The sequence below is a fragment of the Equus caballus genome, chromosome 16, assembly GCF_041296265.1.
Source record: "Equus caballus isolate H_3958 breed thoroughbred chromosome 16, TB-T2T, whole genome shotgun sequence".
NCBI classification, from domain to species: Eukaryota; Metazoa; Chordata; class Mammalia; order Perissodactyla; family Equidae; genus Equus; species Equus caballus.
The window spans coordinates 91,137,034-91,281,212 of NC_091699.1; the positions used below are offsets into that span (position 1 = coordinate 91,137,034).

The following is a 144,179-nucleotide window of genomic DNA, read 5'->3' on the forward strand; positions in this document are numbered from 1 at the left end:
TTCTAAAAGTAATACAATGTCAATTATACCTCCGCAAAAGTTGGAAAAATTACTCGACTATGTGCTGTCCTAAACAACATGTCAAGATTCCTGTGATGCTGTGTCATAGTGAATCCATCAGGTGACACTCAGTTGCACTTTGTCCCTTTACTGATGGTGATCACTTTGATCACTTGATTGTGGCGGGTGCTAGGCCCTGCTGTATAAATTACTCTTTCCTCCTTCAAAATTAAAAGGATTTCACGGGAAAGAAAGTTGAAACTATGTGCATCTTCCTCCTTACCAAACTTTAGGTACATCTGTAGGGATGCGTGGTGCCCTGTTTTACTCAATGGTAATAATCTCTTATATAAATATTTTGATGCTCAAATTGTCCTTAATTTTGCTGGTGGGAGCCCTTTCAGTTTGGTTCTTTCGTCCTTTTGACATGCCACCATTATTCCTTGAGCACCTCCTTGATTTACCATAAGTCGTTCAAGGCTCATCTTGTACTTTTTCCCGCCACGGCTCTGGGTAGAGTCATTTCTCAAAGAGCCCAGTTTAAGTGTAGGATGGTATTTAGAAGCCAAGATCTAGCACTTGGTGGCAGAATGATGACCTGAGGTGTGATGCTGTTCCTTTGTTCTCTTCAGGGTCAAAAAAATAGGCAAAGGGAGCCTGCGTTCTGAATTCATCCATGACACCACATCTCTGTATATCACATCATCCTGTGGGAGAGAGTCTACTCAAAGGCATGGGAAAATGGGGGAAAGGCCACAAATACCTTTCTAGGATTTCCTTTTCTTCCACACGCTTTGGTCCTTTTAAATGCCTGTGATTAAGGAGTACTGAATTGATTGAACCCTAGTGAAGTAAGAAAAAGTCAGCTAGACTCTGGGAATATCCTGGACGTTGAGGGCACAGAACCCATTCTACTCCAGCCTAACGTCTGCCCTAGTGCAGGTGTGTAGTAATTGTTTTGCGTATATATACTCATAAGTAGGGCATTTTCATGAATTTTTTTGATATATAGTAAATCCATTCACCTGGAATCACCTATCTTGATTGAAAATAAATTTTCTTACTTTTTTTTCATTATTCTCTTGGCTCCATCTAATTTCTGCTTCTGGAATTCCTGTTGTGCATAAATTGAAGCTGATGAATCTGTTCCTCAGGAATTACCTTTTCTCTCAAACTTTGTATTTATCTGATTTCCCAGAGAATTTCTAAAATCTGTTTTTTACTTTATTGTGCTATCTTTCTACTTTATGCAATCTACTGTTGCACTTTCTCCATCATACTTTAACATGTGGTCATCATATTTTTCAACTTTATTAAAATTTTGCCTCACCACCATGTTCCTTTTTCTCTACTTCCTCTTCCAGAAATAAATATGCATCATTCCCTCAAATCTCATTGAGATTACAAATCAAGACATTTGCAGCAACTCATGGTATTTTTCTCATTTAAATTTCTAATTTTTCATATTTGATGATTTTTCTCTTTGTAAATATTTAATGAGGAGGTATTTAATATTTCAGCTTTAATGCATCCTGCAGAAAGTGTGTGGGTTTCTGCTCAGCTTTTCCTCGCATGGCTGAAAAAGGAAGGAACTGCTCAGATTAACTGCAGCTTTACTTTGCTTCACCACAGATCCTAAATCCTATGCAAAGAAGGCAGGGGGTGGGGGTGGGGGGTGATGAAAGCAAGATGTGTCTGTCACAGAGAGAAACGTCAGTGCCTCTAGCTTCATTTGGGGTTGGTTTTGGTACCTGAGAGCTGGCTTGGAAAGCCCTCTCCTTCTCCAGCTGGTGTAATTAATGCCACCAGGATCCAGCTGTGCAGGTACCCCACTTTACCTGGCATGCTATCTGTGCCAACCATAAACTGAACGTGAGCGCCCATTACATCTCATCATTGGAATCTGGCATCTGGTGAATTATTAAGGCTAATGAGAGGTGGTCTGGTCTTCGCTTTTCCAATCCCAGTGTTCCCAACATTAGGAACAGTGCTGTTGGAATTCTGCTGACCAGGAAAGGGAGTCGCTCCCCTAAGCCCTTGCTTCCTAAGCACACGTTTGCTTTGCATGAATTCCTTTGTGGTTTGGATCCCCACTCACTCAATCCAATCTTCCCTACAAGATAGAGCATAAAAATTCCTTTCCATTTCTGACAGGTAGAAATGCTAGTTTCCAGCACTGGAAATTAGTAAACGGATTTTACTAAAGATTATTATATGCTTTTGCTCTTTTTAACAGAGATTTGAAATGGAAGGGGGTCCATGTGTAAGGTTCAGAACATCATCTGAATTGATTATTCACAGTTTGTTTAAAAATAAAAATCAAATATGCAAAGAAACATATCAACGGTTTTTAGCTCACTTATTTGAGTGTTGGTATAAATAATCTACGAGACTATTATTGAAGTTTATACTCTGACGGAATATCTATGTTCTATTTAATTAACACCTGCACGATCTCAGAACTACTAGGTCCTATGAATGAGAGAAGACAGGAGCTAGCCAGTCCATGTGTAAATAATTACTTCAAAAATTATAACAATACTCCAGTTTTACAGTGAATGTCTTTAAACGTGTCCTTCTTTGGGACAGAATCATGTCTTTTTTTACTGAAAACCATCAAAAATTGGTAATTTATTGTCTTGTCAATATTGAAATTTTATCTACAGTAGCAGATTAGCTTAGGGGAGAAAAATATAGTGTGATTTGCTGAATAAAACACAAATACACATTTTACTTTTCTTTTATAATATGTATATTGAATATTATCAGAAGATAATTACACAGGAAACTGAAATCGTTAATTTTTTGCATATACAGTATTTGCAAAATAACATTAGTTGTTACAGATGAAATATATTGCAACTAGATTTATAAAATATATACTTTTATATTAAAATTAGTCTAGTAAGTCTTTAATTTAGTATAAAACTTGAAAATAAAGCAGAGACTATAGTTCTAAGGAATTTATCATAGGAAATTCCATGTTTAAATGTAAAAATTCCTACATCCTTTCTCTGAAATACACAATGAAAAAGAAAATGTATAAAATAAAAGAAAATGTATAAAAACATTTATAAGTAATACAGAAAATAAACTCTATAATTTGAAAAGTGAAATCATACACCTGGAGCTTCAGGCATCATAGTGTAATTCAAACGCTATAAGCCATTTCAATAAAGAAAAAAAAAACACTGAGTTTTTCTTCTCCGTAATCCCAATCAATACAGGCTTCAAGTTTTCTGAGGAGACTATCATTAATCCACTACCACATTCCTGCTTTCTACTTATTGCCTCCACTGCTTTCAAAAAACATGAAGTCCTAGAGAAAAACAAAAATACAGAAATGAGTTTTCATTAAAAAAAATGATCAATTTTCAGACGCATAAATGTTAAGGGATCTGATGAAACATGATGACATATCTGCTAAACAAGACAAACGGACCCTAGTAAGTCAATCTGGGAAAAGTTGATAGCTTCAGCTTTCCACTTTAAAGCAACTCAATCCTAAAATTCTATTCACTTATTGATACCTGCATGAATTTAATTAATCCTCTGGTAATTTCTCTAAATTTCACTTTTTCTCATGCCTCTCAGAATGTTCCTCTTTCAATCTTTCTTCCTCATCTTTTTGTACTCCTCTAATTAAATAATTCTTTCTGTGACTGGAATTCCATACACAAATTTTAGATTTTTTCAGGAGAATGACAGCCCTCTTAGAGTTAGAATGTATCGCAGCATTTTTTGGCCCAGTTTTATGATTTCTCTTCCAAACTGGTCCACTGTATTCCCCAGCTTGTCTCACTCCCTCCGTGTCTAACCACACACTCTTGCCTATGACTTCTGCCCAAACCACAGATTTTTATGTCTCTCACATCTATCTTTTCCGTTGTCAGTTCACAAAGAAATAATTTAATCCTTGTCACCATTCACTTGCAATTGCACTATTGCAATTTTACCTCTCGTCAATCTATTTCTCACATAGTCACCAGGATTTATTTTTCTAAAATTTGGATTTATAACTCTTTTCTTTTCTTTTTTTTTTTTTTGAGGAAGATTAGCCCTGAGCTAACTACTGACAGTCCTCCTCTTTTTGCTGAGGAAGACTGGCCCTGAGCAAACATCCGTGCCCATCTTCCTCTACTTTATACACGGGACGCCTACCACAGCATGGCATGCCAAGCGGTGCCATGTCCGCACTCGGGATCCGAACCAGCGAACCCTGGGCCGCCGAGAAGCAGAACGTGCAAACTTAACTGCTGTACCACTGGGCGGGTCCTATAACTATTTTCTTTATATCTAGCAAAACTAACTAATTAACTAAATGATTTTCAATATCTTCCCGATGTCTAAAAGAAGTTGCTCAATCTTTAAAAGTCCTTTAGAAGAAGCCCAATCTACCCCATCGTCATTTCATAATTACCCCACCACCACCCCCAATCCATTTTTCATCTATCCAAACACGCCAGGGTAAGATTAAATGTTACTTTTTATGTGAAATAAACACTCATTGAAAACACATATAGAAAATATTGAGCCCATCCCAAATTAAATAGAATAGCTTAATAAAATCCCAGTGACCCCTCACCCAGCTCCAATAATTATTAACATGACAATCTTGGTTCAGCAATCACTCCATCCTCTAGAGCCCCTGCCCTCACCCCCCATTATTTAAAAGCAAATTTGTGATTTCATACCATTTTATACTGAAATACTTCAGTATGTGCCCCTAAAAATTATGGACTGTTCTGCTTTTACACAACCATATCATCCTACCTAAAAATAAAAACTTAATAATTAATATCATCAAATAGCCAGTCAATGTTCAAATTTCCCTGAATGCCTTGTAAATGTCTTTTTATACTGTTTGTTTTTATGTTTTTTGTTTGAATCGGTATACAAACTGCATTAAGTCGATGTTTCTTAGGTCTCTCTATTTTTATTTTATTTTTATCTTATTATTCTGACATGTATTTGTTGAAGCAACTAGCTCCTTTTTCTATAAATTCTCTTAGTTTTTAGTTTTTTCTGATTGTGCCCCCAAGTCAATGTTTAAGATATTCATCTCATGGCCCCAAATCTTGCTTGCATATTGGAATCACCCAACAGCTCTAAACAGCTTGAAGGCTAGTCCCCTCTCCAGAGATTTTGATTTACGATCTGGTGCAGTGTTGACATGGGGAGTTTGAAAGCTACCCAGCTGTTTCCACTGTGCAGCTATGGTTGAAAACCACTGCTCTGTCCCAGGAGTCCTTGGCTTCGCTGCGTATGGAGTCACGTGGGGAGCTATACATACCTCATTCTGAGCTTCTGATTTAGGTAAACTGGAGTATGGGCTGACACTTGGGTTTTTGAGAAGCTCCCTGGGTTATTTAACGTGAAGACAAGCTCAGAATCACTGTTCTAGCCCATGTATTGCCTCTTGATTGGCAGTGCCATTTAAGGGCTTGATTGGATGTATTCTGTTACTGCAGTTTACACTCCTGTATTAGATGAATTAATAATGACTCCGGAGGAAATCTCCTTGTTTCACTAAGTCTTATCCATGTAAATCCAGATTCAAAGTCTACTCAAAAGCACCAATTTCCATTTTTTAATAAAAACCCCAAAGACCAGGGCCTCTCCCTAACACATGAAGTCCTGCTGTTACCATGTGAAACTGCACAGACCATCCAGAGAGAAACTAGTCACCTGTGAATCCAGAGATTCAGGAGAAAATGGAATTTCAAAACGAGGATTAAATAAAACCTATAAACTTAAGAAGATCATTTAAAATGTACAATTTACTGAATCATTTCAGAATGAGAATTGAGAGACCATCTATACTCCAGATGAACCAGAATACACTTACAATGAGGAAACATGCGCCAAGCATCGCAGCTTTCATTTTCACATCAAGGTCTAAAGGGAACTGGATCCCAAAGTTATCAGCATCTGTATATGCCTCTCTCAGAAAACCACCCCACTGCTTGGAAATCTTGCCAACCACATTTGCTTCATCAAGAGACTTAACCTAAATTGAAAAAGAAAAAGACAGTCTTAAAGAATTCTAGAAACCCAATAATAAGGCTACTTCCAAAGATGGAATAAAATTAAACAAATACTCTACTAAAATTATATGCCATACATAACTATGAACATTATATCATTCATCAGACGCATGTAAAAACCTGGATCTTTTTATAGATACATGAAAAAAACTGTTTCTTTGCTACAGAGATCTTATATGAAAGAAGTTGTGCTGAAATATTTTCTATTCTACATTAAGACACACAGTAATAAATGAGTTGAATTTATCTAAAACAAAATTTAAATAAGAAAAGATACAAATATGAAATGTTTCTTTGATGAAATTTCTAGAAGCCATCAGGAAGTAATAAATAAACCCCATGTGACCTCTGCTTTAAGAGAAGCACAGGGCGTTTACACAGGCAGAGTGTTTAATGGGATGGGAGGACCTGTTACTACCCGCTGTCAGTAGGAAAATGTGAATGGCTAAGAACCTGGGAAAGAGGACTGGCAGTTTTGAGAGAGGGAAAGTAACCGCGAAGTAACTTGATGGTATACCCTGGGTCAAGAGTTGGGGTAAGACTAGACAGCAGGAGGGGGGTAAACAGCAAAAGAGGAAGAGTGTACGAAAAAAAGGGCTCCAAAGTAAAATTTTTCTAATCTTACAATTCTGCCTGATAGCCCTGGGCCATCACAAAGAGTGAACAGATTGTGGCCGGACAAATGCACCTCACCAAGTGGGCATGCAGGGACTGAATTTAGCCCACACCCACCAAAGTACGTACACATAGGTTGCATCAACCCAGGAGGAGAAGCGTCCTTTTCAAACGTACATGAGGTACCATATGTGCTAGAAACACCCTTGCCTCAGGCTGGGATCAGCTAAATTAATGAGGGAAACTGAAAACAGTTGACATTTTATTTGGGTGTGGGTAGATGAGTTCTTTAAAAATCTGAAATAAATTCTAATATGAAAACTGTGGGAGCATAGATAGCATGTTCATCAAACATCCCCCCTCTCTCTACAGGGCCAGTGTTCTCTGCACACTGATAATTCGTCCTGGCCACGTGACCTGTTTGACCGATGGAATGTTAGTTGCTGTGACAGGAGCAGAGGCCTTAGCCGAGGCTAAGTGGGTCAGCCTGGCTCTTGCTCTCCAGGGGTCAGCCACGAGGAAAGCAGGACCCAGGGGGCTGCTGTTGCTACAGCTCCAAAATGAACATACCTGGAACAGATCTGAGGCCAACCTACAGCCCGAATCAGAGCCATCTAGGTAAGCCTAGGTATGTGCCCTGAGGCCCCGCTGACCAGCAGGCCCGTGAGCATGGGAATAAATGCCTGTTTTTTTTAAGCCACTGAGCTCTAGGGCTTATAAGCTATGCAACACTATTGTGGCAAAATAGCCTAACACAAATTCCTTCTTGCACATTGTAGTGTTTTATCTGCTAATAGCTCTCATCGAAGGATTTCAAGCTGGTAATAAAATCTTACATTTTATTTTTCAATGTAGTTATTTCTAATTTTTGAAATATTTTTAAATGAAATGTACAAAAGATAACGTACTAACCACCATAATCTCACCACTAGACGTAACGGACGGTAACTTTCCCCTTTCTCACTCCTACAGCATGAAATTTAAAAATTCACCAACATTTACGTAGGAAGTAGAACATATAATTTTTTTATGGAAAAGTTCAGAAATGTGAATAGTCAAGTCACATGTGACTTGAAGTTACTGCTGAAAAGGCAACAGGATTAGATAATTTTTAGCTAAATTCTAGATAATATTTTAAAAACAGAAAATCTATGTAATAAAAAGATTTAAACTTCTGGAAATAAACTGATATATCACTATTAAAGGTATTCTAAAAAGAAATCTATAGGCTCATCTCACAATATAAATATAAATGCAAAAAATCCAAATACAACATTAGCATATGGAACCTAGGTAAGTATCAAAAGAATATACTATCATAAAGAGTAAAATACTAGAAAATCATATAATTCAAAACATATGAGTATATCCATAGAGGCTGAAAAGGTATTTTTACTAATTAAGCCTTTATATAACATTTAGTATATGCAAGGCATTTAAATGCTTTACAAGTATGAAGTAATTTTTTTTCTCCTAAGATATGTACTATTATTACACACAACTGTCATGTGAAAAAGCTGAAGCAAAGAGAGGGTAAGTAGTTTGTCAATTTCACAGGGATAAGCAGTCATGGGGATGGGTCTGAAGCCCAGGCCTGCTGCTCCAGAGTGTCTGTATTTGTGACAATCATGATACTCTGCCTTTTAGGAAGTTAAGTATCAATTCTTAATAAAAACTTAGGTCAGAGGTCGACAAACAAAGGTCAATGGGCCAAATCTGGCCTGCCCCCTGTTTTTGTAAACGGTTTTGTCAGGAAACAGTTACACGCAGTATTTATGTACTGTTTATGACTCCTTTCATGCTACAATGACAGAGCTGAGTAGTTACAACAATGAGTATATGGCCCATAAAGTGTAAAATGTTTTCTCTTATTCCTTATAAAAGGAAAAAAGTATGCTGATTCCTGTTCTAGGTAAAATAAGAATAGAAAAATACTGTGAAAAATGACAGCCAATATCTTTCTAAATAATGAAATATTTGCTGCTATTTCAATGGAAATCATCAACTTGGTAGGTATTCCCACAATTGGCATTATTCAGTTTTTCTGTAGAAGTAGGCTGGAAAAGAAAATGAGCTAATTGGTAAACATTAAACATTAAAACATTTGAAGAGCTAAAATAGTTTCATTTGCCCTGTGATTTTATACCTAGGAAAACCAAGTAAATGCAGCAAAAATGCCCTCTAAACTTAATACTGGAGTCCAGTCACATGACTGGATATACAGTAAACAAAAATAAACAGCTTTTCTCAATATTAATAATAAGTAGCTAAAAATATTAATATTCCTCCCTAATAGTGATAATGCCTATAAGTTACTTAGGAATAAATTTATCAAAAAAGATAGAGGTTCTTTATGAATAAACCTATTTGGTCTCATGAAGAATACAAACTTAGAAACGAATGAATAAAAAGACAGAATGCTTCTAGGATGAGACAAGTTTAGCATCACAAATATGTTAATTTTAAAAGATGGTAAACAGATTAATACAATACCAGGGAGATTCTAACTTCTGAAAAATTGAATGAAATGACCTTAATGTTCACAGGGAATAAAGCATCTGATAATAGCAAGAAAATATGATAAAGAAGGATACCGATGACCATTTGGCTATGACTAGATGTAGGATGTATCATTAAGTCACTACAGTTGAATCATAAGGCACTGCTGTAAGGACAGATAGTGAGATCAATGCAACAGAGAAGAGAATCTAGAAATAGCTCCCATTACTTGTGGGAATTTAATGGATGGTATTTCAGTTCAGGAAGGAATGAATAGTCTACTTAGTAAATTGTGAAGACACAGCTGTCTAGCCACCTGGAAGAAAAAAGTTTGATCTTATATTGTACAAATAAAATTCCATGTGAGTTAAACATTTAAATGTAAGAAGACAAAAAAAAAAGTAGATAAAATATAACATTGAGGAGAACATAACTAAGACAGGAGAACCAGAAACTATTAAAATACATATATTTGACTACGTAAAATTTAAAATTTCTATATTGCTATACATATATATATTATTTGTGGAAAATATTTGCAAATCAGAGGACAGACGCAGGGTCAATGTCTTCAACACAAAAATTATATTTATAAATTGACAAGAAAAAAAGCAAACAACCCAATAGATAAAACAGGCAATGGATATGAATGGACAATTCCATGAGAGCAAATATAAGTAGCTGGTAAACCTAGATAAAATGCTCACAATCCCTAATGGTTAGGGAATTACATTAGAGGTAATCTTTTCCCTCTACCGCTTGCTGATTTTAGATTCCCTTGTTTAGTTTGAAGTTCGCAATTTAAGCTGTATGTAGGTGCCATTTCTTTTTCTTACCCAGAACTCCTTGCACTTTCAAAATCTAAGGATCCATGGCATCAAGTCTGCAAGATTCTTAGTCATTCATCTCTTTGAATATTATCTCAGCACATTCTCTGTCTTCTCTTTTTCTGTAACTCCTCTTTGGTATATGCAAGACTAGTTTATTATAGCTTGCGTTCCCTTCAATTTTTTTTGTCCCTTCAAATTTACATCTTTCCCCCTCTTCCTTTTTATTTTCCTCATATGGATCAGCCAGTTCACTAGTTCTCTCTTCACATGCATCTAATTTGCAACTCAAACTTTCCAATGAGGATCTATCAAGGACTGTTCCTCATTTCTGGAAGTTCTATTTGGCTTGTTTTCAAATCCTCCTGTCCTTTATTAGTAGTCTCATTCTTCCCTTATGACAGTTTTTGTTTTATCTTTTGTCTCTTTAATGTTTATTGAGGTATTTCTTGTATGATTGCAAACTGTTCTATTACATGCAGTTGCTCCTGGTAAATTAGTTTCTAGAGAATTATGTAGTTTTTGAATCTGCCCACATGAAGATAGGCTTTTTCTGTGGGAATAGAGGGTGCCCTTGGGGATCAATGTCCTTCTAGTGTGCTTTAGCATTTGATTCTGCCATCTGTATACCACTGGGGATCAACTTCTATGTTTCGAGATTCCTGAATCACAACAGTGGTATGAATTCAGACTTCAAACTCATAGATGAGGCTGGATTGGGGGGATAACAGTTTCACTTAGGCATATTTTCACCCCCTACCAAGAATCCTGGAAAGAGACAGATTTATCATCTCCATGGGATAAAAAGTCTACTTGTCTTCCTTCTACTCACCCTTGGGACAGTCTGCTCATGGCTTCAACTACCATCTGTATGCTGAAAACTCTCCAATCTTTTCCTCTACATACCTAAAATTATACATGACTCAAATACAAATCATTAGCTTCCCACAAACAACTGTTTGTCCTCCAATATTCTTAATTCAGCATATGGCATCATTATTCATTCAGCTTTCCAAACATTAGACATCAGAATCATCTCCAAATTTGCTTTAATCCTCAACTGACATAAATCCATGAATCAGTTCTACTCAGTACGCTTATTAAATGCCTCTTCAATTCTTCTTTCCTTTAGAAGGACTCTTGCTCCTGCTGTGTTTCTACACCAAGTTGCTATGCCTGTTGGCACTCAAATGGAGTTCACATTCCATAACGGTCCCTCATATTGATAATTTCTGCTTTCAAATTCTCCATTTTCTAGCTTACAGAAAGTGATTCAAGGCACTACTTTCTCAATTCCCTCAAAGATGTTACCTAGTTAACACCATTATAGGTACACAAGAAAAGTTAACTCATTACATATACTGGGGGCTTTAAGGCATCCATTGAGAAGGGTTGCTGGATGATTTCTAAATCCCTTAGCATTAAATATAGGAGGTTCACAATACAGTCTGACTTGCTTCACCAGTATTTTCACTTATTTTCCACAAATAAACTATATGTCAGCCAAACTTCTGTTAATGTTCCCTTAAAGAACAAATATCTTTTTAGTCTTCCACGTCTTTGATAGGAATGATAAGCCCTACACAGAGAACTATTATACATAAACCCATAAAGTCTTTACACATACATGGTACACAGCCCCCCGACCCTCCACCACACACTATGCATATCGCTTTGTAAGAGTCCTTGTAAAGTCTCTGTTACATCACGTGTTTTCTTAGAATTACCTCTCCCTCATGAGGCTCTGAAGTCAATGAGGGGAAGGACTCATCTTTATATAACCAGGGTCTAACAGGAATTGCAAATCATGTGACTAGAGAAGCCAGGCAGATCACGTAAAAGAAAAGCTGGATAGTGAAAGACCTTAGGAAGTCAAGGGACAGTGACAGAGTTCCCATTTCTTATCACAAGGGGGCAGCACTACCCAGGTTCAGCCTGTTTGTGCCTTTTCTATGAAAATGTAGGCTCAATTTACCAGATTTTCTGATTGCCTAACAATATGAGAAAACCAAGATTAAGTTATGAAATATCCTGATTTTTAAAGATTTGTCACTAAATAACTTGGGCTACAAGGCTGGCCCATCTCTTGGAAAACTGCTGTCATCAAATTCCTTCCTGTAGTAAATACACAGCTATATCATGGTTTCTGAGGATGGAATTTAATACAAGGGTAAAGGAGCGTCCTTAGAGAAGCATAATTGGGTAGTAGGTCTTAATGCTATTTTCCTGAAAACTCTCTTTGCATAATTTGGCTTTTTGTAGGAACTTAAAGGTGTCAGACCTTCTGAAGAGGATCTAGCCCATTGGCAGCCTGCACTGCAGACTAGCGAGGGTCCATATGCTCTGCAGTCAGACTCAGATGACAAGGTTAATGTCGTATTTCAAATAGAGAATACACAGAAACCACCATGTTTAAATGTTCGATGTTTTGCTTATATTTCTTGACTACAAAGCTCTGCTTCTCTTTTTTCCATTTAGCATAACCAACACAGATGCTTAATCAGAGCAACAACCATCTTTCTGACCAAAGGTAAATATATGAGCACATTATCTTCCTCTTGAGATATCAGAATACGTATATTTATTTAATATGTTTGTAACATCCCCCCAAATTATATTATTCTTATATTAGGAAGGTAACGCCTATGAACACTATCACATCTCTTACCTCAAACTCAACATCTGCACAACATCTGCACACAATACACGGACCGATAATCTTTAGTACATCCTCTCTCCTCTCATTTTGAACTGTAAACTTAGGCAGAAACGGGTGCCACATCTGAGTCACATAACCTATTGGTACACCAGGAGGAGCGTAGATTTCTAGCTATAAAAGCAAAAAGTTATATATAAAAATCATCATCATCATAATGTCTAATAATAACTCATTTATTGAACACTTCTTTTTTTTTTCTTTTTTGGTTAGGAAGATTGGCCCTGAGCTAACATCTGTTGCCAATCTTCCTCTTTTGTTTTGCTTGAGAAAGACTGTTGCTGCACTCACATCTTCTATTTTATCAATCTTCTTCTATTTTATGTGGGACGCTACCACAGCATGGCTTGATGAGTCATGCTAGGTCTATGCCTGGGATCTGAACCTGTGAACCCCGGACCACCAAAGTGGAGTGCACGAACTTAACCACCATGCCACCAGACTGGCCCCTTGAACACTTTCTAAGTGTCAGACACTGTTCTAAGCACCACTCAATTCATAATACATCCCTACTGGGTTGCCACTATTATCCCTATCTATAGAGGACGTAACTGAGGAACAGAGAGGTTAATTAAGTTGTACTAGATTCTCCAGCTACAAAGTGAGAAAGATGAGACACAAACTCAGGCAGGCTGTATGCAGAGTCTTCACTCTTAAGCTCTGCTCTAGTGGTCTCATACTTCTTAATTTCCATCCTTATGAAAAATGTCTAAAAATTTAAACTCCTTTAAAAGCAGTAGTTTAGATGTAGGAACACAGCTCTGATCCGTGGTGCAGTTTTCAAACAGGAGTGGTAACGGTGCGATCATGGAAAGAAAACGGGGCCTGGAATGTTGGCTCTGCTACTCAGCTGGGCACCTTGAGAATGCCTCCGTGTGCTCATCCGCAAATGAGGGCTTCCCAGGCCCACTGTGTACGAGCAGACAATATAACACGTCAATGTGCGCTTTATACTGTAGCGCGCATTCCACCAAACTCTCAGTGTTTCCTCAGGTATTCCCAGGATAGATATTATTCCTAAGCTAAATGACATAGAAAACAAAATAATTCAGCATGAACAACTTCAGTTATCTTTTTAAAATAAACGCACTATTGGACTTCCAGTATCTGTGTGCTTGTATCTTTGTCTGTGTCATGCTCTCAGAGCTACCTATGTGGAACAACTAAGTGACCCAGGCAGGGCTGGTCTCACACCAATGGGGACACAGGCAAAGGCCAACTTTCCTATAAACTCTCTGTGCCCTGGCATCTCCCCTGAGATCCATGTTCTCCACCAATGGGCTGTCAAGTAATAGGAAGGAGACACCTGGTGTTTACGGAGCTAATGGTTCTCATACTAGTGTTTACCTCTTACGGAGGACTCAAATATATTAATTTTTTAAATGGCAAAATGAAAAACACAGAAGTTGAGATTTTTCAGAGGGGGCCTCTCCTAGGTTTGCTTCTTAGTAGGTTGGCCAAAATTGTGAGATGAATACATCCGTTCTTTCCTCATTCTTCTGTCCACTTGTTCCTGGGATGGTATTCCAGGATATTCTTTACGGTGCCCCTGTTCTGGTCTTGGTCAGGCCTCTCACGGTCATTTCAGATAAGGGATTTGACCAAGGTGCCCTACCTTCCCAGTTCTCCCAAAGGTCAAGAAGTCTGGTCTCTGAGTGGATGCTCAATCCCATGAGACACACTGCTCAGGGATACGGGGCTAACTGCTCACTGTTTGACACCTGCTCCTTTTCCTGCACAATTTATTCTCAAGCATAAACCAATAATTTATGGGCCAATTTCCCTTTAAGTCTAATTTGATTATACGGGTTCAACAAAAGGATGAAAACTCTTACCAAACTACCTACAAAGTACCCTTGTAATTGCTCACCGACCTCTTGAAGGCAGCAGGGGAAAAAGCAGCTGTTACACCTCAGCGGTCTCTGCATGGTTATGACTTCTTGGCCTAGATTATTAACAATCCTCAGGGTAAAAGGTCGAGCAGGCCCAAAACAATATCGGGTACAGCAATCAGTATCCTCCTTTGCAAAGTAAATCATCTGTCCAAAGCTGTTCTTAATTTCATATTTGTTTTCAGTTTCAAAACCTGTTATGACTAAAAACAGAAAAGAGGGAATCATTATGACCATGATGTTATAACAATATTGAATTTACCCCAAGATACTATAACATCTAGTTATGGCATGTTTAGTTGATACTTCAAGTAACACAAGAAGAAAGAAAAGGAAAGGTGTTTAGAGATGATTCAGACAGAGGAAAAAACGGCAAAGGGAAAGAAGGAGGGGAGGGCGTTAAGGCACAGAGACATTAAGAGTCCCTCTGGGAGACTTGGAGGAGCACACTCCTGTCCTCGTAATTCCGTAGGCACACGTCAGAAAGGCAGACTCGGCTGCCGAAGATAGTGCGATGCTGCAGATGGTCAAAGCCATGCGAGGTGGATGCAGAAGATGTCCACTAGCTCGGTGTCGTTTTCATATACTCAGTTAGGAAGGAGAATATAGGATGATTGCTATGTTTCTGCTTTATGAAATATAGCCAAGAACTGGTTTGAGATTTTATTTTACATACCATATTGATGGCTTATCTTTTTGCACCATGTTTGAGGGAAAGTAATGTACTTACCTTACTTACTCTCCATGTGAAGAGGGAGAGAGTGAAATGGAAGGTAGATTAGAACATCACGTGGGCCCAGGGCACCTGTGTTTAGCTCAGCAGCAGTTGTTCAGGAGGGGGAGACAGGTATTACACAAGGGGGAAAGGTGCTTGGCTACCAAGGCTGCAGCTCAGAACATCTGGACCACTGGCATCCTAAGTGAGCTCTGCACCTTAGAGGGTTCACCTCTCCACAGGGACACAGAGCAGTGTCAAGGCTGACACTCACGTCATTTCTTACCAAAGGGCTTCCCATACAGACCCACATGTAGGAAATCTCTCCTTGCTTGAGCCAGGAAGGAGCAATTAATGGTCCCATTTGTCCCTAGCCCTCAATAACTTGGGTCATAGGATGTCAGAGGCCACCAAAATAATGAGTGATTAAAAGAAATACATGGAGACAAAAGCTACTCTCTAATATCTGTGTGGATGGACTTTTAGTCAGATAGAGATGTCCTTCACAAATTCTATCATCATGACCTCCCTTAAGTGTCTTTCTCTGACTTAGACAAGCCTGCTCTGTCTTCATAAGAACTGCCCTTGACCTCAACATCTGCAGGTCTATTGTTTCGTGAGAAAAAAACTAACTGATTCACGAGATGGGATCTGTTATCTAACCGTTTCATTAAGTAGCTTAACCTCAAAAATGTTCAGCTTGCTCATCTATAAAATGAGGTAAACGGGCTTCTACAATCTATAATTTCCTTCTAGTTAAAAAAATGAAAACAAATAAAAATATGAATTCTATGGCTATGTCTTTATTGTCTATTAAGTTTTGAATTGGGAAAGTTACAAGTGCTTGTCGTACTCTCAGATGCTAAAAATAAACTGAGTAATCTTCACCTCTTTATATTACTCATAATGTTAAAATATAGACTTTCAGGGGCTGGCCCCGTGGCCGAGTGGTTAAGTTCGCGCGCTCCGCTGCAGGCGGCCCAGTGTTTCGTTGGTTCGAATCCTGGGCGCGGACATGGCACTGCTCATCAGACCACGCTGAGGCGGCGTCCCACATGCCACAATTAGAAGGACCCACAACGAAGACTACACAACTATGTACTGGGGGGGTTTTGGGGAGAAAAAGGAAAAAAATAAAATCTTTAAAAAAAGAAATATAGACTTTCAATTTGAGACAAAAAGAAAATTAAAGACATCCCTTTTTTAAAACTAAAGAATGATTAACTACTAAATTTGGAACTTACTTTATATTTCATGATTAATACATATATATTTCACAAATACATATAAAACTTAGAAGTCTAAAAACTACAGACATACAGTTTAGAGTATTTGTATATATAATGTATAGTGTCTGTTTTTGGGGGTTTTATAATCTCAAAAATAAATTCTTTAGAACGAAACGTTTAAAAAAATTTAGAATACAAATTATCAAACAACAAAGAGAACTTTTCCAGAGAAAACTTAGTATAAACAAACAAAAATGAGAACATTATAAATATCTAACAATGTAAATTAGAAGTAATCTAAATGTAAGAGGTGACAATTATATATTCTAACCAAGTCTATTACTATACTAGTAAAATTCATGTTATAATTTCTACCAGTGGAAAGGTACTTTGCAGAGAGGTGAAGAGGATTTGACAGATAGCTGCTAAAAACTAGCAAAGTTTTCACTAGACTCTTTATATCTAGAAGGAAGACACTACGGTTCATGAATCTACCCAGGCTCTCTTTCCCCTGGCAGGAGTTCTGAAACATCTAGCGGCTTCCTAAGTTTATCTTGCACCTGAGGAATGCTGGGCCCAAGCAGACACAGGGTGGAGTCATGCTCCATTCACAGGAGCAGGAGAGCTGTTCTGGGAAGCCAGGCCTTGAGGCCTGCTGGTCCGCCTCCTCCAACACTTCAGTGGCCCCAGATCCAGGGGGATGCTTCTCAGCCCATGGAACAAATGTTATAGGGTTCATCTGAGCTCCCAAGAGGAACTGTGGGCAGGAATACGATGTTCCAAAACATATCCATCCAAATTCAAAATGTTTATTGGTTTTAGAAATCTACTCAGGTAGCTGAACTATTGCATTTGGCTCTGTGCCAATCTCAAGGTAATCAGAAACCAGGCAAAAAGCAGCTGAAGTGATGGAAGTCAGGCAAAGAGAGAAACCACTGAAGTGACAAAGTAGCTTTGATTGGTTTCCTTCTAAGTTAGGGTCTGCACCATGAGGACAGATGCCCAGCATAAGAGTATTTCACCACTTGACTCTTAATTTCAGGAAACCAGCTGCTGCTAATCATTATTTCATTAGCATGAAGAGAGGCATTTGTAAATGACCAGGTTTAACTGTTCCGCAGCAGGGACAGTGTTATATTGGTGGCTGTTGATATGCCTTTATCTGCATAAATGTCCTCTCTTTCAACAAATATGATCAATACGCTGAAGACTTACCTTCCAGAAGCTCAATTTGCTGATGAACCAGTATCTGATCTATCTATTATAGTAAAAAAGAATCAATCTGTAAGTATATATCACATGTTTTTAAGCCAACCAAATTAACATTAGTTTTTATATTTTAAAGAATGCATATAACCAATTACCAATATTATCAATATTTAATCATGGTTTATATTAGTACTAGGTGTAACCAAAGTTAATATAGTTTTAATTGAAAAAATATCCATTGAATGTGTTCACTATTAATGTGGGCAAATTCAGGTCAAATAAAATTGACTTACACTGGAATCCCTATAGAAATTAGAAAAAAAGATCCTTCTAGAAAAGGATTAAAAAATATTAAACCTTTTTATCCATTTAAAGAGCTTTTTCCTATAAATATGAAAATTTTTCTTTTTACTTATACTTGATATTTATTATTATTTGCAGTAGGTGATAACTTCTCCTACATATTTTGTAAAATCTTAATTAAGAAAAAAATTGATTTAGGGTATTTCTTGGAGAATTAATGAACAACTAAAAGTTCTTACAGTATATGCTGTCCAAGTGCATTGTGGGAAGTTAAATTAATGCAAAGAGTACAAGAGAGACAACTCATTTACTAAAAACTAATTGAATATCATAGGAATATTCATTTATTTGTTTATAGATTAGACACAAAGAATTTCGTATTTCTACATTCCCTACTTGATTTCTAACAGCAAACAAATATGAAACCTCACATGCAGTACATTAAAATCCAGGATGTTTTCCCTTATTGATAGCTTAATAAAATTGGATCTTCAAAGAACAAAATCATCATAAAAATGTAATTGTGTTAATTATAATAAAAAAGTGAGTCACATTATACACAAAACATTAACTCCTTTTGTGGTACCCCTTATTGGAACTGAAAAATAAATTGAGTTTGACGTTTCTTTCCACCTCCTAGGTAATTATAAGAGCACAGGATCCAGAACCAAGATTCCAGAATAAAAAGCCATTCCCACTTCCTTAGTGTTTTGATGCTGAGCAAATTGTGTAACTTCTCTGGACCTCAGATTCTTCTTCTGTAAAATGGTGATAATTATAGCACCTATATATCATAGAGTTTCTAAACCAGTTAATACATGCATTACACTCAGGAACAGAGGCTGGAAAACAGTGCTTAATAAAGATTTGCTATTGGCTATTATCACAGATTCTGTTCAAGATCATGGAAAACACAATTTTCTAAGACATTTGCATTTTGCTTTAAAATTAAACCTGACCTAGAAGAATTAGAGTAATTTGTTGGCAAAAAATATTGTTTTACCATTTTGGACTTCTGTGAATCAGTCATTTATTAATCTTATTATGTAGAGTGGAAGCACGGTTTTATTTTTTTATGACTGTTTTATGTGTTTGAAATTACCTGACTTAAATATTCCAACCCAGGTGGACAGTCTGATGGAGGTGCTGGTGCTGGCATCCATGGTAGCCCTCCAGGTCTACCTGGATGATTATACACTGGCTGCTGCTGGACAGGAGAGCCCACTGGGCCAGCACCTGGATAATCAGCTGGTGGGACTGAGAGGCCAGCCTGGGGGCCAGAGTAGCCAGCCTGGGGGCCAGAGTAGCCAGCCTGGGGGCCAGGATAGCCAGCCTGGGGGCCAGGATAGCCAGCCTGCGGGCCAGGATAGCCAGCCTGGGGGCCAGGATAGCCAGCCTGCGGGCCAGGATAGCCAGGAGGTCCTGGAGGTCCTAAAATAGGAACAAGCGAAATAATTTGTAACTGCACAGAAAAGCGGACACATCAACTCTTTGAGGATTACCCCAGTTATCTACCAAGTAAAATTTCAGCTCAGAAATCCTGTTTCTATGAAGCTTAAAGTGTGTGTTTTTACCTTTCAGCAATTTTTCAATGACATATCTGTTTCATATCCACTTCTACTTTGAGGGTTTGGGACTGTGTATAGAGTTGGCCCACAACCTTAACCTTATCGTTCAAAACTTAGATGAAAATATGCTTGAAACCTAAGAAAGTGAAAGAAAATCAACAATGATTTTGAGTCACCTACATAAAGATTCTGGAGTGCTTTCATGGAAAAGAGAGATGACATAGAGGAGAAGGCCCAAAAGAAAGGCTTTGAGCCAGCATTTCTAGGACCAAATGAGTCTATAAAAAATGATAATTCTAGAATTCTAACAAATGACATCTCCTTATGTGTAGAACTGGGGGTGGTTTTGCCCCCTCAAGACGTATTTGGCAAGGTCTGTTTTGGCTGTCACAAGTGGAGGGGAGGGTGATTCTGGCATCTGAGGGATAGAGGCCACGCATGCTGCTAAATATCCTAAATGCTGAGAAGAGCACCCTGGACAAAAGGAATTATTCATCCCCAAATATTGCAGTGCTGCTGTTGAGAAACCCTGGTGCCTGGTGTAGAGGTAAAGAGCATGTCATTCCTTCCAGGCCTCTCCAGACACTTGTCTGGGTTAACAGTTTCCCTGAAGTTCTAAGCTATGGTGTAACCCATTCCTAAGACCCTCTACGTGAAAAAAAAGTTCCATTGTGATACTTAGGTTACTAATTGAAATTTCACAATTTAGCACCTTTAGCTCTTTGGACAATACAATTTGAGAACCAAGGAAGGTAAAAAGTTATAATGGGCAAAATTGTCTTTAGTATTTAATAAGCACAGTAGAGAAAGAAATTTAATAAGCGTATACTATGTATTCCATGTGAATTTGTGATTACAGCGAAGCTTCATAAGCTTATATGAATGGCCCACAGGGTAGTAATTCCATAGGAACGGAATACAACTTCAAAGGACTGTATTTCATAATATTTTATCAGTAAAGGCTATGCAAAAGTTAATACCCAGAGTAGGCAATTTATAAATACTTTTAATGAAACACTGATGACAAAAATACGTACATGATTAAAAAGACAGAAAAAAGACTAAGCCTCAATGTCTTTTAAATATAGCTTTTATAAGTCATTCCTTCTTAAAATGAATAAATGTTTACAGATGATCTATAATGTGACTGGCTCTGTTCTAGCATCAGAGGATTCAGTTATCAACAAGGCAACCTGCTCTCAGAGAGTTGACAGGCAACTTCTGGGTGACAGAAAATAAATGTTTAAAAAAGATTTCAGATTGATCTGAGGGAGAAAATACATGGGGGAGAGGGCAAAGTATCACATAGTTACTGGCCCAGTGGCGTAGTGGTTAAGTTCATGCACTTCAGTGGCCTGGGGTTTGCGAGTTCAGATCCCAGGCGAGGATCTTCATACCACTCATCAAGCCAAGCTGCGGTGGCATCCCACATACAAAATACAGGAAGATTGGCACAGACGTTAGCTCAGCAACAATCCTCCTCAAGCAAAGAGAGGAAGATGGGCAACAGATAGCTCAGGACCAATCTTCCTCACCAAAAAAAAAAAGAATTTATATGGGGACCTAAAAGATGAGAAGGGAAAAACTTTATGTGAAAATCTGGTAGGAAATGTTCCAGAAGAAAGGGAAACCCAAATGCAAAATCCCTGACTTTTGGAATGAATTTGGCATGTGTGAGAAAGAAAGGAACCCCATCAGGGAGAGGAAGACTAGAAACCATAGTCGGGGGGCCGGCCCCGTGGCCGAGTGGTTAAGTTCACACGCTCCGCTTTGGCAGCCTGGGGTTTCACCAGTTCGGATCCTGGGCGTGGACACGGCACCTCTCATCAAGCCATGCTGAAGCAGCATCCCACATGCCACAACTAGAAGGACCCACAAATAAAATATACAACTATATACTGGGGGAATCTGGAGAGAAAAAGGAGGGGGAAAAAAAAACAAAAAGAAGATTGGCAACAGCTGTTAGAACAGGTGCCAATCGTAAAAAAAAAAAAAAAACAAACTGCTGTCAGTAAAGACATAGGAGCAGGTCATCTAGGGAGCCCCCAAAAAGGGAGTTTGGGTTTTATTCCAAGCGTGACTGACAGGCCTCAGAGGATCCAAAGCAGAAGAGTGAGTTCCGTGATCTGATGTACATCTACAAGGTTTTTCGGAGTGCCAAGCACTGGGATTTAAAATGAGACCTGCAGACGCAATCCCTGCCGTCACGGCCTAACAGGAGCGAGAATGTTAGACCCTATGGCTCACTCTAAGGAAGGGGAACACCAGTGCGATGAAGTGAAACTAGAAATCAGAGACAAGTGCTTTGAAGGAAAGAACCAGGGTGTTATGACTACACATGCCAGAGGAAGCTGCTTGGATGGGGAGAGAGGAAGGGAAGGAGTTGGGGCAGCTTCCCTGAGGACCACCTTTCAGCTGAGACCTAAAGGATGCAAAGAAGTTGAGGCCAGCAGCGGAGAAAGAACATTTTAGAGAGAAGCTCTGGGATAGTAACAAGCATTAGGGCCTTGAAAAATCTGAAAACAGTCCAGTCTCCCTGAAGAGTAGAGAGCCAGGCCTAAGAGGCACTTAAGGAGAAGGCTGGGGAACCTCCAAGCAACTAACTTGTTTAAAACCACCAGACAACTATGAAGAACAGAAGCCAGAATTTGGAGCCTGACCCAGCCTCTCTATGCCCGTTTTCTCTTGCATAATGGGGATAATTAATAGTATTTACTCCATAAGAGTATCTGAGAATTAAATGAGTTAATCCACATTACGCACGGTGCTCTCGATTTGAAGCCGTCACTATTGTTAGCATCATTGTCATAAGACTTGAGCTATATGTGGCTTTGGACTTTAGATAGAAAGTTGAGCCATTTTTCTCACAAACTCTCAAGTCTGATTATAACCCAATTTAATTATGTATCACCTACTTTTAATTAGCTATGGGTGGATTAAATCATTCTCCAAGTGCCTTGGGTGACTATCATAGACTTGCTAATAATTCTCCAAATGCCAACCCTATAAGAATTGAGAGCAGCGGTTCTGAGCCTGGCTGCATATTAGAAGCAGGTGGGGAATTAAAAAATGACCAATCCCTGGGTCCCACTTTCTGAGCTTCTGCTTTAACTGTCCTGAGACAGTGCGCTGGTGCTAGCGTTTTTAAGAGCTTCCACAATAATACTTCAGGGCAGGCACCCTTGCGAACTATCAGCTTTGAGCCTTGCCGTTTTTCTAGCTCACATTCTTTTAATTGCAAACATCTGCGTGAGATCCTGGTTCCATGGGGAGATTTCCGGCTAGACACTTAAACAGACCGTTCAGCTCCCAAGCACATTTGTTTGCTCAGAGTAGAATGCAAAATGCATACACTCTTCTGCCCAAACCAGATTCCCTTTGATACTAGGTCCCCAGGATGGTTTCTCAAGATGTGGGTAGCTCACCTACTTGCAATCTGGGTGCACCATGAACTATGCCATTTAGGAAAGTTCTGGTAAATTTGATAACTCCATTTGTCTAAATGAAAATCTCTGAAGTCTTTTATGCATTGGTTCACAGGAAAAAATGTACTCCCAGTACATAGTGAGATGACTCAATTACTTTTCTTAGAAATGCAAGATATAGTTCAGCATGTATACAAAAGTCAAGCTTTCATATGTTACCAAATGAAAATGAGAATTATCCCCAGGTGGGTACATTTCTACTGCTTACAGCTTCCAGGTTTAAGCAGTTGTCTCTTTTTGGTGACTTTCACTGAATACAATTAACCTTAGCTCATACGTGACTCAAAAACATCCAGGGACAAACCTCCTGAATGTGATTACATGATTCCAATGCTCAGAACAGATGGAGAATCAATAAAATCTTTTATTTAATAGATGTATTCTAGGGTTTAATTTATGTGCAACCTTGTATTTCATTTGCTAAATGTAAACTCTCTATTGTTTTTATTAACTCTACATCTTTACTACCCTGTATAAATAAAAATTACTTTTATAATGATACATAGTCAAAAAAATCAAGAACAATTAGGCTGCCAAGTTCACCATTGCACTTTTAATAAAAAGCACTGCTAAAAGAAGTACACATAGATGGACAGACAGACAGACACCCTTTGGAGAACAGCAATAACTGATTAATTTTGTTTTTTTATTCTTTAAACAAATGTTTTACCTTGGAATGCTGCCGGGGGATATTGAGGGTGAGACCCAGCTGGTAAATTTCTTCCTGGCATGTCTGCAATTCAAGGAGAGGGAAACATATATGGAAATACAGAGAAAGAAAAATGCATTGTCCTTCAACAGCTTTAATTTGCACGCTCTTGTGCTGTATTGAAATAGACTGAAGTCTTCACTTAACAAAAGCTGTGCCTGTCATCAGAGTTACTCGGCAGTGGAATCCCATTTCAAACTCCCTTTCGGATAAATGAGGCAACGGGGTTCCTAGGGCTGAATTTCTAGTTTTCAAATATGCCCGGTGGTGAGCGTTTACTTCCATACACTGATTTTGTTGGTATTAGAGAAAATGATTGTTTTGAAACCACATATACACTGTGAAGGAGATAAATGAAACTGGTTGGAGGTGAGGATGGTAATGGAAGAATTATGATTATAAAGATTTCGATAATCATTGCTATTGACAAATTGAAGTGGCAAGCAATAGGATATATTGGAGTATATAAGGAAGCCATTTGGTGTAAACCTAATTCGGCCTGACTTTGTTTTTTCCAAAAGGGCCTGACTGTGGCCGTTGAGCATGCATTGTATATCTGCTTTAAAACATTTCCTATGGCAAGAACAAATGGCCTTAAGATAAAGCTGCAATTTCCCCCCACATTGGCATTTCCTTAAGGATAATCATCTTTCCTTAGGCTAGGAACTGATTGCTGCACTCACCTTTCACCACCCAGCTCACCTGTGACCACCCAGCTGGAGACAACAGACCTGCCACCCTGCTGTGTCCACCGAGACCTACCTGCCGTGTCCATCAATTGCTGTGCCCACAGAGCAGTCTGGCGATTATTGTAAAACGGACATTTCAATCATATGTGAAACATCCTGTTTGGGGTATATAACCACTCTGTACACCTCACTTCTTTGGTGCCCTTTCTTCCTTCGGGAAAAAAGGCTCCGGGCCATGGTCCTCAGATTTCAGCTCAGAATAAACTCTCCCAGATTTTCATTTATAGATTGGTTATGGATTATTTTTGTCGACATTATACAAATTATTTTATAATATTTAAAATAATGCATACATTTCAGTATCTAAATATCCTTTTTATGCTTACTCTGCAACCACTCCAATAAGGTTGCACCATAAGAAATCCCCAATATTTGACTAATTTTGACCTACAAAAATCACAACCGACAATTACAATAATCTAACATAGTAAACTTTGTTATCTACTAATCAGTGTGTTTTGAATAATCTTGATATATGTACATGGTTCACTCTCCTAGTCTTCACATTTGTGTTTCTCCAGTCATTCATTTAGTAGCCACTCCAGCCAGACGATAAATACTTACTGATATCCTCCTGTGTCACCCCTGAGTTAGGCTCTGGGGCTACACTGGCTCTGCCTCCACGAAGTTATGGTCTAGCGGACATTACACTTATACCATATTCTCCTCTCTTTCCTCATGGCTCACTAACTCTAGATTCAAAATAATTTCTTTTGGAATCATGGGGACATGGCATCAATACAGAAGAAAATGTTTGTCAAACTTTCAATCCAATACATTTTCTCTATACTTATCTATCATGAGCCTTCAAAGACCACTCAACGCATGTGGTTTCAGTGCGAAGGCTGGATTGTGGGCCCCCTTTCTCCTCCGTTCAATTGGCTTCATAATAACCTCAACAGAATGGAGTCCACGGAGACTCTGCAAATTCAGGTGACAGTGAACCCTCTACTTCAATCAGCGCTTTTCTCTGAAGGGACACTGCGACATGCATCGAATTATCACAGATCTCTGAAATACCACATGTCATTCCATCCCAGCCATTCCCTTCTGTTTCTGGGCTTCAGGTAGTGGCCTAGCTCCTGGTTTTCTAGCTCTCGAGATCACATCCCTCACTCCCAATCTGAGTTGGAAACTACAAGATCAGACTCAACAGATCTCAAGGAAACACACTGCAAGTCTGACTTAAAGACATACCTTAACTGATATGTCACATTTTGGCATCTCTTAACAGATACTGTTGTTTGACCAAATACACATATGCATAAAGGGGTTGACAGATTCAAGATTTTAGGAGGTTTTGGTACCAGAGCAATGATCCTGGTTTCAGAAATTCCAGGGGGAATTCACATGGAGAGAAAATAAGTTAATGGGCAAGGAGTCAAGTAGACCAAAGAGTACGTGAACTATGGATGGATTTCTGAATCCAGGAAATGCAACTTAAAATAACTTACAAAAATCACAGGACTATCACATTGCCTTAAAGCTATTTTACTTTTACTTCTATAGATATGTATATTTACATACATACTTACACTTTATTTCCATTTGTGCACACATATATACACACACACACACAATTATATATATGAAGCTGAGTTAAAAGATGATCACAGTCAAAGGAATCTTTCTAAAGGGATTTGCAGCATCCTAAAGCATGTAGCAAATAAGACAGCTTAATACTATATAAATTTACATTTAGAAAGCTTTGAGTTTTGTAAATAAAATTAAACTAATATAGCAAACATTAAGAGAAGAGCACGAAACTTCATGAAGGAAAGCCGAGGTTTCTGTTCCTAACAACTATCTGACGTATCTAGCAAGGCTGACATTGTGGTGATAGGTAAACATCTCTTTCACCATTGAAATAAAGAAAAAGAGAGAATATAAATCCTTTGGAAAACAGGATTTTGTTTTTCTTATTTTCCCCAAAATGTATTGTTTTTCTCTTCAGAACCTTAGATTTTTAAAAAGAGAAAGTCTTCTATTACATACTTGGTCAAATACCCATCTTATTTAGAATTTTCTTGAGAGAAAAAAAGCCAGAACATAGTGATTGGTATTGATTTAAATCTATTCCCATCATAACATATTCATATGTTATGAAATATATATCAGGGATGTATCTGAGGATTTTATTACAGTGGATTGACATATTAAATCTATTATCTGTTAATTAATATGATCTTAGCAATTGCTATGTATATAAAACACACACAAAAAAGGGAAAACTGATCTGGATGGACTATAGCATAAATTATACAACAGATTTCATAGTAAGCCTAAAATTTCTTAGGTTTATCTAAGGCTTTTCTATTTTTAAAGGAAAAATTAGTGGTAGTGGATATTTGTGTACATCTCTATAATCAGCACAGTGAACCAGACTGGATTCTGGAGCATGAACAACACAAAGCAAATTACATCCTTTCAGAAACCGAATAAAACATTATGACAACACATTAACAACAGACTTAACGTTAGGAGCAAAGCAAACACTCAAAGCAAATTACTTACTTTGTTTGTCCATGATTTAAGAGTCTGAAAAAGAAGACCAGATATTAATACGTTGTCTACAAATTTACAGGTCAAATATGACTGCTGAAACAAGATACTCTGACATTATACATATACATAGGATACTCCTCTATTCACCTAGTCTACCCGAATCTGGTCACTTAAACCCTTTGGCCTTGACCCTATTCCTCACTGCTGCGGCTCTGAATAGGACTTTAGAAGTTGTGGGTCAGCCCAGGATGGAGGACAATTTCTAAAAGCTTGGGAGGATAGGGTCCAAGGAGGCAGAGAGCAGGAAGGAAACACTGTGAGCCGAAGATCCCACCTGGTAATCCAGTTAAATATTGGAGGCTTCCAACCTACATAACCTAAAGTGAGCACGTGACCCAAAACCCTGTACTCAACCTCAGGGCTGGGCTCCACTCGCGGTTCAACTGGACAGACAGGTTAGCTACCAGGCCACACTACTGCAAATATCTCTGAATTCCAGGTCCCGTGGACGTGTTCTGCCCAACGTGAACAGTGAATCTGAAAAGCCCTGACCCTTTGTTCTAAGCCTCAAGACATGCTGTTGGCCAGGGAATGCACGCTCAGGGGATGTCACAGCTGTAGCACCATGACAATCACACCGAAACTTTGTGTTTGCTTATTTCTAAGAAAAGTAATAATAAAAAACATTGTACTCAGTACTTCTGTCTTCGAGAGCCTTGATCCCATCCTAGTCTTTCCCACTCCTCTCCGGCCACTCTTTTGGCTCTCTTCACCTTAAATCCCAGCCCCCATACGCCTGTTAATTACAGTTAAGACATGAGGCAAAACCTCTGTTACCTGACTGTTCTATCTTGGACCCACACACTAACGTGAATCAGCCCTGCCCTTCCCAAGCCATCTCCAGTCTTGGTGCCCCTTTAATAACTCCTCCTGCTGCGTCACCCGAATTGGTAAATAAAAGTCAACGGATGCCTCTATATTCTCAACTAAAATGTGGTGTTCCCAAGAAGAAACCACATCCTGCCTCTCCTTTCAATTTTATTTCTTTATCGTTGCCTACTTTAAGCATAAAATTTCATACTCTGGTAAAACTCTTAAGAACATTTCAATTATAGTCACTTCTTAATTATATATACTCAAGAAGTTCAGTAATGGTTGAATAATTCAGAATGGGTTTACTTGGCCTTGGAATAAAGCAAAAAGGTGGAGTTACTGATTTTATTTCTTGGCTTTTCTTAGAATAATTGTAACCCAAGTTTTCCTTAACTCATCAGAAACCAACCACTGTGGACCTCCTCAGGCAAGAAGGGCAAAAAGATTAAAATTTCTGTTTTTCTGTAATTAATCTATAAGATGTTCAGTAAGCTAATAAACACATGTAACCAAAGGAGGCTAAAAGTTTTCCTAGGCCACATTTGTGTAATTGGGTCTGTCATGGGAAGAACTATAAAAGGAGAGTAAATTCATACACACCAAATGCCAGGATTATTTTCGTCAACTTCACATTTCCATGGTCAAAGATTATACATTAAAAGTAACACCCATTACCTCACAATATGCCAAGAGAACCTTAACAGATATATAACATTAAAAGACTGAAGTTCTGGAGTAGAAATAGGTCATATCCCTTAATTAATACACTGGACTAAACATCTCTGAAGAGTTTAACTATCCCCTGTTGCTCCTAGGACACCACTCTTTAATATGATTAGTTAAAAAAAATATTCTATGGCCTTCAGCCAATTTAACAGCAATTTTAAAGAACTATTGTTTCCATCATTCTCCCTTAGCCTACAATGGCAGAAAGGCACTCATTTCAAGGACAGATCCTGTGTAACACCCGGAGAAGGAACATGGGCAAGTTCTTCCATGTGGAGGGGACTTTAAAATTATTAAAATAATTTTTTTATTTAAAAAAATTAAAATATTTTTAATTGAAAAACATTTTTTTCTTGTGTTTAGTTGTTTGAGCCTGGGAAGTCCCGTGCCAGTCGGAAAGAAAGGACATGCCAGAAAAAGAGGAAATTCATAAATGCCTCTATGCATCATATTAGGAACAGGTGAGGCTTGTCAGTGATGACACTTCACCATACTTCCCCAGTCCTGGCCAAATGAGCACCAACCACGCATACGAGAGTATTTCTCTTCCACGGCGTCAGAGAGCATTCCCTCCTTGCACAGAAATCCAAGGAAGCAGAGCTAGACAGACTCTGAAACAGCACTCATTTGTTCATCTTTGCTCTTTTCCTCCCTATTTGGTTACGATATTTTGAGTCAAACTATAGGTTTGTGAAGATGAGTATCTGTTGGCAAAGCCACTGCAGAACAAAGTCTGGGTCCTCACTTTCCTGCAGGTTTTAGAATTCTAGCAATTACATGGTATCTCAAGCATGAAAAATGCTATGTCACAAGCTCTGGTGCAGAATGTTAAGTGACAGGTGTACCTGCAGGTGTGCCAAATGGAATGAAGCACGTGTGGAATAATGATACCCACCATGTTCATCCCCGTACTCTCTTGCTTGCTGTCTTAAGGATCTTTTGATTTCCTCAAACTCAATGGGTTATTACAAGACATAACGTCACTCAGTTTTGGAAATGACTGGGCTGAGTCCTGGGTAAGTTAATTAGTGAATTAATTAACATAATAACTATTTTTTTTTTTGGTGAGGAAGATTGTTGCTGAGCTAAGATCTGTGCCAGTCTTTCTGTATTTTGTATGTGGGATGCCACCACAGCATGGCTTGATGAGCAGTGTGTTGGTTTGATGCGGGGACAGCGAGCCGAAGAGTTGAGAGAAAGATTTCTTGGACTCTCAAGGTCTGGCAGTAGTGCTCTTTTATTTAGAGAATAGTATGGAATAGCATGGGGACAGGACCCATGGGCAGTCCGAGCTGCTGCTGCTGCCATGTGTTGAGGGTTAGGGCTAAATTTATAAGGCATGGGTATGTGACTTATTTTTACTGGAAAAAGAAAAGATGATGTAAAAAGTCATTAAATGGTTTCAGTGCAGATGGGGTCTGGTTATTGTGTGGTCGTATAACTTTAGATATGAATCTGGTCATACAGATCGGCACATAGGTGAGGATGCCCTGGGCTTCTCTACCTGGGGCAGCCTTAATCCATATCAGGTTCACTTAGGATCCAAACCCATGAACCCCCAAGCGGAGCACATGAATTTAACCACTATACCACCTGGCCTGCCCTGACATGATAACTTTTTTTTTTTTTTAAAGATTTTATTTTTTTCCTTTTTCTCCCCAAAGCCCCCCAGTACATAGTTGTATATTCTTCGTTGTGGGTCCTTCTAGTTGTGGCATGTGGGACGCTGCCTCAGCGTGGCTTGATGAGCAGTGCCATGTCCGCGCCCAGGATTCGAACCAACGAATCACTGGGCCGCCTGCAGCAGAGCGCGCAAACTCAACCACTCGGCCACAGGGCCAGCCCCCTGACATGATAACTTTTAAATAATGCCTTCCACGACTCTTAGTAGGAAACAAATCGAAGAAGACTTCCAAGAAAGAGAAAATCATATTTATCCTGTACTAAAAGAAAAAAAATCTCTAATAAAGTCATATTATATATTGTACTGTTGGAATCTTCATTACTTCAGGACAAACACAGATCTTCAAATTATAATCTGATTAACTCTGTTAGGTGAGAGCTTCTGAAGAGACTGAAGCATCATATGCTATATACATATAAGTATAGCTCTGTTAAAATTACTCTCTCAGGCACCATAAGTCCCCTGCTGCTCCGGGCTATTTGGTAATTATACACCTCCACCACCACAAAGAAAGGCAAGCGGTGCAGGTCATCCAGTTATGGCTCCACAATCAGATGACAGTGACACCCTCTCACCCATCTCTTGGGGGCCTGGAATTTCTCTCTTCTTGCTTCCAAAAAGTATTAATATAAAATCTGGAACCCACGGGGGAAGCATCCCTAATTTTGGAAGATCCTAAAACTACTATGCCTATAAACTAGGCATAAAGTTGATTTGGATTATTTACCCAAATTTACTTCTTAATCGCCTAAGAACAAAGCAGTTAACATTTTTCTCAGAGTCCTAAGATGGGGATATATGTTCTGAATTATTTTAGCAAAAATGTTACTGCTCTAAAAACAATCCCAGAATTCTATGTCCCTACCTTCCCATGAGTAAGTGAGAATGAGGCACTAGACCGGGGAGGAGGAACTGGGCACAGGATGTGGAGAGCCAGCGCTTGCTGAGCTAAGACACAAATTAGAAAATTTCCATGTTGTTCAGCTCATGAATGTAGGTCAATTTTGTGCATTTAAAAACATTGAGTTGACATCTAAGGACAAAAACATTTCATCTGATGAACTGTGGTTGTGGTAAAAGACAAGTAGACCACAAACAGATAAGTTTACACAAATAGGTGGGCCAAGATGGTGAGCATTCGAGTACACCAGTCCACCGGACAGGAAGGCTATGGGCGGAGGTGGGGTGGCTGCGGCCAACGCATAAATGCAAACCGGGTAACGGGAGTCTTCCTGTAAAATCCACGCCTGTATTTCAGGCTCATGGAAACAAAACAAATACACTCAGAACCATTTGGATAGCATTTTATCGTAAACCTTGGAGAAAAAAGTAGACATTACATCCACTGGGACGAACTGAGAGAGGGGTGGTCAAGTGGTCTACAAATCTAACAAGTAACCCAGAGACAAAGGAAACACAAACGAATCTTGACGTCCCTTATCATAGGCTGGTTGCTTTATACTCCTGAAAAGCCTCTGCTGACAACTCAGAGCCCCCTGACATGGATCCGTTGTTTCCTTTCCTCCTTATAAGTGAGGAAACAAGGCCCAGAGAATAAATGATCACTGAATGCTCAGAGCAGCTGAACTACAAGGATTCAGGACTCAGGTCCTTTGCACTCATGTCCTTGATCCATTGAGGAAAAGAAAGACATTTTCCCAAATTGTCAAGTTTCTTTGAAACTTGTTAAAAAACTATCTTTATGATATCTTACGTAACATAGAAAGCATGGAATTTTAAATTTACTTGTGGCCATTTTGTTTTTACTAGGCCAGGCGAAAATTTTTTCTAAGTGCTTATTAAATTCAAAATTTGGAAAATGAAAAGCACAATTGTTAGTACTGAGTAACTACCGTGCTTCAGCTTTTTAAATTTAGCACTACTCAAGAAAGTGCAATACACACACATATATAAATGTATGTGTACATATATAAATATGTATGTACATATTCACTCAGTATAAAGCTTGTGCCTTTTTTCAAAGAATGATTGAAGGCCTAGAGTATGTAAGGTACTGTAACAATCACTAGAACAGAAATGACAATTAACAATACATGATTACAATACTCTAAGTATGATGAATAATCATAATGATGCTTTAAGAAGGAGTTATGGGGCACTAATTTAGATGGGGGGGCTTGTCAAGAAAGAGATCTGAGAGCAGAAAGAAGTCTAAATTCAACCAACCAGGCCATGGAGGCGTGTGTGGTGTGTGTGGGGGAGTGGCGTGGTGGGGAGGCATTATAGCCAGAGGGGCAGAGGGGACTACACAGGTAGAAGTCCTGTGGCCAGAGGGAGCCTGACTCATTCAAGGGAACGGAGGTCTGTGTGTTAAAGAGCAAAAGAGGAAGAAATCATCAGACATGAGGTGGAGAGGTGTACAGAGGACAGTTCTTGCACCATCAATGTCTCTCCACCTGCTCTCCAGCTCTCGAAGGCGAGATCATTGCCTGTCTTGTCCAGGACAAGAGACTTAATCAGTGCTCGTTGATTCAACAATGTGTGTACAGTTTATTTCTCTCCTTTCAGTTGGAAAGAACAGCTCCCTCAGATGCAAAGGCTGCTCAGTCCACAACCAGCCACTTCACATGGCACTCCTCTACCCAGCTGTGGAAATCCACTCACTTCCCTTTTCACTTACTTTTTATTTCATTTCCTTCCACAAGGGTGTAAGGCAGCATTAAGAGAAAGTTCTGCTGTTAAGTAAGTTCAAGGAAGAAAAACTGGTACCTGAAATCACCTGACACTTCCTATGATGCAAGCGACACTTGTACTAACCATGTACCTCCTATTGCTAAACCTGGAACTGGGAAGTGGCCAGGCCATGCCTTCCAGTAATAACTCTGTAAATCAGATCACAGGAAACCAGATAGTGAGCTTGGGAAACTAGGAACTTTGTCACAAAGCAGGAAAAGTTAACTGAGTATTTTCTGCAGTGCCAGTCATGGCTCTAAACACATCACACTAATGCATATCTTCCTGTAACTCACATGTCAACCTAACATATCTGACTGTAATTCTTGTAACTCTTTCTAGTCGTTCCACAACTTCAGAGACAGGCATGGAAGGGGTGTAGAGGAAGAAACCGGCGGGGAGCCCACAGATAGTAAGGAGCAGAGGGAGGAATCAACTCCGGCAGGTGGGCTCCCAAGCTGACACTCTCAGCTTCTCTGCTAGAAACCTACTGTATCTTCCCAATTCTGGTGTTCCACGGTGCCTAGCACAGTTTTGGGCTGCAGCCATACTCCTAGTTAATACTGTTAGATGTTACAGCTAGCAGGCTCTAGTAAGCATCCCTTCTAATCCCCCCAACCTGCTGGCAGATACCCCCAGCCCAGGTTCTTGCCATGATGCAGCGCTGCTCTCTGCTGCGATAAGAGATGTACTAAGCAAAGTCGAGCCTGCAAGGCGGTTTCAGTCAGGACAAACCTTGTCGCTGGGAAGGTCCCTGGACTGGACAGGGGTACCGCCGGCCCAGCTGGGACCCTAAGAGGAGCCCCGGCTCCACTTCCGGGGTCGCTCCCCGAGGCCAGCCCCCATCCTCTACCCCGGGCGGCCTTGGGGGGGGTGGGGGGGCCGGAGGGTCGTTCCACGATCTTCCCCGGAATTGCCCCCACAGGAAACTCGGAGCGACCTCGGGCGAGCCCCCGGCTCCGGGTTTCGTTTCCGGATGGGGCGCGCACGAGCGGGCTCGCCTGCGCCTACCTGGTGCCCGCGCTCCGGCCGCGCCGCCCGCTGCTCCCCGCGAAGAGCCGCTCCGTCCTGGGTGGAGCGCAGCGACGCACTGGACGGCCGCAGCACCTGGCCCTGGGGAAATTACTAGCCGGGAAGGTGGGGTGGGGTTACCGGCCCTATAAGCCGGAGAACTTCCTCTTCCTCTCAGGGGGGCGTGGGCTGCTCGGAAGGGACGGGAGTCAAGCTCGTTTTTCCTTATGGTCCCTTTTCTCTTTCGCTTTCTTGCTGTCTCTGTCTGTGTCTCTCCACCAAACGATGTTAACCCCTTTTAAGAGTCAAACCGACCAGCTGTGTTTAGAGTGTTTAATTTTTCCAGGCCCTCGACTGGAACTGAACTGAAGGATTCAGTGATTTTTTTTTTCTTTTAATGTTTTAGTTACGAGAGGAACACAAGATCCTCCAAACAATAAAGGATAGTATGGAGGAAAGCGAATCTGACCTTCTGCACCCCCTACTTCTCCCCTTTACTTAGCAGACATTTGGATGTTTACTAAGAGAGGTGAGGTGCCGGGAGAGAAGAGCGTTGGAAGGGAGCGGAATAGAGAAGGAAACAGAAAATAAGACGGAAAAAGGAAGGAGGAAACCAAGCCACTTTGGTTTAAATCCCGTCTCATCTGTGTGACTTTGTGCCAATTGCAATATCTGTGCCTGTTTTTTAATCTGTTAATGAGGGTAGTTAGTATCTACAAATAGGTTTTTTTTTTTTTTTTTTTTTTTTTAAGGAAGATTAGCCCTGAGCTAACTGCTGCCAATCCTCCTCTTTTTGCTGAGGAAGGCTGGCCCTGAGCTAACATCCTGCCTATCTTCCTCTACTTTATATGTGGGATGCCTGCCACAGCATGGCGTGCCAAGCGGTGCCATGTCCACACCCAGGATCCGAACCTGTGACCCGGGCCGCAGAAGCAGAACGTGCACGGTTAACCTCTGTGCCACCCGGCTGGCCCCTAAGCATAGGATTTTTATGAGGATTAGGAAGTTAAAATATACAAAAAGTTTTCTGTGATGCCTGCCACAAAGTAAGCACTCAATGAATATTGTTATGGATACGTGAGTAGATACACATGTACATAGTGGTTTTTTACATAAATAGGATTATTTTCTGCAAACTGTTCTCTGATATGCTTTTCTGAGCTTACGATGCATTTTGGCAATCTCCTTGTCTTCAATACAGAACTGTATCGTTGATCGAACCTTCCAGGGGCAGTTTGTTTCCAGTTTCACAATTACAAATTATGCTCTGCTCATCATCCTTGCATCTTTCTGTACACACTACAGAAAACCTCTCTCTGTTCTTATGCCAATAAAGTTTGAAAATGCTTGTTTTACCACATCTGGGTACTTCCTGAAGATCACTTCTATATGTTTGCTACTCTGATTGGCAAATGTTACCCTATTATTGTTTCTGTTAATTCTTATGTTAGTGATATTGAGTTAATTTTTCATCTGACTACTGAACATTTTACCATTTTGTTCTGTTATCTGTCTGATACTATTCAATACGGAGTTTTCTGTTGGATCGGGATGTTTTTCCCCTTGCTGATTTGTTGTGCTCACTATATAATGTGGATTGAATCCCTCCTCTATTAAATAAGGTACAATTCTTTTGCCCAGTGGGTCTCTGGATTGTATGTTATTTAACGTTGTTTCCACAATACATATTTTTTTCTTTCTTTCTTTCTTTTTTTTTTTTTAAAGATTGGCACCTGAGCTAACATCTGTTACTAATCTTCTTCTTCTTTTTTTTTTTTCTTCTTCTTCTCCCCATTAGCCCCCCAGGACATAGCTGTATCTTCTAGTTGTAGGTCCTTCTGGCTGTGCTATGTGGGACGCTGCCTCAGCATGACCTGATGAGCAGCGCCATGACCACGCCCAGGATGGGAACCAAGGAAACCCTGGGCCGCAGAATTGGAGTGTGCGAACTTAACCACTAGGGCACCGGGCAGCCCCCATCGTTTTCATTTTTAATCATTTTTTCCTGTATTTTTCACTTTTGACTTCTGGGCTTTGCATCTTATTTCAGAAAGCCTGCTGTACCCCAGAACATCCGATATGATTTCTTCCTTGGCACTAATTTATTCCTAATTGCTGAAAGTTGGGATTTTCTAGTTATCTTTTCATTATTTATAGCTGTTTTGTGGTTCAGGAACATGCTGTGAATGGTTTCAATCTTTGAAATTTTTTGAGACTTGCTTTATGGCCCTTCAGTACGCAGCCAATTTTGTACATATTTTATAATCACTTGAAAAATAAATGTACTCCTCAGCTGTTGCATATGGTATTTTATTTTTTCTATTAAGTCAATTTCTTAATCATGCTGTTATTTAGCTGATATTTTGTTTACTTGTTCTATTAATTATTCAGAGGAACATTAAAATCTCCCACTCTAATTATAGATTTATCTTTTCTTGTTTTGACTTTTTCCCATATATTTTGTGGTTATGTGATTAGATAAAATCTGCAAGTAGTTATATTATCCTGGTGAATTGAGCCTTTATCATTATAAAGTGTTCCTCTTTATTTCTAGGAATGCTTTCATTTTCTCCAAAATCGATGCTGTTCTTACAAGTTCAGAATTTTGCAACAATGTATATATCTTTCATCAAGGCCAAGAGGGGCCAGTCCCCTCTGTCTTCTTGCCTCCTCTGTGGTGGCGTTTACTTCTCTTTCATGTTACAAGGTGGTAACTCTATGAGCCCAGATTTTTGTGGAGGTCTTCTCTTGGCTTTTCCTTCTTGAAGGGGCCTGAAATTTATCTTGGGTTTAACACTTATGCAGTAGTCAAAGTAGATGCCCACGATCACCAGTGCCTATAGAAGCTTCTGGTTGGCATTTAGCTTCCTGCTTGCTGAACTTCTGATGCAGAAGTGGCAGGAAAACTGTACAGAACCAGTAACTTCCATTTTCAAAATTATTTTTCAATCTGTCCTCCCCAGTGAATGTTGTTTTTGAAAGCCAAGCATTTCTGATCCATTTTAGACAGAAGGAATGTCCTACAGCTTGTGTAGGGTGGTGCATAGCTTTGCTGCGTTCTCTCCGTGGAGTAGTGGTTGAGGGTGGTGAATAGACTTCTGGATATAGGCTTTCAAGCACTCCTCATTTTAACTTCTAATTCTCAACTTTATCCCCCCCTTCATTTGGCATCACTGTCCTCAGTCTCTCTGGGATGCTGTGGAGGTAAATTAGATTTCTGTATTCTTATATCCCTCTTTAAACACTTTATAACTTCCCATGTCTTACAAAATAGTTACCACATCTCTCTCTATTTTCTCAAATTTGTTGAAAATCTCTTTCTCTCCTGTACAGATCATATTTTTATTGTCCTTGTGACTTTTACAGCTTTGGGGTTTTTTGTTTGTTTTAACTGTTTTTGCTTTCATTTTATTATGATCTCTGGAGAAAAGTACCATCTTTAATTAGAAAATATTTGCGTATGAGATAAACTATTAGTTGCCTACTCAAAACTCAGTATCTGCTTTTACATGGTAAAATAGTGGTCCTCAAATTTTAGTGTGCATCAGAATCCCCTGAAATTCTTGTTAAAACTCTATTTGTGAAGCCCTACCTTTTTCTGACTCAGTAGGTAAAGATTGTTCCTGAGAATTGGCTTTTCTAGCAAGTTCCCATGTGATGCTGATGATGCTATTCTGTGAACCTGACTCAGAACCACTTGGTAAGGGAATCCTATTTTTCTCAGGTCTTGGCAAGCAGTGGGTTCATGGAAGGAGCAGCCTAACCGAAAGGATGAATTTTCATTAGTAATCTCTGGTGATTAGTGATGTTGAGCATCTTTTCTATGCCTGTTGGCCCTTTGTATGTCTCCTTTGGAGAAATATCGATTCAGTTCCTCTGATCATTTTTTAATTGGATTGTTTTGAGGTTTTTTCCTATTGAGTTATATGAGTTCTTTATATATTTTAGATATTAATCCCTTATCAGATATATGTTTGCAAATATTTTCTCCCATTCTGTAGGTTGGCTTTTCGTTTTATTGATGGTTTGCTTTGCTTTGCAGGAGCTTTTTTAGTTTAATGTAGTCCCAGTACTTTTACTTTTGTTTCCTGTGCCTGTGATGTCATATCCAAGAAATCATTGCCAAGACCAACCTGACAAAGCTCTTCCTCTATGTTTTCTTCTAGGAGTTTTATGGTTTTTAGGGTTTTATGTCTTATGTTTAACTCTTTTATCATTTTTGGGTTGACTTTTGTGTATGGTGTAAGATAAAGGTCCAGTTTCATTCTTTTGGATGTGGGTATCCAATTGTCCCAGCACCGTTTATTGAAGAGACAAATCTATCCCTTCCTGCCGGAGTCCATGGCCAGGTCTAAAATATCTCTGGATATTTTTAAGTCACAAATTAAAATTCCTCAGTTTAGTATCGCACAAACCCATTTTATGTTCCATCATGTGTGTTATATTTGTCCATATGTTTTAAAATTCTAAAACCACAGTTTATATATTTTTCTTTTTTCTTTTTTTAAGATTGGCACCTGAGCTAGCAACTATTGCCAGTCTTCTTTTATTTTCCTTCTTCTTCTCCCAAAGCCCCCCAGGATATAGTTGTATATTCTAGCTGTGAGTGCCTCTGGTTGTGCTGTGTGGGACGCCGCCTCAGCACGGCCTGATGAGCGGTGCCATATCCGTGCCCAGGATCTGAACTGGCAAAATCCTGGGCTGCCAAAGTGGAGTGCACGAACTTAACCATTTGGCCATGGGGCTGGCCCCTATATTTTTCTAATGAAGTAAAATTTCTTTGAAAAAATCATACTTGTTATTTGAATGTTGTAAATTCTCAGGCCCTGACATGTTTAAAGCCAAATAAGGTAAATTATTTTTACTGGAAAGTCTTTTAAATATTAGAAATTAGTGCTAACTTGCAAAATCAAGGTAATCTACATATTTTTTCCTACATGTTTCAAAAATATTACTCTGGACAGAGTAATATATGCAATTATAAGTACATAATTTTTAATAGCTGTAAATATCTCATGATTTCTCACAGATGGTCCTCAATGAATGCTGAACAATTTATCTTTTCCAGAGTATTCCTTGAGTAACAAGAAATTTGACAGAGAGTTTCTCTCTGGAACTCTGGAAGAGTTGAGACTGTTCAAGGAAATTTGAGTACTGATGCTGGTCACCTCCGCTATCCCAGGTATGGCCTTGCTAGGATTGAATTTGGTCCAAAAATTAGGTGTGTTTGATGTAAAGAGTCTCTTACATATAAATACCTAAGTTATTAAAGTGAGTTCTTTCTCAATGGCAATGTAAGCCCAAGTGTAAAGGGTAGTGGCAGAGCATGAGGCTGGTATCCTTAACTCTGCCACAGTCCTCTGTGAATGGAGAGCTGGGAACCAGGGCTGAGGCTAAGACATCAAATGACACGTGTCTGTATAGCTTAGAAATGTCTTTTCAATTTCTAAGCATTTTTTGTCTAACCTTTCATTGGAGTATTTTTTTTTTTTTGCTTTATTTTCAGTATGAAATTAGTTTTTGAAATATTTGTCCAAAGATACTTTGTTTTACAATTTGGTGACTGTTTCACACGTGCATCAGAACAATACCTGCCCTTCATTTGTTGGTCACAGGGCAGTAGTTCTCAAAGTGTGGGCAAAACGATTGCCTATATTACTAAGATGTTATTTGCCTTTTTCACTCTTTCTCAAATGAGTGCACGGTGGAAATTTCCAGAGGCTTGTGATATGTGCTGATGACATCACCTCTCTGCTAGCTAATGAAAGGTGAGCTTGTGTTTTTTGTTTTAACAATTTCTTAGTTTTCATTTTTAATACGGTAAATATCACTAGATAAAACCCACATAAACAAAAGTGCTTGGAGTTTTCACTTAATCTGCCTTCTACTATGACATTTTCGGAGTCCTTAAATAGCTGCTCTAGGGGCCGGCCCGGTGGTGCAGTGGTTAAGTTCACACGTTCCGCTTCAGCGGCCTGGGGTTCGCTGGTTTGGATTCCCGGGTGCAGACTTGACACCGCCTTGCACACTATGCTGTGGGAGGCGTCCCACATGTAAAGTGGAGGAAGATAGGCATGGATGTTAGCTCAGGGCCAGTCTTCCTCAGCAAAAAGAGGAGGATTGGCAGCAGATGTCGGCTCATGGCTAATCTTCCTCAAAAAAAAATAAATAAAAGCTGCTCCTTGTCCAGTCCAGGTTTTATAGCTACAGGAAGCGGGACAGACAGGGCAGACAGGGTGCAGTGTGTTTACTGCATCTTACCTGGACCTGGAGTCTTTGGTTCTTTTTTTGAATTCTCCTATTCTTTTCATGTTATACTGCATATTGTATATGTTCATGTATGTATGAACGTTATGAACTGTGCATAATGTGAGGTATTTAGTTGGAATTAATTATAATTACAGATATGTTAAATATTTGACATTTGTAGGCAGTTGTTCTTTGATAATCCTTTTTTATGTAAATTCCATAAAAAGCAAAAAGAGATACAGTGAACTTACTAGATCATTTTAAAAATATTTTAAATTTGTTTCCCAATAAACCTCAGATTTCCTAGGCAATATTTCTAAGGGTTCCTTGATACAAATGCTAGTTAAAATCCGTACATGGAGATGTCCTCTCTATAATCCCCACACTGAAAAAAAATGCAATACAAGTATATTTTTATTTTAGGAAAAACATTAATTGTAAATATATGATATAAAGTCTTCGGTATCAACTAGATATCAAACTTTCTGAATTCAAAGATTCTCTATCAGAGTTTAAACTTTACTTCAGGATAAGTTAGGAATGTTAATGACAGACACAAATAGAAATAATACATCACTTCAAATTTTTATATTAATGTTCCATTCTTACAAATCTCCAAACACAGGAGGTTCTTGGCTACAGGTTAATGAGCAGTCAGAGTCCTTACAAAGGTTAAGAGATTAGAAATGCCATAAAGGAAAATGTAGGCATATTTTTATCTATAAAACAGCAGGTGAGTATGTCTTGCATGCCAGGCTTTAATTTGAGTGCTATATTGAGTAGATATACGTATACTTATCTAATTCTCTGTGTTTCAGGTTAAACTTTACCCTGATTTTATGGATGATGCATGTTTGCACAGAGTTAAGGATGTGACCACAGCTCGTAGAATTGAAGCCAAGCTGTCTTCCTCCAGGGCCAATGTTCTTAGGCATTGTGATATGTTGCTTCTTGGCTCCGATGACATTAGTATATCCATTTATGAGACTTAGCAACTCAACTTTCCTCCTGTTTTACTAGGGAAAGTAGCCATGATTCCAACATATAATACTCTTGATTTAATTGAGTTTCAAGATGTGTTCATTTGAAAGACTCGTTCTGCAACAAAATATAAAAAGAAGTCCTCTTTCATGATGCCAGTTGGGGAAAATAATTTCTACGTGAGATAAATGTAGTCCACCATCTTGGCACAGCTGCTGGGCCTTTTCTTAGCCACATGGGGCACGTCACACAGAAAGGGAAGGAAAAGATAGGGCAGATCGGTCAGCGGACACCTTAATCTCTGTTATGGCCCAGCATCATTAGCTCCTCCACCTTCACTCTCAAAAAGAAAAACCTTTCTAAGTTGATGACCCCGTTCATACATGGATACACACACACACACATACACACACACAAAGGTATATAAAGATGTGTAGCTATTTACAGCTACATTCACTGAACTAATTGGTTAATGGGCCATGACAAAGTTTCGAACTTCTTAACATTCACTAGTTGTTCACAAACACCTAAATATGATACATGTGCATCGTTGACTTAGCACTGACTCAAGTGTAAACTCTGCAAAAAAATGCTATGTACCAGCTCCACCACTCTGCCTCAGTTTCCTCATCTGTTGTCTCATCTCTTGAGTGGAGATAAAAATATTTTATATGGAGTCAAATTAGTTAATATATGGTGCTTGGTATATTGCCTAATACATAGTAACAACTAGCTATCAAACTACTCGGTGTGTGTTAGCTTTGTCATCATTATTATCTACCAGGGGTAGATAATGTACTTTGATTCATTGCTAATGTATTCTTTCTTTCTGACCCTTCTCATTTTTCACTAAGGTCGTGTTATGGAGTAAGGTTTGCCAGATTAAATGAGCAGTTTGTACCAGTGGGGAGAAGTCCAGCTAACTAGACAAACTAGGAGGAGAATTTATCACCGTGGAAGGCTGAGCACAATGCACTAACGACATTCCACGTTCCAGACATAGGATGTGAATTATACTACCTGCAATCTTTATTTATAGTTGAAAATATCATATTTGCAATGTAGAAATGCTTATTCATTTCTACCAGCTGGAAACCTAAAAGATTTGGCAAACTTCTGTGTGAGGTCAGCTGGCTCTTTGGTTATCTTTTTCGGTTTGGTTCCTGCCTGTGACTTCTGGGTTTTCTTCGTTGATATATTGAATTTATTAAATCTGGCCAATGTAGAAGATAAACATGAACACATTTCATTCATTCATTCACTCATTCCTGTTTTATTGTTACTGTGCTTTAGAAATCAATTGCTAGGAAATGTACCAACTTTAATCAAACTAGTCTAACAGCCTAGAAATTTTCCAAATTTCCTCTGTGTATTAAATGAAGTTCCGAAGAATTAACTTGAAATGATAGATCCATATCTCCTAATAGGTACAGCTGTGTTAAATCATATGAGAATTTACTCACAAGTATTCAGAATCGTATGAAGATTACGAAATGTATATATTCACTGTTAAATAATTCAAATAAATCTACATGTGGGATTTATTCCATTTATATTCGTGGGGGTAAATATAAAGAAAAAATTGGCATATGTTTTCTGGGAAATAGGTTAAGATTGATTTTCATTCAGCAAATACTTATCAAGCTTCTTCTATGATATCAAGAACTATGCTATGCACTGGGGAATAAAAATTGAAAAAGACGGCGCTTGTGTGCAAGTAGTGCAGTCTAGCGGCGTGGCGGGGATACACAAGTTGTATATCTATGCTGATTTTTTAAACTCTTACAAACTTTTTTTATTTTGAGGAAGATTATCCCTGAGCTAACATCTGCCGCCAATCCTCCTCTTTTTGCTGAGGAAGATTGGCCCTCAGCTAACATCCGTGCCCATTTTCCTCTATTGTATGTGGGATGCCTCCCACAGCATGGCTTGGTAAGTGGTGTGTAGGTCTGTACCTGGGAAGTGAACCAGCGAAGCCTGGGCCCCCAAAGCAGAGTGTGTTAACTTAACCACTATGCCACTGGGCCGGCCCTTATCATATATTTTGGTATCTAGAATAAGCCTCTCTTACTGCTCTTTCTTAATGATACATATTTTTTCATGTATATTCCTACTGGTAAACTTTAGAATCAGCTTATCAAGTGGACAATACACCAAAACATCTCTCCATTTATCCACGTCTTCTTTTATGACCCTCAGCAAAGTTTTCTAACTTCTTTGAAGGTTAGCTCTTGCACATTTATTTTCATATTCATTCTTTGGCATTTTACAGTATTTGTGGTTGATTTTAAATGGGATCTTTTGCCATTGACCTTTCAAATTTGTTCTTGCTGGTTTATAGGAAAGTATCTGATAATTTATTGAATACCTGATAGTTTTTCAGTTGATTGTTTAGTATGACAAATAAAAATGGCAAATAATAGGATATGTTGGGGTATATGAGGAAGGCATTTTGTGTAAACCTAATTCAGCCTGACCTTGTCTTTCCAAAAGGGCCTGACTGTGGCTGTTGAGCATGCATTGTATATCTGCTTTAGAGATTCCCTATGGCAAGAGCAAAGGCCCTTGAGATAAAGGTGCAACTTCCCTCCCCCTCCCAACGTTGGCATTTCTTTAAGGATTAAGCATCTTTCCTTAGGCTAGGAACTGATTGCTGCCCTCACCTGTGACCACCCAGCTCGAGACAACAGACTTGCCTCCTGCTATGCCCGCCCTCCGAGAGAGCAGACCCACTACCTGCTGTGTCCATCAAGCGCTGTGCCGACAGGGCAATCTTGTGACTATTGTGGGAGGGACATTTCAATCATATGTGAAACATCCTGTGTGGGGGTATATAACTACTCTGTATACCTCACTTCTTTGGTGCCCTTTCTTCCTTCAGGAAGAAAGGCCCCAGGCCATGGTCCTCAGATTTCAGCTCAGAATAAACTCACCCAAATTTTCATTTATAGATTGGTTGTGGACTATTTTTGTTGACAAGTATTTTCTAAAAATAAAATGTTCTGCAAACCCTGACCATTTTTCTTTATAATTTTGTATGATACTTTCCTATAGATTTTATAATATTCTGCAATTACTTCCTTGGAAATATTACTTGGATGAGAGAATCTAAGTTATAATTCTCTGAAATGATAACGTATTACTTGATTATTATTTATAGTAATAATGGAGAATTCAAATTATTTCCAAATATAGGACTTATTCCTAATTTTTCTCATGTATTGAAGTTTGGCATCATCAAGTGCTATTATGTACTAAGGAAATTGGGTGGTGAACAATAGGACTTTGCTTTTTCCTGTAGAATGTTTGACACTTAGTCTGAAAGACTGTTTTCCTCTTCTAATAAATACTTTCTCCATCTGTATAACTACTTTTATCTGAAAAATATTTTAACCAAAACATAAAACATACAAGTTATCAGTTATCACCAAAGCTATTTTTGAAAGAATGTTCAGTTTTCTCTTGACAAAAAGGAATTTATCCCTATTTTCAGCAAATATCACATGGTAAATAAGACTCATAGTTTCTAATGGAAGAATTCAGAAAGCTAGGATTTTAATTTTATCCCAACATTGATTTATCTTTTGCTTTAAATAGCTCCTGTAGAAAATTGGGAACTGATAATGGAAGGTAGCAATGATATGACTTCCCTCATCTTTGTTAGGCAAAGGAAGGAGGAGTAGCTCTGTGTTGTCTCCTTTATGTATCATCCATGTTGCTGGGGCGTTGACTCAGCCTAGTCCTAAAGGCCTTAAGCCCAACACTTGAGTCCGGGTTCACAGTCCGTTGTGTCAGCCTCTCAGTTACAATGACAGCCACAATTCTAGTGTCTATATTGCTTAGCTCATTTAAACTCCAATAAAAGCCATAATTACAACCCAAACAAATGGACTCTCTGTTCACAGCTATCTGTACCTCTGGACTGAATTGAAACTGGAAGTTTTCAGATAGTGTCTCAGTGTAGCAGCATCTGCGTTCTTGGAGCTGTGGCGTCTCCTTAGATTTTGCTTTCACTGTGGTATATTCACATTTTACTTTCAACTTAATTATTTCCAAAGGCACCAGCTCTAACAGTTGAGTTTATGAATGAAATGTCCAGCAGAAGAAAAGAGCTTGCATTTTACACAACGTTGATGCCTTAATGTCTACTTTTTTTAATGAATCCCTAATTCTTCCTTCCTGCCTTTCTCCTTCTCTCACAATTCCACACATGTCCTGCATTTTGGGGAGAGTTTCTCAAAGAGTTTGGACACTGTTTTTACTGCGTATCAGACTTTCTGGCCCTCCCCAAGACCTCGCAAACTACCTCACGTCCTTCAAGATATTTATCTAACGCGTCAACTGTCCAGAGTGGGTTTTGTTTTTAGCAATCAAGGATTCTGCTACATTACTCAATATATAGTAGATGTTGTTTAATTAGATGAAAATTTACAGGTGTTACATGTAGAAATCATCATTGGGTTCCATGTTATGGTGTTTGCCAAATGTAGGATGTGAGAGAATGGCTTTGAGAGCTTTCCATGTGCAAGTAACTGATTAGTTTGAGACAGTAAAATTTAGGCTAACTTAAGTTGGAATTCACAACTTTAGTGTAACTACTGAATTTATGACATGGACTATTTCCTTTGTGAAGAATTATTTGGGCTCACTTTCTTAGTGCTGTACAGAATCCTGGTGTCTCTTACGTCATTCCTTTCAATATAAGTGTTTTAATATGAAAATTGACATAGTCTCTGCGAAGTTCTTACTAACCCAAATATATACAGGCACACAAAATGACATACAGCCACACGTAGCAGTCCTCTATGTCCCTCTGTAGATTTTCTAGGTGGAATGAAATATTGTTAGGTACTCTTGTTGGCTTTCTCCCATGGATGATCAGAACTTTCCAGGCAGATTAGGGATGTTTTGCTTTCAGTGACATATTCCCCAACTAGTGCATTTGCTTAGCCTCTACAAAGGAGGGTATTTCAGACAAACTTGTGAAGTGAACACTTTGTCAATGCCTGACTGTTTTCCTGTGGCTTTCTCCTGGACCTGTGCCCTCATTGTTCTTTATGTCTGAGGAATCCTAATTTCAGTATTCTGTCCATATGGTCATAAATCTCACCATGTACACATACTCACCAACGTGAAGACATTACTGACTGAATGCATGAGTAATTCCAGCTCATAGCCACGGGAGGGGAACAAAGAAGGCTCCTGACACTCCTGCAAATATGTGCAGTGTGCTCAAGGGTGACTTTCGAAGGCACTTTGCCATTTATGCTTATGGCCGTGGTCAGCTCATCAGTGTTCCCTCCTTAGTCTGGGAGGTTATGCGGTCTGACCTTCTCAAGACTGGAATACTCTGTTTCTGACTTGGAGGCATATAAGTTGACAGGTGAGGCATTTCACTATTTAGAGAGGTTGGAAAGTTCTAATTATGATGAAGCTCTTTCTTATACAGAGAAAAATCTATTTATGTGCATCATTGGTCCTTGTTAAACACTTTGGAGGAAGAAAAATGATAACAGTAGCTAACATTTTTATAGCGCTTACTATATGCCAGGAACTATTCTAAGTGTTCAACAAACAGTGACTCACTTAAGCCTCACAATAACCCTGTGAGAAATGTCCGATCATTCTATCAGTTTACAGGTGAGAAATCTGAGGTATTACAGAGCAATTTAGAATAAGCTTATCTATACTTCCATATTTCAGCACCCACATTTTTCCTTCTCGAGGCTATGTACCAATAGTCATTCTTCACAGAACATAGTTTCCACAATCATCTTTTTTTCCAATTGAGGTATAATTGGTATACAGCATTGTATTAGTTTTAGGTGTACAACATAGTGATTCGATGTATGTATGCATTGCAAAATGATCGCCACAATAAGTTTAGTTAATGTCCATCACCATATGTAGTTATAAATGTTTTTTTCTTGTGATGAGAACTTTTAACATTTACTCTTAGCAACTTTCAAATACTGTTCACTATAGTCACCATGCTGTACATAACATCTCAGGACTTATTTATCTTATAACTGGAAGTTTGCAACTTTTGACCACTTTCACCCATTTAGCCCACCCCTTCAACCTCTGTCTCTGGAAACCACCAATCTGTTCTTTGTATCTATTAGTCCAGTTTTTTTTTTAGATTTCACGTATAAGTGACATCATACAATATTTGTCTTTTGAGTCTGACTTATTTCTCTTAACATAATGCCCTCGAGTTTCATTCATATTGTTGCAAATGGCAGGAATTCCTTGTTTTTTTAATGGCTGAACAATATTCAATTGTATATATATATATCCACCACATTTTCTCTATCCATTCATCTGTTGATGGATGCTTAGGTTGTTTCCATGTCTTGGCAATTGTAAATAATGCTGCAATGAATGTGGAGGTATAAATATCTTTTCAAGATAGTGATTTCGCTTACTTCAGATAAATACCCAGATGGGGATAGCTGAATCATATGGTAGTTCTGTTTTCAGACTTTTGAGGAAACTCTGTACTGTTTTCCATAGTGGCTGCACCAATTTGTACTCCCACCAAGAGTGCACAAGCGTTCATTTTTCTTCACATCCTCACCAACACTTGTTATCTCGTATCTTTTTGAAAATAGCCATTCTAACAGGTGTGAGGTCATATCTTGTTGTGGTTTTGATTTGCATTTCCCTGATGATTAGTGATGTTGAGCATCTTTTCATGTACCTGTTGGTGATTTGTATTTCTTCTTCAGATCCTCTGCCCGTTTTTTAATCAGATTTTTTTGGTTTTTTGCTATTCAATTGGATAAGTTCTTTACATATGTTGGATATTAACCCCTTATGAAACATACGATTTGCAAATATTTTCTCCCTTTAGGTATGTTGCCTTTTCATTTTGTTGGTGGTTTCCTTGGCTGTGCAGAAGCCTTTTAGTTTGATGTAGTCCCACTTGTTTATTTTTGCCTTTGTTGCATTTGCTTTTGGAGTTAAATCCAAAAAATTATCACCAAGACTGAAGTCAAGGAGCTTACCATCTGCATTTTCTTCTAGGAGGTTATGGCTTTGTGTTGAGTGGGTTTTGTGTGTAGTGTAAGATAGCAGTGCAGTTTCACGCCTTTGCATTGTGGCTGTCCAGGTTTCCCAACACCATTTATTGAACAGATTATCCTCTCCCTGTTGTATACTCTTTGCTCCTTTGTGGTAAAATAATTGACTATTATGTGTGGATTTGTTTCTGGGCTCTCAATTCTGTTCCATTGGTCTATGTGTCTAATTTTAGGCCCATACCATACTGTTTTGATTACTATAGCTTTGTAATTTAGTGTGAAGTCAGGAGGCTTGATGCTCCCAGCTTTGTTCTTTCTCAAGAGTGCTTTGGCTATTCAGGGTCTTACGTGGTTCCAAACAAATTTTAGGATTATTCATTCTAAGTTTGTGCAAAATGCTATTGGAATTTTGAATGTGTAGATCGTATTGGGTAATATGAACATTTTAACAACATTAACTCTTCCAATCCATGAGCACGAATATTTTTCTATTTATTTGTGTCTTCTTTACTTTCTTTCATCAATATTTTATAGTTTTCAGTGTATAGGTCTTTTACCTCCTTGGTTAAATTTATTCTTAGATATTTTATTCTTTTTGATGCAATGTAAATGGGATTGTTTTCTTAATTTCTCTTTCTGATAGTTCATTATTAGTGTATAGAAACACATCTGATTCTTAGATATTGATTTTGTATCCTGCAACTTTACTAAATTCATTTATTATTTCTAGCATTTTTTCGGTGGAGTCTTTAGGGTTTTTCTATATATATATCATGTCATTTGCAAAAAGATAATTTTACTTCTTCCTTTCTGATTTGGCTGCCTTTTATTTATTTTTCTTGCTTAATTGTTCTAACTTCCAATACTAGGTTGAATAAAAGTGGTGAGAGTGGGCATCCTTGCCTTGTTTCTGATCTTAGAGGAAAAAGTCCCAGTTTTTCATCATTGAGTATGATGTTTGCTGTGGGCTTGCCATACATGGACTTTATTGTGTTGAGATGCTTTCCCTCCACATCCCGTTTGATGAGAGTTTCTATCATGAATGGATGTTAATTTTTTTCAAATGCTTTTTCTGCACCTATTGAAATGATCATATGATTTTTATCCTTCATTTTGTTAATATGATGTATCACATTGATTGATTTGCAAATGTTGAACCATTCTTACATCCCTGGAATAAATCCCACTTGGCCATGTTGTATGAACCTTTGAATGTATTATTGAATTCAGTTGGCTGATAGTTTATTTAGGATTTTTGCATCTATGTTCAGCAAGGATATTGGCTTGTAATTTTCTTTTCTTGTAGTGTCCTTGTTTGGCTTGGTATCAGGGTAATGCTGGCCTTGTAAAATGAGTTTGGAAGTGTTCCTTACTCTTCTAATTTTTAGAAGAGTTTGAGAGGCATGAATATTCATTCTTCTTTAAATCTTTGGTAGCATTCACCAGTGAAGCCATCTCATCCTGGACTTTCGTTTGTTGGGAGGTTTTTGATGACTGCTTCTATCTCCTTACTCATTATTAGTCTGTTCAGATTTCCATTTCTTCATGATTCTTTCTTGATAGGTTGTATGTTTCCAGGTATTTTCCATTTCTTTTAGGTTATCCAATTTGTTGACATATAACTGTTCATAGTAATCTCTTATGATCTTTTGTATTTCTGTGGTTAGTCGTAATGTCTCCTCTTTCATTTCTGATTTTATTTCAATAAAAAGATAGAATTGTTTTCTTGGTGAATCTAGCTAAAGGCTTGTCAGTTTTGTCTCTGTTTTCAAAAAACCAGCTATCAGTTTCATTGACTGTTTTGATTCATTTAGTCTCCACTTCATTTATTTCTTCTCTGATCTGTGTTATTTCCTTCCTTCTTCTAACTTTGCACTTAGTATGTTCTTCTTTTTCCGGTTTGTTGAGGTGTTAGCTTTGCAACATTTGCTTTAAAAAGTTAATCTATCTATTATATGGAGAATGGACTATAGGAAGGAGAGGCTGATGCCAGGGACATAAGTAAGCAGGTTCAGATATAAGACAGTGACAGTAGAAATGGAGATGAGAAGAGAGAAGTAATAGGTAATAAGAAGACAGAATTTATAGTATTTAATGACTAATTAGTTTGCCATTGGTAGTTGTGAATACACAGGAACAACCTGCTACTGAACAACCAATGGGCCAAAGAAGAAATCAAAAGAGATCTCAAAAGATATCTTGAGACAAATGAAAATGGAAATATAACATACCAAAACCTATTGGATGCAGCAACAGCAGTTCTGAGAGGGAATTTCATAGCAATAAATTCCTCTATTAAAAAACAAGGAAGATCTCAAATAAACAACCTAAATCTATAGAGTAAATTCCAAGAAAACAAAATTGCTTGCTCAGCTAATATGTACATTTAAAATGTTTTGCACTTGATGCCAAATTTTCCTCCTGATTAATATTAATGTGATATTCCACCAATATTGTATAAAAAGTGCTGCTTTCTTGAGCCTGTGATAACAATGGATAATTCAGACTTTCGAATCTTTTCTTATCTGACTAATTTCTTTAATAGACAATTTGAACATAATTTTAGTTTTACCTGCCATGAATATTTTCTCTTTAATGAAGTTTATGTTCATTATTATGCCTGTTTCCTTTTAAAATATTTGTCTCATATATTGGCAAAAGCTCTTTCCTCATTATGAATAAGCAGTGTCTTCTTTTATGTCCCAAACTTTTTTCCCATGTTCTTAGTTCATGTTGTGTTTTGCACAACAGAAAATCTTAGTCTTCTCGAATTTTATGGTTTTATTTTTGTACCTAAATTTCTGTTTGTATGTGACCTAAAATCATATTTTAATTTTTCTAAATAGTTATATCAGATAGCAATATCTTCAGCTTCATGTTGCAGTCTACCTGAATACTAGTGGCTTAAGAATTAAATGATCTCTTAAGCACATTATGATTTCACGTAAGAACTTTGAAGGCAGGTGGTCTAGGACAAGCACAACAGCTCTATCATGTCAGCAAAGACCCATGCTCCTGCTATTATTTGAGTGGCCATCCTTAGAGTATTGCCTTGTCAACTCATTGTCTCAAGATTGCTGCTGTATTTCTAGGTATTGCCTCATGTTCCAAGGAGGAAGTAGGTAGAAAAATACAGCCAGCTACATCTTCCCTTTTTAACAGAAGAGGAAAGTAAATGCTTTACTGGAAACACCAGTAGACTTCTTGTTATGTTTCATTGCCAAGACCTGAGTTACATGAGACGCCTAGATACAAGAAGCTGAGAAAACAATTCGTTTTAGAATAGGAGTAAGTCTGTGTAAGGACCTACATTCTGGCTGTCATACTTTTTAACATACATCTAAAAATGTTTTGTATGACCTTTATGATTGTATACCTGTACTTCCGTTACAACAAATAGGAACTTTAGCCTTTTGCACTTCTGTTTCTTCTCTATTTTTATGCACACCCCACATGTAATTATTTTTGATTTTATAAAAAGTGATCATAATTCTTCATACTTCTGGAAAGAAACTTGATTTTCTTTTACCTACTATAATATAGATATTTTCCATCCTGTCTGCTTATATATTTATGTATTATAGCTATCATCTAACTGACTTACAATCTAAGTTTAAGGAAAGAGAATTACATCCTATATGTGAACCATAATTTATTCATCTATTCACCATGACTGAACATTTTACATACTTATTAATAGTATTTTTACATAAACTGGTAGAGTAAAAAAGACCTGTGGACATAAAGTAGAAGAAAGTCATTTAATTTTTCTTCTCATTTTCTATGACATCATTATCTGGAGGTTGTACTTTGCCATCTCCATTGTTTGCACCATTGAAATCCTGCTTACTTGTGAGGCCCTGCTCAGGTCATTCATATGTGTGGAAGTACTTGGAAATACTCTCAAGAATTCTACCGATATATAGATGACAGCACGACTGTTATTGTGATTTTGCAATCATTCAGTACATTGGAAATGTGAGTTAAAGAGAATAGACTAGGGATCTGCACAGGAATCCCAGAGGACATGACTGTACTGCCGGAAAGTCTATAGAGGTAAACCAGAGCCAGATCACTGAAGCTTTCGAATGTCTACTTTGAGAGTTGTGCTTAAAAATAAAACTGATACCATTTTGTCAGCAGTGACTAGGAACTCAGTGTTTGCAACACTGGATGCATGTTAGTATCAAGGAGCAGGTTTTTACTAAAGACTTCAGTGGTTCAGAAGATGCTCCTTGAGATTTTGACTTAATTGGTCTGGAATGAGGCCTGGGCATTGGTATTTTAAAAAAAAATCTCTCCCCATTGGTATTTAAAAATATATGATTTGAACATTCAACCTGGATTGAAAATCACCCATACAGGAGAAAGCTGATTTCTCTATATTTTACATTGCATTTTCCCTGCTTCTGCTCTCCCTCCTCCCACCATTCTAGACAGAATATTCATTATGGATTTTGTGTTCCTATCACTTTATTATCTTAAAAGTCTATTTAAAAATAGTGGGGCATTCCCATCCATGATCAGACCTACTCACCCTTGCTTGATGAGCCTGAGTCACCAAATCTGCAGGAGATTTGGCTCCATGGATGTGCTGGGGCTTTGCCTGTGTGTTTCCTGTGAAGATGATCAAGATGCAACATACAAATGGCCAAAGTGAAGAGGTTTCCTGCAGGATTCTAAATAATTTTAGATTTTGTGCAATAATTGTCTAGCTCTTATGTGAGGAATAGCAAATCAGATTTGGGAATCTACTTTCCATTATATGCTTAATCTTTATGGTTGCTTTTATTTAACTATTGGATAAGAGACAGTTACTCAGTTTCCTTGGAAAAATAGGAATAAATGCTTTTCATTAAATTGATTGAAATTCTATTCAGTCTGTTCATCAAAAATAGTAATTACTAAACTTTTATGTTGTGCATAATGCATCCATAAAAATGGATGTTGCTTGTTCGATAAGAAAAATAACATCAAATTTCACCCTCTTACGTACAAAATCAGCACGTTTTCTTTCCAAGATTACAGAAAGAACAAAGTGAATACTTAATAAAAAAGTGTATTTCCATGAGTCTTCTGGTGTAGGTAAGCGGAGCTGATAATGTGAAGTGTTGCTGCCATCTGCAGCATGAAAGACTGCATAAAAGTATGTTATCTGTATGTATGACTGGGATTTGAACAACTTGCTTATTTAAAAAAGCAAGAGCTTTCTAATTTCTCTATTTGTCTTTCTATGTATTTTTTACCGCTAGCTTTCAACATACTTAAAAATGTAATACATTTTAAAACATCCAAAGTACTTGTGAATATGGCATAGGTGCCAAAATGAATACTGAGATTATACTTATTGATTATTTAATTATGCTGAAATTAATTTTGAAAAAGCAGTTAAATGGTAGACTAAGATAGCCTTTATGATGTATTTCTACCAGGAAATATTTTCTAAATATTTATGTTTGAGAAAGTTTCAAAAAAAAACCGCTCCAATAAAATTAAACTTTTTTTCAAAGAAATTTTTTTCAGATTTACCCTTTACCTACTTAATCTGCTATGTGGAATAGTAACCACAAAGGTATACACAAAAATGACACCAGAGATAGACTGTCAGTGGTCTTAAAATCTTAAACAAGATTGTAAGTTGTTTATGTGTTGCTTTTTCAAATAGAGATAGCGCATAGTATTGATGAGAATGTTACTTACACAGGTGTTAAAGGCCTGAGAACACACCTCTCCTAGTGTTTTTTTGTTTTTTCCTCCCCACAGCCCCCCAGTACACAGTTGTATATTCTAGTTGTGAGTGCCCCAGTTGTGCTTTGTGGGACGCTGCCTCAGCATGGCTTGATGAGTGGTGCCATGTCTGTGCCCAGGATCCAAACTGGTGAAACCCCAGCCACCGAAGCGGAGCGCACGAACTTAACCACTCGGCCACGGGGCTGGCCCCTTTCCTAGGTTTCTAAAGTCTCATTCAATAGATTTTCGAAGTTTTTCTCCTTTCGCCATTTCTAGTCTCCTCATATGTCCATCGGAGAAGGTCGACAAAACGCTAAGAGCTCTGTAATATTTAGCAAGTTACTCAACTTTTCTGAGCATTGATTTCCTCATCTGTGCTTTTGGGCTTATAATCATTTTGTTGCATTGGAACTAGATGAGAATTGTATGCGAGAAGTCTAGCACAATGTCTAAAACGTGCTCATTAATGCTAACTTTTAGACATTCATGAAATAAATCATTTCATCATGTTTAGTTTTGTTTCAGGCAAAATGCCAAATTTTCATATTTGAAACTTCTTATATTTTTATTGGAATTGATCTTTAAAAATCAGGTATTTATAATTAAATGGAAAATGCTCGGAAAAATGCATTTTCAATTATTTTGATAATATTTGACAGATAGTCATAAAATACTAGCTCAGTCAGCTAATCCTAACATGGTTTTCTCCTTCTCTTTAACAAGATTTTAATTATTTTTTCTCTTTAAAATAAATCATAGATTCCTTAAATTTTTTAATTTAAATTATTTAAATCTGTGATTGCTAAATTTAACATCTAGACAGTTGGATGAACTACAATGTGTGTCATTAAGTACAATACTCATCTGTTTTTATGGCAAAAAATGTTATAATATAAGAAATAGACAAAATCCATTTAAATTTAGAGAATTTTTATTAAAAAGGATTTTTCTTTTTAAGATAATCCATAGATTCCAAAACAAAATATTAGAAGAAAGGAAAAAAGTCAAAGTTTATATAAAGGAAAAACTGCTCAACTTGAGAACTCAAAATAGTATAAACAATAATTTCCTTTTCCTCTAATTTTAACAATTAAAGACACTATGACAGAACTATAAAAATAGGATGAGTAAAGTATTCAAATTTTACGTTATTTTCTAGGTTTATTCTCATTTTGATAAAAACAACAAATCTAAAATAAGTGTATATGTAGATAAACCTCTAATTAAGGTTCAGATAAATCTGAATTTTAGTTTCTAGTGAGCTGCTCTATCTGCTGTCTGGGCTATGCTCTGATTCTTTAGATCACCTCCCAAATCCTCTCTTTTGCAGGGAAATATGGGTTTCTCTAATTTATTTAACGAGTGTTAGTATCTTTCCTCTAGGATACTGTGGATAGAAAAGGATATTCAAGATTTCTTTCTGTTTTGGGGGGTGTTTTCCTCCACATCTGTTGGTTCACTCAGACTCAGTTTCTGAGTTCAGCCTAGTTTCAAAACAATTTTCAAAGCCCTCAGAGGATGCTTCCGTCAAGTAGAGAGAAATTCCATACATCCGAGAGAAGCAGCTCTTCTTTGAATCCTGATCTAGCGCTACAGCTTAGAGGACACCTGCGCGCAGCAGAGTGGGAAACTACGGCCTCACTGCCCAAGAGGAGCCTGATCTCAGTAGGCGCGTCCTAAACTCCTGTGGCCTCTTTGTTCCTGGTGGTACCGAGGATGTTTCTCTCTTCTATGCCTTTGTGCTCCGCTCTTGGCTTGGAATGTTCTCCCAGGCCTATAGGTCCTGGCTTTGACCCCACCTGGCCGGGAGGACACACAGTCCTCTCATGTGTTATCTACTCTCTAAGGGTTCTAACCTCCCGCCCTAAATGTATTGAATGCTTCCCTTTTACGTGCCTTCAAGTACATTCTTTTATCACAGCACCTGTAGCACTGAATTGCACCTGTTTTGATGAGCGGCATGGTCATAGCTTCCATTTCCCACAATGGAAAGTGGGGCTGAACAGAAACTGGAGCTTTGTCCTTGAGTTCTTAGTATCCCTTACATCCCACATCCAACCAAGTGCCACGCTTCGTCAATTCCTCCTCCAGACCTTGCCTTGCAAGACTCTATGATCTAGGCTCTGGCCGCTCTTCCCGCTGCATCTCACACCTCTTGTTGACTGTACTCCACTTGCACAGGCATCCTGTGTTTCTCAAACTTTCCCAGCAGGCTCTTCACTCGGAGCCCTTGCATCTTGCTTTTCCATCTGCCTGGAACTCTCTTTTCCCAAATATTCTTAGGCATTGCTGCCTTTTTTCCGTTCTCTGCTCAAATGTAACAACAGCTCCTTTGTTCTCTATTTCTTTATCCTGAATTACTTTCTTCATGGTTTTGGGAATATAAAGTTCTCACTCTCCTAGGAAAAACTGACAGTTCGTTCAGCATAGCAGTGAGTCACAATCAAAACCAGGACTAAATGTGTTTAATCAATCAGTGATTGATGACAAAAGTGCATGCACTTCTGAAAGAAAACCAGTAACGTCCCCTGCCATCAACTTCAGAAAACTGGATCATCAGCAGCAGCTTCAGTCCAGGGAACAGATCTCTGAGAGCCAGCCAGTCAGCAAGAATCTTACTCAGGTCAACATGTTTCCACAGCTAAAGTCAACATGCCAGCTTCTAAACTCCACACTTTTTCCAAAACCCTACATAAGCTCTCTTCTTTGCGTATTAACTGTGTCTTACGAGCTCAACTCTCCCTCGCCTCAGCAAGCAATAAATTCAGCTTATCATTTTAGATATTGAGTAACAGATGCTTCATCAGTATTGATGGTCACCTGTGATTATAGGATATCTTTGTTGTCTGTTTATTATCCATCTGTATTAGAATGTAAGCTCCAAGAGGGCAGGTCCCTTGCTGCTTTGTTCACTGACGGGACTTCATGCTGACAGAGGCACCTAGCACATATGAACATCACAAATATTTTTTTAATGTGTCTTTTAGAGTAGGAATAATTGCCATTTAGCATCATATCCTCACTGCCTAAAATAGTGCCTGGTGCATAGAAGTAATTCCATGAAATACTAGTTAAATAAATGAATGAATGAATTCACCGTCCATGCATGTTTTATATTTGTTAGGGACATCCTTGAAGTAAAATAGATTATTCAGATCTCTGTGGGTCCATATAATTCTCATAAACACATCTCTTTCTTCAGAAATACACTAGCGAGAAGATGCCCACCTGCCTATTTGACATCTCCTTTTGGAAGGCTCAAAGGCATTATAAACTCTATACGGGTGCCAGGCCCATGGTTGAGTGGTTAAGTTTGTGCCCTCTGCTTTGGTGGACCAGTGTTTCACTGGTTTGGATCCTGGGCGCAGGCATGGCACTGCTCATCAGGCCATGCTGAGGTGGCATTCCGCATATCACAACCAGAGGCACTCACAACTAGAATATACAACTATGTACGGGGGGGCTTTGGGGAGAAGAAGAAGAAAGAAAGAGAGAGAAAAAAAAGATTGGCAAGAGATGTTAGCTCAGGTGCCAATCTTTAAAAAATAAATAAATGAATAAATAAATTCTGTATGTATAAAACCAAATCCATGCTCTTTACCCCCAAATCAGATCCCCTTCTGAGGTTCTCTCTGTCAGTAAATGGTATAGGCCAGAAATCCCCTTTCTCCCTTGAATTCGGTTTTCAACCCAGCATCAAGTAATGGTGATTTTACCTCCTAAATCTCCCTTTACATGAGTACCACATTAATCCAAGCTACGATTACCTGTCACCTAAACTACTTTAGTAACCTACTAATTGGTCCATAAGCATCCTCTCCAGCCCTCTCACCAATCTAATCTTTACTCAGCCAACTCTTTCCTTATAAGCTTTTATTGGATGCTTTGCTTATAGGACAGAGTCTAAAATCTTTAACATGGTCTACAGGCCCCATTCATCCTCATCTTGTACCATATTCCATCTCACCGTCTGAATTTTAGTCACTAGCCTTCTTCAAGTCACTTGAGATTGTCATGTCCTCCCCTTCTTCCATCACAGAACTTCCGCAAATGTTAGTACCGCGGCTTAAAATATTCTTCCTTCTGCTCCTCCTTATTCTTCATATAGTAAATCCACCATCACTCCCTCACTCCCTGACCAAATCAAGTAACCCTACTGACTTAGCACCTTGTCTGTCCCCTGTAAACACTTCTCACGTTTGAAATCTAACTTTTGTTTGTGTCATTATTGGATTCATAGCTATCTCTTTAACTAAAGTGTATGCTCCAATAAGAGGGGGCCTCCATTTTTAGCATAGAGGAGGGAGTCAATAAGTATTTATTAATGAAAGAATGAATGAATGAATGAGTGGCATTTGAATCTGGTCAAGTCTTTTCCAGTACATCTCAGAGTAAACAGAGTTGGAGCCTGTGTTGTGAGAGTGCAGTGGGGCCAAAGAAAGACAGAAAGCCAGGAAACAGTGATGCATGGAGGACCCGCCTCGTTCGAGAGCTGCATGCTTTTCACTGAAAATTTCACTGGAAAGTGAGTCTCGCTAGTGTCTCATGGACTCAGGTTCAGTGGGAAAGGGAAAAGTAGAGCACGGAAGACATAGACAGATCAATTGCGCCTTTATTGAGGAAGGGGAGACTGATGGGTCCTGACTGGTTGTTGTGTGCCAATTCAGGAGCCCAGTGCTGTAGCAGGTTTTTATGTAATACAACCAACTTTAAAGACTTAGACTTTAGACTGCTCTCTTCTAAGAAGGGTTTTGTGCATGTAGGAGGAAGATTGGCCCTGAGCTAACATCTGTTGCCAATCTTCCTCTTTTTGCTTCAGGAAGATTGCCACTGAGCTAACATCTGTGCCAATCTTCCTCTATTTTATGTGGGATGCCACTGCAGCGTGGCTCATGAGCATTGCTGGGTCCACACCCAGGATCCAAACCTGCAAACCCCGGGCCGCCTAAGTGGAGTGCGTGAACTTAACCACCATGCCATGGGGCCGGCCCCTAAGAAGGATTTTTATCTTGAGGGAGTCTCCATTAGATGTAGGTGCTAAGTGGCTCTTTTGACTAGTTTTTGGGTTCATTTAGGTATTTTTTAAAAATCTAAAACAGTTTGTCACATTAAAATGCAGTATTTACAAATGGTGTTGCTTTTTCCCATTTTTGCCCCACTGTGAAGGTTTCAGTCACTGCTGTTGTGACATCGGTTACAAAATCTCTCATCGTAGAAATCAAAAGTAAAGGACGAGAGGAAGATATCAAAGCAGGATCATCTGTAGGAAGAAAATTGGGAACACGGAGCAGGGTGCGGGGGGTAGGGGGTAAAGACAGGTTCCCAGGCAGCCTGGTTTCCCTTTGTTTTCCTTTCGTCTTGTTACCCACCAGGAATTCATATGAAGCACAGTGCCTGGCATGTAATAGGCCCTTAGAAAATCTTAGCTACTTTTCTCCATTTTATTAGTTAATAACCATCAGGTTTAAAAGTGCCATTTCCTTTAGCTGGTTATAAATGGCCGTAAATTGCAGACACTTTAGTTAAAATAGATAAATGGGAAGGCAGAGAACACTGTGCTCCCCTTAGCCATCACCACAGCTCTGCCAGGTGATGGATGGGTAACCTGAGGAGGTTCAGGAGGACTCCACGTAGGTGTACGGCTGCCTGGCTGGCACACTGCAGGACCAGACTCAAGGTGATGTCTGTCACACGCAGGACTTTTGTTCCCTTCCGCGACTGCCTTGCTCCCGCCATGCGGCTGGTCCAGTTACACTGGAGGAAAGGATAGGACGACTAGGAGCAAGGTCGTGTGTGATTTTGAAGCGTGGTGATTCTTTGGTGATTAGCGCTTAAACTATTCTGCCCACCAGTAGCTCTTTAACAGCTGATCGAGGCAAAGCGTGGGTGCTGCCTGCCAAGGGTGGGGGCTCCCCGAAAAGGCAACCCTTTTCCTTCCCATCTTACACAACCTAAGGCCCTTACCCAGAACCCGGAAGTAAAGGGATATTTGTGCGCTATTTGGGGAACTTAACTACTACATATAATGTTATTTCTAGATGATAGATTCCTAATTCCCAAAAATTACCTTAGTAAGAGGTGGTTGGAACACGTTCCCTTTACCAAGTGAAGGATTGCCTGCAGTTTCTCTGGACAGCTTTTGATGTGGCTGGAAATTTGGGTAGTGTCAGTGTAATTCTAAACAACAGCTCAACGGCCAAATAGTGCTTTGCGTAAAACACATTTGTTTCCTCATTTTGAAAAGGAGAGAACTATCGTCATTCATAAACTAGGAACGTTGCTCTTGTGTGGGCTTTGGAAAAGCGTGGCTGACTGGAGGCAGTATCTGGAGGACTCCAAAAACATTACACCGGAAGGCATTAATTAATAAATTGACTGTGCTCCCTGACTTCTGTGTGTGCCTCCTGGATTAAGGCTTTATTTGTCTGTTTGTTTTGTTTGCTTGTTTTTAAGTCCTGGAGTTGTCCATTTTTGACAGCCTTCGATTCCTTTTGGACTGAACTTTCTCTGTGAATAAAGGTCCTGCTTTTTACCACTGCTTTTACTACCTTAGAAGTCTGTTTTCATGCTTATTTAAATCTCTAGCTTGGGTATGTATTTAAAGCATACTTCGGTTTTTCGGTTTATAAATATTAGCTTCCTTATGAAATGTAAGTGTGCCTTTTGCCACTAGAATGAATTGATTGATCTATCTTCCTTCTCATCTTTAAACCTATTATTTACCCGACTTTTAGCTTTTCTAACATAAAGTAAAAATGGCTCACTACAATAAGAAGATTAACAAACAAATTAAAAAGGACTGCTTATGAAAAAATATTTTAGAAATCCAGTCCTTTTGATTAGTAACCAGCCTTAGTACCAGGAAAACTTCAAAGTGCTCTCTAAGCATTGAATTTTCATCAGTGATGCTGTAAGCCTTAGTTCTCATCTTTCATGCTTACCCATGCAATAACTTCAAAAAGATAAAAAGAGGAACAGTAATCTCTCAAAGCACCCTTGTGCTGGGGCCGGTAATCTTGTCTTTCGCTATCATGCGTTCACAACCAGATAATTGCTTCATTATATTACGCTTTAATAAATATAATAATTAACATTTTGTTACAAAAAAAAAGCAAATACTCAAACCATTCAGAAATGAAATCCACAGCCCAAGGGATTTCTAGAAGAAAATGAAAAAGAATTAGACAGCGTCAAATATAGACATCTTCAAAGGGAAAGAGATCATTTAAACTCGCCTTTTACTTACTGAAAAATGTTCTGCATATTTTATTGCTTTTGTCATCTTGCCTGTTATAGTCCAGCCAGTGAATGTTCAAAGAACATAAAATCCTACAAATAAATAAAGTGAATATGAGTGAATTCACAAAAGGGCAGCAAGTCAAATCAAGAGTGTCCCATGTAAACTTTGGTTATATAAAGCAGTTAATGTTTCACAGCAACATGCGATTTATTGCTAGAGAAAAATCGAAAGATTTTAAGCTTCATGACACTTAACGTGTCTAATTTTCAGGGCACACATAACTCGGAAACCTTATCTGCATCAGCACAGTATCATCAATCAAAATTGTGGGTGATCAAGACTTTGCAGATTTAGACCGTAGGGCATTCTGGGTCAGTGCAGGAGGTTGTAATGGACAATGGCCTTTGAACAAGCATTAGATACATCATCACGGACCCTGTGGGCAGTAACTAGGTGGTCATCTGAGCAAGTACTGGAAACTACACCAGAGAGAACTTTGGAGAGGGGATTAGAGCTGTGGGTTTTGGAATGTAGCCTTGAACCAGAGGAGAGCAAAAATTAGGTTGTACCTGTGAATTTTGCTATTTGGATCAGGGAACAACCTTACACTAGCACCTTTCTAAAGGTCTCTCACCACGAGGTAATGAAATGGGGATGGCACTTAAAAGTTCAAAAGATAACTCTTCCCGTGAAATTGTATATAGAAGGAAGTAATTGACCTTGGTAATACGTGTGAGGAATTGTTTTATAAGCTATACTGGCAAAAAAGAAGTGTTTTATAAAATTATGGTAAAAAGAAAAAAAAAGAAATGGATGGGAGTTGTTAGATATTCTCAGTGAGTATTATTTCTCCCTCAGACACTGGAATTAAAAAGTTTTCTTTTTAACAGATGGTTGGGGTATTATCTAGAGCTGTGTTTCTTCAATTTATAGTGCACAGGGAATTGTTGACGGTACATTTTTGCCATCAGCTGGGTAGGAAAAATAGGTGAGTAGAGCAGGTGAAAGATAATCTACTTTTTTAATATAAACATTAAGTATGGGGCTTAATCAGAAAGGCCAAATTCAGGTTTTGGGAAAAGGGTGTGTGTGTGCGTGACTGCATGTTTGGAGGGATTAGTGTTGAAATGCAGAATGATCAAAAATGGAAAAGAGAGCAGGAAGTGGCAAATTAAAAACCCATCAAGTGAACAGAGGAGAATAGGGAAATGAAGAAATATTAGGTGACCACAAGACCGCTGGGACTTGGTTAGCTTTGTAGATAAAAATGGGAATTGAGGGTAAGTGACTACTTAGTAAGTATGAAAACCTAGCACTCGACATATATTAATCCTACCTCCCACCAATGGTAGGGAACCAATACGTTAAAATAATTCCTCTAAAGCTCCTGGAGAAATAATCCTAATATATATATATTTTAATTAAACTCTAAGTATCCATCAGTGATGTTACCAGGGAATTATTTTTAGTTAATATATTTCCCGAGTGTCTTTAGATGAGACTGAACAAATAGGGCCAATTTTTTCCCCCACAACAGCACACATTAATATAACCATAAAATTTAACATTCTAAAACCCTGAAGAAGTGCAAGACATGAGAGGTAGAATGTAGGTTTATTTTAAAATTCCACGAGCTTTCGTGAGTGCATTGAAAATGATAAGCAGGGAGGGCGGTCCTGGGGTAAAATCAGGAGCAGGAGATGGCCCAGCATGTGGCACAGGTGTTACCTGACTTCTGCTCTGTCACCAATCTCACACCAAAGAAGAAAATTTTAATGCAACTGGAAGTTGGAAAGAAAGGACAATGGCATAATATCTTTGTAAAAATGGAAACTGGCACATATTAACTCATCCCTGTCATTGCACGTATCTGTGTACTGATTGAAAGGGCAGGAAAACCATACTTTTCACATTCTGAATATCGCCTACCTCATTGTAAAGCAGTGAAACAGTCCTAAACTTTACCCAGGAGAAATAAGGTGATATTTATGTTTACATATTTTTCAGTGAAAGTGAAAATAAGCCAAAAATCTAAACAGAAGTTGAAAGAGAAGGGTGGCTCAAGTTTTGAGGAAATGATGCGTCGGGTTTGATGGGGCATCAATCCTCGTGAAGAGGGGGTTTGAGGACCACTGGGGGAGGGCCGCGGGATGGAAACGCAGGCGCCTACATTCCGACTTCTGAGAGTGTTGGTCCCCAGCCAGCCTTCTGTGCATAAAACTTACTCTTTGGGGTAAACACTGTGTAAAATGGGATCGACTCTATAGTAACTGACAAGCAAAAACGGAGAGACGTAAAGGCCCTACGCTCTTTCAGACCCTACTTACGAAGAGGAAACAAGCGCCGATCATGGCGGCTTTGACCGTCACATCCAGATCCGCAGGAACGTGAATTCCAAAGTTGTCAGCGTTGGTGAAAACGTCGTTTACAAATCCTGACCAGTACTTTGAAATCTTCCCGATTGTGAGCTTTTCATTAATGGTCTTCACCTTCGAAAACAAAATATTGAATTTGAAGATGAAACAGATGGTTTTACATTTCTTATGTTTACCTGTGAGAGAGAGGAATTATTTTATTCATCATCTCTAAATGACAATTCGATGTTATTCATTTCTGTACATAAGTATAGGTTTGTAGATTTAACTTTCCAGTTCACTCTTCAGGGATTTTGCTTTTCTGACACTTTTCTAATCCATCATAATTCCTTTTTTTTACTTTGATTTTTGTGTGCAGATGGAGAGTATAATAGCAATAAATAATTAAGGCCAGGCTACCACAAGATGGCAGCAGGTACATGGTCTCAGTTACATGGTCTAAGCATGAAGGTATTTCCTTTACCTGAGGTCCAGATTCTAAACCTGAATTGTTCATTGAAAAAAAAAAAATGTTTGAGAAAGATTATAGAAGGAATTAACTTCATTTCTAGGTATAATTTGTTAACTTTTAAATTTTTATTGCTAAGATTTTATAATTACAAACACATTTAAATATTATCAGCCCTTGCTTTAATCTCATTTTCATATTATACTCATATATTTACTAGGTCATTTCTTTAAAACTAACCCTTGATCCTATTTCTGCATTAAAAAAGCCCTAATGTACCATACAGCAAATTCAGACTAATTTGACATCAAAAGTCTACAGTCCTTCTCGGCTAGAAGGAGTCTGCAGTTAAACTTTAGCAACTCTTCGTTTACTTGACCTGTTTCCTGTTAAGAGGCTGAAAGTGATTCAGTGTAAACTTTCACTTTCTGTATGGCAGCAGAAAATAGAAAACAGAGAAAGTTACTTAGGACATCCCCATACCATGAATACTAAAATTCTTATGTCTGAGTTCTCCTGGATCATGGGGCCTATGTTTATACTTTACTCTGAGGAAAGCCATACCAAGTCCTTTCAGAGGGAGGTGGAGTCTGGACAGCTCATTTTGCGAAATTTACGCTGTCTTCTCTGTGATTAGTGTTCCCTGAACTCTCACGAACTGAATGTGCTAGGTGGGATATACATAAATGAATGAAAAATAAATATATGCTTTAAAATAGACCATCTCCTCTGCATAAGATGTATTTCTAGAAGCTGTTCAGATAGTTCATATTGATACAGCTTGGATTTGCAACTACCCATTGTTTTATAACATTCAATTTACACAAATATGTTTATATGAGAGTAGGTGGTTTTACAAAACAAAGTTAGCAAGTCCTACGAACATAGCTTTTGAATTAGTGATATTTTAACGGCGTGTGCCTCTGAGGTGAGTTCTGAACTGGGATATGCTACCAGCAGGGCTGTAGGAAAGAAGATATAATTTAGGTGATTCTAGAAGGTATATATTTGCTTTATACCATGGGTTCTATAATTCCACGTACAGCAAATTTTTATAGTATGTTTTAAAAAAAATTCTTGGACTTAGTTTCTCTGGAGTTATGAATTATTATTGACATGTACAGTATGGGCTTATTACATTATTTCACAAATATATTACTTTCTAAATTTATTTCAGAGATATTTCATTTGGACATTTTAAAAATTGAATTATGTTGCAAAAAATCAGGACCTAAGTGAAAACTTCCTTCATTTTGTTAAGCATACCTCGAAATCCACATCACCAAAACAGCCACATGTTGCACAAGGACCAACAATTTTCAAAATATCTTCTTTGTTTGCATTTTGGATTGTGAATTTAGGCAGAAAGGGGTCCCACTTCTGTGCAACATAACCAACTATAGTACCAGGAGGAGCTTGGATTTCTAACTGTAGGAAGAGATAATAATAACATAAGATTTTCTAAGGTTATTGTATTTTAATTTTACTATAATGTCAATTTACTTCTAAATAGTATACTATTATGAAATTACTTTGATATTCCACAAATCATTCTAAATATATGATTCTAAGGAAACAAAGCAGCAGCATTTTTTTTTCATATTTCATAGAAACAACGAAATTCACTGTATAGATACATGTTTGGGTCTACCCACTGAAAGTCCATGTCTTCGATCATACTTCCCTAAAGAGAACTCATCCTAGAACTCTCCTCTCACTCTGAGCACTGGCTTCTTTGCCTTCTTTTGTTCCAAGTACAACAGCTGGTCCAGTCTTGAAGTGGTTTCTCATGAGGGACCTCCTGCGTACTCCCTCTCAGTTGTTGTCACAACACACATCTATTTTTAAGGCTCATTTACCAATTATTACATATTCTTGAATTTTTTTCTCTTCAGATTGCCAACTTCCAACTTCTCTGTGTTCAATCAAAAACACATGCTTCTAGGGGCCAGCCCATTCGCACAACAGTTAAGTTCACACATTCCATTTCAGCACTCCAGGGTTCGCCAGTTCAGATCCTGGGTGCAGACTTACACACTGCTTATCAAGCCATGCTGTGGCAGGAGTCCCACATATAAAATAGAGGAAGATAGGTGTGGATGTTAGCTCAGGGCCAATCTTCCTCAGCAAAAAAAAAGGAGAAGATTGGTGGCAGATGTTAGCTCAGGGCTAATCTTCCTCAAAAAAAAAACAAAAAACAAAAAACCCCCAAATGCTTCTTGTAGAGTTATGGTTATTACACACCAATGTGATTTCTGGCTCACTTCTTCCAAAGTGTTAACAACTGGCAATCACATTTTCAGGCTTTACTTTAGTATTTTACCCCATTACCCTTCATTCTCCTAATTTCTATATTTTCCATCATATTGTATTTCAAGGAATTTGTGTAGCCAAATCAAATCCTTTGTAAAATAAGCTGGAGGTGGGTGCAAATAATGAAAGTTGTTTGCTTTTAAATCAAACCAACTCTCCTTCATCTGATCTTATTTTGCCTTTTCTTATTTATTTTATGTATTAAGTCCACAGTCTTATGGGCATGTCTGCGGTGGTCTTGGATAGACAAAGGTGGTTTCAATAAGACTGCTTAGAATTAGAGATTTGTTCTGGGATAACTTTTAAAGTAATTGATTTAAATTAACCACCTTCGTATTAACATTTATTTCCCATCCTGCTGGGTAGAGGACGTCTACACAGGCCCTCCATACAGCGGGAATAAGGACGCCTGGATCAAGTCCTTTATTTGACATTTCCTGGATGCCTGATCACAGGTAAGTTGCCTCCTCTCTCTAGGCCCAAGTTCCCTCAATTGCAAAATGTGGAGAGTAAGACCTATTCTTTCTAGCTCGTAGAGGCGTGGTATCAAAGACATCAAAGTAAGTAAACGTTTTGTATCAACTTACCTGCATCATGTCCATGAAAGTTATTATTAAGGTCCCTTAAATAGTGATGAAAATTTATTATATACTAAAATAATAAAGTTGAATGATTCCCTCTGGGAGAATAACATTGCTTTTGGCAAACCTTGAAGTTTGTCATAAATGGGTGAGTGATATGTGAGATTCAGCAATAAAAACCACAGACTAGCCCAAAGAACCCCTTAGAAGAGTTCAGTATCACTCAGCACTTCCTGAACTTTGCTCCAGTTAGAGAAAACAAAGCTGGATTTACTTAATGGTGGAACTCATAGATATTACAATTACGTGGCTAACACAGAGATTCAGAGGGAGATGTTTCTCATTTACATGATGCAGGAACTGTCTTCACCAATTAACGTCAGGGAAGCCACTACAGTTTTTGGCTGGAAAGGAAAAAAATTTAGTGAGTCACCAAATTCTCAAGGTATTCTGATTCTAAAGGAGCAAATGTACTTATTCAAACAATTGAAAGGTTAATTGCCCTATAGCTCCAGACAAACACCATTTATTAAAAGAAATCATCGCTAATCCTTTCAGACGTGGGGAGAAAAGGATGCCCAAAGCAATGACGAACCTCTTGTAGGGAGCAAGGGCACCAGCAGCTGTTACACCTCAGGGGTCTGTTTACTGTCATCACCTCCCGACCCGCATTATCTGTGACCTTCAGAGTACAAGCTCGCAGGGTGGAGCAGAAAGTACGATTGAAGCAGATGCTTTCTTCCACTGCAAAGTAAAGTCTTTGTCCCAAGCTGTTTTTAATCTCGTATTTGTTGGAGGTCTCAGTGCCGAGTATCACTAACGGAGCAAAAAAGAAATTCATCAAAATAATCCATTGCTTAGTATCAAAACCTTTAAATAACTAAAAGGGGTAGTGTTATGAAAAGAAAACAGAGTGACTGATTAATGATTAATTATATGATCTCTTCTTTACACAAATCTACGCCTGTGCTCTAAAATTTGAGGACTTGGCCATGGTAATCAAAGAAAACTCTGAGAACAAAGCTGTGCGGTTAACAAATGTTGATTCCAGGTATGACCTACTTGGAAACATGTAGTACCATTTTTCTACTAAGGAAGCAATGCTATAAAGAGAAATCTAGTACTCAAAGAATCATTCTATCATTGTTATGGAATTTCCTGGGACAACTCACAGTGATAATAATGAATTTTGTCCAAAGTCTCTATCTGGTAATATGTCTATAGCTGCATGCTATCCTGCTGTTTATTACAATTTTGACATTTCAGGAATAATGTAGAATATTAAGGACAAAAAGTACTCTAGTAATTTGAATTCAGTTAGTCATCATTGTAAATTTGTGTATTGTTAAATAATTTACCTATCTGATAAATCACTGATGAAATAATAAAACAGCGAAATTTTATTTAGGTGTGTTTTCAGTTTTTAGTCTCAACCTTGATTTCCATTTCTGAAATTATTAAGAAAATTTAAATTGTTAGCAACTGTGGAAATGATCACAGGTCTTTTATTCTTTTAAGATTAAAAATAATGTTAGATTCCTAATGACAAAATGCCCAAAAACTTGGAGAGTTTTATGCTTTTAGGTTGATCTATATCAGACTAATAATTTTACTTTCAACATTTAAAAAAATAGACCTCATACTCTTTTTGATCTAATTCTATCCTAAACATTTACCTTTATTGCTTATAAAATATTTAGATGTAAAGAGACGTCTGACACCGAAAATATTTTCAACAGTTTTAATAAGTACAGAATATAATGTACTTACTTCCAAGAAGCTCCACCTGCTGGTGTATAATTATCAGGTCTAGCTGTTGAAGGATGACATAAAGGAAGGGAAAAGTGTTACATCGCAGCACTTGGAAAACTTTTGGAGATATTACTATGGGCCTGTTTACTAGACTACATGCAATTAGGTGATTTTCCTGTTCTCTGCTAGGGAAACGCTTGAAAACAGCTCACGTTTTATGGTGAATGTGAGAAGATTCACCGTAAAATAAAAGAAGATATAACTATCAAAGAAGATAACACATTTTTTTATTCAAGTAAAGATAAAAAAGGATAAGAACTCTGAAAATTCCAAGTAGAATTCCCAGAATAACAGTACAATTTGTGGTGAACTCTGTGTTCTTTCTGTGGTAATGGAATAAAAATGTAGTTCTTGGAAACAATACTTTGAGATTTTTAAACAATCTCTGAATAATAATGTCTAAGAGGTTTTAAAACTCTCTCTTTTTTTTAATGAAATGATGCAAAACAACAATGGTCTGAGTGCCGGGGCTGGCCTCTCAGCCCTGCCTGCTCCCCCTTCACTCTGCCATGCTGGAACTCATTCCTCACAGTGATTTGTTAACGCTGAAAGAGGTTATTCACACCTTCCATTGGGCCAGGAAGAAACCCAGAAATCCTGCTAATACCAACAAAAAACCAATTTAAGTAGAATAAGAGTTATGCTGCTAAATGCGTGACATATAAAATTTGCTTTATAGAATTAGGAATGAAAATTTACAGAGGTGAAGTATCCATACCTAGTTGAGAAATGACTATATTAAAACCTATACAAAGGAAATTTTTTTAACAGGAAATATTAAAAATGTGTTCTTAGAATGGATTTATCTGTGTATATTTTGAATTTGATATTCCATACTTGAAGATTTACTCAGGTGAAATCATGAGCATGAATACAGTGCTGATCATTGTCTTTTCGAAGGCTTCATTCCCTATTTCACCTGAAAATTCTCTTCACTTTGTTCTCCCTTCACAGTGGTCAACTCACTGCTAACTGTTAAACTGAAGTATTCGTGACTAATATTTGGTATTGATTTAGCATCTCAAACCCAGAAAATTCGAAGTTGCGTTATTTCCTTCATTCTCCTCGTATATACTAGGGGGAGGTAAAACTAATATCATTTTCTCAATTTATATCTTATTGATAAAAGAGTGCCTGTGGACTCTTTTTTTAAGATTCACAAAAAATATTTTTCCATAAATAATTTATGATTTAAGATATTCTAAAACCTACTTTAACAATGATGGCAAAAGCTTTTTTTTAAAAAAAAACAAGAATCCGTTTTTGTAGTGTAGTATTCTTAGCTCTGTTCTGCTCTTTTGAGGAAAATGGAAGGTTGGAGGAAGAGAAGAGGTCAGCCTCAAAAAGGATATCCACGATTATTTAACAGTGGAGCTATGCAGGAGGAACTTAGGGGAGGAGAAGGGCTATGGGGACAAGCCCAAAGTTTGAGTTTAGAAACTTTGAGTATCAGTGTCCTAGATCAAGTTTTAGTCTTGAAATTATCAGCTGAGATCCACTGTGCCATGACAAGGGAAGTTTGCCTCTCTAACGTTGAATAACCGCAGTTGTTTATTTAATGACTACCCTGAGGTAGTGACTGTGTTCGATATTTCGACATGGTGTCTAACTGAATCTGCAGGAAAACTCAGAGAGAGAAATATCATTACATTCTACGTGCGAGGAAACAGTCCTAGAGAGATTAAGTAGTTTGCCCAGATCACAGAGCTTGTCGATGGTTAGGCCAGGATTTGAACCCAGGCCATGCTGCCACCAATTTTGACATGCTTTCTACTCTGTTGTACTGGCCTCACTAAACTAATCTGGGAGAGACAATTCTTAAGTGACACTGGAACTTCTGAGTACCTTTCCTCCCTGTTTTCTCTGCTCTTCTACTCACCCCATCCTCTGTAGGAACACTTGATATGATCCATCTCTGTGGGCAAAGCTCCTGGATTTGAGGGTCTCGTTTTCGGTTGTTCTCGTCACTTCTTTTAAATAGCCCTGGGCCACTTATGAACTGTGGTCCAAAAGAGCCCTTTCCGTCCTTTGCTATTAATGGATGGACCAGGAATTGGAAACTTTAAACAGATTGAATCATATATTCCGGTGCCGGGGCAAGTAAAGCATTCCTTAAGGAAACCTGATGACAGCCTTGGATCTGTAGCCTAAGAATCAATTTTTACGTATAATTTATCAGGTTTACAGGTATCAGTGATGCCATTTAATATACATACTTCAAAATAAGTTGGATCTTAACATGTGTCTTTGCAGGCTTTAACTCACTACTCACGTACAGGTGACTGCGTTACGGTAACCAGCCTTTGACACCTATAGGGTAAAGTGTTATTGACTGTTATGAACATGTTACTCCAATCTGGAGAGAAAATGTATTAGTTTTATTCTTAGGTTTAACCTACATGAACAACACATATATACATAGATATATACATAATTGGGAATTTATTTTCAAATTATTAATGAGAAGACTTTCATAGTCATTGGATGGACTTTAGTAAAAGAGAATAAATGATTTTTTAAAAATTTTACTTTAGTTTTTTTAATTTGGAAGAATTTTATTGTGTTTTTTTCTGTTTATTTATTGAAGAATGTACTATTTCTAAATAGTCATAACTTTATTTAATTCTTATGGTTTTTAGATAAAAGCTAACGCATAAAAATTCATTTTATATATGTCTCTTACAGGTTCATTTATAAAACTTTTAAAATGCTCATTCATCCTATTGTATGTGTACTGCATTAAAGCAAATAAGATGTATTCTTTACTATAGAGATTATAATTATCTTTCCCTTTGAAGTAAAATATTCACCAATTTGTGGCATATTTTTGTTTTCTGAAAGAGATTACCGAAGGTATATTTTTGGAAATTGACTTCATTTTGGAACTGAAGCCAATGGGTTCATATCTCTATTTATTGAATGCGAACACAATGTCTTCACGTCAAGCATCTGGCTCCGGGTGTGTCATCACTCATGGATGGAAGAGGAATATGTGATGACCATATGTGATCATCAAACCTCAGCCCTCTGGCACTGGTATATCACTTTTATACTTGGCAAAACTTTGTCTGACAACATTCCCAAACAGCTTGCAGCAGTTAATCAACTCTAGTCAGCTATTACAGCTGATCCTTTCTGCAGATGGAAGGTGGTGGGTCGGCTTTTCCAGCTCTTTTACATATCTCCCTGAGCTCTCCAGTCTCTGAAGTACATTTGTCTGCCAGTGGGTTTCTGGAGAAGGCATCTGCAATTATAAACATTTTCCCAGGAACATATGCTGCATGCAGCTTAAACCCTATCAGGCACAACAGAAATCTCTTGTACCTTAAGGGAATTAACACAGAGATTTGATTTTGATAAAGGAGACAGACTTTATAGTTTGAAAGAATGCCAAACAAGCTGAAAATCACAGCAGATGTGCTGACATCTCAATATTAGTGTATTTCTAATCTTTTGTAGGATAAAATACAAAAGTAACAATAATATGCATAAATATCAACTGCTATTTATGTGCCTTATAATTCAGATGATGATATTTCTTGATTGATTTATTTTGAGGCTTCAATCACTGCTGACCCTCCCACGACTAGAACAGTGATTATATCTAATAATAATATCATCTTTCAAGCAAACTGGCCTGGAGATGCAACAGTATCAGAAGACAAAAGTGCTAACTTGATAACTTGCCTTCCCTTGGAGTTCCATCCACTCTTTGAGATTCAGTTGAAGACATTGGACTTTCTGCTCATTGCGGAAGTCTCTCCTGAGAACTTTGATCTTTAACACCCTCTCTCTCCTCTGCACACCTGCACAAATTTAAGTTGTCTCCTGATCTGGCCTAAATATACAGCCTTGAACTTTTTGTCAGCACTTTTTTTCTTAGCCAATTAGGTTGCAGAAGGTTTGGGTGAGAGGGACTAAGTTTTATGGCTTTTTATATGCCTTGATTATAGCAAGTCCTCAATAAATATTCTTTAATTCAATAGCTGTAGGTGTTATTCAATTCCTCCAGGATGAATTTGCTGAGACCTTGAGCAATGAGCAGAAGGAGGATAAACATGCTAAACAGCTCAATCAAAAATGTTTCGTCTCGTCACTCTGGCAAATAAATAAGGAAAATAGAAGTGGCTCTAAAAGAAAACATAAATTTCTTCCCAAATAATAAAGAAATAAATAAAATATAAATTTTATAATTTCATGATTTATAAATCTTTTCTCCTTTCGGCAAGTTATTCATTAAAGTCCTTCAACCTTAGTTGAAAAGCAAGAAACCAAGTCTGTGTTCATCTTAAGTGGAAAACCTTTGTAGAAACAGAGATAAAAACAAACACCTGGCTTAAATATTCTAGACCAGGAGGGAGACCGCCTGGTGGAGCGAGACCCAGCTGCCACACTTGGTTCGCTGGGTTGGGAGGTGAGAGCTGAAGGCTGCGATCTGGGCCTGGAGCTCCGGGAAGAAAACCAGGGAGACCTCTAGTTCTGTGGTTCTGTGCATCTGCAAGAGAATGAAAATCCCAGCCCATATTTAAATTTAGGGTGTTGCATTTAGTTTGTCTTATAAGATTTGTCACTTCTTATTCAGAGGGTGGCGTATCTCCTGCTGCCTCCCACGTTAGTGCCCTGCCTTTCATTTTCCTACTCAGTGTCATCACCACTTTCCCGACTCAGTGTCATCACCACCTGACCCCTCAGCCAGAGAAAGAGGAATGCGGAAGACTGCTAGTAGTAGTTGTCAGAAAAAATTGGATAATTTGGGCAAAATGAATGATTTTAGAAAATGTGTTTTTTGAAGGCAAGTAAAACTAGTGTTTAAAGGGCAGAAAAATTATAAGCTACAAAAGGAAAATAAATGGTAAAAGGAACTAGATATTCTCTACTCAAAATGAGATAACCTTAGACGTACGTTTTGAGTCACAGTTAGGACTTTCAAGGCATGTTCTCCCTTCCCCAAATGTTATGAGGGTGCCTCATAATCTCCATGAATATTTGTCTCTTTTTGTCAATCGTACTGCTATGGCTAGGTTTAATTCGGTGGTTCTTGGACTTTACCCTGCACCAGAGCCACCTGGAGGGCTTGTTAAAACACAGATTGCTGGGCCCCACGCCAGAGTTTCTGCTTCAGTAGTTGGGGTGGGGGTGGGCCTTGAGAATTTGCATTTCTGATAAGTTCCCGGGTAAGCCAACACTGCTGGTCTGAAGATATACTTTGAGAACTAATGGTTTAACTCTGTATGCTGTAAGAATATTCATAACTAATTTATGAGCTTTTTAAGGGCAGTATAATAAGTAATTTAGGTTTGATTTCTCAGTATTTTGTATAAAAGCATCCAAAAATTTTTGCAAGTGTGAATCCCTTTGTAGCTCATCCAATATCACAAAAGATAAAATAATTACAGAATTCTATAATGTTTGGCTTTGATTTTTTTTTAGAGATTCACTTATTTTCTCTACTCTTGCCAGGTAAAAATGTTACTATTTCAGAGATCTCTCAGATTGAAATTTGGAGATTTGCTATTTACCCTGCATTAGTCTGGAGCCTGTGTAATATTATGCACAAGGCCTAATAAGTGGTGCATGCAAAAGCGTTCTTTGTTAAAAATGTAAATTCATAGCCTTTCTATTATTATTTTTCCTTTTTCTTCTCACATGACTGCCATTTGGATATCTCCCACATTACATGCCAGTATGTTTTTCAAAGACTATCAGTGTTTTTACTTGTCATTTTTGTTAATCCATAAGATATCAGAGTTCTCATATGTGCATTCATTTAGTTTACTACCACTATGCTGTTTTAGATGGAGTGTAGGTGTGGAGCAAGGTTTGTGACAGGTATTCTGAAATAATAAAGGGGCCGTTGTGAAGACAAATAATTCAGACCATTCTAAAGATATGTGAATGGGCAGGACAAGGAAACTGGTTCTGGATTAATATAAAGAAGACATTTACAACCGCTGCACAAAGATTTGGTAAGTACTCATTGAACAGATACATCTGTGTAATTCACAATAGATTATAATAATCTCTCTTCAGTGCTGACAACCAAATTCATGTAAGATGTGTGTGGAGGGGTGGGCGGTTGGGGGGGTGGTTATTCTGAACCTTTTAAATCTCTAAAAAATAAATTTGAGAAAAGAACTGAGTTTCCTTTGGAGATGGTAAGTTCCCCATCATTAAGAGAACGCAAGCATAGCCTGATGAGCACCTGGAGAGGGATTAAAAAAACAACTGGTGACAGAAAATAGACATGGAAGGAGGGGTCCTTTGGACATTGACGTCAACTGATGTTTTGATCTAGTGACATCAGATCTAGTAATGATAGGCTAGTTAAGGTTGTGTGTACATGTGTGTTAATTGCCAGATGATTCATTTATTTATTTCACCTTAAGTTTGTAGGAATAGACCAAGATGGATCCCTACGTTTATAGTGGTCGATGACATTTAGAGTTTGGACATGCTTTAGGGTTAAGACCACATGGAAACAAGCTTGTCATTTGGCCCTGCTAAAATAGAGCTCCATATTGATAATATTATAGCAGTTTGCTTCCCACAAGAACCCCATCCTGAACTTCTCTCAGATCTGGGAAGACAAAGAGGCTTTAGGACTCCTCTCACTCTTGAGAGGCAGCCAGAATGGGGGACCCCAAGCAGTAAACTGAGGAAGACTATGTAACACTATTTCAGATTTGGGAGAAGAACTAGCGGCCAATATAGCAATAACAACTGGAAAATAATAAAAGGCAACAAACATCCTTTCTTCGGTATTAGTGCCAAAGGCACTGTTGTCATTGACTTTCAGAGAAACATAGAGGCAAAATTGCCATCTAGGGAAAACTAGCTCATAAGGATAAAATTCAGAATACTGGCTCACCCTGGGAGTAGAGGTGCATGGCTCTTGACCAGAAAGGGAACTGTATGAGGGGCTAGAAAGATTCTATATCTTGATCTTGGTGGTGGTTACACCGGTACGTCCTGATTTAAAAAATCATGGAGCGTAAGTTTGGTGCTCTTTATGCACTTTACTGTTGTCCTTCTGTTTACTGCACATGTTGTCCTTCAATTAAAAAAGAACTCATGTAGAGAGAAATTTCTAATAATACCTGGTAAAAGATCATTAGATTCTCTCTCATTGTCACTTTTATTGTTAAAAAGGTTAGCAAATTACTCCAGTTTTATCTTGTAAGCCATACTTGCTGTTACAAAATGCAACAGGTTGTTGAGTGTCTGGCGAAGGGCTGTACATTCCTGACTCAGATCTTTAGGTCCTTAGACCTCACAGCAGATCCAGAGGCAATGATGCTCTTGGGGCCCAGAGCAGATCACGTCCAATGTCTTATTTGGGAGCAGAGTCGCAGTCGGAGACTATAGGCTCAGCATTCTGAAAGCACTCGCTTCCTTTTCTGGGATTCCAGTTCACATTGGAGCAGCCTCTGGAAATCACTCCTGTTCAGTTTAGATCATCCTGGAAACTCCCATTTTTCTCAAACTTAAAAGAGAGTTTGAGACCAACCTGTTGTTAAATTGTGTTTCTTTATACGAAACCAGGGGACTCCAGCCCCCACAAATATTTCTTCAGTTCTAATGGCAGCCAGTATTCAGACTGTCCTCTGGTTCAGTGCTGCTAATTGAACTGCCTACGAAATGTATGAAATGTCCAATTCGCCTGTATTCCCCGGGAAAATGCTAATTGCCAATACAGTTTCAGGGCCAGAGAACATCATGATGTTATAAATATTGTCTTTAAATATATTTGAAGAAAACTGTCCAAAAAATGTTTGAGGTAACTGACCTGCCCCCTCAAACGAGATTTCTAATTGAAAAGGAAACTTTATTTTCACTTCTTTTGAATGGCATAGATTCTCTCGGAGACGTTTGACCCACTTCATCTATTAAATATTCTGAGTAGGCTGCAGAAGGAGTGTTAGTTTTCCACTTGAAGTTTTACCTCTAAGTTTAGTCTTGAATCCTTATCATTACTGAACATCACTGCTCTTTTGGTACATTAATCTATTTTGATCATAATATTGCTTTCTAGTCACAAGTTTCTTCAAAGACTCAGACCACCAGATGAAGAAGGAACTCCTTTGAATTTCTATCTGGCTTTGAATTTCTATCTACTCTTTTAAAAATGTATAAGTAGCTTATAAATATTTCACACAGTCTGCAACTCTTTACCTTACAGGCTAGAGTTGCTGCTGTAACTCCTACTTTAGAGAGTGATGGATGTTCTGGACTGGCTATTAGCTCAGTCTTAAACGAAAGAAAAGACTTGTCAAGATGTCTTTGTGTTTGTCTTCCAATATGAAAATGAAGCACACATATATTCAAATTCATCATTTTTATGTTTCACATCTGTATTTTACAATTCGTTTCAGCTCCCCCCGTGACACTCAGGGACTGGTGTACATAAAATGCTGATGAAAAATGAAAAGATTACCTCGTTTGATCCATATTAAATGGCATCCAAAATGTATTTTGATAAAGAAAGCAAATAAGCATACACATTTCTTTGAATGGATCATTAATTTAATTTAGGATATTTTAAATTGGTGGACTCTATTATCCTATTTGTAATTAGGTTAAAAGGTTTCCACCAATTATATTAATCATAATTCCTCATGCTAAAACTTTCCATTATAGCCTAGAGTTTAATGGTTTGTTCTAATAACGGAAGGAAAACACATCATAACTTTATTTTTTAATATAATTTCACGGGTGTTTTTAGTGAGATTGCAACTCATTACCTTAAAAAACAACCACATGCCCTGTTTTTTGAGAAGTTCTTAAAGTAAGACAGTACTGATGATATTTATACAGCTTTAGGGAGTTGAGGAAAAACTTACCAGCTCCCCTGCCAAGTCCCTAATTAATCTGCTTGCTTAAATTAGTTATTTTCTGTTTAGTTGTTTATATATAGTTTACTATCAAAGAAATTTTGAAAGATTTTTACTTCATAGTTCAGAAATATTTACTTCTAGTCCATTAAATTTGCTAGAATTTACCAATAACACGTGGAATTCTTTATAGGAAATGGCTATGTCACATACTTTGAACAAGTGGGAAACTGAAAAACATTGAACTATATACTTTAACACTTTTTAACTTATGTGTGAAAAGCTTTCTTCAAATCCCTTTAAACTTGGAATATCCACCTGCCCTTGTGTTTGGCATTAAATATCCCCGTTCTAAATTTTGCTGTGCAGCTTTTAGTAAATCACTGTGTTTATTCATGATAACTAAAACATTGTTTACATCTTAACTTTTACGTTCTATCAGATAAGGTTGTTTTAAAAAAAATTAATGCAACATGCTCCTTGGAGTTCAAATTTTAAAATTCCAATGTTCCAAAGCAATAAATGACAGGTTTTAAAGTATCAATCTCATTGATTATAACACCCCTACAACCGGATCTTTTTAGTCATAATATAAGGAAAAATTTATCAGCTGCCTATATTTACTCTTACCTTTAGAGGCCATGAAGATGTCTGAGTCACTTCTTCAAAGGAAGCCAGATTAAAAAAAAGGCTTTTCTTGTTGCAGCGAGGAGAGAAAACACAGCATGCAGAAAACTTCAGAAGGGGCCTGTCTGCTTCATGTCTGCTTACAAATAACAGGAAGGGAGCACCTTGCCCGAGTCCGGAGGGCTGTGTTTTATCAGTTTGAACAACAGGGGGAGATGAAGTTATCACAAAGGTAAACACTGCTCAGAAACCTTCGTATCACTTGGTGGCTGAAGGAACAATTTACAAATAACAAAAACCAGAAAGGAAAATATTCAACACTCGTTTTAAGAGTCTTGTTTCCACTTCATTTTTGTAAAAAACTATTTCTTGGAGTATATACTTTTGCATTCACTATTACACTAGAAACATTCTATTTTTCTAATTTCTAGGAATCTCCTGTGCCAGAGTCTGTGATAAAACATCCTATCATGTGTAAGTTTCTGAGCGTTCTAAATAGAATTTTTTTTATATTCTGAAAATATTTGAAGATGGATATTCTTATTTTTTCTCAAGATTTTTCTCCATGCTCTCCTCTCATAACAAACAAGAAGAGGATATAGTCCCCACTATCTATGTACATAAATAAATATTTTCTCTGTTAATTAAATTTGATTAATCAGAGGCATTTGAAAATACAAACCTTCAATAACCTCACAAAGTTCATCGAAATGTCGAGGTTATATTTAACTTCCTTGCATACTCAGGGCAGAAACAAGCACTGTAACCTTGGCTAGAAGACTCATTTTTCTAGATGAAGCTGACCAGGTGAGCATGGAGATTTTGCTCACCAAGTCAGTTGCCCTGGATGGCGTGATTTGCAGAGGTTGAATTTACAGGATGTACTGCATTATCAGCAACACTGTCTACTTCTAAAAGTAGTTCAGTGGCCTGAGAAGGCATAGATACTGATGAAAAATTATAAAGTCAGCTCACAAGTTGTAGGTAGCCAAAAATTTGAGTTCTTATATGGGAAAGAGAGCTTTCTTTTTCTTGTTGTTTTGAAATGTTTGAGGTTGAAAAAGCTGCAATTATTTGAGTTGTCATTTGGGAGAAAAGGTGTAAACAAGATTAGTATTTTAAAATTAAATTGTGGGGCTGGCTCCGTGGCTGAGCGGTTAAGTTCGAGCGCTCTGCTGCTGCGGCCCGGGGTTCAGATCCTGGGCACAGACATGGCACTGCTCGTTGGGCCACGTTGAGGCGGCGTCCCACATCCCACAACTAGAAGGACCTGCAACTAAGATATACAACTGTGTACGAGGGGGTTTGGGGAGATAAAGCAGAAAAAAAAAAAAAAAGATTGGCAACAGTTGTTAGCCCAGGTGCCAATCTTTAAAAAAATTAAATTAAATTAAATTAAATTGTATGTACCATAAATTTCTTAATGTTTGTCATTGGCATGCAGAAAAACTTTAATCCAAAGAAACTAAGTTGTTATTAACACTATCAAACGTGGTATTTTAAATTATGGTCATAATGGACCAGTTAATTTTGACTTTCAACAGAGTACCAATTTTGAAATAAAATCTAAAAATCTAAGTGAGTTAAACATATATTTTGGCCTATACAAGGCCAACCATCTATGTATCTGCACAGTGCCGTATGACTGATGGAATCTTCCAGTATGGTTAAATGGAGACTTCCCAGGCCGTCAGACTGGGTGAAGTGTAGGTACTGCCCATTTCTTCCTTCACATTTTCTTCCTCTGTCCTGCTGAAGACAGCACCAACATTGTTTTTTCTTTTTAAAGGCCCAGCAGATCCCAACCTGAAGTCTCCCCTTCTCTCCGTTCCCTCTTGTTTCCTAACCCTTCTCAAGGAGAGGCTCACAGATCCTCGTTAATTGACCTCTCCCATGGTTCAAGTGTCCTACTAGTGAGCAGCCAGGTGATGTTGCTCCACAAGCTGGCCTCACCTCCTCTCCAGCTGCTGTTGCTGCTGCCATTCAACTCCGCCTTCCTAGTACTCTCAGTTGCCTCTCTTAACACCTGCTGCCTCTGTGGAAGAACTAGATCCACCACTTATTACTCAAAATGGTCACACCGTCTTCTCAGCTCTATGCTTTGAAGCCCTTGACTTTTTTAAGCAGTGTCGGTTGCACTTTGCCGTCAGGCTGCAGTTTTCTGGGCCACTCCCTTGACTCCATGAAACACAGATGATAGAAAGTGGGCATGCCTAGCAGACATTACCCAAGGCTTGATGATTACATAGTGGATTGCAGTACAAAAAAAGGAGCCTTAAAAAGGAATATCAGAAAACCTAGAGTTGATGACCCGGCCCCTTTCCAGGAAACACCCTCCTGCTGCTCTGGCTCCTGAGCCTCTGCTCTGCCGCTCTGCTGCCCGGGCGTGCTCATCTGCCCAGGATGTTCTGCCTCGCCTGTCCTTGCCGCCCTGCAGGAGGAACCTCCATATGCCCTGTCTTCAGTTTCAGCCAAAAGGAAAGGGAATAAAATTGCATCATCATCTTGGCAAGTCACCCTCTGCCCATGGCCTTTAGGCAGGACATATCACGGCTGTTTTAGAAGGTCGCTCATTCAATTTTACATCATTGTTCAGAACTTTCTCCAGTATTTCCCTATGTAATGGTTAGATATTTGACTTAAATTCTCATTACTGACAAGGTTCACCAAAATAGTCTCTCTCAGTACAAAAGGAGAGACTGCCAATTTATTTGAATCTATACAGTGACAGAGAAGAAATGCTACCTGTTATAAAACAAAGCAAAAGAGAAAAACAGCAATATGCTCCAGACATCATCCTCTGGGGAAAGGATGGGAGTAGATTAAGATGCAGCCTACAGATCTGGGGCAGGACCAAGGACCAAGACTGGGATGCTCTGGCTTTAGGAATATTTCATTAGCTTTATGGTTAGCCTGCCTCTGGTTTTACTATAAAAGTATGTGTCCCTAAAAATTATATACATACATATATCAACGTATACATATGTACATATATAATCAAATATATATGTGGAATGAGAGAGAATTATTTATTTTTCTTGATTTATACAAATATTATTTTAGGTATAATAAAACATATTATTCACTTACAATTATATTTTTTTAAAATTCATGACAATGCATAAAATTACATTTGTTTTCAGCCAATGTGTGTCATTATGTTTTATGAATATAATGAATACAATTTTGGGCCATTGCCCTTTTAATGGGCATTTTGATTGTTTCCATTATGTAAGGCAATGCGGTTCTTATGCACAGGTGTAGCAGTCCCTTGAAAGTGTACACCCAGAAATGAAAATGCTGGCTATGGGATGTGAAGATCTTCATCTTTACTAGCTTTCGCTGAATTGATCTCCAACGTGCTTGCATCAATTACAGTCCCAACAATAATGGGTAAGAGTTCCCATTTTCACATATCCCTTCCAACACTGGCTTGGCGAGAAGAGTGGGGAATTAACTAGGGGACTCCCAAATACTAGTTTATGAGAAGGCGGCCTCCAGAGATCTTCATTACATTATAATCTGAGTACTGTAAACACCTTCGTGTGTATTTACATTTTCAGCTGTTCCTATCATACTGGATCACGTAAGAACAACTAATAGCAAATCTTATGAATAGCTGGTTATCAAAGCAACTGTGACAGGTGGGGAATGGTTTGTAACTGGACTATAATTCAGTGATGAAATAGCTCCTTTCATTCAGTGAGTCTCATGGCATGATCTGATGAACTGTGGATCCACTCCCAGCAACCGTACAGCACTTAAGGCATGCATTTCTATGCCCGAATCCGAGCCCTGGATTTATCATTTCACGTACTAAAATTTGTTGTTGAACAAGGCAGAGTGTGTATAAATACATTTATAAAGGAAATAATACAAACCTGGGGAGAAATATCATTATTATAAATGTTTTTCCAGAGTCATTTGATTTATAACTACACTATTAAATATGAAATGCCTAATCCCTGAATATAAACTTGGGTGTTTCTTCCCTGCTGATGTGTGACTCCGATTTCAGCAGCCACTTACCCACACTTTGCAAACCTACCAAGTACATCTCTTTCCTATCTTATTCAAACCTGCCCTTTTGAAAGCGCTTCATTCACTCATTCATTCAGTCAGTCAACATTTATTAGCTTTTTACTCTGTGCACAGCATTATGCAGCAAACTGAGTAATGATATGGCCTACGCTCTGGGAGATGGCGTGCTCCAATGGACTATCGCAATACAGGGCTGCGATACTATTCTTATTTTTTAAAATTAAGAGTAAGTTACCCCTCCTGAAAATAAGATGATGTAACTCATCTCTTCTCTGAAAAGCAAAACTAATTAGAATCAGTAAAGCATCGTTCAAATGAGCAGTTCTTTGTTTCACACATACATGTCTAATTTTCCTTTCCTCTGTTCTTTCAAAACAGAAAAATAATAACTGTTAAGATAGTCTTCCTTGCATAAAGAAAGGATAGTAAACTGGATCACGTTTCTTAGCTGCTAATAAAGGATGGATTTCTTACCCACTCTCTTTCTGCCTACTCAAAAAGAGATTGATCCAAATGACTAGAAAAAAAGGAAAAGAATCCTAGATACAGAAAAGAATCTGACACTAAGAAAAAGCTGATTCTGTAGCAAACATATCTAGAGGGGCCCCCCTTCACCAAGATGACATGGAAAGCATTCCTAGCTTACAGTCCTGTGCTCAGACTCCAGGGACAAATGGGATCCCATAATCAGCAGATTGTAAAACCCAAGGCAGAAGCAAAAGTTTAGTTTGTGGATAGTTCTTTTTTAATTTTCAGCCTTATGCATTTTTTTTAGGTGAAACTAAGTTAAGTTGAATGGAATTCTTTGAAGTAATCTGTCTTTATTGTGCTTTGTCTTCTGGAATTTGCCTGATCTGTTATGCATCATGCAACCTTCTAATAGTTTGTAACAGTCTTTTCCTTTAAAGATTCTAAAAGTAGAGGGAATATTCTGAGAGGCTCGGATGCATTCCAGGCTATATTACTAGAAAAAGAGACGGAAATTAGAAGCAGAAAACTGTACTCTCCAGACGTACGACATATCGACAACTATTTATTTAGATGTCCTTCAGGGTGTATGTTTATGTGTGTATCTGAGAGACAGGGAAAGAGAGAGAGAGAGGAAATTGGAGCTGCTAACTAGATGGAGGGGGGGAATTAAGAAGACATTAAAAATCTTCAGAGACCCCAATTCTCCGCATCAAGAACTACTTTACAGTTTTGAAAATCTCTTTATTTCTACCATCATTTTAAATATACTTACCCTGTGGCTTGCTCAGTGTGGTCCTCCCAACATCTGTCTGCATCTTCAGACATCACCAAAATCCTGCGCCAGCCCTTCGGTAGCCGCAGCCGACAGCCCGGCAGTGCTCTGCGTACACCTGCTCTCGTTGACAGCAGCCATTGCAGGCACAGCTAGCGCAGCTGCAACTCAATGCGGCCAGAGCACACCAATTGTTTTCTGCAGCACATTTTCTTCACATTTCCAGCATTGAAAATAAGCTTCCCCAAGCTTGGATGCCCCCAAGAGCAAATTCCTGAGAAATCGAGATAATTATTAGAGCAAACATAGATTAAACATATAGACAAAGTACATTAGAGTTAATTTATGCTTAATTGTGCATATTTAGTGTTTTCTTTTGGTGCTATTTATAGACTAGATCATCCAGAAAATGTTACCACATTTGAATACATGCTTTGCTAAGTGGTGCCTTTGAGAGTGGAATGTGTCCCGTATGCCATGGAGAATGTTGCTTCACTGAATGAGAATGGAAGAGGAAGGCCTCTGGTTGTTATTTCTGTAAATTCTTTTTCTTGTTGTTGCCTAATGCAGGTCCTGACCCATTATAGCCATTCGCGAGATGTTGACTGAAAGAATGATGGAATGGATGTCACCAAAAGCATTGTTTCTTGTTTGGGTATTCTTCTTTTCATTTTTTTGTCTACAAGCAAATGTGTGAACTGTGAAAATGTATGAGAATTATGATCTTGCTCCTGACTTCAAATTATAGTTAATTGTGATTTGAATAAGATGTATACAAGTATGCTATTATATTTTTTGCATAACGAGGAATAATTCTGTGTTTGCTTAAAGTGAGGTATATTTATGTTTTTGATAGTTTTAATTTTTTCTTTTGAAATCTCCTTAGTCTTGTTTTCTCAAGTTACTAAATAGATTCTTCTCAATGTTGTCAATAGAAATATATTTTGAGCCACATATGGAATTTAAAATTTTCTAAGAGCCACATTAAACTATAAAAAGAAACAGGTGAAATTAATTTAAATAATATATTTTATTTATCCAACTATATCAAACATATTATAATTTCAACATATGGTACTAGCCAATTTTCAAGTGCTCAGTATCCGCATGTGGCTGGTGGCTACTGTAGTGAACTTGGAAATCCTAGTGTATTTATCCAGCAAAAGATTTGGCTGGTGACAGATTAAAAGTTGTTTGTTAATCTTACGTGTTTGTTTAAATATATACGTGTTTTAAAATGATTTTGGACTTCAATATTTAATTTATATTTTTTAAATAAAATTAACACATTGGTATAGAAAATGAATTGAAATTATACTGAAAATGATAAACGAAAAGTAAAGGATTATTTTCTCCCCCAAATCAGTTTCTTTTCCCCAAAATAATTACTGTTAACTCTCATTTGTATATTTTCGGGTCAAAAAATATGCTTATACTTATAATATGGGAATATATATTTAAAATTTCTACCCATTTGAAATCTTATGCAAACATACGTATACTGTACTCAGTTTTAAGAGTAAACAGAGAAAAATTAAATGAGATGCCGTTACACACTCACTAGAATGGCACAAATTGAAAGGTCTGACAATACCAAGTGTTGACAGGGCATGGAGCAATGTTAGCTCCTATACACTGCTGGTGAGTGTGCCTATTGCTACAATAATGTTGAAAACAGTTTGGCATTATTTAGTATATTTGAAGAGACACATACTCAGTGCCCTAGCAATACCACTTCTGGGTGTATTCCCTAAAGAAACATTTGCACATGTCTACCTTGAGAAATATGTTAGAATATTCATAGACACATACTCAGTGCCCTAGCAATACCACTTCTGGGTGTATTCCCTAAAGAAACATTTGCACATGTCTACCTTGAGAAATATGTTAGAATATTCATAGAGGCATTGGTCATTATAACCCCAAATAGGAAACAACCTCTTGGTTTGCAGACTGTCCCCTGTACACGGAGGGCAAGAAGAGACTGAAGAAAGAGGCAGACACTCCAAATTGGTGGGTGACAGTTGTAATAAGCAAGGGAACTTACTCAGGAAGCTTGTCTTGGGTGCCTCACCTGCCCACTAGAATCTTAAAAGTTTGTGTAGAGGCCTCAGCTGGGTTCAGTGAAGTATTACCATTCAGATGATCTCAACAACACCTTACTGTCTCAAGGCTGTGTCCTTGGGGTAGTTTCCAGCTCCAGGAAGGCAAGCAGAATGTACATTCCAAGGACAGGGGAGGGGCTGAGGAGCCTCTGATTGCCCAGTGTTAGCTGGAGGACACATCTTTTTGATTGCCTCCTCCAACACAACCAACATATTCATTCACAAAAAATGTGATAAATAGTTGCATACTTATATAATGACCCACTTTTCATAAATGAACATGAATAAACTACAGCTACATTCATGCACTATGGATATTGCTTACAATCATGATATTGAATGAAGGAAGCAAGTCACAGAATAATGATTATGTAGAGTGATTCCATTTCCATAAAGTCTGAAATAGACTAAACCAAAGGCATACATAGATATTAAAACTATACTTTTTTCTTTTTTTTTTAAATAAAGCAAATAGCAGATTGGTAGTTACCCTTAGGGAGGAGAGGAAGATAATGTGAATGGGTAGGGACCTACCAGTGAATCCTTAGGTCCCCGCAATGTTCTAATTTGTAACTGATGTGGTGTGTAGATTGGTGCTGCCACTCTAGAGAGTAATCTGGCAGGATTGAGTATATACTGCAGCTACATACCTCAGTGAAGTTCTTCCATCGATCCATAAGGGACACTGGTGATAGTTAGTGGTAGGGAAGACTTGCAGGCAACTTAGGTGTCAATAACTGGGGCAATGGAGAAGCCAAATGTGGTGGATACTGCTGTGGAAGAGCATACAGCTATTAGAAATAATTTACTTGATGTACACACATTAACCTGAATAGATAGTGGCAAAAGTATTCATTAGAAAAAGAAGAGCAGAACAAAGCTTATTTAGTTGTTGATATCTACTAACATTGCTTTTCACTTCTTAGTGATTTTAGACGCTGGCTGTCTGTCACCTTTTCCAATGCTACTTTTATCTTGGAAAATATAACATACACATAAACGATCCCAACAATGCCATCCCCTTTACTTTCCTTTAGGGATCTTGTTTGCTATTCAACCTCAGCTTACTTAAAAAAAGATGTACCTTTTATTAGATATATCTTAGACATTTTTGTGACTAGTAGACGCAATCCTTCCATAATATCAAATTCTTGTTTCCTATCCTTTATTTGCTTCCTCTATTTCTAGCTCACTCTGCCTAGTACTTCCACTGAAACAATCTTGATTCACCAAGGCCTCCAATCCTATCTGTCATTTGCCCCTCTCGATGGCCTCATTCTCTTTTCTTCCAGCCTACATTCCATGGAGAATTGTCATAATCACACCCCTCAATACACACACTTCCTATTTCATAGTCCTTAGCCAAAAAAAAAAAAAATCCTGGTTAATTCCAGCTCTTCTCCCACTCCAGGCCCGTACCTAAACACGTACAAAGCACAGAAAACATTGCTGATTAGTCTCACTTTAATATTCATAACCTCAAAATCAAGTGGCTCCTTGATGCTGCCAGATTACCATTTCATCTACTCTCCTAGACGAGTATTTTATGCATTCTCTCTAAATGAGCATCTATGCCTCCTATGCCATCCTTATTCTCACCTTATAATTTTGCCTCCTCCTTCATGGAGAAAACAGTAGCAATCAGCAGATGACTTTGAAAAACTCCCACCACCATAGCTACCCACCTGTCAACAACTGCACGTCACACAGTCTGCCTACCTTCTCCCATGGATGCATAGATGATATACCCATGCTGCTCCCTTCACGTGGTGTACAATACATCTCAGCCTCTCTTGCATACTCAAGGATGTTGTACCAGTAATTCTCTCCTTTCTCTCTCTCTCTCTCTCTTATAGCATCAAGTTTTCATTCTTCGCGGGATCATGTCCATCAGTGTACCAACTGTACAGTGTGTAACTTCTACACGGTTTTTTTTTTCTTGCCCCAGTCCTCTACCAGCTACTGACCATTTATTTGCTCCTCTTAGTAGCAAAACTCCTTAAAGGAGATTTCAGTATTTGCAGCCCTTGATTTCTAGCTTTCATGTTCTCTCAACTTTCTCCACTAAGGCTTCTGCCTTAACCATTCCACAAAATACTACATGGGTTAAGGTAAAAGATAATTTCCATGTTCTTAAACCCAATGGTCAATTTTTGGTTCTCCTTTTGCTTAACCTACTGGCAACACTTGACACGGTTGATCATGCCCTCCCCCTTGACATACTTTTCTCAATAGGCTTTTAGCATCTCACATTTATTGGTTTTTACCCATCACTCCTTCTCAGGCTGTTTTGCTGGTGACACCTCTTCTTTCAAGTGTCTATTGTGGAGTACCCCAAATCTCAATCCTTAGTCATTTTTTCCTATACATTCACTATGTAGGTGATCTTGTCTAGTCTCATGGCTTTAAATACAATATATATGGTGATCGCTCCAAATATATATCTCTAGTTCAGGCGACTCTTCTGAACTCTCTACTTGTATAATATCACAGACTCAACAGGTTCAAACTGAACTCCTAATGTGCTTTATTCATCTGGTCCATGGTGACCCTCTCTTTCCAGTTGATTAGGCCAAATCTTGTGGGTCATTCTTGGTTCCTCTCTTTATCTCATGCCTTATATTTCACACAGGAAATACTTTGACTCTTTCTTCAAAATATATCAAGAATCGAACCAGTTTTTATCACCTGTACTGCTTCTGTCTTTGTCCAGCTATGATAACCTCGTGCCTGGATTAATGCAGTAATCATATTAATTACACTCACAAATAGACTCCCTGTTTCTACCCTTGCCCCCTGCAGTGAATTCTCAATGCAACAACACAAATGACCCTTTGAAGATGTCAGTTAGATCATATCACTCCTTCCTCTAACCTTGAAATGAGCTAGATGGACCCTGCACTATCTGGTGTCCGTTGTCACATCTTCTGACATTCTTCCCTTTCTTCACCCTATTTCTGTCACACTGGCCTCCTTACTCTTCCTAGAATGTGCCCAGGATTCTTCCACTTAGTAATTCTTTGCTCTAACTGTTCCCTCTATCTAGAATACTCTTCTGCAAGATATTTGTAGGTTAACTCCCTCGTTTGTGTCTTTGCCTAAATATGACCTTTCAAATGCAGTCTATCCTAACCCCCCTATTTAATATTCCTACACAACCACTCATTAGCAGTTTCCTTTCCTCTCTTGGCTTGAAAGTTATAGATTCTATTTCTGTTCTTTAAAGCCTAACCTTATACATTGAGCATGTGTATATAATAAAGTCTAAAGGATTTGTGGTCACCAGAGGGGATGGGGGCAGGGAGGAGGGTGAAATGGGTGATTAGGCACACCTGTATGGTGACGGATGGTAATTATTCTTTGGGTGGTGAACATGATGAAATTTACACAGAAATTGAAATATAATGATGTACACTTGAAATTTATATAACATTATAAACCAATGTTACCGCAATAAAAAAAAGTTATTTTCTATAACCATATATCTTAACAACATTTGGTCTTAGTGCTTTATATTAAATTTCCAATGCTTACCATTAGCCCTGTACCACAGCTTCATCATATCTTGGGTGGCTACATTTGTCACAATGTTGTGTTTTCAAAAAGGGCTCCTGGCTTTGTGTTTCCTGCATTCACGCATATCTGAAAATTTCTTTCTGTTGTCTTTACACTTGCTTGACAGATTGCCCGAGTATAACATTCCTGGATTATATTTAATTTCCCCTTAGATCTTTGAAGATTCTGCTTCTATTGTTTTTTTAATATTTATGTGGTTGTCTGAGGACGATAGGCATTTCCCACCTCATCTCATGTTCCTTGCCTAGACGACCAAAGAATTCTTTCTTTATTCTCGAAGTTTGGGAAGTTGACTATCATGTCAGATGGTTGTTTGTTTGTTTTGTAACATTTCTTTTAGAAGCGCATAATCTTTTGATCTATACATTCATTTATTCTTTTATAGGAAACTTTTCTCTAAAAAGATTTTTTTTCCATTCCATTAGTTGTGCTGTCTTCTTCAGATGCAAGGATTGTCCAAGGCTGCCTCATTGTTACCTGCTCTGTATCTATTATGCTCTTTCTAATTGCTTTAGTCACTTTGTCCTATTGCTCTGCATTCACATTATTATCTCAAGACTCTCTGTTATCTTTTCTGTTATTCATTTTACCTATGTTACTTCTTAGAACCTAGTTACCTGAATTAGCTGTTATTTTCAAATGACTTCTTAGTTCTGTAATGTTGTTTATACCTCCTCAATTTGGTCCTCTGCTCTGTATTTTCGTTTTCTTCAGCTATTTTATCATTGTAAACTTAGTACATTGTTACCTTGGATCTGTATTTTCTTTAAATTCTTCTTTGGCAAGAAACAGTAAGAAATTTTTCTTTATTTTCTTGGGTAATTTTTTCTTTGAGTTGATTTTTTCTTTCACTTCTGTGTGCCATAGTTTCTTCCCATCTTCCTTTCAGCCAGTTTCTTCTTTCCTTCCTCCTTTTCTTTGCACTCTCTCTTTCTCTCTCCTTTGTTCCTTCCTTTTTTCTTTCAATAACATTTTTGTAGTGTGAGTATGCTTCTTTCTTCCACCCATCTTTATCAAGACTGTCTAATTCCTTTGATGCAGTGTGAATAAGTTCTCCATTATTTTCTTTTCTAACCTGATGTAAAATTCACAGAACTCCAGTTTAACATCCTGGTTTTTCGCAAATCTATTACCTTTATGTAGCCTAAGATCATGAAGGTCAAGACAAGAACTCAACTTGGACTCTGGTACCTTATTTGGAGGATTTGGTCTCCTTGGACCTTTTTCCATTTTTGTGAATTATTTTGTGTCAGTGTCAGTGTCCTAAGCTGGCTCTGTATCCTGCTTCTGTTCTGTGGTGGATACCTTTGTATCCAGAGTAAAGGGGGATCCCAGAGTCTCCTGAGCTTCAGAGATGATTAGCCTGGGTAGTTCTCTTGTCACTTGCTCCGGAAGCCGTCTCCATGTTATCCCCAAGTACTGGAACAGAAACACAAATGGAAACTGTGGTTTGGCCACAGAATTTCTAGAATGACTAGTCTACTGACACTGGGGGTTAGAGTTTGAAGGGTTGGGGCACTGTATGTTAAAGGAGACCAAGAAACTGCCTCAAGGTGTCTGGGCCCATGGCTTCTCCGGCAGCCGTTTCACCGAGGCCTCCCTGCCTCCCTCTCTGGGGATTTCTCTTGCCTTTGTTAGTTCTTTGTCTCTAACTACTTTGCCTTCCAGCTGGAGACAGTTAACTCTGGGGAAGATCCTTCATTCTATCTTTCCTTTAAACATCCTTCCTGCTGGGGGGAATCTAAATGAAGAGCCTTAGACATTTTTCCTGCTTCTTAGGAAGCTCTGACACAATTGGGAGGAGCTAAGTATCTACTGCTTTGTCCACATTTTTCCTAGCCTGCCTAAACATCTCTTCAGTTTGCTCTTCCAATTGGGACGAAATATTTTAAAATCTTAGGATTCAAGGCACAGAAAGAAATATTAAAATCATGTATTATAGTGTTTCCTAACCAGTAGCTTACACAGTTATCCAATTTCTGTATTTTTGATAGTAAGTATTGATAGCTACATAGTGAAAAGAAAAGCCAGTTGCAAATAAAATGACATGCTTAAGTACATGCAACTAGCTACAGAGATGTCCCCAACTCTAGATTTCTTACTGCCCTTATCACTAGATTTTTGTATATTGTCATATAGATATAGATAGAAGTATGTCACTGTATGTTTTATCACCATTTTCTTTTTTGGTCTACTAAACCCCATAAAATGATACAGAGACATCAAAAATATTTATTTTAGTCTTTTGGATGATTCACAATTTAAGTGACTAGTGAATTTTCAAAGCTAATTTTTTTTTTAAATTCTTTTTAAAAAGTCTGACATATTTTGCCTGGTTAATCAAGGGCAGGGATTTTGGTTTGCAGATTCATGCTGTTATAAATTGAGATATTCTGTCCAATTTTTTATAAAAGAGCAAAGGGAGGTTTCATTAAATTTCAAAGGCCTGTCTTGGGTCTGACCATCAATGCGCTATCATTACACTTAATGTCTCGTTCCTCATGAGGGGAATCTTTTTCTTTTTTTAATCCCCTGTCACTTTCCAAATCATCATTTCTGAGAATCTACCAATCAAAGGAAATTGTGATTCTTTGAGCTTCTCAGCTGTACTCTTTGTAACCATGGAAACCAAGCCAAACTGTTACCAAGGTAACCTTCCTGAAGCCATGATTTCATCTCATTACCAGTTATTCCTGGGATTAATAGATTCATCAGAAGTTCAACATATATAATGCTGTATTTGTGTATAATTTATGTGTTAGTATATGATTATTTTAATTCTCCTTTATTTAAAATTGTGTATGATTGAATTTATGGTTCAGGATGGAGGAACGAGCATATCCATGTGGCAGTATTTTGAGCAACTGATTCAGTGTCTGAAAAGAGAATTAATTTGACCTTGGTGCTGAGACCATTTTCACTTTAGTGGCTCATATTTAGTAGTTTAAAGTTATTTTTTTCCCCACACATAACTTGGTTCTGCCATATTTTGTGCCATAATATTATAAATGCTATTATTTGTCTTCAATTTGTGTAACCAATCTGTGGATAAAAAACAGAGGACATGGTTATAGAGAAGTAACAGAAGGTAATATACAGAAACCTTGAAAAGATACATGCAATTGCATATCTTTATACATGTAACGTGTGGTGAAAGAAAGTATAATTTTATTAAATAGCTAATCTAATACTGTTGAGAGTCCATGGGCACTGTTTAAAATGATAAATCAGGAATCTGAAGCATAAGTGTATTTTAGAATAATCTTATAAATATTTTCAGATATTTATTATATTTAGACATTTAAATGTTTCTAGAATATTTTCAGCATATCTTCTGATATCCATCCAATGGAGAAAAAAATAAATTGTTAAAAAGAAAATGGAACCAGGGATTGGAGGTTAAGGTATAGTTTAAAACTTTTGTGTGGTTTGACATTTATGTTTTAAAAACTGAGCATTTTAAATAAACATCAAATCAAGATTTTTCCTTGTTCTGTAGTTTGGAGTGTTTTTCACGATAAAAAGGAGTGTCTAAGAATTTTTATTTCTCTCCAAATTGTTTAGAGTATAAGCATATGTGCTCAATGTTCTAGGAGGGTCCTGTTGCCCGTAAATCCTTCCCTGCTCTTCAGATTGTCCTTTGGCTTCCGTTTTCCATTAGGGAGAAAGTACAGAGGCCTCTGTCAGTGGAACGGAGGCCCTGATTTGGACCATGAGCACAAAGAAGGGCTAACATGTGCACTGCTGTGTGGATGAGGAAGGGACTCCCCGCGTCAGGGTACCATGGCAAACGGGTGGCACCTTCAATAGAACAAGATTAGGAATGTGTACTTACAAAATCGCTATTTCTAAATTTGTGGGTGTGGGGACCCTGGAAGAATACCCCTCAGTCTGCTAGTCAGCCCCAAAAGGACCAGTGTGTGACTTACAACAGACAACCAGAAGGAGTGAGAGTCAGCCGGGGCTGGCCGCCGTGAGAGTATGAGACAGGTAAATAGCTATTCCGACCTCACTCTCCCTCGACCGTTGCGTCTCCCTGCTCTTCACTGGCTAAACTCCAACAAGAAGCCAGAGGGCATGAAGGTTCTGTTTTGTACAACAAAGAGGTCAGCTTCTTTGGGCAGACAGCAGGGTAGGCATAGGTGGAGATGGGCAGAGAATGGATTTTTTGGGTCAAAAGGAAGATAACTGTCCTGAAATCCCTACCTTGAGACCCTTTTGTGATTTTGTTAGAATTGGGATTTTACTCTCATCTGTCAGAAAAATTGTCGTCAAGTAACAAACTTGCCATGTCTACAGTATGAATGGCATCTTCTTAAATATGGAACATTGTACACTGCACCACCTGTAAAGCCTTGGGTTGCTGCCTTATGTTTGAGTAAAAATTCAGCGTGAGGACCTTGGCCTGACTCCATGCATGGTGCCTTTTATTTATAACAGCACACTAACAAGTGAAAAGGAGCTACTATGAATTTCAATTCCATTGCCTCACCAGGGTCACAGTGATGGAATTCAGGAGGTGGAAGCAAATCCCATCAAGATGTTTCAGGTCCTCAAACTCCATCATCAGAGAATTCCTTTGAATTCCATTTTCTATAGTCCTTATTTCACACACTTATACCCCTGGTTGGGAAAACACAACAAAATGATTCTTACTATAGGAATAGTGACCTTAAATACAGATTTCTTCTTAAAAAAAATCTGGGGCATCACTAGAGTCCTTGTTTCACTTGGTACAGAGAGTGCTTGAAGAAGAATAAGGGAGGGAAGAAAATTCACATGCCCTTAACATCTTTTTCATCAGGTGCTATGAGAGGAAATTAAATATATATTAATTTACATAAATTTATAATTTAATAAATATATATGTAATTTAAGGTAGTTAATTACAGCAAATTGGTAAGGTAATTTTCTCTCTGTTTTACAACTGCTGTGTATGTTTTCTACAAAATTTGGTTCCAATTGTGTCCTTTGGCTGCTATTTAGTTGAAGGTGATTATGAGTCATAAAATGACCAAAGTTAGGGAAGTGTCAACCTACAAAAACAGAAACCAGTTGAAGAGGCAAAGCGTATTTGGGTTCAACAAATTGACATTCAGTGAGCACAGATTCAGGGAGAAACCCAAATGGTGTCCCAATTACAGGGTGAAAGAGAAAGGTTTTTGTAAGAAAAGGAAAGGAGCAATTACATGAAAAGAAGAGGAAGAGAAAAAAAATCGTCTACAGGTGTTAATAAACTAGGTTATTCTTTAGCTGTACGTGGCTGGTTACTGATTCTCTCTTCAGCAAGACAGTCCATAATCATCGTCTTTGTGGTCAGGATGTCTGCTTCCCTGTTAGCTCTACACACAGTCATTTAGAAGACAATGTTGGCTTGGCCCAGCCCGAAGGTCTAGCCCAGTTCAGTCCAGAGGTTCAAGGAGTGAGTCATGCAGGCAGTTGCTCTGAATTGACTGCCCCAGCTCTATTTTTAAAATGGCCCCACTTATGTCAACTTTTCACATTTTTCCCTTTTGATCATGATATTTCCTTGAAAGCATTGCTGATCAACCATCAGAAAGCAACACTGGTCAATTATTAAAAACATCCATCTTTTGTCCCTGGGAAGGCTCATTCCCAGTACATTGTGTCCTTGTTGGTCCCTTGTCACTGGGAAGGTTCATTCCTGGTACAGCATATCCCATGTAGGGGGGAAAGTGGTTTCCTTAGGAGCCCGAGGCTGCATGTGTGCAACAAGAACACCAGAAGAGAGAAAGCCTTTACCATCAAGCTCCTTCAAGGGCAATCGTCTTCTGTAGTTTCTTGAGATTCCTCATGTGAAGTCTCCTAGGCCTTGGTGATCAGTTCAAAGCACTGAGCAACCATTATCTGAGCAGTGTTTTTATAACACCAAGCTGCACAGAAGAGACAAAGTTTGATAATAGCAAGAATTCCTTTAGTAAGAAACAAAATGCTAAGTCCAAATTGGAGAATAGATCTGAACCAGGAGGCAAATTCCTGAGGGTAGCCAGCTAAAAAGATTGAAGAACCATGGGGTGCCAGTGGGTACTGTATTTAACCATTTGGTCTGTGCTCAGATTTTGTGTAGTTCTGTCTCTATTTCACCAGAGGTGCTTATCCAAGTACAACAAGAGGTATTTACAACAGAGCAGGCCCCACCATGTTCAGCTAGGATGTAATCAAGAGCAATTCTATTATCTGATACAATTCCATGCGAGGGAATGTAAAGATTTTTCTTGGGCGGCTATTGCCTTAGCAATAGATTCAGCAATTTTCCCTAAGGTTTTAGATAAATATCTGATCGTGTATTCATTCTATGCAACACCTACCCAAGGGAAAGCTGTTCTTCCAAATCTGGCACCTTCACTGGGATTGACACCACCAGGCACCGGACACCTTGACTGTGTCTACAACCAGCTTCATGTTTTGATCTGTGAAGTAGGTTCAAAGGAGGCGCCCAATGCTGAGCTTGTGATTGATCATATAATGAGATGGGTGTAACCAAGAGTCTAATTGTACAATACCCCCATTTTTTAAACAAATGGGCACCTGAACTAATGTCTGTTGCCAATCTTCTTTTTTTCTTCTTCTCCCCAAAGCCCCCCAGTACATAGCTGTATATTCTAGTTGTGAGTGCCCCTGGTTGTGCTATGTGGGACACCACCTCAGCACGGCTTGATGAGTTGTGCCATGTCTGTGCTCAGGATCCGAACCGGTAAAACCCTGGGCTGCCAAAGTGGAGCACACAAACTTAACCACTCGGCCATGGGTCCAGCGCCTGACCCTTTATTTGATAGGGATTTAACTGGTGTGTTCCTCATATGTCTTTCTGCCAAGTACAAGTGAAAATACACTCCAAAGGGGCACAAATCATGGAGTTATTATAATGAAATTGGCTAAAGCAAGGATGTGAAGGGTGTGAGCAATCAAGAAGGTCATCTGTAGGTAGAGTATGAGTAGGTTGACAGAAATTAGGTAATTTTGATTTTTCCCTTTTACAAATATTATCTGTCAACTCCTTGGAGGTTTGATTGGTTAGGCAAGGAGTTCTCAGAGGAGTCCAAGTAAGCCTTACACGATATGAGGGTTCAGTAGTACAATTAGCACAAGAAGTCAATGGAGGAATGGTGGAAAGATTGGTAATTAGATGTACTAAGGCATCTCCAGACATGTGCAGAATGAGGCCTCTGATGACAAGTCCAACAGTTTGTCAAATTTCCTTCATATGCAAGGGATCTGGATATGCAACCAATGGAATTGTTCTTCCAGGCAGTTAAGAAGAAAAAGAAAACAATAATTATTAACATAAATGTTTGGCTTTCCATATTATTTGTGAGATAGGAAGGGGCTGATTAAATTATCTAAGTCCAGTAACTAACACTGTAATTACAATGTATGTTACAAAGGGAGTGAATTTAGGGTCAAATATGAAGTTCACAGTGATCAAATTAAAAGGATGGAGTAGAGGTGTTGGTCATGCAGGCCTGGTCCAGAGTCTTTGGTTAGTTGTCCACATCAGATGTCATCTGCTTCATTTCCTAGTAATTTTTCCTTTTAAATCCTCTGTGGGTTGGGCTGTCCAGTGAGGTGCAGGAGCTTTCTTTAAATGAGAAACATGAACCCGAAGGTCAACACCTTTGAGCTTGGCAGCACAGGAATTTGTTATTAGTGTTCGACATGTGGTACTTTCTACCTTGGTTGTAGAGTCCTTTTGGAAGTGTCTTTTCCAATATATATAATCACCTGGTTGTAGGTATTGGTGTTTAGTTTCTTCGTCTCCCAGGAGCACACTGTGAAAAGATTGTTCTACCAGGCTATGATCCTTATCAATGACTTTAATTATTCTTTTACAACAGGAGAGCATGTCTCCTTTAATTAATTGGATATCAAAGGTGGACAGAGCTAATAGGTCGACCTGTAATTATTTCAAGGATGAAAGCTTATATTTACCAAAGGAGGCACATGTTAAATTTAAGAGGACCAGAGGAAGTACTTTTGGCCAGGGTAATTTTAAGGTTTCCATAAATTTTGCCAATTGTGTCTTAATTATACCATTTCTTCTTTCTACCCATCCGGAGGGTTGGAGATAATAAGCACAGTGGAAGTGTGGCAATATAGGCCACACTTTGCATACTCATTTATAACATGGCCAGTAAAATGTCTTCCTCAGTCACCACACAATTCAGAAGGGATACCCCGAGTGAATGTAATCTTTTCTAACAGTAACTTAGCAACAGCTATGGTGGTGGTGCACCGGCAGGCAAGTGTCTCCAACCAGTGGGAAAAGATAAAAATCATTACCAGGACATACTTATAACCATGAGAGAGAGGCAACTGAATAGAATCCATTTGCTGTACCTCAAAGGGTCTCTTAGGTAGGTTACAGTGGCTAGGGGCTGTCTGAATAGGTGTCCTTGGGTTGAATTGACAGCATACAGTACAAGTCAATTGTGCTTTCTCAGCAGCCTTAAATACATTTCCCCACCATTATTGTTTAACAAACTTATTAGCTTATCAGTTGACCAGTGGGTCATCTGATGGGTCAGTTCAAGTAAGGGTTTCTTCGTGGATTATGGCACTACTGGTTTATTGTCTGAACCATACCAAATACTCGTTAGTGGGCTGAAAATGCAACCGTTATCAGTCCAAAAGAGTTTTTCTTTGTAAAGTGCTGTGGATTGACCGTCCTTGGCAATCTGCTTGAGATCTTCCTTGGGAGGATATTAATTTCAGCAGAGTTCGGAACAGCCATTTTTGCTGCTTGGTCAGCTAAATTATTTCCTTTCATCTGAATTCAATTTGAAAGGCCCAGGGACTTCGATAATTGCCAGCGCAGATGGGAATTGTAGTGAATTTAGTAATTCATTGACAAAAGTCCCAGTTTTAATATGGGATTCTCCAGAGGTTGGAAATCCTGTTTCCATAACATATTAAAATCATGAAAAAGCCCAAAGACATACTGATTGTACAAATATTTGCAGTTTTGTGTTTAGCTAAAAGGCAGGCTCTGATAGAGCATACAGTCCAGCGTGTTGAGCTGAAGTGGCTGTCAGCTGCTGCGGAGCAACTTCAACCACATCAAAGGAGTAGTGAGAGAGTGCCCAGTGCAGCATCTTCCTTCCTCATGCCTGTGATAGCATCCATCAGTGAACCACAAGAGTTCAGCGTTCCTAATAGGAGTTGCTTGTAAATCAGTTCTAGGTTTTAGCAGCTGGCCAGTCAGGGTTAAACAGCCGTGAGGTATTTTGTCAGAAGAAAGGAGAAGAAGAGTAGCAGGGTTAGGATTGTTACAGCAAGAGAGCCTGATCTGACGAGAAGTGAGCAGCAGGATTTCCTAAGTGAGCCACTCGCAGAAAGCCCCGGAGTGTGATGGGGATTCAGCAGCGCTTCTACGGAATGGGGAATGAATGTAGATGGTGAGAGGAGAGCCCACAACCATTTCCTCGGTGGATCAAGTGAGCGCTGCTGTAGCCGTAGCTAAGATTGCTTTAAGCGTGGGGGCGTTCCTTTAGCCACAGGGTCTAATTGCTGGCTGTGATGGCAGAGGGATCTTTGTTGTCCTCCATGTTTGTGTGTAAACATCCTCCCAAGGCGTTTCCTTCCCTTTCATGAAGAGGAAGAAAGGAATTGATAGTTAGGGTGCGTAGGCTAAGAAGACTTTCTTTTAGTTGGCAAAAAGCTATATGGCTTTTTTCCCCAGTCTATAGGGTCAGTTTTATGAGATTTTCATAGCGTACATAGGGGCTGGGCTATCAGGGAGAAGTTTGGTATCATTTCCTGCAATATCCTGCAAGGCCCAGGAATCCGTCAAATTATCTTTTAGTTTGTAGTTCTGGAAAGTTTAAAATGTTCAGAAGCCTTTGAGGGCCCAGTAGGAGACCCTGATTTGAAATCAAGTGTCCTAAGTATTTGACTTCGGTCTGAACAAATTGAAGTTTTCCTTTAGATACGTTGGTTATTAGCCTTTGGTCGCTAATAGTTTGAGAAGATGAACAGTATCTTGTTCACTTGCTTCCTTGGAAGGAGAGCAATGGAGAAGGTCCTCCATATACTGTAGGAAAGTCGATCCATTCGGAAATGTCACATCTCTTAAGTCTGCCTTTAAGAGCTGTGGAAAATAGGAAAGGCTCTCAGCATAGCCTTAGGGTATGGCAATCCAAGTCAGTTGTTGGCCTTCCCAAGTAAAACTGACTTTCGGATTTACTGGTCTGCTGAAGAAGGCACTGCAAAGACCACGGACAGTAAACGGTTTGTTTCCCGTAGGAACAGAGGTAGGAGAATGTAGGAGTTAGCGACAGCAGGGTGTTTGGAATGATGATATGGTTTATGGCCGTGAGGTCCTGTACACGTCTCAATCCTCATCCATGAGGTCTCTTTACAGGGAGGACAAGGGACTTGCAAGGACTAGTGCAGGGAATTAAGATTCCTTGAGCCTTATAGTCCTTTCTTATTGGCCTAATGCCTGTAAGGGCTTTGGGGTATAAATGGTGTTGTGTAATGTTAGGGAGAGGTTTGCTGGGATCAACCTGAACTTTTATTGGGGGAACTGAATGAATTCATTGTAGAATTTGCCCTAAGAGAGCTGAGCTCTCCAATTCCCTGTTGGTTGACTTAAGGGAAAAAACAGGGGTGTTAAGGACTCTCCAGTGCTACTGGCTGAACTGGGGCTGAATCAATTTTGAGAATTATTTCCTCCTTTTGAGAAAAGGAGATGGCAGCACGGTATTTTTCTAAGAAATCTCTCCCCCGCAAATGAACAGGAGCTGAAAGGACTAAGAAGAAAGAATGGTTATCCTGGAGGGGGCCCAGCTGGAAATGTAGGGAAAGAGACTTAGAAGCTGTCAGGGGTTTATTAGAGACACCCACCATTTGGATCTTTTCAGTCCTCCGGGGAAGGGGTTGTTTGAGGTCGGTGGGGTTGAGCACAGAAAGAGTTGCTCCAGTGTCAGTTAAAATAGTAAGAACCTCATTTCTGATTGTTCTGGAGGTTTGTCCTAAATAGTTAAGAGGCAGGATCAGGAAAAAACCTTGTTTATCTTCAAAGCAGCCTCAGTCCCTTTGAGGGGCGGAGGGCTTTGGTGATCAAGGGTTGCCCCAGGTTTCTTTTTTTAGAACTCTTTTTTCCAGTCTCCAGCCTTTTTACAATAATTGCAAACATCTTTAGGGGCCTTAGTTGGCCTGGGTTTAAAATGCCGGGGCTTCCTGGAGGAGGCAGACAACTGTGGAAGTTGTAAATTCATAGCTTTAGTTGCCTGCTTTTTAGATGCATCACTGAGTGTCTGGGCTAGCTGGTTTGTTCGGTTGACTAGACCAGGGGTGGAAGACATTTCCCCTTGCAACCTAGTTCTTTTAACAAGAAGGAAAAGGTCACAGTTTAGGGCATTTACAAACATACGATTGAAGGCAACTTTAGTGGGGTCTATATATAAAGGAGTTTTCTTTAAAAACAACCTGTAGCCTATTATAGTAATCATGAATAGGTTCACCAGGTTTTTGAGTGCAAGCCTGGATCTTGTTCTAATCAATTGATTTAGGGAAGGCTTGTAGAATAGTGTCATGTAATCTCTTTGTAAATTGATAGGCAGGGTCCCTATCCCCTGGTTAAAACCCTTCATAGGGTTATTCCATCCTGCCTTAGTCATCCAGGGTTGTGCTTTGCCTTCACAGACTAAGAGGTGAATTAATTGACAAAGGTCGGAGAAACCAGGGTGGTAAATTTGGATGGCAATATTGAGTTCTTTGGTGAACCAGTAGGGGCCTTCCGAGACCTTAGGAAAATCTTGCTATTGCCCTTAATCCCGCTTTTGTCCACGGGACATAGCTAGCAAGAACGTGAGTGCCGTCAGCAATCGGTCGGTACATAAAAGGGAACGCAGACAAGGCTTGAGGTGAGGGTTTTGCAGGAGAGGTGAGAGGAACTTCAGGTTCTTGGGGTAGAAGGGAGGCTCAGCAAGAGGAGGCTAGAGAGGGAGGAAGACGGAAGAGGGGCTGTGTGTTGGTTGGAAAGAGGAGATTGAGAAGGAGAGGTGGTAGGAGCAGAGTCGTGACCCTTTCCTAGTTTAGAAATTTTGTCAGTCAATCTAGAGATAGTATCCTATAAAGAGGCAGTTTTAGATTCCTCTTGTCATTGGGATGCTTCTAAGTATCAACTACAATATGCATCCCATTCTGCCTATTTGGTCTTAAATCCATGGTGTTCGAGTTCAGTGCAAAAAAAGACAAGTTTTGGAAGGTCAAAGGAGCCCCAAGTGGCCACTATAATTTTAAACCATCTTTTGTATTATCAGTTCACCAGGACAAACATTTACAAGAGGAAGGACTATAGCTTTTATACATAAACTGAGCTGGAGTTCCCAAGGGAGGAACCTCTCAGGAACTTTTAGAAGATGAAATTCCCATGTTAAAGCAGAGATAAAATGATGCCAGTTGCAAGCCCCAGGTTGCTACCTGTACGTCTGACACGCTGGCTATATCTGTTTGGACAAGCGACACAAAAGACAGAATTTGAGTACTCCCCAGTTAGGCAATAAACCCTTCTAGATGGCAACAGCTATGAGCTGGCTTGGAGACAGTTGTCTCCTGGTCAATCGACTCCAGACTGGGTTATTGCTCCAGGATTCCAAAGAAAGGCACTGACCTCAACCAAAAGGGAGGGAGGTCAGAACCTCGGAGGACTCATGACTGGAGGGGACGGTGGTCTGTGGAAGCAGAGAGCACAAGGCACTCATGTTGGTACCAAACCCACTTCTGGGGGATGCTGGTCCACGAATGTGAGGTCACTTCAAGCACCATTTCTGACATCAGATCTGTCAACCTATGAAAACAGAAACCAGTATAAGAGGCAAAGCGTTTATTTGGGATAAAAGAATTGCCGTTTGTTGAGTGCAGATTCAGGTAGAAACCCAAATAGTGTCCCAATTACAGGGTGAAAGAGAAGGGTTTTTACGGGGAGAGGAGATGGGTAATTACATGAAAAGAAGAGGAGTAGAAACAAATATCTTGTATAGGTGTTAATCAACTAGGTTATTCTTTAGCTGGACGGGGCTGGTTACTGATTCCATGTTCCGAAAGAGAGTGTAAAGTCATCGTCTTCATGGTCAGGGTGTCTGCTTCCCTCTTAGCTTTACACACAGTTGTTTGGAAGACAATGTTGACTTGGCCCAGCCCAAAGGTCTGGCCCAGTTCAGTCCAGAGGTCCAAGGAGTGAGATGTGCAGGTGGTTGCTCTGAAATGGCTGCCCCGGCTCTATTTTAAAATGGCTCCACTATGTCAACTTGTCACGTAAATAATGTGAAATGGTAATAGACTAGATCACCAAATTTTAAAGTAACTCTTGGAAAATCCTCGTGTTCTGAGAACACGCCTTTTGGGCATCTGAGGTGTGAGGGGCAGGGCAGGATTGGGGGCCTGAGTGAGGCGGGGCAGGAGGACTCCGGGGTCCTTCTCTCCTTTCAATCGGAGAACCTTTGATTTGACCTACTTTCAAAATTTTCTTAAAAACAACTGGTCTAAAAATTCTAGAAATTCTAAAAATTATGTGATCAGTTTCATAATATTCGCACAAAATCACCTCTAATATATTAGAGGCATAAAGCTTTCAAATGGTATTACAGTTAAGTAGAAATGAAGCAATAATCAGCTTGCTATTCACATAAAAACCAGTACTGTCTATTTTGCTCCACAAACAAAGGTTCATTAACTCATTTAAAGCCAGACACTTCATTAAACAGACATGTGATCAGACACAAGCAGTTCTTTCAGAAAGCGAAAGTGAGAAACGTGGAATGTGACCTCCCAGGCTGAAGATTCTTTTCACGTCCCTTCTCAAGAGCCGGCATTTGTCAGGGGCTCTCTGTTTGATTGTCCCTTACATTGAGCAGAGAACAGTTTTGAGGAATTTATTGAATTAATAAGCAACCATAGTCTGTCCACGTATTGTATGAGGATTGCGTTTTGGTGCTGATGCTGAGTCTAGAAGGGCTCTGTAATTTTGCCCAGACAGGTGGGGTTGTAAATCCCGCCTATCCAGTTACACGGAAAGCCCTCAGTGACCCTGCCACCAAGTTGTCTTGGTGACAGAGTGAGGGAAAAAGAATTCAAAACAGATTATTTTCCTGATAGAACCATGTTTATTACGTGTTTTTTATTGAAATATAATTGACATACAACCTTCTTCAAATTTAAGGTGTACAAAGTGTTGACTGGATACGTTTCTATATTGCAATAGGGTTACCACCATAGTGTTAGCCAACACCACTATCAGGTCCCATAATTTTCATTTCCTTTTTGTGGTGGGGACAATTAAGATCTAGTCTCCTAGTAACTTTGAAGATTATAATACAGTATTGTCGACTAGAATCACTATGCTGTGCATTAGCTCTCCAGGACTTATTTAGCTATTGGTTCCAAGTTTGGACCCTTAAACATCTCCCCAATTCCCCGACCCCCAGGTCCCGGGAACCACCATTCTACTCTCTGTTTTCATGAGTTCAGCTTTCTTAGATTCTACATATAAGGGAGATCATGCAGTGTTTGCCCTCCTCTGTCTGACCTACTTTCTGAGCATTATGCCCTCATGGTCCATCCATGTTGTCACAAATGGCAGGATTTCCAAAAGAGTTTTTTCTTTTGTTTGTAGCTGAAATAAGATTACCAAAGTAGGAGATCCTAGGGGAGCTCTCAGAAGCCCGCCATAGCCATCCTCTCTTGTGAGTGTGTCAGAGGAGAAGAGAGGGTTAGATAGTCTACTAGCTTAAAGCAAACAGAGGAAAAAACTGTATTTGAGTGTTTTCAGTTTAAAAAATTGTTATATTTAGCAAAACCGGGGGAGAGGAATCACGTAAATTTTCATCTAACTTGTTCTTTGGCTGATTTAATTAATTTATATTTTCATATATTAGCTTACAAGAAAACTCATAGAATACAACCCAATTATTTAAGTTCACTAGAAACAAACAAACAAAACACTGGCAAGGATAGAACGTGGAAACTGCAGTCGAATTTGGCTGCAAGTATTTGTAGATAAGGAAATTGAGGTAAGGCTTATATGTCATCTGTGTTTAATTTTCCCCTTCGTATTTTGTATTCTTTATAACCAGGAAGCACATGAAAAATGTTACAGTGGCCTTTCTACATTGCTCCTTGGAAGGCTAATTAAACTAGAAAAAAACGGATGCCGCTGCCGAGTTGTAAGGGGTCTCCAGGGTTTAGGGGCTTCGTCTCCTTACCCTCGGGCGCATTTTATACGTCATTTGGACAGATAAACCTAGAGGAAAGGTGATTCCACAAACCATTTCTAGTAATTCATTGTAATGTTTAATTGACCTCCCTTTACTGGCAAGAAGTTCTTAAATCTGTGTGAAATGCTTTGTGCAGGAATTTGAATATCACATGAAAGCACATCTGAAGCAGTATTTCTGTCCTTTGTGTCTGTGTCAGTTGCCTTTGTCTCATGTGTTTAAATAGGAGCTTCCTGAAACATATGTCAGTATTTGCTTTCTCAACTTCCTTTCCCCACCCTCTACCGCCATCCTCCCTCAGATGAGTGCAATCTGGCTTCTGCTTCCTGGTTCAAAGGCCGTTCGCTTCTCTGAAATAGCTGTTTCCAAGGTAACATGTGGCCCTCTGGTTCCCAAACCTAAATATGCTTTGAAATTCTTATTCATTTGACCTCCCTTGGCACTTGACTGGGTTGACAATTCTCTTGTTTGCAAACACTTTCCTTCTCTGACCTATTTGGCATTGTTTTCTCCTGGTTTTGTTTTCACGACTCTGAGGTCTTTCTTGCATAACTTTTAATTTTCATGTTACCTGCACTGCATCCTTGGTCCTCTTCTTTTTGTTTGTTTCCTTGTTCCATACTCTCTCCCTGAGCAATCTTATCTGTATGCTGGCTTTAATCTCTATCAACTCCAAAATCCATAATATTAGTCCATGCCTCTCTTCTGGTCTTTAGGTTGTATAACAAATTTTATAAAAATGTATAAATAATTATCCATACCGATTACTCCAGAAGGTCTGATGTTCTGTAAATTCTACACACACACCACCACCAACAACAACTACAACTCGATGATAAATTTGATTTTCAACACAAAATCTCTATTATGTGCTTTTCTATTGGCCAGTCATTGTGCTGGATGTACGACTTAGAATCAAATAAAATACACACATGGCCTCCAGGAGCTCTAGATCCAGAGACCCTGAGCTCCTTAGGTTTACCTCTCAGGGCTACTGTGCCATCTTGTCCTTCCCATCCTGGCTTATACGGTGCTGTGCTGTAACTGCCTGTCCCTCATGTACGTCTCTCACACATGGTGTCAACAAGACAGGAACTCCTTTTGTCTGCTTATGTCTCTTTCTAACTCAATACGAATTTATTAACTTAAATGAATGGATTTGCCTGTGTCGTATACCCACCTAAATATTTTATAAATTTGATGTAAAAAGAAAATTTTTATTTTCTCTCCTGAGTTTCATTTTCATACTTGTGTAATTATTCTTCTAGCAGGTCAAGAACATTCCATTTATTCTTTCAAATTATGTATTTGATGTTTATGAATAAAGTGGAAGGGCTTATGTAAAGTGCAGGTGACTTTTGGTGAATGTATGACCAAAGAAATATATTTACAGAAAAATAGCCTCAGATGTTAAAGAACTACCAACTGAAGAAAGCATCTGGAACTTTTGGGGGGGGGGTACCATTGCATCTAGGATATGAAAGAAGTGACAATTTTATTGAATCTTTTTATTTAAAAATTCTTATCATGTATTTTTATTGGGCCTATTATTGTAATGAAGAAACTTGTTTATTGATATTAGCCTACACATTACAGTGAAAATCTTGATCCCAATTTCTAAGATCTTTTACTTGTGTTAGGATGAGAATATTCTGTAAAGTCTTTGACATTGTATACAAATGTTGGCATATGTACAAAAGTTAATTTTATGGGGTAGACTCTGTAGCTTTTATCAGATCTTCAGAGGGATCTGTTTTCTCCAAAATGTTAAGACCATAATGACATACTCTTTGCTTTGTATTATATCTGAAAATTATTAGTGAGAAAGAATAATTTTTCAGAGAAAATGTCAAATGAATACCTTAAGCTGAAAAAGAATCTTTCTGTTTTTGAAATTTACACTACACAGAAATGCGAGCTCTCTTGATGCTGACCCTACAAGGGCATTTCTATTTGTATCTGAATAGATTCATTTTCAAATTTGGAGAGTAGCCCATGTTCCATTACAATGCAGCCCACAACATGCATGAGATTGCTAATTAGGGTGCAAATTGTGGTGGTATTTCTGGTGACCTGGACATGTGTTCAATTGAAGCAGAAATGAGCCCCTCAACTCATTTCACATAGGCTGGATCACATCTGCCAGATGGCTATAGCTTTCGGTAACTATTAAACTGGATCGCATTTGAACAAATGACTTAGATATACAGTGTTTGAAGGCTTATTCTGAAATTTCTAACATATCCATGGAGATTAGTCTTAATGAAAAACTACATTAATCTATCTCATGCATTGTGATTAGCCTAAAATGGATATTTCTCTCTCACTTTTGCCAAAGTCAAGCTAAAAATGCCTGTATCCACTTTCACATAATGCTAACAAAACATCTGGGAGATTTATTGATATAAGGGTATCTATTAGGACATCAAAATTAATTTCAATTCCCTGAGGTATCTTATTTTAATTAACAAAACCATGATCCTGTTCTATTAATTAGCATGTGAAGGAATAAGTTTGAGACGAATTTAATTCTAACAAAGCATTTATCTTCTAAAATAATAAGAAAAACATTAACAATCTCAATCTAATTTGTTTTATACTTTTAATAATAGTCTTGAAATTCCATCCAGAAGAATAATATAACTAATATTCATTATTTTTAATTTAAAGCTTTATTTTGTGTCTGCATATTTTTTACAAGCCTTATTATTAGTGGTACCATAGTTCTAACATGATATCATTTAAAGGTTATTAATGTGAGCCCAAGTTCATTTAATATGTTATTAAACTTTCTATTGGATATAAACTGCATGTTTGTCTCACTCCCAGTGTTTTTCTTACCAAATTCTGTATGTATCTGAGTAGGCCACAGATGCCCTAGATTGCTATTATTGGTATATCCTTGTATTTTGAAGCTTATCTTAAATACAGCTAAAACATTTTAGGCAACAGTGTAACTAACAGGTTAGATTAATAGTGCATCTGATATCATATTAAGAGTTCTATTGTAATGGAGCATGTTGAACAATTCAAAATAATTTTGTCTTACATCAAGCCACAAATGATGGCTTCAGGCGGTATAAGATTAGGGGAACTGGATTGTGAAAACCTAAATGGCATTGTTCTGAAACTCCTCATAGAAGTTTTCCACTTATGTATCTTTTTTGTTACAAACATGTTTGAAGGCGTCACAGAATTGTTCTCAAATAGAACGCTGGAAAATGCAGTATATTCAATCAATATCAAAATACAAGAAAAAAGTCAAGCTTTTGTATATAGTTTCTGTTTTTGAATCTTTCATACTGATAACCTACACTGTAAAGGGTCAGATAAAAAGCATTTTAGCCTTTGTGTGCCAAGAGGCAAGATCGAGAAATTATGGAGGTCATTAAGTAACAAGTGAGAAAACAGATTTCCACAAATCTTATTGATGAAATTCAAAGCATAATGGTTGAAGAAAATTTTTGGCAATACAGGTCTCCCAATGAAGAGAATGGAATTCTCCTTTAGGAATAATATTTCACTTAATTGGTAATGTTAATGTTTCCTATCATCAAAAATTCATTGTAGATGTTCATCTGTCAGTGCTGATCCGTAATGAGATTTTGTGTATTTCATCTTTGAAAATGTCTTTCCACGGGGGTAGGGACTACCAACAACTGACCTGAATGCACAGCTTGTGGAAGGCGCTTACAGAATTCTGCGAGATTCTCCTCTAGATATTTGCCCTGTAGCACGTCGTTACATTTCAGATTATTCACTTCCAGCTGAAGGTTAGCTCCTCACTTACACAGTTAAATGAATTTTGAAATATGGAAATTTCTTTTGAACTGGGAACTATTGGAACTGAGTTTGAGCTTGAGAAGTATATCTCCTGCAAACTTGTATGCTAATGGAGGTGTTTCTTTTTATCTTAATTTTTGACAACCTAGGAAGTGTATAAAGCAGCTTGACATTACCCATGATTCAAACAATATTAGTTGTCATCAAAATGACTTTCCTGCAGTATAAGTTTTGCATATCAGTACTTATAATTTTTGCCTTGTAATTTTAGGTCAAATTAGCCAAGAAACATTATCAAGTCTATGGTGAAAGGCAATTTCCAAATCCATTCCACAATCAAATATAGTGGTTCAGGGTGGTTCTTCTTGATCTCAAATTTTGTTTTTTAATTTGGGACTTTATTTATTTTTTAAAGATTGCCACCTGAGCTAACATCTGTTGTCAATCTTATTTTTTTCTTTCTTTCTTTTCTTTCTCCTTGAGGCCCCCCAGTACATAGTTGTACACTCTAGTTGTAGGTCCTCCTAGTTGTGACATGTGGGACGCCGCCTCAGTGTGGCCTGATGAGCGGTGCCATGTCCACACCGAGGATCTGAAGCCGCGAAACCCTGGGCTGCTGCAGTGGAGTGCGCAAACTTAACAGCTCGGTCATGGGGCCGGTCCCAATCACAAAAATTTTAATCTTGGCTCTGATCTCAAGAAAATTGCCATAAAATGTCACCTAAGCTATAGAATTGCTATGTGGTAGAGCAAGTCAGGGGGTTCAGCTTCTATTTCTGACACACATTCACAGAATATATGATGATTACATCCACGAGAGACAATGAAGATCACTGTTGACACTATTGCTAGTGGCTTACGTAATATAAAGTCCTTTATTATTTCCTCTTTTTTTTGAGGAAGATTAGCCCTCAGCTAACTGCTGCCAATCCTCCTCTTTTTGCTGAGGAAGGCTGGCCCTGAGCTAACATCCATGCCCATCTTCCCCTACTTTATATGTGGGACGCCTGCCAGAGCATCGCATGCCAAGTGGTGCCATGTTTGCACTGGGGATCTGAACCAGCGAACCCAAGGCTACCGAAGTGGAATGTGCAAACTTAACCACTGAGCCACCAGGCTGGCCCTAAAGCCTTTTATTCTTGATGCACTTATTAACAAAGTCACTGAGTTAGCTTGGGTCCTTTCAGAGGCGAACACCAAGATAGGATTAGATGTATAAGAAATGTATTGGAGGAAACATCTGAGAGGGACGAATGGGAAGGAGCTGGAGGAGGTGGGGAGAGCCTTCAGACTCTAAGGCAGTTCTGACCCCTGTGAAGGACAGAAGAAAGGAAGGAGGGTCTTGCATTGCAGTTTGAAGAAAGTTTCAGCTAAGCCCATGGGGAGTACTTGAGCCAGTGTCACCCATCAGGGGAGTCCATTCTGTGTTCAGTCATTGGCTGGAAGCAGCGTGTGGGAAGTGTGGCCTCAGCATACCCATGTTGGTGGATTCCATATGCAACAGCCTCAGACCAGCAGTCAGTTACACTCCCTTCAGCAAGAGATCTGAGTCGTACGTTTTCCTGGCTGCCACAGCCCACCACTTGTTCTATACAGATTTACTTCTCCACATGTATTTGGGGAAAAGCTCCTCCATGGTTTCCATGGGTCTATCTCCCTGAGGGGAAACATAGAAGAAAGAAATTTGTGGGCTGAACTACAGCCCTACTCACTGCAGTTGATCTCGGGCTGCAACTGGTACTCATCCTTTTCCTACGACACAGTCATTCTAAACCTCCCTTTGCCCTCAGCTATCACCTCAGCATATCTTGATTACATACCTGGTGGTGTGACCCAGACTTTCATTCGTGAGGGTCTGAATGCTTGATGATCATACCTTTCTCAGGCCTGAGTTGCTGCATGCATCTGTTCAACAGGGCAAGGGAGCACCAGTAGGTGCCCAAGTGGATAGCTTGGCTTCTGTGTGTTCCTCCCTGCCCTCATTGAGTAAATGCAGCACTACTTCTCCTGCCACTCAAAGTCAATTAACCCTGTTGTTATGGTGATTTCTATTCTTGTCTACTGGTTTCTGGACGCAAGGAGTCCGGGTCAACAAGGTGCCTTGGTGGCAACTGTAGCTAATGATATAATGGAATCTTTGCCAATTCCCTTGGTAAGAGTATATTCTTTTAGGACTTCAGGACCTCCACTGCTGTACAGCCCAGAGTTGTGGGAATGGGTAGCACAAAATCCCCCACTGGGTCATTGAGAGTGATGGTATATAGAGTCACTCTTGCTTCTACCTTTTGGTTCTCAAATCCATATATTTTTACTATTGAGGCCACAATACCATATTGAAGCCTCTGATGTAACACGTATAATACACACCAAAGGAGGGCATTCCTCCCTTTCAGACAGTTGCCTCTGAACTGGTGCTAAAGCTGAGCCTTTAAAGCTATTCCAGAATTCTGTGAGGTTAGATGCTTCCAAATGGTTTGGTATGAGATGTAATTTTTGATCCCACGGTCATAAGCCCACTTTCATACCTCCTTCACTGCAAAGTAGGTCCTCTGGTCCAAGGCCATGCCATACGAAATCCATAAACCCCCCAGATAGTGCTTCTTATTGAAACTATGCAGGTAAGAATAGCATCTATCCCTCTAAGACTGATGGACTGCTGGCCTTTCCAGTATGGAAGGGCCGATGTCATCAACATGCCTCCAGGGGGACACATTTTTCCCCGCCTCATAGCACTGGGACATTGCTGGTCCCTCTGGCAATTCTCTCCAAAAATCTGCTCTCTCCCAGTTATCCTTGCATCACTCTCCTCATTGCATCTCAAGAAGCCTTGTGTGAGTAGTCAGGGGCCAAAGTGTCTGACTATTGTGGGGTCATCACTTAGCAAGTTTAGCGTAGCTTCTCTGATCTCTCTTTTAAAATTGGGAAGAATTTTCCTCTTTTGTTGTCAGCTTTGGAGCTCAACTGAATGTAAAAGTCCAGGTACTACAGGCATAATGGCTGAATGGCCCTGGACAAATTTCTGTAACAGTCTTAGCAGACCAGACCATGGACCTCTGAGAAGCCACCCGACTGCCAGCATTGGGCCACTCAGCCACCTTTAAGAATAAATCCCTAATAGAGTACTTCATGCTGAATGGCCACAAAGCCATATGTTCTCTTTGTGAAGCACAAATGAAAGATCTAGACTTCAGCAGAATGACATGGAGAATTTCCTTACTGCTTCTGAAGCTCCCACATATCTTAGGGTCAAGAGAATCGGAAGAGATGGAAAATGCCAAATTCTCAATTTAATCATTTTGGGAGATAAATAGATAATGTCTATAACATTAACAAAAAGTCAAGAAGCAGATGTAAAGCATTTAAATGAAAGATACAAAATAAATTACCAAAAAGGAAAAAAGAGGTGAAAAATTGGAGATGATTCTCACTGACGATTAGGAAATGAGAGTAGGGGAGTTCTTTGGTAATACAGGGATGAATAAATAATTTACTCGTAGTGTAGGTCCCCTCCTCTCAAATAATCTGTGTAGTTTTTTTCTCTGTTGTGAAGTGCTAAACATTAACATCATCTTGCTCTTAAATTTACATAACAAAATAAACCTAAAACAACCGGGACAAATAAAATTAGTCTGTGAATCTGCTCTAAGTGTAATCATGACTGTGTGATAAGTAAATATTTGGTTTAGAAATTTGTAGTTAACTATGAGAAAAATATTACATGAAGACATTGTAGATGCAATGGAGAAATAAAAAGGAAATTAAAAAATACGACCAGTGCCCAGTATGTGCAAATATCTGAACCAACTGGACTTCAAACACTATATCATGCCTCTCAAAATCGTGTTTACCCCAAGTAGGCTCTTTATTATCTTCATATACACTCTTAAAGATTAACCTTGTTTGATAGTCTAGAGTGATGTATAAGAAAGTTTAACTAGGGGGCTGGCCCGGTGGCACAGCAGTTAAGTTTGCACGTTCCGCTTTGGCAGCCACAGGTTCCCCGGTTCAGATCCCAGGTGAGGACATGGCACCGCTTGGCACGCCATGCTGTGGTCGGCGTCCCATATATAAAGTGGAGGAAGATGGGCACAGATGTTAGCTCAGGGCCAGTCTTACTCAGTGAAAAGAGGAGGATTTGCAGCAGATGTTAGCTCAGGGCTAATCTTCCTCAAAAAGAAAAGAAAAGAAAAGAAAGTTTAACTAGAAAGGGTAGTTAATTTAACATCTAAATTATTGGGAAAGCACTTTTATACAGGTAAATACATGATATATGTGTAGAGTAGAGTTATATATTTGCTACTTTGAAAGCTATATATTTTCTTCATGTCCATTGACGAACTCAGGTGTATATTTTATATATCTTGTTATGAAAGACTATGCTCTGAAGTTGAAGGCAGCTTTTTATTGAGAAGAAAACTTTTCAAAGAAAAGTTCTTTTCTAAACAAAAACATATATTAAAAGATACTGACAAAGAATTGAGATGGTAAATAACGGGTATGAACATTAGGTAATTCAGGCTGGATAGTATATTTATTCAGTGAAGGAGCTGAGATTGTGGTCAAGCTCCTGACATCTGCGCATCCCTCACATGCAGCGTAGCTGCCATGTAATTTACCAAACTGTCGGAATCCAAGAGTAGAGACTTGAGAGGTCCAAAGGAATCATGAAAATCCTGCTCTTCTTGTCGGTGTTCAGGAACTCAGGCATAAATAAGTCAGCCAGCGCAGTGCTTTCCCCTGGTGACAGTGCTTGGTTTAGGAGAGGGCATGTAACCTAAGTGGCCTCATTAGTCTGATAAAATGGAACTTCGTTGTGCTGTTGGGGCAGGGGTGTTTTCTTTCTCTTGAGCTGGTCATGGACAAGGAAACGTGGCTTTGATTGGTGCTGGTAACCATCTTAAAACCACAAGGTGCGAAGCTGCCTTAGGTTAAAGATTTGATGGCAGAATGGAGACACCAAAAGAGTTGGTCCTTAATGACATAGTAGAAGAGACAGATTATTCAACTCTGGACTGCCTGTTATGTAGGCCAATACGTATCCTTTTTGTTTGGGCCACTATGAATTGACTTTTGTGTAACATGTAGCCCAAATTATCCTAAAGCATCTGTCAGGGTAAAAGGTTGGTTCTCTAATTTGAAATAGTTGCCACAGAACAGTTAGCTAATATTCATTACACTAAAATAGATACTGCGTATATATTTGTTTAGTTGCTTTTTAGTGCGATACACTGAAAAGAACTATAAATATTCATAATTTAAAAATTAAGGGGGAAACTTTCATAATAGAGCCACCTAGTGGGGAGAAGCATATGCTATGGAGACAAAGCAAAACTATTACGTACTTTGAGATTTCAGGAGATTTCAGACTAATTTTATGAAATAATACTTAAGACACAAGTGATAATTTTATTTTTATAAGGTACAAGTAATATAAAATACGAATGATAATTTGTGTAATTATAATTATTTAAAATACATGTATAATATTAGTAAGTGATGAGAATACCAATATTTAAGTGTGTGCTTCTTACCGCCAATAAACAAAATTTCCCTGTACAGAGTTTTTATCATCTTTTCCCCATTTTCTTCCTACAACAGGTCAGCAGCACAAAACAATCTTAGCTTCTTTACATCTTATTAGTACTGCATGTAGATTAGGGTGATCGATATTTCCACAGATTACTGATCTATGGAACAATGCTGGCTAAGCATCCTAAATTTCTTGGTTACCTATAAATTAAAAGAAAATTACTAATAACAAAATTTTTCCCTGTGAAATATTTCTTTTTAGGAATACTTTGCAACACTAGTGTAACCAGAAAATATACTATTTCACAAGTATGTATAGTGGTCCTCTATTATGATTGAATTACTGTACTATATTTGCTCCACTAGTTTTTCTGGAAGTACAGGTTTTGAAATCTTGAGTACAAGTAGCTTCAGAGTATAAAAATTTTTATGAATATTTCAGTGTCTTCTTTCATCTTTGCCCTGTAATTTCAAATATATATATGCATTTATATATTATAAATATATATTTAAATATATATACATATATATCTGAATGTGATGTTCACAGTAGCCTGAGTTACGTCATATGTGGCAAGTCATAACTATTTAGTGTCTAATGATTTCCTTGGAGTGCATACTTGGGGTGCATTTACTGCTGTCCTTTTGAGCCATTATTAACTTGTCATGCAAATTATAATTTAGTCTTGATTATATACTTTTTTAAAAACTCTCGTTGGTTTCCAACTCATGTTTAAGTGATAAGACATATAAACGTTTAAAGCCAAAATGTTGCTATTGGTCAGTTTTTGGAATGGGGCCATTGGATCGCTCTTCCAATAGCAGTGCTGTGTTTGTAGAAAGACATTTCTATTTTTCTTGCCTGACTCTTTCTAATGAGTCAGGGCACTTATCTGTGAGAGGGTTGGGGCCCTACTCTCTAACCACAGAACAATACAAGGATCCTAGTTAATTTGTAATTTGTAAGAATATTGCATCTTTGATCTGGTCTATGCTAATGAATAGAGAAGTTATCCCCAATTATCATCCTATACATCAAGGCACGAACGACTAGCACATAATTAGGAGACCTCAGATCGTGGGTTGTTTACCTTCCACTGCATAAAAAGTTAAATATGTACTTGAAGGTATCTACTTAATAGAAAAGTACATCACTCACTTTGCTCTTTATCACAGTATTTCATCAAATATGACCTCTTGGGTCTTTTAAATGTTGTGAACCCAATTGTTTAATGGTCAATAATATCACGGACAATTGAAGATTCTCTTAGAAAATCACTTTGGGCACAGCTATGAGGAGAACTGGAATGTCTTATTTCCTGACTCTAGGTGTTTCCACTAGAGTGTAATCAGATTCCCTCCCACCCTAGGGCTATTTGCCGTTTGGATGCCAAGAACAGCTGTGGAGTCCAGAAGGCTCTGCAGGATGCTCCCGCCAGGGAGGGGCTGCAGGGAGTAGTGGGGCAGGAGGCCTAGATTTGGGATAGATTAGAGAGATGGCAGTGTTCTGCAACAGTCGTCAATAATGCGTAACCGTTCCAAGGGGAAAAATCAATGCATCCCTCACACGTTAAAGTTTAAATTTAACAGGATATTTAAAAAGGTTGAAATAAAGTATGCATTGCATTAAGACAGATTATATATGTGAGAATTCACATACTTGGCCACAAAATAAAATTAGTATTTCCATATTATATTGGAGATACCTAGTAGGATTTTAGGTAATATTTATTTTACTAAAGAGAAGGTAAAGTATTACTGTAAAAGTAGTAAAGTGCTGTAAAAGGAAGTGGGCCTTCACTTCATATTTTAAGCACTTTCTTTAAGTCAAGAGGATTTCCTCTGTCAAATGCTGGTTTATTTGCATTTGTATAGTGAAATGTTGCCATCATGTGGCCAGTCCATCTATCACACCCTCCAATTTTCTCTGGGATAGCCTGTATTTTTGGCTATTTTTATATGATGCTTGAGTGGAGGCAGGTATGGTGTCTATTGGGGTCATTATTTTAATGAAATAACAAATATTTAAGCATATTAATTTAAAATAATAGAGATTAAAATAAGTTTACAGTTATTGTCACACAATGGGAGTTTAATCTGTATCTTCTGGAGCTGTTAGAATTTCCCTTTTTGTGGGTAGATTATTCAAGTTACAATTCCTAAGCTATTTAGAAGTGCTCTCTTAAGAGTCCAGGTGATTATTATTATTTTTTTTTTATGTTTGTAACTGCTCTGAAAGTCACCACAAGTTACCAAAATGCCCGTTTGTATGTAATTTGGGAACCATTTCTAATGCATACCCCATTTTAAACAATAGGGGGCATTATGATGTCACTTTTTGGTTTTCTCTATGAAGGCAAGTATTTTATCTCAGAATAAAAATCCTGGATTTTCTTCCTGATAAGAGCACTTCTCTAAATTCAAAAGCATATTTGTTTTATTTTGACAGCACTGGTGATGATTACAAACCTCATTATATATTCTTGGGGGATCTAATTTGTTAAGAGAAAATACTGTACCAGTTTATCACTATTTCAATATATACGCACTTTTCTAAATTGATATAAAATCTAAGCCAATTTATATTTAATCCATACAAAATTGTTTTAAAATATAACTTGGCTTGCTTCCAAATTAAACTAAGAAATGTTGCCATTTTCAAGTGTTCTTAAATTATGCATTTTCAATTTTTCATTATGTATTACCATGAATGAAAAGTTTTTTAAAGTTAAACTTTACGTTAGGTTAAAAATCATGAAACTACGTTTTTAGCATTTAAAGTTTGAAATCTTTAGCTAACTATCCTGTAAATTGCCAAAACAAAAAATATCTTCAGAGCTATTGATTTTCTGAGGTTAATTAAGGAATTCTTTCAATGTATGGCATTGGGGTATTTTATCCTTGCAAGGTTTACTTGGGGTTTAAGTTTCAGACCAAACATAGAGTGAAACAGGATTTAGTAAATTAAATATTTAAGTTCAAAATTGACAGTTTGGGATGGAAGAAAACATATTTTTCTTAATGGGAAGCGTCTCTTTCATGGTTTTTCAAGCAGATAGAGGGAAACTGAGGATAAGGGATCTTATGACTAAGACCATGATTTCTGTCTCCGTCCACAATAGCACAACAGTTGTCAATGCTTTTTTCGTTTCATTGAAATTATACATATATACAGATATATACATATGCACACGTGCAAATATTTATTACTACATTTTCTTTATCTCTTTATAAGAAATTAAAACATTAAATAATAGTCTAAAATCAGCTTTTGTTTCCTCAATCTCAGTCCCCTTTGTTAGATATACGTAATTATCATTGTGCATTTATATGTATATTGAATTTTAATGATTTAGGTAAAGGTGACTATGATATCTTTTTTGCATATTTATTGGCATTGGGAACCGTATTTAACAGATAATTTTTATACCCATTTTTTTAAAGTTTCATGTTGGTAACTTGAAATTAACCATGGTGCCAATATTTACCCTATGGAAGTCGGCAAACTACAAGTCTGGGCTTTTCTTTCTTTCGTTTTGTTTCCCCAAGATTGCTTGTTACCATTAGACTGCTGGGTGTTTCTTACCTGGGACCACTATTGGCGTTTTGGTTAGAACAAGTCTTCTTGTGCCAGGTTTTGCTACCCATTGCGGCATGCTTAGCGCCCCTGGCGGCTGCCCATGAAACACCAAAACAGCAAATCCTAGTCACTGAAACCACTAAAACTGCCCCCTCATGTTTCCAAATGTCCCCTAGAACATTGTACCCCTTGCAATTGACCCTACTCCCAGGGGGATGAGCAAGCAATTTGAGGCAGTATAGTAATGAAAACTCTCAGGCTGTGGAGAACTTAGACGCAGAAATAATGTAACAAGTTAGGTTTAGAAAAAATAAATTGGGAGTGATTGATAAATGGGTTTAAATTATTGTCTACACTGTTTAGCTTCTTGGTCACATTGTTGATCTCCTTATTGACAGGACCAGAATGTGCAGAGACAGAAAACAAGGAAACCAGTTATTAGGAAGCCATAAGATGTATCTGTTGTTTGGGCAACCAATAGCTTTCATTTTTCTTCTGATAACATTACACTTCAAGTGCCCTCTGGACTCTGGAGCTGTGCTGCCCAATGTGACGGCCACTAGCCATGCATGGCATTGAGCAGTTGAAATGAGGCTAGTGTAACTGACGAACTAAATTTTTAATTGAATTGAACTATGTCGGAAGTGTAAAATATGCACTGGATTTTGAAAACTAACTCCAAATTAAAAAAAGAATGCAAAATATTTTGCTAATAATTGTTATTTTGATAAGATGTTGAAATGACAATATTTTGGATATATTGGATTAAATAAAATGTTATATGTTATAATTAATATATTAATTTCACCTATGTCTTTTTTTAATGTGGCTACTGGAAGGTTTAAAATTACACATGTAGCTCACATTATATTTCTTTTTTTTTTAAAGATTGGTACCTGAGCTCACAACTGTTGCCAATCTTCTTTTCTCTTCTTTCTGCTTTTTCTCCCCAAATCCCTCCAGTACCTAGTTGTATATATTTTTTTTTTTCAGTTGTCGGTCCTTCTAGTTGTGGCATGTGGGACACTGTCTCAGGGTGCCCTGATGAGCAGTGCCATGTCCACGCCCAGGATCCAAACCAGTGAAACCCCAGGCCGCCAAAGCAGAGGGCACGAACTTAACCGCTCTGCCACGGGGCCGGCTCCTTGCATTATGTTTCTATTAAACAGTGCTGCTCTAGAAGAATTTCTTTTTCATTCTGAACTCATGCAGTTCTGCTGTTCTTGATTCCATTCCAGTTCTAGAAGTAGGCAGCAATTCAGGCCTGGCCAATCAGAATTCTGTGTTTCGTCTTTTTAGGGAAATTGAGGTGACCCAATTTCAACCAGAGAGAGTGAGGCACAGGATTTTAGCTCAAACTGCTGGGAATGAACAGTTCTCTTTTGATGGGCTGGAAGCTGACAGTTAGAAGTCTAGAACCGTAGCAGCCATTTTACTCCCTTGAAGAAACTGCCAGGCTGAAAATGAAGCCAACACAGGCATTCAGAGCCAAGGAGTAGAGAGAGAAGGGCCCTCCTAAAACAGATCTGCCTCTGGGCTTTTTAGTTACTTTGGGCAGTTGAGATCTTTTTGGCTCAAGCTCATCTGGCTTCGGATTTTCTGCTACTTTAAAAACAAAAATTCTTATGGGCATGGCAGCTGTGGTACTAATAACAGCAGGAGATCTTCGAGGCCTGGGGCATAGGCGGTGGCAGTGGGACTGGAGAATACCAAATCTGGGACACATTGCGGTGAACATGGCCCTGTTCGACTTAAAGAATACAAGGAGTAGAGATAGGAAAATATTAAGAATATCAAAAAACAGCCTGATCATTAAATGATTGTGGTAAGTGATAAATTTTAAACTTTATCAACATGTGTTACTAGACTTGTTTTGAAATTTAGTCTTTTCTAATGATATGCTACATTCAAATCATCAGTAACCTGGTTGTCAGCATTTTAAAGTGATTCTGCTTAGTTTACGATGTGACTTTCGATTTAGTCTTTATTTACAATGTTAATGTATAACGAGTGAGATTAGGAATTATGATATATATTTTAGGCTCTAAACTAGAAATAGATTGACGGCAATTAATATATATGCAGGTGTCACAGTTTTCTGTGATCAACCAACCAGCCAACTCTGCTCCTCTTATAAAAGAAACCTGTAAATTCATGGCTCGGTCACCATGTCTAACTATCACTGACTCCCTCTGAGTCATGACTACCTCATGCCTTCTGACATCCATAAACTTTCCATCCCAAACTTTCACGAAGTGTCATGTTTTTATTTTAGTAAGTCACAATTTATTTTTTGATAATCTAAGTTCCAATTAAATCTCCATTCCTCAGAGATCTTGAACTATTTCAGTTTTCAAAAGTTTATTAACCTCTGGATGTTTTAAATCTATTTTTTAAATTGTAAGAGAGACTTGGAAAAGATATTTAATAACTGTGTTTTGGTTTTTACTTCCATCCTCCGATCTGCTTACGATATTGAAAGATTTTCCAAAATGTTTTGATATTCTCCACTTCTCTTGATAGGCTCCAATGGAACTGATGGCTGGGAAGAAAACAGAAAAAGTTTAAAATGTTTTTGTCTAATAAAAGTGAACTGGAATAGGATAAGCTTTCTTATTATGATAGAAATTTCCCAGAGGTCCCAAAAAATGATATTGAAAAAATGTCCCCAATAATGTACTGGTTATATTCAACTCAGACACAAGTGATTGAACAAGTGGAGCTGGTTCAGTGCTCTTGACACCAACAAAAACATTACCTAGTGGAAGAAAGAAAGATAGGGCTTTTTAATTGTATAATAGAGGAAGGGAACTTGCATAATTACTGGGATCCAGTGACAGCTGCTTACTATGGCCGCTCTCCCGCACTGCAGGCGGTCATTTACCCGAGTGCTTCCCATTCATTTGAATGGAAAACAGTAGGGGGTGGCCCTTATGAATCCCATGTAATTGTAGCCATTTTAAGCAACTATCATTGAAGATTTCTCGTTTTAATATTGTGTAAAAATATGGCTTATTTTTTTAATACTGGACTTTCCTACCCAACAGAACCTTTTAAGTACTATGCCTAAAGTTTGTGGCTCCTTACTTTTTCTCTGAAATTATCACATCATTATTTTTGAATTCTAAGGCCTATGTCAAGGGTAACAACACCAGCAACAAAATCTCGGTTAAGACATTGTTCTAATGAAAATATGGGATAAAATCTTGTCTTTTCATTAACCTTCCTACATGTAGTAAGCACAGTAGCATAAAAAAGCTAGATATCAAACATACTTTGAGTTCAGAGGGCTTGTGTTTTGTAAAACCGCCTTTAGTGGTCACTTTACTTGCAAATGTTTTCAAAAGCTGTTTACCATCCACATGGAAGTTCCCGGCTCCCTAATCTCAGCGAAGAGAGACCCGAGGACCATGAAATAAACACAATGGTTCCTGCGAAACTGAAGTGCTACCTTAAGACTTCAAGACCAATGCCATACATGGTCTCCAGGAGAAGCCCTTCTCTTTCGGTCAGAAACTCTTTTCTCTTACTTAGCACACCATTCTTACAAGCAAACAAAAATACAAGCAAACTAACAAAAAGTGGCAGCTTTTTTTCCTAATGTAGAGGCAATTAGAAATAACAAAGGAGAGAAGACCAGATAGGAGATTTGTTTTGGTCACTTACAGACTCAGCTTAGATTTCAACTCGTTTCTATAGGCTCTCTAATTCTCCAGGGTTAGAATTAATCACCTCATCCTCTGGGCTCCCAGAATACTTCTTAAAAATAAATTGACATCATGATGATGATCGATGTTAAAAATATTTGACAACTGGTACTGATACTGGCTAAGTGCAGAAGTGAGGACTTGTGGCTCATCTGTGCTGGTCATCAACCCTTTGGATGCTGGATCCTGGGGAATCCCAGGGCGTCCCAGCACCCTGGCTGCTGAGGTAACTGGGAAGCATTCAGGGAACAATGACAGTAGTATTTGCCAAGGGGTATGGAAGGGTATACAACTTCAACAGCTGATAAGGATATAGGGGTTTAGGGCCCAATTCTTCTTCACCTTAACATCCCCAGCTGGCAGAGAACAGGACAAGATGTTAATAAGTAACCTTTGGATCTAATGTGTTTTTCCTTTTTTTTTTTTAAAGATTGGCACCTGAGCTAACAACTGTTGCCAATCTTTTTTTTTTCTCCCCAAATCTCCCCAGTAGATAGTTGTATATTTTAGTTGTGGGTCCTTCTAGCTGTGGCATGTGGGACGCCGCCTCAACACGGCCTAACAAGCGGTGCCATGTCCGCGCCCAGGATCCGAACCCTGGGCCACCGGAAGCAGAGCTCACGAACTTAACCACTCAGCCACGGGGCTGGCCCCTAATGTGTTTTTCAACAGAAAATTCAGCAACAATTTAGATTCATATCAGTGTATATTTTACTTAAAGTTCTGTCCCTATAATTTCCCTAAAGAAGGAGACAATGACTGTTTCTAACATAGGGTGAGTGGAGAGAAGAGAACATTGTAGCCAGAAGACTTGGTTTTGCCAGCAAACTTTGGATTACAAACTCCATTTACCAGGCACTTGTTCTTGAAGTTAAACAGAGATGACAAAGAGATGGAAGTGAGCTGATACAAGTAAAAAAAAAACAACATTATTTTAACAGATGTGGTGTCCTGTTAGGAATTATATAAGACAAGGACATTTTGGAATGTTTTGGGTTTTATTCTTTGGGTTTTATCTCTTGGATAGCGCTTGTGTTTTCCTTTAGTCAAAATTCAGTTTTCTTTTCATTTACCTCTTCTCTTCCTGCCTGTTGGTGTCCTATTTAGCGAAGAGATGGATGAAAGCATTTGGAAGAAATTAAGATTTGAGTGAGGAAAGAATTCCAATTACGACAAAGCCTACAGAATACCAAAAGTTATCTGTTTATTTTTACCTATAATTTATGATCAGTGCAGATAATAGCCTCCAAATAATAACAGGACACTTGTAACATTATGCAACAAAGATATTTTGCATACTTTTGCAAGAAGCTGAATTATACCATGAGGCGTGCCTTTAGGTACTTAGAGTTGAACATGTAAATATTCTGAACATTTACATTTTAATAATGATCATGATAGGTAGGGTTCTTTTCACTGTATATTACATTAAGTTAATGAATTTGGTGAGCAGAACTTGAACAAATCATCAGTTTCACTCCAATTCATTATAAAATGTAGGGCTCTTTAACATGGAGGGCAGACAAAGCTTACTTCTACTAGCTGCCCAACTTGTTGCTTCGCCATATAAATAGTCATTTCTAAGATTCAAATTACAGTAGGCTTGCAATTTGGCACTTTATTGTTTTCGTTCCTAATCTAATTCCTGATTACTGTTTAAGAAGTTAAGAAAGATATCTCCCTCTCTCCTCCCCTCCCTCTTTCTTTCTATAGCTTTATTGAGGCATAATTAACATACAATAAATTGTACATATTTACTGTATATAATCTGACATTTTGACATATATATATTTACCCCCATGAAACTATCAGCAAAGTCAAGATAGCGAACATATCCATCAACCCACAAAGTTTTTTTGTATCTCTTTGTAATCTTCCCTCACGTCCCTTCCCAGCTCTCATCCCCGAGCAACCACTGATCTACCACGAAAGTTTTCTTTATTTTGATAGTTGTATTGTAGATTTGGATCCTTATTGAGAAATTTGTGTGTCCAGTTTAAGATCTTCGGTGTGCAGTTGGATTGGCTTTATACAGTAAACAGAACACCATAAATAACTTCAATCAAATTGATGTAAGCTAAACAAGGCCAAAATAAAATAAAATAAATATGCTTCTTTCAAAATGGTAGTGGCCATTCTACTGCTACGGAAAAGTAATGTTTTATATTGAATGTTTTCAAGTAACTACTCAGAAACACAGATTCTGGCACATTGTATTTTCCCAAGGTAAACAGGCTATTAAGAAAATCAAAATTTCCGGCCTTACCTGAAGATGTGTTCGTAGATCAGGGCAAAATGGACAGAAAAGCTACGGTAGATACTCACGCTCTGAAATCTGAGTCTGGAATTTGTTATTAAATATTAAAGAATTCCCATTAGGTGGTATGAACTGCTCTTTATTTTTTAGCATTCTTTTTTTCTCTCCTTCTCCTGATCCTGATTTTGGCCAGAAGGTGAAAAAGAAGTATTTTATGGTAATATTATACTCCCTGCACTAAACATTGCCTACTTTCTAGTGAAGAGACCAATGACTGAGCAGCCTGTTTCTGTCCTGGGCATGGGAATGAGGGACAAAGATTTGTGTGTGTCTGTGTGTGTGTGTGCCTGTGAAGAAATAGAATTAAAATAGAAATAGAATTCCATTGCTGGTGGTCTTCTGTTTCTACATCTGTGAAACAAGAATAATAGTTACAAAGTTGCGTTGAGGATGAGAGGACTCTGTGAAGAAACCTGATCCATGCAATGGAGTGCTCCAGGAAGGTTAGTTCTTATTATTAGTTAAAAACCTTTATATTTTAGTGCTATTTGACTCAAAATTTACACATATCTCCCATCCCCAGCCTACTTGCCCTTTAGAAAATGATTATTGATTTTTGGAACTCTGGAAGCTGTAGCTGTATCTGGTCAAGAAAATCTCCTGGATTGGCAGCTATTGAGTTAGCTGCCTGGAGACAGCCGGGAAGAGGGTCACTTCTGATTAGAACTGACATCTAAGACTTTTTAAAATGAGTTCCTTCCCAGTCTGCTCATGTACTCTACTTTATTGTTTATAGAATTGCAAACCCTGTTACTTAAAATAGCACTTAAAACACTACATTTACTTTCTGCTGACAATTAATACAATTAAGAATAATTAAAAGTTCAGGCACCACTGATTTCCTCATAAAGTGCCCTCAAAGTTGATACAGCTACAAGGATTTAAAATGGTGCTAATCCCACACGGTGTGGGGACCGGCACCCTGTTCTCGAATTATTTGTTCCTCTTCCATAAGGAGATAAGTACAGAAATTGAGAGTGTCAGGACAGGTAGGTGCATGATTGAGCGTTTGACAAAAGTACAGCTCTGGTGGGGGTTGGGAGGGGGGACCCCTTGGCCCTTCACTACAGTAATTCACGAAACCCTGATTTAAGATGAAATTTTTGTGCACAAGCAGGTAAAACTTTATGTGGTCTGACTTGTGGGCCCTGGGCTGTCCCAAAATCTGTCCCCAAGCACCTTTCATGAAATAGGATGTTATAGTCAGAATTTCATTTCTTAAGATCATAGATTTAAAGATCAGAGTTTAAGATCCTTTTATAATAGTGCAGATATTTCTGAGAAAAGAGGTAGAAATTAACATTTACTGAACAACTACTATCTGACTTATTTTTACATTTATTATTATAATTTTGGAAAATGCTGGCCTAATGCCCTAAAGGGGTTTAGTTACCATGAAGGCCATTTAGTGGTATGGTGAGTAAATCTTAGCAGAGAATAGAAATGTCCTAGATGGGTGTGGATGTTTGTGTGCGTGTGTGTGTGTGTGTGTGTGTGTGTGTGTGTATGCAGGCCTTTAGAAAATTCAAAGTCGAAATTAGAGTGCCTCCCTGGTTTTGCCCTTATGTAACTCCTTTGAGGTTCTGTTTATTTGACCACTTTGAGGTCGCATGGGATAGCATAACTTTGGATCTATTCTTGCTCATACTGAACAGTCCACATGCCCAGTGGAGGAGGTGAGACTCGAGGTGAAGCTGTGTATGTAATCTGATGCTTATGAGGTGGGAGTTGAACCTTCTGCCCCACTGACTTCCCCAGTTGTTCATTCTGTAAAGCTTCGCATCATGGTTTACTCTGTGATGTTCTCATTTCCTGAGTGTTTTAGGGAGTGAGTTCGGTGTGGAAATGTACCGAGCTATCAGAATAGCAAAGGAAGTCATGTATTCTGGAGTAGCTATTTTAGTTCAAATATTGCATATTTCCTATTTTCTCTTGAGAATGTTTTCTTGATGTTTCAGGCAGAATTTCAAGATGAATAGAGAAAACAAACAAACCCTCAAGATTCTCTAAATCAGGATTTCTCCTAGTAGCATTCAAAATTATTTTCAAATTTCTTCTCATTTATTTTATGACTTTAGAATTTCCAGCTAGATCAGAACATTCTTTTAAATTTTCTTTCCCATTGACTTCTGATTACAATACTCACTATTGTGTTGACTATGCTAAGAATATTTTAATAATTTAATATTGAACGTTAATAGAATCTCTGATGCAAAAATCCAGGCATCTGTTCCTGAGAGTCAGAATGAAGGTTACCTGGCGGTGGGTATTGACATCAGTGTTAGGAGTGGGTTAGGGGACACTGTGTTACTGATGTTCAATGACTGGCATAGGCCAAGTGGCATACTCTCAGTATGATGACTAAAGGTTCTGTTTATTCTCTTCTAACTAATAAAGAGTTAAAATTAAATTTCACACATCTATTCAGAAAAGTCCCCTTTAAGTGAAGATTTTTCCTTGGAAGAAAATGTACTATTAAAGATAGTAAGTCACTGGATTGCATAAGGCATGGCAGCTTTTTAGAAACAGCTTTCTCATGAAAACAATTTGGACCTGGTACTGATGTTTGTGCTAATGTGTCCTAGGCTGGTTCCCATTTGGAAGTAAAGAAACAAGCAGTCTTTGGGATACAGGCCTTTTGGTCATGGACTTTTGAGCTCTGAGACTGCATATAACTTCTAAACTAGAGAAATTAAAACTTTTCACTAAGTCGAAGTGGAATTTTCTCTAATTAAAATGCTAGTAACATTCAATAATAATTTAAGAAAGAAAAACTTTAAAAAATTTATAATTAAAATGAAGTGATTACTTTAAAAAATTCTGATAAATATTGAAACCTCCAAACTTGTTTTTGCTCCAAGTTCTTCAGCTTGGACACTGCTTTCCTTCCATTTCCTTTGCCTACCTCCAATCCTTTTTCCTTTTTGAGATAAACGTCTATAAAATTTGTCAACCCCTTGCTATGCAGAGACAATGATAAAGTAAAACAACGTATGCGTTCTCATGTAATCCTCACAATATTCCTGTGAGGTACTAGTGAGATTTTCTTCTCATTTTACTGGATGAAGAATTTTAAGCATGATATTCTGATTTACCGTGACAAATGAGGAACAAAAAATTCAAATGTCGTACCTCCATTTTTCATTTACCTCTCACCTATCTGACAGTACATTTGGCATCAGATGAGTGGATGTCATGTGGCTGGTTGTAGGCAGCGCACAGCTGACCCGTGTTCCCCATCTCCCTTCAGTCAGGCATGACCAGATGCCTGAGATCTGGTGGAGGGAGTATGAGACGGCAATTGGTGTGCCATTTCTAGGCCAAGCCTTTTAAGAAGTGGATGTGCCCACTGCATATTCTTTTCCATTTTTTCCAACGGGATGAAGATTACAACAAGGCCTTCAGAAATACTGGAGCCACAGATAAAAGGAGTCTTTGTTACCAAGAAGAACACCCACCCACAGGCCAGGAGCTTCCACAGTGGACAATCAAGGAGCTAGAAACACACTTCCGAGTGTGTTTGAGCTATTGTCCCATTTTCTATATATTTGTTAAAGCAGCTAGCACTGTATTAATGCATGGTTATTTTCATTGTTTCCTTGCTTTCTTTCCCCAAATTTCATAACACATTCTGTTAGGGGCACTTAATTCTCTTCCTGTTGATGTAACGTAGAAGATACATTTCTATTTGCTATTATAGTAGATGTTGCTCTTATTATCTTCCTTCCACTATCCTTTCCATAATTTTTGGCACAAGCTCATTATACTGATTATGAAGTAATGCTAATTTGTGGTTATCACTTTCTTAAAAAAAAGAGACGAAAGCTTACTATTTCTTAACTGTTTCGTTGAAAGGTTGCCGATAGCCTTTTCAGTGCATATCATTAAAAATGCAAAATGAGATTCAGACCAAACACATATTAAATTGTAAAAATACTCTATGTGTATGCGGTTAGGCTACTACTTGGTCATTTAGAGAAAATGTGGTGACATTCAACAATTCACAGCTGTGAAAAAAAGCAGTCCTATGAGAAAACCGGGACTTTATTCCTTAAGTGACATTAGCTGTCTGACCTCCACCAAGTCACTTACTTTCAGTGGAACTTGGCTTCAAATATATAACAATTGGTAGCATTTATGGAGGGTTGTCTCAGTACTCAAAAATGGCCTGGGTGCTCTCCGTGTATTATTTCATTTAATCTTCGCTATAATACTATGAGATAATAATACTTTTGCCCCATTTTATGAAAGGGAAACAGAAGAACAATGTATTCGAGCTATTTGGTGAAAGTTACACAGAGAATTAGTAGCAAATTTGAGATTTGCACTGCCAGCCTGGTTCAGAGGGAGTGCTGCTAACCAGTTTACCAGTGCTGCTTAAGCTGGAGTGCATCGGAATCGCTTGGAGAGCTGCTACAGCACAGGCTGCTGGGCCCACGCCCAGAGTTTTTGGTGCGGTAGGTCGGCGGTAGGCCTGAGAATCTGCATTTCCAACCAGTTCCCGAGTGACACGGATGCCGCTGGCGCAGGCCCTCACAGTGAGAGGCACTGTGGTGGGTTCTACGCCTTCCCTCTTCAGGATGTTGATCATCTATGATCTCTTGTACAAGAGTGTTCATCCAAATTAATTAAGTCATATTATAAGAAAATGTTTTCAAGACTAAGATTTCATATTTCAAAAACATAGTTTAAGGTCTACCAAAATGAATTTTCTTGTATTTTTCTTCAGATTCTTGAAACGCTTTAAATGAATTATGGATGAAAGGAGAATTGTCTTATTTGAGCCTAAAGGGACAGTGATTATGTTCTAATTGATTTTCTTAGCTCTCTGAGCACCACTGTCTGAATCATACTAGCACTGATACATTTCTGTTCATCTTTGGAAACACTTTAATTCCAGTTTATATACTCATTTATGTGGCCACTTTTAATACTTGCCACCTTTTCTTATTTTTTAATGTTTTCTTGGGAAAACAAATCACTTTTTCCCCTGCAGCTTATTCTGCTCAGCTATCTGACAAGAAGTTCTATTTATGGTCTTCGAATTGCATTTTGAATATTGTGTTTGATTTCCCTTGGACATCCATTATAAAATCAAAGATATATTTTTGTATAGCTTGAAAGAAGATAGAAAATACAGATAGAAAGTAATACGATGAAAATGTGAAAAAATGTGGAAATATAAATTAAGAAAATCTATAGAGTACATAGAAAAGCTTTTCTAAAAATACAAATTTATCGTAAATTTAAAAACTCTTTGTGTCGTATGTATACACATCATGTATATCTCTGTGTACACAAGAAGATAAACTTTATAACAAAACATAAGTTTGTTAGTCACTATTCTAATTTGGAAAAAATATTTTTTATATGAACACATATGTATACAATGATTTAGTGCTCAACGTGCTTTCATGTACTCAAGCTGTCATGTAAATTGTAGAATCTCTTGGATTGAGTGCTTTTCATAAATTCCACTTTAAAGTTTATTTTGAACTGAGCAACTTTGATAAATGTAGCCTTAGATTATGAGTAAAGTCACTCTGAATAGAGATTGATGAAGTAGGGACAATAAAGCCTCGTGATTTTTCCGACGTTAAGGGTTTCTATCTTGGGGCTCCAGGAAGAATGTCTTCCTCGGGATTGTTTGCCTTCTAAAGCATCTGGGGGTTTGGAATCATGAGTAGGGAGACAGCTTCTGAAATAGGAGAAGGATGTGGGTTGGAATGGTCAAGGAAAAAGAATTAAAAGTAAAATAAGTGAAGGGAACATGTCCTAATTAAAGCCACTTTTCTATCTTTTAGAAGCCCCAGAATGCACATAGATGAAAGCCGGGCTGCTTGTTTTATTAGTTGCCTAACCAATCAATACCATCCTGGAAGCCACAACTGTATAAACACAGAGCCTGCAGCAAACGCTTTGTAGAGCCACCTGCACTCTGAGCTACACTGAACCGGAGTGACATTTCAAACATTCTCATGAGAAGTTTCCTACTTTCTCAGGATACGACATTCCACACAGCCCATAAGATTACTGGAATATGTTCCACAGCATTTTCTTATTCCATTATGTGCAGTGCAGATTCTCAAATCTTAGTTGGAAAATATGTTCATCCTTGATATTGAACATATAAAATTCAGATAAAATACTGTTACCGTTTCAAAAGAATCTTTAAAGAATGACAATCTGTTCCTGATAATTACTATTGCATGTGTTCCTGATCCGTATTACTATTTTCTTGTTTTTTTTTCCAAATTAGAATAGTAACTAACAAACTTGTGTTTCGTTATAAAGTTTACCTTCTTGTACTATCAGAGTCATGCAAAATAGTCAGGTCTTTCTATAAACCCAAACCAAAATGTGCTTAAAACAATTAGTCCAAACTTCTGAATAGTGTTTTTCCTGTGAATAAAACAAAGGCATTATCTATTTGTTACCGACAAATGGCTTAGTCTGATGGGAGCTTTCAGTTAAGATTTATTTATAGTTTTAAAAATAAAAATAGCTAACAATTAATGAACACTTTCTCTTTGCAAAGTATTGCGGTAAGGTTTTATTCATTGACTTATTTAATATTTACCACAGCAATGTGAGGTAAGTATTGCCATGATTTCATGAGAACACTAAAAGTTAGGAAAATTAAGCAACTTTCCTCAAATCCTACAACCAGTAGGTGTCTAAGCTAGAATTTGAACCCAATTCTAACTGAACTATAGCATGAGTTTAAAGAGGAATTTTTTCCACTCACTGTTGTTCTCAATAGCCACATACCAAGAGTTGAACTGATGGCCTATTTATTGAATTTTGGCCTTTTCTGCATAAGATTAATTGTGTGGTAATTGTTTATCTGCAGTAATAAAAAAAATCTACAGCTGTTAATTAAAATAAAATCCACAGTGAAATATATGGTGATAATTGCCTAAAAAATTTTTTCATCCTCTTACATATATTACATGTGGGGCCTTTAAGATTTTGTCAAATATGAAATAAAATATCTCAAACAATTTAAAAATACAGGGGCCAGCCTGGTGGCATAGTCATTAAGTTTGTGCCCTCTGCTTTGTGGCCTGGGGTTCACAGGTTTGGTTCCTAGGCATGGACCTAGCACCACTGGTCAAGCCATGCTGTGACTGCAACCCACATAAAATAGAGGAAGATTGACACAGATGATAGCTCAGCAACAATCTTCCTCAAGCAAAAAGAGGAAGATTGGCAACAGATGTTAGCTCAGGGCCAATCTTCCTCACCAAAAGAAAAAAATAATAGTAATTTTTAGTTATCTTAATATTCCTAATTTTAGTTTGACTCATATATTTGTGAAGTGGTTGCACATTAATGAAAATATTTTTTATTTGCACTTACTAGGTGCTAATTTAATTCATTGATTATTAATCCATTAATGATGAATGAATGAATGGATAGATTTATTAATTGATTTATAGGCGTAGGGCACATGGTGATAAACATGACAGATGCAGACCTGTCTTTCATAGTTTACATTCCAGTAGAGAATGCATACACAAAAGTAATCAACTATAGAAATAATCATTTAATTATAATTTGACGTCAACAAGTAGAAGGCCAGAGTGCTTAGAGAGCATGGAACCCCGTACCTGACCGGGGGTGGAGGAGGGGTCTAGAAATTTCTCTGAGGGAGTGATGGCAAGCTAAAATAGGGAAGAGGAGGAGGAATTAGTTGGTAAAGGGAGGATAGAGAGAGCAGAAAAAGTTTAGCCTATTTAATTCTCTTCACAAACATATACATTTATTATCAACATCATGGAAGGACCAAGTGTTGTGCAAGAGATGTGAAGCTTGTAAAATTTGGGAGAGGGTGCTCTTTAAGAAAAAGACAACAGCATCTTACTTTCAAAAGTTTTACAGAAACAAATGACCTTATGAACACATTGTGAGGGCCCTCCCCAAGGCCTCAAAAGTGGTCCGTTTGTGAGGGGTCCTGAAGCTTAAGCTTCATTATCTTGTGGTAAGTCTGTCTCAGAGGAGTGTCCTCATTGTATGGATGAGGAAACTTGAGGCAGGAAGTGATGAAACCAGTTTTAAATATATAAGTCTTCTTGATTCCCAAATCAGTGTTTCTAATAACTCTATTATACTTTGTCAGATGCTTCATTGGCAAAACCAGAAATCATGTGAGAAGCTCAGGCATGGCAGTACCATATTTTATTTATTTCCATGTTCACCTCAGCACAGCTCAAATAATTGAAGTGAAATGTGAGTCAACAATTTTCTAAAAGCATGTGTCATAAAATATACGAAATTTTATGTCAGAGTGAGAAGCAGAAACATAAGGCTCTGGGTGAGGGATGAGTGGGAGAGGGAGTGGAGATTCATGGGAGCTTTGCAGAGAGGAAGCCTGCCAGACGAACGTGCCCTCGGGCGGCACAGGTTCTTTGATTCCCAGAAACCAAGAAACACCTTCTTTCATCCTTAACAACTCTTCGGTGATGTGTATCCAGGAAGAATAGCTAGCGAATTCCCCACCTGTCTTTCTTTAGGAAACTAGTGATGATCAGAAATAAGACAGATCGTGGACCATGTGTGAACAAACTTCCCCATTATCAGTCTACCTTAAAAAGCCTAACTAGGAAACACCTCACAGCTGTATGTGCGTATGGTTAGTGGCACACTTGATTTACACAGGGGACTTCAGGCAATTCCTTTAGACATCAATACAGTGCTCTTTTCACTTCTGCCATCCAGTCTCCAAGTCTCTTTACCTGTTTGCTGGTGCCTGAAATTTCTTTTAACTAGTGGCAAAATTTTTCATTCCACTGACTGAGAAAAAGGCTCAAAACATAAATGCTAGGGTGCCAGCTCATGAAATATTTTAGCTGAAACTCATTTACCTTAATCAGAAATAGTTGAGTCTTTCTGGATTTAATCAACCCAGAAGAATGTTGCAAGGAAAAGGACCAAAGTTGGCTGACCCTGAGGCTTGAGGCAAGACAGAGGAGCAGAAAGAGGAATGCGATATACATAAATCTCACATTCCATGATTCACAATTGTACCTGGAGTTGTTTGTGTTTGCTTACACATGTGTGTACACAAATAAGCTGGATATAGAGATACTTTTGGCAAGCATGCCAATAGATCTGAGTTGTTAGGTTGAAATGCTTCTGAGTCTCTTGAATACAGCTAGGCTACTTCAGGTTCCCTGTGGAATCTCCCTCTCCCCCTTTTTCAAGCAGTCAACCATGTGTAGAGAAAAATTAATCCCCAGAGGATATATTTGAAAAACAGCAATCTTCAGATTCAGCATCACTAGCAAATCCAACGAATAAATAAAAGTGCATCGATATTTACACACATGCGAGGAAGTTTATAGAACACCAAAGAAAAAGAGAAGATTATAAAAAAGTGCCAGAGAGAAAAGAGAGCCTACAAAGGAAGAGCAATTAGGATGATGAATAATTTCTCAATATCAACTCGGGGGGCTAGAAGACAGAAGAATGATATCTTCAAAGAGCTGAGAGAAAATAATTGTCAACCTGGATTTCTAGCGAAAATATCTTTCAAGAATAAAAACAAAATCAAGATCTTTTCAGAAAAATAGAAACAGAGTTTACTACCAATAGATTCTCATTCAAAAAAATCCTAAAATTTATTTTTAGGAAGAGGAGATTGAGTTTAGATACAAAAAGGAATAGCGAGTAAGGATAGCTATCATGGACTGATACAACAATAATGATTTTTATAAACAATTTGCATTTATAATTTATAATTAATACACTGATTCAAACAAATTTTTCAATCCCATTGGGACTTCCAATCCATTGATCAGGACACTTTTCCACTGCTTCTTCTCCTTACTGCCACAGCTTAAACATTGTAAATGCTGCTGTGTATACCTTCCTGTCCCGACTTCGCTACTTCTTTGCACTTTCATGGCAAACCCAGTATATGATTTAAATCTAGCTCACTGCTCAATTCCTGCTTCTCTGCAGCTGAATTGTAGGAGAAAAACAAACTAGCGTCCTGATTAATTTTGCTTTTAACTTAGTGACCACAAAACTAAGGTAAGACTTAAAGACTGCCTGGCGATCACACTTTATTTCTATATTTTATTTCCCCTACCACTGTCTTAGCTGACTATTGCTTACTTTCCTCTGTCTCTTCACATCTTCCTCACCTCCACACTAGTCTTATTCTCCATTGACGTTGCTTCCTATTTCACTGGGAAGATCAAAGCATTTTAGAGAAAATTTTGTGCACATCTCTATCATCCACAAACTGTCTTCTCACTTACCACCTTGATGGACCGTCCATGCTTCTATCTGAAACCACTCTCTCCTCCTGCCTGTTAGATCCCATCCTCTCTCATCTACTCAAGGACATCACTCCAACCAATTCTTTTCTCTCTCCCACATGACCAATTTCTGCCTCCCCTATGTGTATTGTCCTGGTTGCATAGAAACATACGCTTTCTTCCAACAAGTGGAAAAGAAAACAACAAAACCATATCTGGACTTCATTTTCCCTACCAGCTACCACCTCATTTCTTTCCTTCTATTCACAACTCTTTTCTCTAAAGAGTTTTCAATATTTCTATCTCCAGTTCTTCTGCACACATTTTTTGCTTTTAAAACAGAAAAATGCACGTATTGTAAGTGTATAGCTTGGTTATTTTCCACAAATTTAACAGCCATGAAAAGAACACCCAGAACATAACATGACCAGCACCCTGGAGGCCTCCTTTATGTTCCTTTCCAGAAACAACTCCCCAAACTGTCAAGTTTTCTGACTTCCAACACCAAAGATTGGTTATGTTTGGTTTTGTTTTTATAAATGGAATTATAGACATATACTCCTTTGTATCTGCTTGCTCTTGCTTAACATTACATTTGTGAGATTATATACATATTTTAATCCATCCTTGGTCTTTTAAACATGTTCCAATTAGGCCTTTGTCCCCAGCCCTAAGAGAATAGTCTGCCAGTACTATTCTCATTGTCATAACTCCACATTGCTCAGTTCACTAGTCAAATATCATCTTACTTGACCCACTTGATCTTTCTTTTATTTCATGCATGCTCTTCATTTTGCTGCTAGAGTGCTTCAGTCTTGTGGTTTTCTTCCTTCCTCATTTAGCAGTCTTTCTCTCTCTCTTTTGCTGGTTCCTTCTCTTCTCTTCAATTTTCTCTTAATGGTGAAGTGTCTCAGGGCTCAAATCTTGGTCCTCCTTTTTTCCCTCTAACATCACTCACTTCCTAGTTGATTTCATGGTTCTAAATAACATCAGAGTGGTGATTACTCCCAAATTTACATCTCAGGCTCAGATGCTTCCCTGAAATTTGGAATTATATATGCAGTGAAGTACTCAACAGCTCTACCTGGATGCCTAAAAGCTATCCTAAACCCAACAGGTACACAACTGAGTTCTGAAAATTATTCCTCAGAACACGGATCCATCTAAAGCCTCTTCCATTTCATTTGTTAGCAACTTCATTCTTCCAGGTGCTCAAAGTCAAATACTTGGAATTATCCTTGAATCTTTCCTTTCTCTCACAGCACATCCAACCTATCAGCAAACTATTCACTCTTTCCTTGAAACATATGGAGGAACACAGACTATTTCTGACCATCTCCACTCCTCCCATGTGGGAACCTGTAGGATTCAGTGCCTGGGTTCCTGCAATATTCTCCTTCCTCCCTTGTCCCCATCCCCAGACTACTCTCAAAAGAGAAGGTATAGTAAAATCTTTAAGTAAATTTTTATTGAATTATAATATATATATGTACACTTTTCAAAAAATAAACACATCCATGTAACATCTTGAGAAAAGGAGTTAAATTTATGTAAGATTCCTCCACGCTATTGCATGTGGCAGGAGTTCATCCTTGTTGCAGAATAGTATTCCGTTATATGATTATACCCAATTTATTGATCAGTTCTATTATCAATAGATATAATTATTCGTTTCAGATTTTGATTGTTATGAATAGTGCTGCTATGAACATTCTTGTACATTTTTTGTGCACATACATATTCATTTCTCATAGGTAGATAGTTACAAATGAAATTGTTAGTTGCTAGGTCATAGGGTATCTATATGTTCAATTTTAGTACACAATGCCAAAACATTTTTAAAGTGACTCTACCAATTTACATTTCCACCAGAATGTGTGAAAGTTCAAAGATTGTCCCACATTTTGTCAACACTGTGTATTGTAAAATTTTACATTTTAGCCATCCAGAGTTGCCGTTTTTCTTTCTCTATTTTCATGTTTATTAGCTATGTAATATCTGCTCTTGTGAAGTACCTGTTCAAGTCTTTTGCCCATTGTTTTGTTATGTTGTCTTTCTGTTACTGATTTGTAGGATCTTTATAGATTCTAGAAAAGAACTCTTGCCATATATGTGTTAAAAAATCCTGTTTTGAGGTTCACTTCTTTACATACTTAAAGATAGTTTTGATAAACAACTTTCAATTTCAAGGAAGCCCAGTTAATCCATCTTTTACCTAATAAATTTGAATTTATTAATCTTCTTATTTATGCTCTGTTTAAAAGATCTTTCCCTTTCCAATGGTGATGAAGATTTTCTGTGAGAATCTTTTTATCCTGTGAGAATCTGTTTGCAAACCACTTGTTTATTCACTTTTTATGTGTGATGCGAAGGAGGCAGGGTTCTTTTTTCATGCAAATAATCACTCTTTTCCTCAATGCATGGCAGTAGCAGCTTTTCATAATAGAAGTAATAGAAATTTATGTTTCTGTTTTTGGGCTCTATTTTATTCCAATGGCTATTTTTAAAATCATTTTTGCAAATATTAAGCTATTTTAATTTGTGTAACTTCATAGTAAGTCTTTATTTCTGGAAGCATAAGGCTTCAACTTGCTCCTCATCTTCAAGACTGTCCTGGCTTTTGTTTTGACTCTTTTACTATCCATATACATTTTAGAACTCATTTGTCATTTACACACACACACATCCCTCATGGTATTTTGATTGGGATTTTGGTAAATATTCCGTGTACACATGAAAAGAATATGTATTTCTGTAGTTACTGTCTATGTATGCCAGCGAGGTCAATTTGGTTCATCTTTCTCAAATTTTCTGTAAGTGCTTGTTCTGTCAGGAGTATAAGGTACTATCAATTATTATTGTATTTTTGTCTATTTTTCCTTATATTTTTGTTAGTTTTGCTTCATGTGTTTAAGGTCATGCTATTAGGTGAATACAAACTTAGGATTTTATATCTTTCTCTTGAATTGACTCTTATGATTATAAAATGTCCACTTTAACCTCCAATAGCACTCAGTCTTAAAGTCTTTTTCCAGTGTTTTATAGGGTTTTTTTCCGTATGTACATAGTATATATTTTTATATTCTTTACTTTCATGATTTCTGTGATTTGATATTTAAAGTATAACTTTTATAAGCAAAATATGTGTTTTTTTTTTACTGGCCTGACAATCATAGACATTTTTGGAGAGTATCTTCTCCATTCACATTTTATGTAATTTCTTATCTATTTGGCATTACATATACTACCTTACTATTGGTTTTTATTGTGTGTTTCATTTGTTCTTTGTTGTTTTTCCTCCTCTCTTGTCTCATTTTAGATAAACTACGTTTAGAGAAATTATCTTGAGGAGTGACATCAGCATCAGGGTGGAGTGAGCTCTTCCCTTAGTCTCTCCCTACTAAGATACAATGAAAAGGACATTCATACCAACAGAGGACAATAACACAACAAAATAGACATCTGAGAGATCCACACAGCCATACACCTGAAGGTGGGGGTGTTGGAACACCCAGAATGCAGTGGAAGGAGGTAAGGGAACCTCCTCTCCTTCTGGAGCAGCAGTGATCTAGGGCACAGGATCTTGTGCAGTGGCTGGCATATGACCCCATGAGGATAAGGGGCAAAAGGCAGTCCTTCATGGGAATACTTGTGCTCTCAGAGTTACCTCTCAGCCTGTGGGAACCTCCCACACCAAGGCGGCTAAGCAATTGTGGGGGCTTCCACACCAAGCTGAGCAGCCCAAGGAGGCACACAGTGAGTGCAGAGAGGGGGCACACAGGATTGTGCATGCAAAAGAAAGCCCCCCCTCCTCCTCCCACCAGGTGCACCAGCTGGGCCAGTCAACTAGAGCAGGGGATCCTCACCAGAGTGCCTGAGCATACATGTGTAAAGCAGATGTGGCCAGCGAGGAATTGCAGACAGGACCTGTTGGCACAGCCACCAATGGACAGGCATGTCTGCCAGGGGTCACAGAAGGCTCTGAAAACACAGCTCCTGCTGCCCCCAGTAGTGTCAGGTGGAATTTGTGACCAGATACTACCACTATGTGATGGCAAAAGTCCACCCCATCAAATAATATGAAGAAGTGTATTAACACTCCAGACCAAAAGAAAAATGACAAGTACCCAAAAATCAATCTTGAAGTCACAGAAATTTACAGTCTAAGTGACAGAGAATTCAAAATAGTTATCATAAAGAAATTCAACAAGTTATAAGAAAACTTGGAAAGAGAGTTTATTGATATCAGGAATAAAATCAACAAACAGAGGCAATTCTTCACAGAAGAGATTGAAACTATAAAAAAAAAATCAGAAATGTTGGAGATGGAAAACATAATAAATGAGATAAGGAAAAATCTGGAGTCCTTAAAAAGCAGAGCCAATATTATGGAGGACAGGATCAGTAATTCTGCAGATGGAGGAGGAGAGAGAACTAACACTAGAAAGAAATGAAGAAATTCCTCAAGAAATAAGAGACTCAATTAGGAAATGCAACATAAGGATTACAGGTATTCCAGAGGGAAAAGACAGGGAGAAAGGAGCAGAGAGCTTGTTCAAAGAAATAATAGCTGAGAACTTCCCAAACCTGGAGAAGGAGCTAGAATTACATGTAACTGAGGCTAATAGAACTCCTAATTACATTAGTGTAAAAAGATCTTCCCCAAGGAATATGTTAGTAAAGTTGGCAAAAGCCAGTGATGAAGAAAAAATTATTAAAGACAGCAGGGCAGAAGAAAATAACCTACAAAGAAACTCCTATCAGGTTTTCAGTGGATTTCTGAGCAGCAACCTTACAGGCTAGGAGAGAGTGGTATGATATATTCAAAATTCTGAAAGACAAAGTGTTTCAGCCAAGAATACTCTATCCAGCAAAACTATCCTTTAGATATGATGGAGAAATGAAAACTTTCCCAGATAAACAAAAGCCAAGGAAGTTCATTGCCACAAAACTCCCACTACAAGATGTGATCAACTCCCTCATACCTGAAGAAAAAGAAATGGTTTACAAAACCTTGAGCAAGGAGATAAGTAGACAGACAACATCAGAAAATTGCAGCTCTCTATCAGAACAGGTTAGCAAACACTTAATTATAACATTAAAGATATAGGGAAGGAAAGCCCCCCCAAATAACTAGAATAACTTCATTTTAATCATAAACTCACAACATAAAATGGAATTAGTTGTGACAACAATAACTTACATGGGGAAGAGGAAAGTGATGGAAACTGCTTAGACTGAGGAAATAAGAGGCTATCAGAAAATGGACTATCTCATCTATGATATCTTTTATACAAACCTCATGGTAACCACTAAGCAAAAAACCAGAACAGAGACACAAATGATAAATAAAGAGAAAACTGAGAAAAACCATCTGAAAGAAACACCAAACTGAACTGGCAGTCAGAAATACACAGGACAAGAAACAAGGGAAATACAGAACAACCAGAAAACAAGAGATAAAATGGGCAATATTAAGCCCTCATATATCAGTAATCACTCTAAATGTAAATAGATTGAATTCTCCAATCAAAAGACACAGAGTGGCTGGATGGATTAAAAAACAAGACCCAACAATATGCCACCTCCAGGAACACACCTCAGCTCTAAACACAAACCTAAGCTCAGAGTGAGGGGATGGAAGATGATACTCCAAGCTAATGGCAAACAAAAGAAAGCAGGTGTTGCCATACTTATATCAGACAAAGTAGACTTCAAGATAAAAAAGCCAATGAGAGACCAAGAGATACAGCGTATAATGATAAAAGGGACACTCCATCAAGAGGGCATAACACTTATAAACATATATGCATCTAACACAGGAGCACCAAAGTACATAAAGCAACTATTAACAGACTTAAAAGGAGAAATTAACAGCAACACAATAATAGTAGGGGACCTCAACTCCCCAGTTACATCAATGGATAGATCATCCAGACAGAAAGTCAATGAGGAAACAGTGCAATTAAATGAAAAACTAGAACAGATGGACTTAATAGATATATATAGAACACTCCATCCAAAAACAGCAGAATACACATTCTTCTCAATTGCACATGGAATATTCTCAAAGGTAGATCATATGTTGGGAAACAAGGCAAAACTCAATAAATTTAAGAAGGTTGAAATCATATCAAGCATCTTTCCTGACCAAAATGCTATGAAACTAGAAATCAAATACAAGAAAAAAGCTGGGAAAGTGACAAATATGTGGAGACTGAACAACACACTACTGAAAAAAACAATGGCTCAATGAAGAAATTAAAAGAGAGATGAAAAAATATCTGAAGATAAATGAAAGTGAGAATACACCATACCAACTCATATGTGGTGCAGCAAAAGCAGTCCTAAGAGGGAAATTCATAGCAATATAGGCCCACCTTGACAAACAGGAAAAATATCAAAGAAATAATCTTAAACTCCAGCCAACAGAACTAGTAAAAGAACAAAGCCCAAAGTAAGAAGGAGGGAAATAATAAAAATTACAGCAGAAATAAATGAAATAGAAACCAGTAGAAAGGACCAATGAAACTAAGAACTGGTTTTTTGAGAAGGTAAATAAAATTGACAAACTCTTAGCCAAACTCACTAAGAAGAAAGAGAGAAACCTCAAACAAATAAAATTAGAAATGAAAAGGGAGAAATTACAACAGATACTACAGAAATACAGAGGATTATAAGAGAATACTATGAAAAACTATATGCCAACAAATTGGAAAATCTAGAAGAAATGGATAAATTCTTAGACTCATACAACCTTCCAAAACTGAATCAAGAAGAAATAGAGAATCTGAATAGACCAATCAGAAGTAAAGATATTGAAACAGTAATCAAAAACCTCCTCAAAAATAAAAGGACCAGATGGCTGCTCAGAAGAATTCTACCAAACATTCAAAGAAAATTTAATATCTACCATTCTCAAACTATTCTAAAGAAATGAAGACAGAACACTTCCTAATGCATTCTGTGAGGCCAACATCACCCTGATCCCAAAGCCAGACAAGACAACATGAAGAAGGAAAATTACAGGGCAATATTGCTGATGAACACAGATGCAAATATCGTCAACAAAATATTGGCAAACTGAATACAACATTACATTAAAAGGATCATACATGATGATCAAGTGGGATTTATACCAGGGGCACAGGGATGATTAAACATCTGCAAATCTATCAATGTGATACACTACATTAACAAAATGAGGAATGAAAACCACATGATCATCTCAATAGATGAAGATAAAGCATTTGACAAGATCCAACATCCATTTATGATAAAAACTGAATAAAATGGGTATAGAAGAAAAGTACCTCAACATAATAAATGTCATATGTGACAAACCCACGACCAACATTATACTCCATGGGGAGAAATTGAAAGCCATCCCTCTGATAACAGGAACAAGACAAATGTGCCCACTCTTGCCATTCTTATTCAACATAGTACTGGAGGTTTTGGCCAGAGCAATTAGGCGAGAAAAAGAGATAAAAGGTATCCAAACTGTCAAGGAAGAAATGAAACTCTCACTGTTTGCAGATGACATGATTCTATATATAGATAACCCTTAAGAATCTGTCAGAAAGTTATTAGAAATAATCAGCAACTACAGCAAAGTTGCAGGGTACAAAAATCAACTTATGAAAATCAGTTGCATTTCTATACTCTAATAATGGGCTAACAGGAAGAGAACTCAAGAATACAATCCCACTTACTATTGCAACAAAAAGATTAAAATATCTAGAAATAAATTTAATCAAGGAGATGAAAAACATACATAGTGAAAACCATAATACATTATTGAAAGAAATTGATGATGACACTAAGAAATGGGATGATATTCCATGCACATGAATTGGAAGAACAAACATAGTTAAACTGTCCATGCTACCTAAAACGATCTACAGATTCAATGCAATCCCAATCAGAATCCCAGTGACATTCCTCATGGAAATAGAACAAAGAATCCTAACATCCATTTGGGGCAAGAAAAGACCCTGAAACACTAACGCAATACTGAGGGAAAAGAGCAAAGTAGGAGGCATCACAATCCCTGACTTCAAAATATACTACAAACTTACAGTAATCAAAACAGCATAGTACTAGTGCAAAAACAGGCACACAGATCAATGGAACAGAATTGAAAGCCACAAAATAAAACCACACATACATGGAGAGCTAATCTTTGACAAAGGAGCCAAGAATGTACAATGGAGAAAGGAAAGTCTCTTCAATAAATGGTGTTGGGAAAACTGGACAGCCACAAGCAAAAGAATGAAAGTAGACCATTATCTTTCACCATACACAAAAATTAACTCAAAACAGATTAAAGACTTGAAGGTAAGACACGAAGCCGTAAAACTCCTAGAAGAAAATATAGGCAGTAAACTTTTTTGACATTGGTCTTAGAAGCATCTTTTCGAATTCCATGTCTACTTGGGCAAGGGAAACAAAATAAAAAATAAACAAAGGGGACTTCATCAGACTAAAGAGCTTCTGCAAGGCAAAGGAAACTGGAACGAAACAAAAAGACAACCCACCAACTGGGAGGAAATATTTACAAATCTTATATCTGACAAGGGGTTCATCTCAAAAATATACAAAGAACTCATACAACTCAACAACAAAAGAACAAACAATCCATCAAAAAATGGGCAGAGGATATGAAGAGATATTTTTCCAAAGAAGACATAAAGATGGCCAATAGGCACATGAAAAGATGTTCAACATCACTAATCATTAGGGAAATGCAAATGGAAATTACGATGAGATATCACCTTACACCTGTTAGAATGGCTGTAATCACCAAGACAAAAAAATAACAAATGTTGGAGAGGATGTGGAGCAAAGGGAACCCTCATACACTGCTGGTGGAAATGCAAACTGGTGTAGTCACTGTGGGAAAGAGTATGGAGACTCCTCAAAAAACTTAAAATAGAACTACCATATGACCCAGCTATCCCACTACTGGGTATTTATCCAAAGAACTTGAATTCAACAATTCAAAGACACTTATGCACCCTTATGTTCACTGCAGCATTATTCACAATAGCCAAGACATGGAAGCAATCCAAACACCTATTGACTGAGGAATGGATAAAGAAGATGTGGCATATATATTACAATGGAATAGTATTCAGCCATAAAAGACAAAATCATCTCATTTGCAACAACATGGATGACTCCTGAGGATTTTATGTTAAGCAAATTAAGACAGGCAGAGAAAGACAAACATCACGTGATTTCACTAATATGTAGAAGATAAACCAACACATGGACAAAGAGAACAGATTAGTGGTTACCAGAGGGAAAGGGGGTTGGGGAGTGGGCATAGGGGTAAAGGGACACATATATATGGTGACTGACAAATAATAACGTACAGCTGAAATTTCACAATCTTATAAACTATTATGACATCAATAAAAAAAACCTCATTTCCCCCTCCATTAGCTTGCAAATCGTATAATCTTTTACTCTTCTTTAGTAATTTTTCTAGAGCTGCGCTGTTCAATACAGCAACTATTAACCCCATGTGGCTCTTTAGATTAAATGAAATTAAAAATTCACTTCCTCCACCACACTAGCCACTTTTCATGTGCTCAGTAGCCACATGTGGCTAATGGCTACAGTGGAGGACAGCACAGATTATGGAGCATGTCTATTATTACGGAAAGTTCTATTCCACAGTACTGCACCAGGGATTTCAACAGGCATTCCAGACTGATTACAGTTTACCTTAAATTAGTACCATTTCTATTTCCTGGACGATGCAAGAATATTACAAAAATTTGACTCTACTTAACCCCATCTTGCCTTTTGAGATGCTGTTTCATAATATTTAACTATTTCAGTATGTTATCCCCGTGTGGGTTTGTTACTGTAGTTTTAAACAATCAACGTTTATTTAGAGTTTCTTGAATATTTATCCTTTCTGGTGTTCTTCATTCCTTCCTACACAATTTTGCTTCTTTCTGGAATATCTTTTTTTCTACATGAAGAATTTCCACTAGTATTTCTTTTATTGCAAGACTGAGGGTGATGACCATTTTCAGTTTATTTTTGTCTGAAAATATATTTACGTTGAGTTTATTTCCAAGTATCAGTGAGTTATAAGCTCTGACTTGGCAAGTATTTTCTTACAATACTGGATGTTGCTACATTGTCTTCTGGTTTCCATTTTTTATTGAAAAATTTGTTTTCATTATTATTGTTGCTTTTTTGGGTCTGTTTTTACAGTTTTTTCCCTTTCTCTTTAACTTTCAGCACTTTTACTATAATACCTGTAGGTGACATTTCTTTGTAGATGTTTTTCTCGGTGCTTGCAGGTATCTTGAATCTCTGGCATGGCGTCTATTTTCACATTTGGGAAATTCTCAGCCATATTTTTTTAAAATTATAGCTTTGCCCCATTCTCTCTTCCTCTCCCTTTGTAACTTCAATTAAATATAATCCTATTTACCATCTCCCATATATGTTTCCTTCTTTTCTCTAAATTTCCATCCTCTTTTCCTTTCTAGGCTTCA

The 144,179-nt window shown here is 38.1% G+C and overlaps 2 protein-coding genes and 1 long non-coding RNA gene across 7 annotated transcripts; 1 reads left to right on the top strand and 2 right to left on the bottom strand.

The window, feature by feature from the left end:
* Positions 1–2,734: 2,734 nt before the first annotated feature.
* PLSCR1 (phospholipid scramblase 1) lies at positions 2,735–34,346 on the bottom strand. Of its 3 annotated transcripts, XM_014731906.3 has the most exons (9): positions 34,057–34,346; positions 27,078–27,101; positions 23,776–23,838; positions 19,155–19,483; positions 17,756–17,798; positions 14,579–14,799; positions 12,657–12,818; positions 5,849–6,010; positions 2,735–3,319 (listed from the first exon to the last, which is right to left on the bottom strand). In XM_014731906.3, exons 2-9 carry the CDS (start codon positions 27,088–27,090, stop codon positions 3,281–3,283), a joined length of 1,032 nt encoding a protein of 343 aa, XP_014587392.2. In that variant the 5' UTR covers positions 27,091–27,101; positions 34,057–34,346; the 3' UTR covers positions 2,735–3,280. The 3 variants fall into 3 exon arrangements, with proteins under 3 accessions (XP_014587392.2, XP_070095214.1, XP_070095213.1); XM_070239113.1 differs by lacking the exon at positions 19,155–19,483 and having other exon boundaries at positions 34,057–34,260; XM_070239112.1 differs by lacking the exons at positions 17,756–17,798; positions 19,155–19,483 and having other exon boundaries at positions 34,057–34,228.
* Positions 34,347–37,665: 3,319 nt separating this feature from the next.
* On the top strand, positions 37,666–44,300 carry LOC111768442 (uncharacterized). The gene is made up of 4 exons (XR_011427390.1): positions 37,666–37,756; positions 39,125–39,238; positions 39,755–39,824; positions 43,925–44,300. It is a non-coding gene; the product is annotated as an uncharacterized lncRNA (long non-coding RNA).
* Positions 44,301–61,092: 16,792 nt separating this feature from the next.
* PLSCR5 (phospholipid scramblase family member 5) lies at positions 61,093–83,717 on the bottom strand. Of its 3 annotated transcripts, XM_070239114.1 has the most exons (9): positions 83,553–83,700; positions 78,272–78,451; positions 73,142–73,305; positions 68,769–68,811; positions 67,594–67,814; positions 65,371–65,532; positions 63,609–63,770; positions 61,288–61,370; positions 61,093–61,200 (listed from the first exon to the last, which is right to left on the bottom strand). In XM_070239114.1, the coding sequence occupies exons 2-8, from the start codon at positions 78,282–78,284 to the stop codon at positions 61,332–61,334; spliced, it is 804 nt and encodes a 267-aa protein (XP_070095215.1). In that variant the 5' UTR covers positions 78,285–78,451; positions 83,553–83,700; the 3' UTR covers positions 61,093–61,200; positions 61,288–61,331. The 3 variants fall into 3 exon arrangements, with proteins under 3 accessions (XP_070095215.1, XP_023476837.2, XP_070095216.1); XM_023621069.2 differs by lacking the exon at positions 78,272–78,451 and having other exon boundaries at positions 83,553–83,717; XM_070239115.1 differs by lacking the exons at positions 65,371–65,532; positions 78,272–78,451 and having other exon boundaries at positions 83,553–83,717.
* Between the last annotated feature and the right edge of the window lie 60,462 nt (positions 83,718–144,179).

Coding starts and splice junctions, on each gene's coding strand:
- PLSCR1 (XM_014731906.3), bottom strand. Junction 12,819..14,578: donor TCCCCTGCTGCCTTCAAGAG/GTCGGTGAGCAA, acceptor TTGCTTTTATAG/CTAGAAATCTACGCTCCTCC. Junction 3,320..5,848: donor TTGGCGCATGTTTCCTCATT/GTAAGTGTATTC, acceptor GTTTTTCTCTAG/GACTTCATGTTTTTTGAAAG.
- PLSCR5 (XM_023621069.2), bottom strand. CDS start 83,595: ATGCAGACAGATGTTGGGAGGACCACACTGAGCAAGCCACAGG. Junction 73,306..83,552: donor CACACTGAGCAAGCCACAGG/GTAAGTATATTT, acceptor ATTCTCTTGCAG/ATGCACAGAACCACAGAACT. Junction 68,812..73,141: donor GTCTAGAATATTTAAGCCAG/GTGTTTGTTTTT, acceptor ATCCTTCAACAG/CTAGACCTGATAATTATACA.